At 44.7% G+C, this 122,522-nt stretch overlaps 2 protein-coding genes across 5 annotated transcripts in view; one reads left to right on the forward strand and one right to left on the reverse strand.

Annotated features, from left to right (window-relative positions):
* LOC147109357 (F-box only protein 34-like) overlaps positions 1-38,449 on the forward strand; it is a 64,823-nt gene extending 26,374 nt beyond the window's left edge. The window contains exons 2-5 of one of the 4 annotated variants that reach the window (XM_086003234.1): positions 16,796-16,974; positions 17,857-18,010; positions 21,308-21,399; positions 33,425-38,449. In XM_086003234.1, coding sequence (XP_085859360.1) covers positions 33,435-35,657 — 2,223 coding nt within the window. In that variant the 5' untranslated portion in view covers positions 16,796-16,974; positions 17,857-18,010; positions 21,308-21,399; positions 33,425-33,434 and the 3' untranslated portion in view covers positions 35,658-38,449. Of the gene's footprint in view, positions 1-12,456; positions 16,060-16,795; positions 16,975-17,856; positions 18,011-21,307; positions 21,400-33,424 lie in introns of those variants that run through there. The other 3 variants (XM_086003236.1, XM_086003233.1, XM_086003235.1) reach the window with 3 other exon arrangements.
* Positions 38,450-64,995: 26,546 nt separating this feature from the next.
* On the reverse strand, positions 64,996-121,012 carry atg14 (autophagy related 14). Its single transcript, XM_086003237.1, has 10 exons — positions 120,700-121,012; positions 96,385-96,447; positions 96,145-96,187; positions 90,216-90,297; positions 83,626-83,863; positions 82,397-82,626; positions 79,348-79,465; positions 76,872-76,962; positions 76,518-76,603; positions 64,996-67,227 (listed from the first exon to the last, which is right to left on the reverse strand). Exons 1-10 carry the CDS (start codon positions 120,897-120,899, stop codon positions 66,918-66,920), a joined length of 1,461 nt encoding a protein of 486 aa, XP_085859363.1. The 5' UTR covers positions 120,900-121,012; the 3' UTR covers positions 64,996-66,917.
* Between the last annotated feature and the right edge of the window lie 1,510 nt (positions 121,013-122,522).

Here is a 122,522-nt window from a genome sequence, read left to right on the forward strand (position 1 = left end):
GAGAGCCTCGGGGAAATCGCCGGGGGGGGGGGGGAGAGAGAGCCTCGGGAAATCGCGGGGGGGGGAGAGCCTCGGGAAATCGCCGGGGGGGGGGGGGGGGAGAGCCTCGGGAAATCGCCGGGGGGGGGGGGGGGGAGAGCCTCGGGAAATCGCCGGGGGGGGGGAGCCTCGGGAAATCGCCGGGGGGGGGGGAGCCTCGGGAAATCGCCGGGGGGGGGGGGAGAGCCTCGGGAAATCGCCGGGGGGGGGGGGGGGAGAGCCTCGGGAAATCGCCGGGGGGGGGGGGGAGAGCCTCGGGAAATCGCCGGGGGGGGGGGGGAGAGCCTCGGGAAATCGCCGGGGGGGGGGGGGAGAGCCTCGGGAAATCGCCGGGGGGGGGGGGGGGGAGAGCCTCGGGAAATCGCCGGGGTGGGGGGGGAGCCTCGGGAAATCGCCGGGGGGGGGGGAGCCTCGGGAAATCGCCGGGGGGGGGGGGGGGAGCCTCGGGAAATCGCCAGGGGGGGGGAGCCTCGGGAAATCGCCGGGGGGGGGGGGGGGGAGAGCCTCGGGAAATCGCCGGGGGGGGGGGGGGAGAGCCTCGGGAAATCGCGGGGGGGGGGGAGAGCCTCGGGAAATCGCGGGGGTGGGGGAGAGCCTCGGGAAATCGCGGTGGGGGGGAGCCTCGGGAAATCGCGGTGGGGGGGAGCCTCAGGAAATCGCCGGGGGGGGGGGGGGGGAGAGCCTCGGGAAATCGCGGGGGTGGGGGAGAGCCTCGGGAAATCGCAGGGGGCTCGCGCCGCCTGCACTGACAGCGCATGCGCCGCCCGCCCGCAGCGGCCGTCCATCAGCCGCGCGATACGCGGGGGACCTCAGCTCCGGTCTGTCCCGGCCCGGCCGCTATCGCAATGGCACCGGACCTCAGGCGCTAGGCAGGGGGAGGGGCCGGAGAGAGGGACAGAGGGGAGCGGGGGAGGGGAGGGGGAGAGGGGAGGGAGGGATAGGACAGGGAGAGGACATGACAGGGAGAGGGGGGACACACAGGGGCAGGGAGACCAAGCGCCCCAAAATTGCCCTCGCAACGCGGGGCTCCCCAGCTAGCCCTTCATATTGCCACCAAGCAGCAGCATGTTTCTAAAATTAAAACACCTTACTGTATGAGCATGTTGGCTGAACTCCCTTTATAGGTGAGCCTGCTTTTAGGAATTTAATGTTTTTTTAATGTAAAGCGACCAGAGACACACTTCATTAGTAAAGTGTGAATTAAGACATTGAATTGTGACTGACTTGTGTCGAAGATTGGGGGAGAATGCTGATTTTTTAGTGTTTTGGAGCTGATGTCTTTCAGCTATTGTGCCCTGCATGTCTTTCTGTGTGATGTACGTGGAGGGAGTGGGAAAGATTTTTGTCACATTTTTCTTGACTTGTGTAAAGGGTAGATATATTCAGTGCCATTCACAACTCCTCAGATAATGAAGCAGTCCATGCCCGCATACAACAAGACCTGGACGATGTTCAGGCTTGGGCTGATAAGTGGCAGGTAACGTTCGCACCACAGAAGTGCCAGGCAATGACTATTGCCAACAAGCGGGAGTCTAACCACCGCCCCATGACATTCAACGGCATTACCATCGCCGAATCCCCTACCATCAACATCCTGGGGGTCACCATTGACTAGAAACTTAACTAGACCAGCCACATAAATACTGTGGCAACAAGAGCAGGTCAGAGGCTAGGTAATCTGCGGCGAGTGTCTCACTTCCTGACTCCCCAAAGCCTTTCCACCATCTACAAGGTACAAGTAAGGAGTGTTGTAAAACAGTTGATTAAAGCTTTGTTTAATGCTTAGACCAAGTGCCTAGTAGTTTTCTTACGTCAGTTTAATCAACTGTTTTACAACATGGAGGTCTAGTTGTGTCCTTCACTAGTTCCTGTTAAGAATGTCCTGCGCAAGCTGGGCCCGTGCCCGAGTATTTATACTCTCCCTGGACAGCGCCACCCGCAGGCCGCTCAGTATTATTTCATAAGTCTTTCTTTCATGAATGACTGATTCATGTCAAGGAGTGTGATGATATACTCTCCACTTGCCTGGATGAGTGCAGCTGTAACAACACTCAAGAAGCTCGACACCATCCAGGACAAAGCAGCCCGCTTGATTGGCACCCTCTCCACCACCTTAAACATTTACTCCCTCCACCACCGGCGTACCGTGTCTGCAGTGTGTATCATCTACAAGATGCACTGCAGCAACTCGCCAAGGCTTCTTCGGCAACACCTCCCAAACCCGTGACCTCTACCACCTAGAAGGACAAGGGCAGCAGGCGCATGGGAACACCAATGAATGGTAAGACCCTAGGAAAGAGAGGATCAGAGGGACCTTGGTGTGCATGTACGTAGATCCCTGAAGGCAGTAGAACAGGTGGATAAGGTGGTTAAAAAGGCATATGGGATACTTGCCTTCATTAGCCGAGGCATAGAATATAAGAGCAGGGAGGTTATGATGGAGCTGTACAAAACGCTGGTTAGGCCACAGCTGGAATACTGTGTGCAGTTCTGGTCGCCACACTATAGGAAGGATGTGATTGCTTTGGAGAGGGTGCAGAGGAGATTCACCAGGATGTTACCTGGGCTGGAGCGCTTCAGCTATGAAGAGAGACCAGACAGGCTGGGGTTGTTTTCCTTGGAGCAGAGAAGGCTGAGGGGGGACCTGATTGAGGTGTACAAAATTATGAGGGGCATAGATAGGGTAGATAGAAAGGAACTTTTTCCCTTTGTAGAGGGGTCAATAACAAGGGGGCATAGATTCAAGGTAAGGGGCAGGAGGTTTAGAGGGGATTTGAGGAAGAACTTTTTCACCCAGAGGGTGGTTGGAATCTGGAACTCACTGCCTGAAAGGGTGGTAGGGGCAGGAACCCTCACAACATTCAAGAAGCATTTAGATGAGCACTTGAAATGCCATAGCATACAAGGCTACGGACCAAATGCTGGAAAATGGGATTAGATTAGACAGGGCTTGATGGCCGGCGCGGACGCGATGGGCCGAAGGGCCTCTTTCTGTGCTATATGACTCTATGACCACCACCTCCAAGATCCCCTCCAAGTCACACACCATCCTGACTTAAAAGTATATCGCCGATTCTTCATTGTCGCTGGGTCAAAATCCTGGAACTCCCTCCCTAACAGCACTGTGGGAGTACCTTCACCACATGGACTGCAGCGATTCAAGAAGGTGGCTCACCACCACCTTCTCAAGGGCAATTGGGGATGGGCAATAAGTGCTGGCCTTGCCAATGACGCCCACATCCCACAAACAAATAAAAAAAAATGTATCTATCTTTGAGGAGGAGGGGTTTCAAACCAATGCAACTGCATAGTGTTTTTGTGGGATTGTCCCAATTCACTCTTTGCACTAATATACCTGTTGGGGTGTTTCTCCTATAATTATTTTTATTCCTGAGACTTTATTTTCAAAATGCATAGTTGAAAGAGAATATCTACAAAGCTTTTAAATATTATTCTTGCTGATTGTCTCTGTTTTCTTTCCTCTTTGACTTCCTGCTGGGTACTGTTTGCCCTCTGGTACTTGGCCAAAGAGGCCATTATTCTATTTGTATGCTTTGACAACAACATCAACAACTTGTATTTATATAGCGCCTTCAACATAGTAAAACGTCCCAAGGCGCTTCACAGGAGTATTAAAAGACACAAAATTTGACACCGAGCCACATAAGGAGAAATTAGGGCAGGTGACCAAAAGCTTGGTCAAAGGGGTAGGTTTTAAGGAGTGTCTTAAAGGTGGAAAGAGAGGCAGAGGGGTTTAGGGAGTGAATTCCAGCACTTAGGGCCTAGACAACAGAAGGCACGGCCACTAATGGTTGAGCGATTATAATCAGGGATGCTCAAGAGGGCGGAATTTGAGGAGCGCAGATATTTCGAGGGGGGGGGGGGGGGGAAAGAGTGTGGGGCTGGAGGAAATTACAGAGCTATGGAGAGGTGAGGCCATGAGGGATTTGAAAACAAGGATGAGAATCATCAATGTCAATGGTTATGCTGATAAAGAATCCCCATTTTTTGTCTTTAAAAAAAACTACCACGTCAGCCCCTATACCTGCTGTATTTAGTGCATTGGCATCTAAGGTTTAGGAGCCTGTCAAATTCTTTAATACAACACCAAGTTATTTAGTATTTGCAGTCAAGTCCCTTAACTGGAGAACAAATCTGGGCTCAGTTTACAAAACTTGACAACATTTTCTTCTACAAATTACTCTTAACCGGTACAAATAGGCCTAGGTAGTAAAATACTGTGGCAACAAGAGCAGGTCAGAGGCTAGGTATTCTGCGGCAAGTGTTTCACCTCCTGACTCCCCAAAACCTTTCCACCATGGAAGGTGAGGCCATGGAAAGATTTGAAAACAAGGTTGCTTAACCGGGAGTCAATGTAGGTTAGCGAGCACCGGGGTTATGGGTGAACGCGACTTGGTGCGAGTTCGGATACGGGCAGCCGAGTTTTGGATGACCAAGTTTACATAGGGTAGAATGCGTGAGGCCAGCCAGGAGTGTGTTGGAATAGACAAGTCTAGAAGTAACAAAGGCATGGATGAGGGTTTCAGCAGCGGATGAGCTGAGGCAAGGGCGGAGATGGGGGATTTAACGAGGTGGAAATAGGCAGTCTTAGTTATGCTGCGGATATGTGGTTGGAAGCTCATTTCGGGGTCAAATATGACACCAAGGTTTGTTTCTTGTTTTTTTTAAATTTGTTTATGGGATGTGGGCGTTGCTGGCAAGGCCAGCATTTATTGCCCATCCCTAATTCCCCTTGAGAAGGTGGCGGTGAGCCGCCGCCTTGAACCGCTGCAGTCCGTGTGATGAAAGTACTCCCACAGTGCTGTTAGGTAGGGAGTTCCAGGATTTTGACCCAGTGACAATGAAGGATCGGCGATATACTTCTAAGTCAGGATGGTGTGTGACTTGGAGGTGGTGGTGTTCCCATGTGCCTGCTGCCCTTGTCCTTCTAGGTGGAAGAGGTCGCGGGTTTGGGCGGTGCTGCCGAAGAAGCCTTGGCGAGTTGCTGCAGTGCATCTTGTCGATGGTACACACTGCAGCCACGGTACGCTGGTGGTGGAGGGAGTGAATGTTTAAGGTGGTGGATGGGGTGCCAATCAAGCGGGCTGCTTTGTCCTGGATGGTGTTGAGCTTCTTGAGTGTTGTTGGAGCGGCACTGATCTAGGTAAATGGAGAGTATTCCTTACTTGTGCCTTGTAGATGGTGGAAATGCTTTGGGGAGTCAGGAGGTGAGACACTCGCCGCAGAATACCTAGCCTCTGACCTGCTCTTGTTGCCACAGTATTTATGTGGCTGGTCCAGTTCAGTTTCTGGTCAATGGTGACCCCCCAGGATGTTGGATGGTGGGGGATTCGGTGATGGTAATACCGTTGAATGTCAAAGGGCGGTGGTTAGACTCTTGCTTGTTGGAGATAGCCATTGCCTGGCACTTCTGTGGCGCGAATGTTACCTGCCACTTATCAGCCGAAACCTGAACGTTGTCCAGGTCTTGTTGCATGCTATCTAAGGAGTTGAGTGGCGCTGAACACTGCAGTCATCAGCGAACATCCCCATTTCTGACCTTATGTTGGAGGGAAGATTGTTGGGCCTAGGACACTGCCCTGAGGAACACCTGCAGCGATGTCCTGGGGCTATGATAGAAACATAGAAGATAGGAGCAGGAGTAGGCCATTCAGCCCTTCGAGCCTGCTCCGCCATTTAATGAGATCATGGCTGATCATCCAAATTCAGTACCCTGTCCCTGCTTTCTCTCCAAATCCCTTGATCCCTTTAGCCGTAAGAAATATATCTACAGGAAACTTTCGATTTACCGGCACCTAAATAACCGGAAATCTCGGTTAACCGGCAAAATTCAGGAGTAGCTTCAGGTAAGTTTTACTTCATATTCTACTTGCCTTCCTCGATCTGTTGCTGTGCAAGGGTGTGGCTGCAGCTGTTTCTAAGCTACAGAGACGCTTGGAACTTGTGGCCATTGTTCTGAACCTGTTGCTAAGCAACAGGGTTTGTTGCTTTATATGAAGCTCTGAGCTCTCCGTATCTTTTACTATAGCTTTCGGTTATCTGGAATTTTTGATGAACTGGCACCACATCGGTGCCGGATAAAAAAAAGTTTCCTGTAACTCCTTCTTGAATGTATTTAATGAATTGACCCCAACTGCCTTTTGTGGTAGAAAATTCCACAGGTTCACCACTCTGGGTGAAGAAATTCCTCCTCATCTCAGTCCTAAATGGCTTACCCCTTATCCTTAGACTGTGACCCCTGGTTCTGGGCTCCCCTGCCATTGGGAACATCCTTCTTGCATCTAGTCTGTCTAGTCCTGTTAGAATTTTCTAAGTTTCAATGAGATCCCCTCTCATTCTTCTAAACGTCATTCCTGCCATCCCAGGTATCAGTCTGGTGAATCTTCGCTGCACTCCCTCCATGGCAAGAACATCCTTCCTCAGATAAGGTGACCAAAACTGCACACAATACTCAGATGATTGACCTTCAACCACCACAACCATCTTCCTTTGTGCTAGGTATGACTCCAGCCAGTGCAGCGTTTTACACCCGATTCCCATTGACTTCAGTTTTACTAGGGCTCCTTGATGCCACACTCAGTCAAATGCTGCCTTGATATCAAGGGCAGTCACTCTCATCTCACCTCACCTCTGGAATTCAGCTCCTTTGTCCATGTTTGGACCAAGGCTGTAATGAGGTCGGGAGCCGAGTGGTCTTGGCGAAACCCAAACTGGTCATCAGTGAGCAGGTTATTGGTGGGTAAGTGCCGCTTGATAGCACTATCAATGACACCTTCCATCACTTTGCTGATGATTGAGAGTAGACTGATGGGGCGGTAATTGGCTGGGTTGGATTTGTCCTGCTTTTTGTGGACAGGACATACCTGGGAAGTTTTCCACATTGTCGGATAGATGCCAGTGTTGTAGCTGTACTGGAACAGCTTGGCTAGAGGCGCGGCTAGTTCTGGAGCACAAGTCTTCAGCATGACAGCCGGGATGTTGTCGGGGCCCATAGCCTTTGCTGTATCCAGTGCGCTCAGCCGTTTCTTGATATCACGTGGAGTGAATCGAATTGGCTGAAGACTGGCTTCTGTGATGGTGGGGACCTCGGGAGTAGGCTGATATGGATCATCCACTCTGCACTTCTGGCTGAAGATAGTTGCAAATGCATCAGCCTTGTCTTTTTCACTCACGTGTAGGGCTCCGCCATCATTGAGGATGGGGATATTCATGGGGCCTCCTCCTCCCATTACTTGTTTAATGGTCCACCACCATTCACGACTGGATGTGGCAGGACTGCAGAACTTTGATCTGATCTGTTGATTGTGGGATTGCTTAGCTCTGTCTATAGCATGCTGCTTCTGCTTTTTAGCATGCATGTAGTCCTGTGTTGCAGCTTCCCCAGGTTGGCACCTCATTTTTAGGTACGCCTGGTGCTGCTCCTGGCATGCTCTTTTACACTCCTTATTGAACCAGGGTTGGTCCCCTGGCTTGGTGATAATGGTAGAGTGAGGGATATGCCGGGCCATAAGGTTACAGATTGTGGTGGAATACAGTTTTGCTGCTGCTGATGGCCCACGGCGCCTCATGGATGCCCAGCTTTTTTGAGCTGCTAGATCTGTTCTGAATCTATTCCATTGAGCACGGTGTTAGTGCTACACAACACGATGGAGGGTGTCCTCAGTGTGAAGACGGGACTTTGTCTCCACAATGACTGTGCGGTGGCCACTGCTACCAATACTGTCATGGACAAATGCATCTGCGACAGGTAGATTGGTGAGGAAGAGGTCAAATAGTTTTTTTCCCTCGCCACCTGTCGCAGGCCCAGACTGGCCGTTATGTCCTTCAGGACTTGGCCAGCTCGGTCAGTAGTGGTGCTACCGAGCCACTCTGTGATGGACATTCTGTGCCCTTGCTAGTCTCGGTGCTTCTCCCAAGTGGTGTTCAACATGGATCAGTACTGATTCATCAGCTGAGGGAGGGCGGTAGGCGTTAATCAGCTTGACTTGAAGCCTTGAGATTTCATGGGGTCCGGAGTCAATGTTGAGGACACCCAGGGCCACTCCTTCCCGACTGTATACCGCTGTGCCACCACCCCTGGTGGGTCTGTCCTGCCGGTGAGACAGGACACACCCAGGGATGGTGATGGAGCAGTTTGGGACATTGGCTGAGAGGTATGATTCTGTGAGTATGACTGTCAGGCTGTTGCTTGACTAGTCTGTGGGACAGCTCTCCCAATTTTGGCACAATTCCCCAGATGTTGGTGAGGAGGACTTTGCAGGGTCGACTGGGCTGGGTGTGCCATTGCTGTGTCCATAGCCGGTGCCGAGGTCGATGGCAGGTGGTCCGTCCAGTTTTATTCTTATTACGTTTCGTAACGGTTAGTTACAACTGAGTGACTTGCTAGGCCATTTCGGAGGGCAGTTAAGAGTCAACCACATTGCAGTGGGTCTGGAGTCACATACAGGCCAGACCAGGTAAGGACGGCAGATTTCCTTCCCTAAAGGACATTAGTGAACCAGATGGGTTTTTACGACAATCCGATAGTTTCATGGTGGGATTTGAACTCGTGTCTCTGGATTAATAGCCGTTGCGAACAGTGTGGTTCAGCCTCAGGACAGATGTTAGCGAGAGGGATGGAGTCAATGGCTAGGGAACGGAGTTTGTGGCGGGACTGAAAACAATGGTTTTGGTCTTTTCAATATTTAATTGGAGAAAATTTCTGCTCATCAGAACCTGCTGTCGGACAAGCAGTCTGACAATTTAGAGACCGTGGAGGGGTCGAGAGAAGTGGTAGTGAGGTAGAGCTGGGTGTCGTCAGCGTACATGTGGGAACTGATGCTGTGTTTTCAGATGATGTCGTCAAGGGGCAACATGTAGATGAAATAGGAGGGGGGGGCCAAGGATAGATCCTTGGGGAACTCCAGAGGTAACGATGCGGGAGCGGGAGGAGAAGCCATTGCAGGTGATTCTCTGGCTACGATTAGATAGATAAGAATGGAACCAGGCGAGTGCAGTCCCACCCAGCTGGACGACGGTGGAGAGGCGTTGAAGGATGGAGTGGTCAACCGTGTCAAAGGCTGCAGGCAAGACGAGGAGGAATAGTTTGCCTTTGTCACAGTCACACAGGATGTCATTTGTGACTTTGATGAGAGACGTTTTGGTATGTGGCAAGGGCAGAAACCTGATTGGAGGGATTCAAACATGGAATTGCGGGAAAGATGGGCACGGATTTGGGAGGCGATAACATGTACAAGGACTTTGGAGAGGAAAGGGAAGTTGGAGACGGGGCAGTAGTTTGCAAGGACGGAGGGGTCAAGTGTTGTTTTGAGGAGAGGTGTGATGATGGCAGATTTGAGGGAGAGGGGGACAGTACCTGAGGAGAGAGAACCGTTAACAATGTCAGCTAACATGGGAGCCAGAAAAGGAAGTTGGGTGGTCAGCAGTTTGGTGGGAATAGGGTTGAGGTAGCAGGAAGTGGGTCTCATGGACAAGATGAGTGCGGAGAGGTTGTGAAGAGAGATCGGAGAGAAACGTGAGTTCGGGGCTTGGGCGGGTGGGGAACAGTCAGTAGCAGTCTGTTTGACCATGGCCATATCACAACAGAGCCTCATTGTGTCCTTAGCTGACATGCACTGGCGCACGCTTTCAGCAAGAAACGGGAACCTTACGTTGATGATTTCCCCCCCTCAACCCTTTGGTGCAGCCAGCAATGTTGAGGCCATTGGTAATGTCCCAGCTGCCACCCCAGCCGTGAACAGTTAACTCAACTCAAATTGAGCATCAAACCTGGAAAACTTCAGTTGTTTGGCTGGTTTGTGATCAAAAGCTATTCTGATCTGTTTGTAAGTGAGGCAAATGGGTTCAATTGCATAAAAGTGGAGTGTGCTTCTGAGTGTTAAAAAAACAAAAATGTACAAAGAGATTGGCATGTCGGGGGCGGGGTGGTGGGTGGGGGAGCGCTGTGAAAATAAAACCAACCAGGATCAGCTGATAAAGAAGAGCATATTCGTGCATAAAATCATTTTAGCAAGAGGGTATGGAGTAGAGGAATAAAATCAAATGGACTAGTCATAAATGGGAGAAACACTGAAGTAAAGGAAATAGACAAATAAAACATGAGAAAAGGATAGTGTTTAAAGAAACTGCATGTATTGCAATGCGCAGGCTGTGGGAAACAAACTGGGGCAATTATTTTACAGGAAGATCTAGACTTAATACCATTCACAGAAACCTGGCTGCAAACAAGAATGGGGGGAAAAACTATTGGGGATATAATATATTTAGGAGGGATATAAAAGATGAGAATAGTGAAGTGGCAATATTAGTAAAATAGCGAATACATGCTGTAGAGAGCGTTGATGTAGGCAAGAAATGGGCGCAGATAGTCAATATGGTTGGCGCTCAAAGGTAAGAAAGGGCTAGTTACATTAGTAGGGGTATATTACACACCTCCAGATTGTGGGAAAGAAATTAGAGAAAATTTGTGGTCAGATTAATGAGTAGGCATAACAATTGTGAGAGATTTTAATTACCCACTTATCGATTGGGACAGAAAGGGAGTAAATGGAGCGAAGGCACGGAATTCCTAATGTGTCGACAAGGGCGGAGGCGCTAAAACATCAGGTTGAGTAATGAAATAGATCAGGTAGATATGCTAAATGTGGGTGTGCAACGTGGGAGTAATGACCACAATATGAAATGGTTTAAGAGCCAATTTGAAAGGGGGGAAAAAATCAGTATAACAACTGGAACACCAGATTGGATTAGGGCAGATTTTAGAAAGGTGAGGAATGAGCTAGCAGAGGAGAAATTGGCACACAGGACTGTGGAGCAACATTGTTTTTTTTTTTAAAAACAGTGGTTGCCAAGGTACAGAATAATTATTTTGGACTAAAAATGAAGGAAACTACAGTAGCACAAACCCTGAGCATAAGTGCATAATGACAGCTTTACATTTTTTTCTTGACCAATGTAAAATTTTAAATTATCAACAATTTTAGAGGAGAGTGTCTCATTAATCGTGATTGATAATGTGGATAATAGTGTGATTAATCTATAAAGAAAATATATGGTCCGTACAACTGGCAATTGACTAAAGCATTTTTCAGTCAAATTTTCATTTGCATAATGTTCATAAGGTAATTTTGGATACGAATATATGAAAATCAGGGTCAGGAAAATACCAGCTGGCCCATCAAGCCTGTCCCACATTCACAATGCTTGGAGCGTTCTGACCAGCTACTACCTACCCTCCCGCAGCCATGTATTCTCCCGGGAGAGGCAAAAAAAGGGGGGGGGAACCCAAGGCCAGTAAGGGGAAAAGAATATCTGGAAATTTCCTCTCCCCTTTTTATATGATGCGATCTTTGCCCCGTCCAAGAACCGGTCCAGCTCCCTCTTGAAGGCAGGCATTGAATCAGCACGCACCGTATTAATTTGAATCTGTGACCCCCTTATCTGACCCATGCAATTTGATTTAAAGTAATTTTTCAGATCTACCTTCCTCATTCTGTTAACTATATTGTAAACTTCTACAAGATCATTTCTCAGACACTGCCATTCCAGCCAAGCAATAAAGCCTAGCTTCTCCAGTCTTTCCTCGCAACTCAGACCTTTGACACTGGGGATCAACTTTATGCCTCTTCTCTGCACTGCCTCCGCCCTTGTGTCTGGGTGACCAGAATTGGATGCAGTACTCTAGGTATGATCTGATTCATGATCTGTGTTGGCTTAGCTGATCGCAGCAGGGTTGCAATAGAGGTGTTACAGTTGGCCTCTGTATCCTTGGGCTAGGGAGGAGAAATTCAGCTGGGGGTTTTAGTCTTTGGTCACTTCTGTAATGGCCAATGCTGGAAAAGCATATGTTTTGAGTCCATTTGTGACTTTCCCTGCAATTCACACTTCATAACTTAAATCTGTTGAAACAAATGCGCCCTCATTTTTTTAAATTTGATATGTCTTGTTAAACACACATGTTGTAGACCTTAAAAACCCTTCTCAGGAGAAGTTTTTAGTGATAATTATCAATTTACATTTTCCAAGGCGTTGTTTGTGGATAGTGGGGCAATAGCCTGGGACTGAGCAGGAGGGGAAGTTACAGGTAGGATGGCGAACAAGCAGCAGGCAGGGCTGAAACCTGTTGAACGCCAGGCTTGGGGAATGGTAAACTGTAATGGTGGCTGATGGGGAGCTCAAGTGTCCTACTCTCTGTTTTCACAGTAGAAACCCTTCTCAGGAGAAGGTATGAGCCCATGGGATCCAGGGCAATTTGGCACATTGGACCCAAAATTGGCTTAGTGGCAGGAGGCAGAGGGTGATGGTCGAAGGTTGTTTTTGTGACTGGAAGCCTGTGTCCAGTGGTGTACCGCAGGGATCGGTGCTGGGTCCTTTGCTGTTTGTAGCGTACATTAATGATTTAGATATGAATGTAGGAGGTATGATCAGTAAGTTCGCAGATGACACGAAAATTGGTGGAGTGGTAAATAGCGAGGAGGGAAGCCTCAGGCTACAGGACGATATAGACGGGTTGGTCAGATGGGCCGAACAGTGGCAAATGGAATTTAACCCTGAAAAATGTGAGGTGATGCATTTTGGGAGGACTAACAAGGCAAGGGAATACACAATGAATGGTAGGACCCTAGGAAGGTCAGAGGATCAGAGGGACCTTGGTGTGCATGTAAATATCTACCTGTCCTGCTGCCTTCAGGGATCTAAGGTGGTTAAAAAGGCATATGGGATACTTGTCTTCATTAGCCGAGGCATAGAATATAAGAGCAGGGAGGTTATGATGGAGCTGTACAAAACGCTAGTTAGGCCATAGCTGGAATACTGTGTGCAGTTCTGGTCGCCATACTATAGGAAGGATGTGATTGCATTGGAGAGGGTGCAGAGGAGATTTACCAGGATGTTACCTGGGCTGGAGCACTTCAGCTATGAAGAAAGACTGGACAGGCTGGGGTTGTTTTCCTTAGAGCAGAGAAGGCTGAGGGGGGACCTGATTGAGGTGTACAAAATTATGAGGGGCATAGATAGGGTAGATAGGAACATTTCCCCTTAGTAGAGGGGTCAATAACCAGGGGGCATAGTTTCAAGGTAAGGGGCAGGAGGTCTAGAGGGGATTTGAGGAAAAACTTTTTTACCCAGAGGGTGGTTGGAATCTCGAACTCACTGCCTGAAAGGGTGGTAGAGGCAGGAACCCTCAACATTCAAGAAGCATTTAGATGAGCGCTTGAAATGCCATAACATACAAGGCTACGGACCAAGTGCTGGAAAATGGCATTAGAATAGACAGGGCTTGATGGCCGGCGCGAACACGATGGGCCGAAGGACCTCTTTTTGTGCTGTATAACTCTGACTAGTAGTTTCAGTATGCCTTGGATGAATAAAGACGGTTGAACCCAATTAAAATTGAAGAGGGCCTATGAGGGCTATCATAATAATGAGGACAAAACTGAAGGAGAATATGAGAAAATAAGAAGTTATGAGGAAATTTTAAAAAAAATGAAAAGCAACATTAAAGTTTTATACAAATATATCAGTAAAAGAGAACTGTTAATAGTGAAGTGAGACTCTGAAATGTCAGTTTGTGGATGATCAAAAAATGGAGGAGGCGTTTAATAAGTACTTTGCATCGGTCTTGACTAAAGAGAAAGATATTTGAAAGGTGAATCCTGAAGTGGTTGAGAGCTAGATGAGCAATATTATAATGGAAAAAAAGGAACATTTTAGCTGTTGGTTAAGTTAAAGGAAGATATCGAATCAGGGAATGATGGGATACATCATGAGGGAAGAAATTGCCATGGTATATTTCAGGGCTCTATTGATTGTGGATATATGCCGGAGGACTGGAGAGTGGCCAATGTAGTATCCATTTTTAAAAAGGGGAACAGAGCTAATCTGGGTAATTTCAGGCCAGTTATCTTAACATCTGTAGTAGGGACAATGTTAGTTAATTGAGGATGAAGTTACTATGCATCTAGATGAAGAAAAAATAGGATTAGCCAGCACAGATTTCCAAAGGGACGATCATGCTTGACAAACCTCATAGAATTCTTTGTGGTGGTAATAGACATGGTAGATGGGTGAAATGCAGTGGATGTACATGGGCTTTTGGCGTCAAATGTCCTATTTCCACGTTGTAACTTCTATATAATATGGGGTGTTTTGATTAAAATCTATTAGTTTATGTAGAGAGCGATTTCCGTGTTATAAATGGATTTTCAGGTAAGTTCCTTGACTAAATTGTTTTACAGAACTAAAGCAAGAAAAGCCAGTTTTAGTGTACAGTAGCTAGAGCTGAATTTAGCAATCGATTTCATCGTAGTTATCTGGAAACACAGAAATAAGTATGAATACAGGTTCTAGAATTTGAGCCTTGTTTAGAGAATTTTCAAAATTGTGGCCAGAGAGTTAGCATGCAAGTACAACAAGCAATTAGGAAGGCAAATGGCATGTTGGCCTTTATTGCAAGAGGGTTGGAATACAAGAGTAAGGAAGTCTTGCTACAATTGTACAGAGCTTTGGTGAGACCACACCTGGAGTACTGTGCACAGTTTTTTTTCTCCTTATCTGAGGAAAGATGTGCTTGCCTTAGAGGCGGTGTAACGAAGGTTCACTAGATTGATTCCTGGGATGAGAGGGCTGTCCTAATGAGAGATTGAGTAGATTGGGCCTATACTCTCTGGAGGTTAAAAGAATGAGAGGTGATCTCATTGAATCATAGTCTCCGGATAAGGGGTCGGCCATTTAAGACTCAGCTGAGGAGGAATTTCTTCACTGAGGGTTGTGAATCTTTGGAATTCTCCACCCCATAGGGCTGTGGATGCCGAGTCTGTGAGTATATTCAAGGCTGAGATAGATATATTTTTGGAATCGAGGGCAATAGGGATTGGGCAGGAAAGTGGAATTGAGGTCAAAGATCAGCCATGATCTTATTGAATGGCGGAGCAGGCTTGAGGGGCCGTATTGCCTACTCCTGCTCCTAATTCTTATGTTCTCTCTGAATTGCGAAGTGTGACATAAGTGGGCAGTCTTAAAATGGAGGTAGTACCCTTTATTTCCCCAGATGAGCAAATGTTGTTATGCTGAGCCATGCAGCCAGGAAGGTCCTCGGTTCAGTCTGTGCTCTATGCTGAGTTAGCTGCGCAAACTTTGGGATGGTGCTGTTGTTTGATCCTCAACATCTCTAGGCTAGAAATGAGAAAATTACTCCTCTTGAAAGCTCTCTCTCGTTGAAAGTGTACATGCATTAATTAATGTCTCATAAGGACAGAATTGAGCTCAGCTGTGATGCCATTCTTCCTCCCCACCTATGGTTAAATACCCTGCGGGCACTTGCTTTTCGATTTTCATAAATTAAAAATTGCTCCAATAGATGAGGTATCAGAGGGTTGCTGATGTGCATGGGATTGTACTGCATTATGAATTCTGCCTTTTGGAGAGGAGGGAGGTAAAAAGACCAGTAAACTAAATTAAATCAAAATTATACTTGTGCTAATTTTTTATTGGGACATACTCAAAGCAACTATGAACACTGTTACTACTTTTATATTCGTCTCACTCTTTCACAATATATATCATCAGCAGGAAATGTTTGCTGGTTCTCTATCTGCTTTAATAGTTCATAGTGCTTTGGTAAATTGGCTGGATGCGTAAGCAGTTAATGGTGCATTGCTATGAGAGCCGGCTGACCGAGCAGTTAATCTTTGTCTCCGGCTCAGGGTTACGCCTAAAACTAAGCCATTAGCCAACATTTTGCAGGTTTGGGCCTTCATTTATCAGTTTGCTGCTGCTGCTGAGAAATTCCAGGCCCAAGAAGGCTTGCCTATTTTTGTTGAGTTGTGGGTGGAGTAACAAGAATGTAATCAGCCTGCTGGGAGGCACTTTGTGTAGCACATTAAGTACTGACCAGCTGAGCCGTATATAGATGTGTAGTGCTCTATTGGATCATTTTAGGCATGCGCCTGTCGATCTTGCCCGAGTTTGTCTGAAGAGACTTTTTTAAGGTGAATTCATAAGGTGAGTTGCTCAGTAAGTATTTTGCATTGCTGTATACTGCACTACAGAAATGTGATTGTAGCTAGTTAATGGAAATCAGTCGATATGTATTTCTTGGATAGAGAGTTTGCACTTGTAGTTAAATCAAGACTAGATGTCTTGAATAATATGGTGTGACATTCCTTTGCTCTAGTTGTGAAATGCTGTCTTGTTCCTCCAGGTCTCCAGAGAGTGCAATGTAAACCAATCTGCTGGCAGCCTGTGCTTCAGTAATCAAACCCTTTTCACTGAGCTCATGCTTTGCACTGTTGCCATTGCTGCTTTCTTGTGCTGCATGTATATATTTATTTCATTAGCTAGGAGCAGTTGGTTGTGAGAAGGAGGTGGCGAATGCTGGTCTGTTCTTTGAAGATTAATTTTGAATTCTAGTTATTTTTAAACAATTGATACAGTACTATTTGGTATCCTGAGTAGTTGAATTTATATGTTGTAGCTGTGAACTAATTTCCAAATTGCACTTGTAACTTTCCATGGAACTGAAAATGTAGCATCTTGTTTCCTTCTAGTATAAATAAATTAATAGTGGTAATAAAACTTTCATTCATGTATTGGCAATCTTTATTACCTGTCTGTAGATTTTTATATATAGTCGATAGACAAAGGTGAGAGAGAACTGGCATTTGTGTGCAACAAAACTGAATTGGTTTTGGTATTTCTGTATGCATAATGTAACATTATTTCCTGCTTTCTTTTTCAGTTTATTTCTAAAGATGATGTGGTAAGACCTTGTCGTAAGAAGCCATGCCAGGTCTCAGGATGTAGGAAACAGTGAAGGAAGTGACGGCGTGCCTTACTTTGGAATTGCCTCTGGCGAGGATATTAGTAAATGCCAGATTATACAAGAGCAACAAAGTGTGTGTTTCATTAAGCCAAACAGTAAGTAACTACATTTTATGTTCACGTGACAACAACGTTGGAAAATAAAAAAGACTTGTATTTATATAGTGCCTTTCACGACCACCGGACGTCTCAAAGCGCTTTACAGCCAACTAAGTACTATTTGAAGTGTAGTCACTGTTGTAATGTGGGAAACGTGGCAGCCAATTTGCACACAGCAAGCTCCCACAAACAGCAATGTGATAATGACCAGATAATCTGTTTTTGTTATGTTGGTTGAGGGATAAATATTGGCCAGGACACCGGGGATAACTTCCGTGCTGTTCTTTGAAATACTGCCATGGGATCTTTTACGTCCACCTGAGAGAGCAGATGGGGCCTCGGTTTAATGTCTCATCTGAAAGACGGCACCTCCAACAGTGCAGCACTCCCTCAGCACTGCACTGAAGTGTCAGCCTAGCTTTATGTGCTCAAGTCCCTGAAGTGGGACTTGAACCCACAACCTTCTGACTCAGAGGCAAGTGTACTACCCACTGAGCCACAGCTGACACTGACACTGTGAAATATAACAACTGTGCATAAAAATCAACAGCAATTGTAAGAGGCTTTTATAAGTGTTGCACCAGGGTGTGACGTTAATGGATTCCCACATGTCCTGTGCATTTGTGATTAAGTGCTTACCTGATCTCCGTGCTCCTTTAAGGCGCTCCTTACAACCTACCTCTGACCAAGCCTCATGTGGCTCGGTGACAGATAACGCTGCTGTGAAGCACCTTGGGACATTTTACTACTTTAAAGGCGCTATATAAATACACGTTGTTGATCGGGTACTTTCCACTTTTCCTGTCCATTGTGCTTCTGTGTCCTTTGTCATGTGTCTCCTTTTTAAAATATCCTTTCTTCTACTCTTGTTCTTGTAAGTGTGCCAAGAAATGAAAGAAGAAATGACTATCTCGGCTTAGTCCAGCCCCACTTAAACATCACTGCTGCTAGCAAGTGAGCTAATACAGAGATGCGTTGGTCGTAATACTTTGGAGGGAAAGAGGGGGTTCCATACCAGAGCTGTGAAGGACAGGTGCTTAGAGATTACATTTTCCCCCCCCCAGTGAATATAATCTAAAATGTTCGAACACCCTGTCTGCCATTCTACAAGTGTAATTAGGTATTTTTGACAGCACAGTTTGAAAGCCATATATTCAGTTGATGCAGTAATCTGCAAGGTTTGCAGGATTTTCAAATTGTTTAAAACCTTCCTGGATAAATCATATACCTAATTTCATTGCTTTGTGGAATTTAAAATATCACAGTGATACTGACCTAATGAAAATGTAAATATTGAAGATTTGTTGGAAGGCTTTGGTTTATAATTCTGAGAGACAATCAACCTAGTTTCAACTTTTTTACAATTTAATGAAATATCAGCTCTGGAGAATATGAAATATTAACCGATCTGTTTAAAAGGAAAATTAATTAGTATAGCACCAATCCATTTGCTATCTGTAATCTCTCTTCTTTCCTTTCCCGTGCCCCAGTGTGTTACTGTACTTGTCATAAGTCTGGGCTCTCTGTTAGCCATACCGTAGTGCCGTACCAAGTCTTGCTGAAATGCCATTCTTGATTTCCTCAGCTTCTGCACCGTAGTGATGTTTATCCTGCGTGACTTCAACCTCCACCTAAATTCACCTTTCTCCATCCATGCACCACCCCCCCCCCCCCCCTTCACCTCTATCCACCTGTCCTCGTTCATAGAAACATAGAAGATAGGAGCAGGAGTAGGCCATTCGGCCCCTCGAGCCTGCTCTGCCATTTAATGAGATCATGGCTGATCATCCAAATTCAGTACCCTGTCCCTGCCTTCTCCCCATATCCCTTGATCCCCTTAGCCTTAAGAAATATATCTAACTCCTTCTTGAATATATTTAATAAGTTGGCCTCAACTGCCTTCTGTGGTAGAGAATTCCACAGGTTCACCACTCTCTGGGTGAAGAAATTCCTCCTCATCTCAGTCCTAAATGGCTTACCCCTTATCCTTAGACTGTGACCCCTGGTTCTGGACTCCCCCGCCATCGGGAACATCCTTCCTGCATCTAGTCTGTCTAGTCCTGTTAGAATTTTATAAGTTTCAATGAGATCCCCTCTCATTCTTCTAAACTCTAGTGATTATAAGCCCAATCGACCCACTCCTTCCTCATACATCATTCTTGCCATCCCAGGTATCGGTCTGGTGAATCTTCGCTGCACTCCCTCCATGGCAAGAACATCCTTCCTCAGATAAGGCGACCAAAACTGCACACAATACTCAAGGTGTGGTCTCACCAAGGCCCTGTACAACTGCAGCAAGACATCCTTGCTCCTGTACTCTAATCCTCTTGCTATGAAGGCCAACATACCATTTGCCGCCTTAACCGCCTGCTGCACCTGCATGCTTACCTTCAGCGACTGGTGCACAAGGACACCCAGGTCTCGTTGCACTTCCCCTTTTCCCAATCTATTGCCATTCAGATAATAATCTGTCTTCCTGTTTTTGCCACCAAAGTGGATAACCTCGCATTTATCCACATTGGGCAGATGCATGGCAGATGCAGTACAATCACCCAACCTGTCCAAATCATACTGGAGTTTTTCGGCATCCTCCTCACAGCACACATGCCCACCCAGCTTTGTGTTGTCTGCAAACTTGGAGATATTACATCTAGTTCCCTCGTCTAGATCATTAACATATATTGTGAATAGCTGAGGTCCTAGGACCGATCCCTGCGGTACCCCACTAGTCACTGCCTGCCACTCGGAAAAAGACCCGTTTATTCCAACTTTTTGCTTCCTGTCTGCCAACCAGTTCTCTATCCAAGTCAGTACCTTACCCCCAATCCCATGTGCTTTAACTTTGCACGCTAGTCTCTTATGCGGGACCTTATCGAAAGCCTTCTGAAAGTCCAAATACACCACATCCACTGGTTCTCCCTTATCTATTCTACCAATTACATCCTCAAAAAATTCCAGTAGATTAGTCAAGCATGATTTACCTTTTGTAAATCCATGTTGACTTTGTCCGATCCTGTCACTGTTTTCCAAGTGCTCTGCTATTACATCTTTTATAATGAACTCTAGCATTTTCCCCACGACCGATGTCAGGCTTATCGGTCTATAATTCCCCGTTTTCTCTCTACCACCTTTTTTAAATAGTGGGGTTACATTAGCTACCCTCCAATCCATGGGAACTATTCCAGAGTCTATCGAATTTTGGAAGATGACCAGCAATGCATCTACTATTTCTAGGGCCACTTCCTTAAGTACCCTAGGATGTAGATTATCAGGCCCTGGGGATTTATCGGCCTTCAATGCCGTCAATTTCCCTAACACCATTTCCCTACAAATACTGATTTCTTTCAGTTCCTCCCTCTCATTAGACCCTATGTTCCCCGACATCTCTGGGAGGTTATTTGTGTCCTCCTTTGTGAAGACAGAACCAAAGTATGTATTTAATTGGTCTGCCATTTCTTTGTTCTCCATTATAAATTCCCCTGATTCTGACTGCAAGGGACCTACGTTTGATTTTGTCAATTGTTTTCTCTTCACATAGAAGCTTTTACAGTCAGTTTTTATGTTCCCTGCAAGCTTACTCTCATATTCTATTTCCCCCCTCTTAATTAATCCCTTTGTCCTCCTTTGCTGAATCCTAAACTGCTCCCAATCCTCAGTTTTGATGCTTTTTCTGGCCAATTTATATGTCCTCTCCTTGGATCTTATGCTATTCCCTAATTTCCCTTGTTAGCCACGGTTGAGTCACCTTTTTTTGTTTTATTTTTTGTTTCAACCTCACCCTGCATACAAGCTGTTCTACCTCCCAATTCCTGTTTACTCTCCACCTTTCCTCCTGTAAAAAGATCTTGATGTTTTATTATGTGAAAGGTGTTATATAAATTTAAGTTTTATGATATCTGAACCACAATCTTCCAAAAATCTCTCTTTTTTTATAATTTTTTCTCTCCTCCATCTTTGTCCTTTTGAGTAACTACTGTTCCATACAAACAGACACCATAGATCACTTTCCATGATCTCTTACAAGGACATTAGAATTACTTTTGGGTGTGATGGGGGAAGGTTGAAAATATCAAATATTCTGCTGAACTTGATAAAAGTTGGGCTATAACTCCCAAAAATCATTAAATTGACACGATGTGTCCCTGGGGTCTGTTGGCATCTTTTTGACACTTTTCCTGTACAGAGTTTGTATATTATAATGAAAACTGGTATCGGTGCATCTTCTAACGACATAGTTTCCGCCCCCACCCCCCCAAATCCTTTGTCTACCAATTTTTTTTTTAAATGACAACTGTTATTTTGTTTAGTGACTTTCACCTCTCTTCACCAGGTAAACTCTTGTTCCCTTGTGCAAGTTGGTTTTGATACGTTTATGACTCCAAATGAGACATGAAGGTGTGATGTAAAAGACCATATTTTACGGTATGTAGCAGTAGCACCCTGCAAACTTGGTCCGTCTGTATTTGATCAGCCTGTTCCTGATTGTTTACAGTTCCGCCCAGTTTTGGTATCATCTGCAAGCTTGGAGAGTTTTGTTTCTGTTCCCACTCCATCATTTTCAGTACATTATAAACAGCAGCAGCTTCAGCACAGATTCCCAAGGCACCTCACGAGTTACATTGTTCCATGCCAGTCCAGCTCCTCGTACCTTTTGCTTCCTCTGCTTCAGATACACTCCACCATGCATTCTAACTTTGTGTACCAATCTCCTATGTAGCACTATATCAAAAGCTGCACTAAAATCTAAATAAACAACATCCAGAAAGTTCTTCCTGTCCACAAGGTATATCTCAAAGAACTCTGATGGACACTCTACTTCCTTAAGTATTCTACTGGATGCTGAGCTTATGCTTCCACCAATGGGTTCATCCTGCTCATCAGTTGCATTTGATTTTCTTAGGATCTTAGCAACTTGCCATTCTTTGGTCACTTGATATAACATCCTCTTTGAAATCCTTTAAGTGTTCCACTTTTTCACTGATTGCCTGTTTGCTATGAATATATTAAAGAAATCCTTTTATAATGGCCTGGATTTTGTGGTAAGAATGATGGTGAGGCTAACAGCACTCACTTATTATGGAGTAAATCGGACAGCAAATTCCGGCGTCCTCGTGCAGTTAAGCGTGGATTCAGGAAGTTACTGTCCGAGTTGTCCTGCTCCTCCACAAGCTTCGCTGCACCGGTACCCCACCGAGAGACTTGGCATTCAAACACATGAAGGGCGTGAAGTTGTGGTACTCCACTAGATACCCACTAAACACACCAGAAAAAATTAGGGCTTATCCATTCAAGTGTAAGTGAATTTTTATGGGTGTGGTAAGTCTTAATTATTGCCAAACAACCTCTCTGGCACTGAAAATGTACTTATACAAGAGTGGACTCTCATTCCTTCAGATTTAATGTTTGTTGGAGATTTTATAAAAATAAAAAGTAAAAGAATGTTTTTATTTTACTGTTTCTTTTATCTCTTTTTCTCTTGCTTTCTGTACATGATTTTACATTGAATTAAATATTCCAATTTACACTTCATTTTTAGACTGTACGTGCCTAAGTGAGGATTCTTCAAACTGATTGGTTGAGGAGACACGCTGTTGCTTCCCCCATTCACACAGGTCCCAGATCCTCTGTAGAGGGTGCTGTGCTATATCAGACTCCTGATGACCATAAATTGCCATGCAAAAGTCCACGAAATGTCTGTGGGCAGCTGTAAGCCTAATGAACAACGAGCGCCGTTCGTTCACCGCTGACCGTTATTGTTGTATCCGTGTGTTAATAGAGACACTGAAGGCAGGAGTTAGTTTCACAGGTGTTTACTGAACAAAGTCTGGCGGTGAACTAACTGATACAACACAATATACAGGCTTATATAGCCCGAGTGGCCATTACCGGCATTACAGTACACAGGGGGCTCTTAAAGGCACATACACTACAATTCCTCCCCTTTTAGCCAACCAGTACATCATATTTTAAGTAATCATTAATTACATGTTACAAGAACAATAATTACACATTGCTGCAGTTAATCAATTATAAGTCAGTCTCTCTGGAGGCTTCTTGACTCGGTCCGGATAACGCCTCGGTGGTGTAGTAGGTTCTTTTGGCAAGGCTAATTCGGCTTGAATGCCAGTGTCGGGTTCATCTGGTTCCAGTATCACCGGATCGGAGGTAGATACTATGGGTATCTCTACTTCATCATTAGGCGTATAGAGTTGTGGTGTAGGTTGTCCCTTTTCGGGTGACTCTATGATCTGGTCAGCATGGCGCCTTATTATGCTTTCTCCAATGTCCACGGTGTACATCAGCGGTCCTAGTTGTGTGCAAATAGTTCCAGGCTGCCATTTCACGGTACAGTAGTCCCGGGCCAAAACTTGTTGACCTATCTGGAAGGTTCTTGTTGGCCTTTCATTCATGCCTTGAAATTGCTGGTTCTCCACGTCCCTTCTGATGTTTGGCTTGATCAAATCCAGCCGGCATCTTAGGCTTCTATTAAAGAACATCATGGCGGGAGTTTGGTTTGTAACCATATGTGTTGCATTCCTGTATGCAAACAAGAAGTTATCCACCTTATGCTGAAGTTTTATGTCTTCATTACCCATGGCCTTTATGGCCTTCTTGAAGGTCTGGACAAACCTTTCAGCCAATCCATTGGTGGCGGGATGGTATGGAGCGGACGTGTAGTGCTTAACCCCATTGTTTTTTAAGAACTTCCTGAATTCTTCGGACACAAATTGCGGTCCATTATCAGAACAGATCTGTTCAGGCAGCCCATTCCTGGCGAATATGGTCCTTAATACTGTGATGGTTTTTTCCGTGGTGGTGGAGGACATCTTTATTACCTCCGGCCACTTGGAGTGTGCATCCACCGTGATTAAGAACATTGAGTCCATAAATGGACCAGCAAAGTCGATGTGTACCCTTTGCCATGAAGATGAGGGCCACTCCCATGGATGTAGAGGGGCTTGTGGTGGAGCGTTTTGGACCTTCTGGCATCCTAGGCAGCTCTTGGTCATTTCTTCGATGTCTCCATCGATACCTGGCCACCATACAAACGCCCTGGCTAGGTTCTTCATTTTCACTCCACCCAGATGCCCCTTGTGAAGCTCCTTTAGCACTTTATCCTGGAGTTTGGGTGGAATCACCACTCTGGATCCACACATCAAGGTTCCTCGGCACACTGACAGCTGTTCTCTTCTTTGCGAGAATGCTGACAACAGTGGTTCGCCATGTGCTGGCCATCCCTTCACTGTTAAATCGTAGACCGTGAGAGAGTCGGGTCATTTCTCGTTTCCCTTTCAATGGCAGAATTTGTTACTGGTAGACATTCCACTATGGTAGAGTGGAAAATCTCCACTGGGTCTACGGTAGGTGCTTCTTCTACCATTGGCAACGGTAGGCGTGATAAACCGTCAGCATTCCCATGCTGTTTTGATCCTTTGTATTCTATGTTATATTGGTGTGCCCCTAGAAAAAGGGACCACCTCTGTAGCCTTTGCGCTGTCATAATGGGAACACCCTTTTTAGGGTTGAATATGGAGATGAGGGGTTGATGATCAGTCAACAAGGTAAATTTTTGTCCGTGTAGGTAATGGTTGAATTTCTTCACTCCCCATACCAGGCTGAGTGCTTCCCTGTCGATTTGGGCATAGTTACGCTCAGCTGAGTTCAATGAGCGTGACGCAAAAGCTATCGGACGTTCCGAGCCATCAGGGAATTTATGCGATAATACTGCTCCTATGCCGTAAGGGGATGCATCGCATGCCAGTCTGATTGGCAGTGATGGGTTGTAATGAGCCAAAACTTCTTTGGACGTGATTAAGTCTTTGCATTTATGGAAGGCACGTTTACAGTCTTCGCTCCATTTCCAAATTACTCCTGTTTGTAGCAGTTCATTAAGAGGGTGCAGAAGAGTTGATAAGTTCGGTAGAAATTTATGATAGTAATTTATTAATCCCAGGAACGACCTTAATTGTGAAACATTTTCAGGTGCTGGGGCTTTTATGACCGCTTCAATTTTTTCAGGTGACTTATGCAACCCTTCCTTATTAATTATGTGGCCACAATATGATATTTGATTCTGGAAAAATTCGCACTTGGGGCGATTTGCTCATAGGCCCCGTTCTCTCAGCCCAGTGAGAACCTGCTCCAAATTGGCAAGGTGCTTGTTATCGTTTTCTCCTGTTACAAGGATGTCGTCTAGGTAGCATTGAGTTCCCGGAATCCCTTGGAGGACTTGCTCCATAGCTCTTTGTCAGATAGCTGGAGCGGATGCTACTCCGAAAACCAGTCGATTGTACTGGTACAGGCCTTTGTGTGTGTTTATCGTGAGATAATTTTTAGAGGCCTCTTCAACCTCCATCTGTCGATATGCCTGTGCCAAGTCAATTTTGGTGAAACGTTTCCCTCCGGATAGTGAGGCGAAAATATCTTCTATCCTCGGAAGAGGATACTGTATCGTGTGAAGGACTGGGTTTACAGTCACCTTGAAGTCTCCACAGATGTGAATTTTTCTCTGTTCTTCAGATTTATCATTATTCAACGTTTTCTTCATGACTGGGATGATGGGTGTTGCCCACTCGCTCCAATCTATTTTGGATAATACGCCTGCCTTTTCCAAATTCTCCAGCTCTGCCTCGACTGCTGGACGAATTGCGTATGGCACCGGTCTTGCCTTAAAAAACTTGGGAATTGCCGCATCTTCCACTTTTATTGAGGCGGTGATGCCTTTTAAGGTTCCTAGTTTCTCTTGAAACACTTCTTTGGCGTTGGCCAAGATGTCTTTTAATCGTTCAGGTATGACGTCATCATCGTTTTTTTCCTTACTGGTCACCGTCAGTGCCTGAATGGAGTGCCAGTCTAAATGTATTTTCCTGATCCACTCACGTCCCAACAGCGGTGGACCACCATCTTGTAGAACGTATAAATACAACTTTTGTATTTCCTTGCCGTTGTATACAACAGGCACCCTTATTTTTCCTTTGGGGTATACTTTCTGCCCCGTATATGTTTTCAAGATAATGGATGTGTCTTTTAAAGGTATATGCGGAAATAGCCGCTCGTAATCCCGTCGATTTATGACGGTCAGAGCTGATCCTATATCTAGCTCCATTTTAACTGGGGACCCTGCTATCGTGAGGGTAACCCAAATGGTCTGGTAATCTTCTTTGGCAATTACATTATGTAATTTGAGACAGCTTAGTCTCTTGTTTCCGGAGTCGCTATCGTTCTTCTGGTCTTCGGAGCTACTGTCGGTCATCATTTGTACCTTTCTGTACTTTATTGATTTTTTTTTTCTGTCCGTGGATTTTTTTTGTCCAGATCGGCATACCCGTGCAATGTGTCCAATCTTTCCGCATTGCCTGCATGCTTTGTCCTTGAATCAGCAGTCCCTCTGGTCATGGGTGGATCTGCCACAGCGATAACATCTCTCGAAACCCTGTGTCATTTCATGGGTGCCGAAGTCCTATGTCTTTTGCTGTATCTCTGCAGCTCCTCTTGCGGCTGCTTCGTATGATACAGCCATACTGAAAGCCTTGTCCAGTGTCAAATCTTTCTCAGAAAGCAGCCTTTTCTGTGTTCCTTCACTTAGGAGACCGCAGACGAATTTGTCTCGAAGAGAATCTGCCAGTCCTGCCCCGAATTGGCAGTGCTTTGATAGCTTTCTTAATTCGGTGAGGTAATCAGCGTTACTTTCATTCTTGTGCTGATTCCTCTTGAAGAATTTGAATCATTCTGCTATCAGCAGCGGTGTTGGGTTTAAGTGCTCCTGTAGGGTATCAACAATTTCCTTAAAATTCTTGTCCTTTGGTTTGGCTGGAGTGATTAAGTTTTGTAACAGCCCGTATGTCTTTGCGCTCATTAGATTTAGAAGTACTGACGCCTTTTTATCATTTTCTATCCCATTTGCTGTGCAATATACCTCCACTCTTTCCACATATGTGGTCCAATCCTCTATATAGTTATCAAAAGCATCAATATTGCCAGCCTTAGGCATCCTGGAAAAAAATGGCGTTTCCTGCCGCTGCTGCAGGTGGAGACTCGTTCCCGCTGGACTCTCTGGGACTTTTCCCCCCCTCTGCTAGGTCCGAACGCCGCCCTGCTTTGCAGCGCCGGCCGTCTCCCGAGTGCTCCCCCCCCCTCCGTCTGTTTCTGCTTGCCTCCGCCTTCGCTGCTTGGCCTCGCTGCAGAGCCAGCCAATGGAGCCCCAGCCCGCCGCCCAGGAAGGATTATTGCAGTACCTGCCACCAGCTCGGCTAGCTGGTGAAACCACAGTTTTTTTTTCTTGCTTTTCTTCGACTTTGGACGTCTGAGGAATCGAGGTGCTGCCGAATTGCAGGTAAGTCCGTTTCCAATTCGTCGCCACTGTTGTATCCGTGTGTTAATAGAGACACTGAAGGCAGGAGTTAGTTTCACAGATGTTTACTGAACAAAGTCTGGAGGTGAACTAACTGATACAACACAATATACAGGCTTATATAGCCCGAGTGGCCATTACCGGCATTACAGTACACAGGGGGCTCTTAAAGGCACATACACTACAGTTATGTTTTATATTCCTAGCAATCCTATTCCCATCTATTTTGGCTCTCCTGATCAGTTTCAGAACCTTAATTCTCATAATTCCAGTCTTCTGGTCTACCTTTGGTTTTATACTTGAAGAAAGCATTTTTTTGTCCTTGCTCCCTGCAGTACAGTACTTTTCACTCTTATCGGGTGCCCTTTTTCTCTACTGTACGTCTTCCCTGGTTATTACACAGTATTGAGTTTAATGTTACTGTCTGCTGTGCATTAACGAGTGTATTCTTGAAATTGTTCTTTTTTCCTCTAATTCCTCTTCGAAAATGCAGTTGACTCTTAACTGCCCTCTGAAATGGCCCGCAAGCCACTCCGTTGTAAAAAAAAAAAAACCGCTACGAGAAACAATAAGAATAAAACTGGACAGACCACCCGGCATCGACCTTGGCACCGGCTACAGACATGACAATGGCTCACACAGCCCAGTTGACCCTGCAAAGTCCTCCTCACCAACATCTGGGGACTTGTGCCAAAATTGGGAGAGCTGTCCCACAGACTAGTCAAACAACAGCCTGACACAGTCATACTCCTAGAATCATACCTTTCAGCCAATGTCCCAAACTCCTCCATCACCATCCCCGGACATGTCCTGTACCAACGACAGGACAGACCCACCAGAGGTGGCAGCAGTGGCATACAGTCGGGAAGGAGTGGCCCTGGGAGTCCTCAACATTGACTCCGGACCCCATGAAGTCTCATGGCATCAGGTCAAGCATGGGCAAGGAAACCTCCTGCTGATGAATCAGTACTGCTCCATGTTGAACACCACTTGGAAGAAGCACTGAGAGTAGCAAGGGCACAGAATGTACTCTGGGTGGGGGACTTCAATGTCCATCACCAAGAGTGGCTCGGTAACACCACTACTGACCGAGCTGGCCGAGTCCTGCTGGATGTAGCTGCCAGTCTGGGCCTGTGACAGGTGGTGAGAGAAACAACACGAGAGAAAAACCTACTTGACTTCTTCCTCACCAATATACCTGTTGCAGATGCATCTGTCCATGACCGCAGTGGTCACCGCAGTCATTGTGGAGATGAAGTCCCGTCTTCACACTGAGGACACTCTCCATCGTGTTGTGTGGCACTACCACTGTGCTAAATGGGATAGATTCAGAACAGATCTAGCAGCTCAAAACTGGGCATCCGCGAGGTGCTGTGGGCCAACTGCAGCAGAATTGTATTCCACCACAATCTGTAACCTTATGGCCCGGCATATCCCTCACTCTACCATTACCATCAAGCCAGGGGACCAACCCTGGTTCAATAAGGAGTGTAAAAGAGCATGCCAGGAGCAGCACCACGTGTACCTAAAAATGAGGTGCCAACCTGGGGAAGCTGCAACACAGGACTACATGCATGCTAAAAAGCGGAAGCAGCATGCTATAGACAGAGCTAAGTGATCCCACAATCAACGGATCAGATCAAAGCTCTGCAGTCCTACCACATCCAGTCGTGAATGGTGGTGGACCATTAAACAACTAATGAGAAGCGGAGGCTTCATGAATATCCCCATCCTCAATAATGGCGGAGCCCTACACGTGAGTGCAAAAGACAAGGCTGAAGCACTTGCAACCATCTTCAGCCAGAAGTGCCGAGTGGATGATCCATATCGGCCTACTCCCGCGGTCCCCACCATCACAGAAGTCAGTCTTCAGCCAATTCGATTCATTCCACGTGATAAGAAATGGCCGAGCACACTGGATACAGCAAAGGCTATGGGCCCCGACAACATCCCGGCTGTCGTGTTGAAGACTTGTGCTCCAGAACTAGCCACGCCTCTAGACAAGCTGTTCCAGTACAGCTACAACACTGGCATCTATCCGACAATGTGGAAAACTTCCCAGGTATGTCCTGTCCACAAAAAGCAGAACAAATCCAATCCGGCCAATTACCGCCCCGTCAGTCTGCTCTCAATCATCAGCAAAGTGAGAGAAGGTGTCATCGACAGTGCTATCAAGCAGCACTTACTCACCAATAACCTGCTCGCTGATGGCCCGTTTGGGTCCCGCCAGGACTACTCGGCTCATTACAGAGTTGGTCCAAACATGGATAAAAGAGCTGAATTCCAGAGGTGAGGTGAGAGTGACTGCCCTTGACATCAAGGCAGCATTCGACCGAATGTGGCATCAAAGAGCCCTAGTAAAACTGAAGCTAATGGGAATCGGGGGGAGGGATTTCTTCACTGGCTGGAGTCATACCTAGCACAAAGGAAGATGGTTGTGGTTGGAGGTCAATCATCACAGTCCCAGGACATCGCTGCAGGAGTTCCTCAGGGCAGTGTCCTTGGCCCAACCATCTTCAGTTGCTTCATCAATGACCTTCCCTCCATCATAAGGTCAGAAGTGGGGATGTTCGCTGATGACTGCACAGTGTTCAGTGCCATTCGCAACTCCTCAGATAATGAAGCAGTCCATGCCCACATGCAGCAAGACCTGGATGACATTCAGGCTTGGGCTGATAAGTGGCAGGTAACATTCGCGCCACACCAGTGCTAGGCAATGACTCTCCAACAAGTGAGCATCTAACCACTGCCCCTTGACATTCAGTGGCATCATCACCGAATCCCCCACCATTAACATCCTGGGGGGTCACTATTGACTAGATACTTAACTGGACCAGCCACATAAATACTGTGGCATCAAGAGCAGGTCAGAGGCTGGGTATTCTGCGGCGAGTGTCTCACCTCCTGACTCCCCAAAGCCTTTCCACCACCTACAAGACACAAGTCAGGAGCGTTGATGGAATACTCTCCACTTGCCTGGATGAGTGTAGCTCCAACAACACTCGAAGCTCGACACCATCCAAGACAAATCAGCCCGCTTGATTGGCATCCCATCCACCAGCTTAAACATTCACTCCCTCCACCTCCGTACTGTGGTTGCAGTGTGTACCATCTACAAGATGCACTGCAGCAACTCGCCAAGGCTTCTTCAACAGCAACTCCCAAACCCGCGACCTCTACCACTTAGAAGGACAAGGGCAGCAGGCGCATGGGAACACCACCACCTCCAAGTTCCCCACTATGTCACACACCATCCTTATTTGGAAGTATATCCCGGTTCCTTCATCGTCGCTGGGTCAAAATCCTGGAACTCCCTCCCTTTGAGCACTGTGGGAGTACCTTCACCACACGGACTGCAGCGGTTCAAGAAGGCGGCTCACCACCACCTTCTCGAGGGCAACTAGGGATGGGCAATAAATGCTGGCCTTGCCAGCGATGCCCACATCCCATGAATGAATTAAAAAAATTTAAAAAAATAATGGTCCGGTCTACTGCTCTCCGCTTGCTCGTCATTCCCTTACAAACTATTTTCTAATAACTGTGTGTTGTACTCCTCTTTGTCTAGATTCTAGACACTAAATTCCACCATATTCTGGTCACTATTTCCAAGGTGCGCTCTCACTGTAACCTGCTTCAGCATTACCTGGTTATTTCACACTGTTGAATTTAATGTCACTTCCTGCGTTGTAGGTTATTTAATCATTTGGGTCATGTTAACCATTCATTATCAGTCCAGAAACATGTTTTTCTCAATTTCTCCTATTATAATCCTAATTTATACCTGATAAATTGAAGTCTCTGAGAACTATTATATTTGACTTCCCCATATTTTAATAGTTTCAGGGCTAATGTTTTTTTCTTGATCTGGTGGCCTATATCATTCCAATCACTAGTTTAAATCCTCCTGGACTGCTCTAGCTACCCCCCTCCCCTCCCCCACACTCAGCAAAAAGTTTGGTACCCTCCTGTATGGCTTCCTTGTTCCCCAGAAATAGTCCCAAAGATCCAAGCAATCTGAAACCTCCTCCCTATACACCATCCTTTAAACAACACTTTCACATGCCTTAGCTATCTCTCTCTTTGATGCAGCAGATGGAACCAGAAGCAATCCTGAGATTACTGTTCTGGAGGTCTTGAACCTTAATCTATTCCAACTGTTGAAAATGGCCTTGTAATATCTCAAACCCGCCCTTTCCAGTGTGAACCCTATGGCTCTTGAACCTTACTCATCCGCTTTCGGTCCCATACCCCTGCACCCGGGAGGCAACATTCCATACGAGACTCCCAGCCACGACTACAGAAAACACCATCAATCTCCTAATTAGAGTGCCTTACAACAGCTATCTTCCTGTTCAGTCAACCCCCTCCTTCCTGCAGAAAGCCCTTTGCTCCATAGTGCCATGCATTGCTCTTGGCTGCCCTCTTAGTTGCCATCTTTGTCTGCTTTAATGGGTTTTTCAAGAACCATAGTTTGAGAAACTCTGTAATCTCTGCAATTTTAACTCCTGTCTCTTTTGTCCCCCCTGGGGGCAGTCAGCCATCTCCTCGTCTTGCTTCACTATCAAACTTTGACTCTCAATTTGTGTAGTAACCATTATTTGGAGTGTGTGTTTCAGGATAAACACTCTTGTCCTGTATGTAAACAATTGTTCCTTGAGCTTAGCAATGTTATGTTTGTGAGTCACAATTAACTGACATTTCATCCAAGTGCATTCCTTCTGCGTACCTTGTGGATTCAGGGCGGTTCATATTATACAATAGCAAAATACTGCGGATGCTGGAATCTGAAATACAAATAGCAAATGCTGGAAATACTCAGCAGGTCCGGCAGCATCTGTGGAGAGAGAAACAGAGTTAATGTTTCAGGTCTGTGACCTTTCGTCATATTATGCATGTTGCACACGTGGTGTCCATGTGACCCTGATATCTTCTTGTGCTGGTCCCATCTAAATGTGACAAAACTTCTCTTATCAGACAGGTCCAGACAGTGAGTCAGAGCTTCCTTTCAGCACCAAGCTTCCTTAAGAACCAAAGCACTCTTAATCTCTCAACTTCTAATTCTTTCTGCTGACTCTCTGGAGTGCTGTCTTTATATGCTTGTTGGAACTGTTCCCCTGCACCAGTCAACACAGTTGTGCAATCACCAATTCGCATCTCGCTGCTTGTGTTTGAACTAGCATCCAGCAACCACTTAGTTAGAGCTGTAGAAACAGCTAGAAAATGTAAAACTTAGGCAATAAATCATTAAGCAACATACTTACCTTAAACTTGCCACTGAAATCCCTTAAGAACCAAAACTCATCTGTTGAGTCTCCCGAGCTCACCATCCACCTACAAGGTGCCTTATGTCTGCTGAGAGCTGGTCCACCTGGTGATGAAGAGTGCTATTTTCAGTCTCTTTCCAGGATCATGGGTGGGGAGTTGAAACTAAGTGAGAGGAATGTTTAAGTGGGGGAGTCCACATTATAGGTATTGTGATATATTCCCCTGCTATTTGACCCGTTATCACGATAAAAGTGGCTGCCCTCTCCGGGTAGGGTGGTCTCCAGAGATAAGGGGAGATGTAGTGTGGCCACTGTTTACTCAACCAGATCTTATTGGGTTCAGTATGCTCTGAAGGGTTGAGGTGGGTCTGCTGCAGAAATGCCATGTCGGCTTTCTCCTTGAGGTAAAACAGGATTTTCTTTCTGACGACGCAAACTGTTGACATTTGAGAAATTAGTTTGATTTCAACTAATAAAGGGGTTGGCCTGCTATGTTATGTGCATCGGGGTGTAGTTATGCTCAGTGCTGTGGCTTGCCAAGGATGCTGTTCACTGATGAAGGTATGTAGAGGTTGTTTGTAGAGCTCCCAGGTATAGAAGCTTACAGCACAGTAGGAGGCTCCATGGGCTCTGGTCTCCCGAACTTTTACACAAATTAATATTGTGTCGTAAGCTGATATAATTGCTATGACACAAGACTAATTTAAATATTTTTTGGTTGGTACTGATATAGTATGTAAAATATTGCACAGTACCTCTTCCTTAGTGTTTCTATAAATAAAAATCAGGAAATTTTCAGCTGTACTGTGACCATTTCCCTCTTTATTTGCAGGTTGGCCACTATGCACCTTAAGCCATATCCAAAGCTTCAAAAGAAAGATGCATCTCTTGAATCAAGCCAAGAGGCACTTGGAGGGCTTTGCTCAAGCCAGCATGCGACTGTAAGAGTTGAAAGATGCCAATCCACCTGCAACAAACAGTCATGCTGTAAATCCATTACAGTTAGTACTGTGGCATCTCACATCAGCTTGTGGTGTCCAAGACCTTTTGGTTTCATTTCTCAAAATAAAATGTGCAATATGAGGAATCCAGCTGATAATGTTACCTTTAAGGGAAGAAAGAAACACATGTCTGAAAATATTTTGCCTCCTTCAATTCATCAGGAAGAAGGGGAGGCACCACTGGATATCTGGGCGGTCATAAAACCTGGTAACACAAAGGAGAAAATCGCCTTCTTTGCAGCACATCAGTGCAATAACAGGACGGGTTCCATGAAAATAAAAAGCAGCTGGGATACCGAGGTCACAACTGCTAAACGCAGAAGGAAATCTGTTGATCTAGAGAAAGTAAAAATTCAACCAATGAGAATAAAAGAAAGTGTGAAGGATGTTGACAGAAGGTGTTTACATGCTGACCCCCCAACAACCAGTAGCAGTGAGGAGAATTTTTCTGTAAATAGTGATAAACAAAATGGTGATGGACTGTGTCATAGTAGCTCCCTTTCTGTAGCAGAAATGGTGGCTCTTCTAGAACAAAGGGCAAATTCTCTACTCCCAGACTGTAGCAAAACGTTTACAAATGCCAATGCTAACCTGCCAGGTATTGCAAATTCAAAGGGAGGGTCCCCATCACCAGAAGCCATTTCTGCCACAGGACCCGAGCTTGGTTTAAGCCACAAAAAGTCCACTGAAAATAATAAACTACAGGGTGAATATGTTCGAGTTATAGAAGTTATAGCTAAGCTTGAATCTGAGTGCTTGAAAAATCAGCATGACAGAAATGGGGAGAGTTTGTCTAGGAATAATAGCTTTCGGAGAGGGGTGGGGAGGGTTTTGCTGACTCCGCACCAGTCAGAGCAAAGCACCAAGAGTACGGAGGTTGTTAGACCATCCACTGGGATAGCCAGAACAAGTGATAATATTGGGGAAAGCAAAGAACAATACAGCCACATAAGCACAAGCTGTCCTAAACCTTGCACTGAATCACAGGACGATGCTACACATGTTCCATCTCTAGCTATTAACATTTCAGGTGTTGTATTGGATCTCTGTAACAAAGAGACTTCATTAACCTGCAAAGAAGAAATCTCATTGCTAACCAGTACCGGAGAAGTTTTCAGCAATGATGTTGGGATGTCAGTGGAGTCCTGTAATACCCCATCCCTGTGTTGGGAAATGGACAATAAGTTTGTATCAAACTTTACTTTACCAGGGAATGGTATGGGTGAGTATGCAAATGATTTTATTGTCGATGAGGAGCTGGTATCTTGTGTGGTGGATGGGAATCTGGTTAGTAGGCTGAATGGAGCAACAGAATGTACATCAGTAACTAGATCTAATCAGGAAGAACCTTGTGAGGAACCACTTCCTGGAGAATTATTTTTCACACTTGAACAGTCCCATATGAAAAACTTGGATTCAAATGAAAATACTACTGAGGAAATCCAGGATGTTGCACAATGCAGGGATGACTTTCTGACAGCTGAAAGCAGAACATTTGACAGAAGTTGCTTAGAAGCATATCAGGGCAATTCTCTTCTATCATTTGGAACCACATGCCCTTCATTAACTGAGCCCTTTCCTCTAAGGCGGCAAGTATCTCATGAGTTCCTAGAAACACGCTTCAAAATCCAACAACTTCTTGAGCCTCGGCAGTACATGGCCTTTTTACCACACCACATCATGGTGAAGATTTTCATGTTTCTCCCTACCAAAACCCTGGCAGCTCTTAAATGCACATGCCATTATTTCAAGTTCATTATAGAAAACTATGACATTAGAGCAACAGATTCACGCTGGGTCTGTGACCCACGATACAAAGATGATCCATGCAAGCAGTGCAAAAAGCATTACTCAAAAGGGGATGTGTCACCATGTCGGTGGCACTCAAAACCATATTACAAGGTTTTACCCTATGGGCGCTCATACTGGATGTGTTGTTGGCAGACGGAAAAAGATTCACCAGGCTGTAAAATTGGGCTTCATGATAATAACTGGGTGCAGTCTTGTAATCACATCCAACAAATATATGAAAAAGTAAAGAAGAAGAATGGAGAAGGAATGTGACTTTTTAAAAAAAAGAATTCGTGGATTTGGCTTAGCCTGACTGGGGGTTTAAGAATATTCCTGTTGAACCGTCTGCTTCCTGTAGAAATTGGAATATTTTGTCAGTCCTGCACTGTTTACATTGTACAGTATGATCATATTGGCTCATATGAATCTGCATGTACAGAACTGCAGCAGCCATTAGCTGTGAGTGAAGTGCAGTATTTGCTCTATCATGTGTTTGATCAATGATAGTATTGTACTGTTAATGTAGCTGGCACAGCAACAAACCACTACAATGCAGCTATGTTAGTGTTGCAGTTAGTCTGTTTTAAATATTGGTCTTTCTTTTGAATAGTTTGTATATTCTACCTAAAATTACATTTAAGTGAAAATGCAAAATATTGGCGTGGGAATGAACTCAAAATACATGTTAACAAAATTGGCCACCTAAGACAGTTTTAGAATTACAATAGTCAAGTGTTGCTAGACGATGTTAGGGCAAGTACATGGAAAAAAAATACATTATTGGCATTGCAAAATTACAGGTTATGCAAAATGTGAAGCTGCTTGAAATTTTTCAGTAATATTGCTTGGATCTTCAGTTTTAATTTTCCGTTATCAGTGTACAGCAATGCTTGCTTTGGATTGATGAGTCGCACTGTTTTTTGGGAGCCTTTTTTCTGGTCTGAAAAAGAAATTAAGTGGAAGTGTATTTTCTTCGCTCTGCATTTTCATAAATCTCATTCAGGTAACCGATAGTTATAAAATGTAAGGGTGTTCACTAAGTGCATTCAACAAGTAGAGAAAGATATTTTGCACAGTGCAAAATACGATTTTTATTCCTACTTGGTATGTACATCTTTTGGTTTCTGAAAGCACTTCTGTACGTATTTTGCTGTTTAGTCAACAGATGAACACATCCCTTTACTCAGTTAAGGTCAAAAGCTTTGGTGCCGTAAGTGGAGAGTTATATAAACCCTTGTATAAAGCAGTCATTTTAGTAAGATGGATGTTTTAAAAGATTAACCAGTTTTGTGTTGAAATAAGATATAACTACTTTATATCAAAAATAAAATTCATTACATCATGGTAAACAGTGTTTTGATCCAACTGATCTAAATTTATCATTGAAATCTTGTTTGCCGATGAGAATGAGAAATAAAAATCTATTTTAAACAAAGCTCTCCACAAAAAAAAAGCCGTAACTCGCAAAATTGCGTCGTGGCATTCTAAAGTAGTGTGGAAAAAATATCAGGCCTCATCCCCAAAATATTAACAGGTCATGTTTAAATCCAAGCAACATTTTAAATTGCCATGGTTCAATATAACTACTTCAGCTACAACACTAGAGTAAGATTCCAACCCCCTGTGGTTTTATGTTTTGAGTTCCAGTCAAAAGCTTTATTGCAGCTTGACTTTAAAAAGATTCATTTTTAATTTTCCTCCTTCCTCTTCCCCCCATCTCAAAAAAATGAAAGTAGCAAAAAAAAACACCCTCTCCTCTCCTTGATGGCATGATCTGAATCAGGGGTGGACATTTTGTGTGTGTGTGTGTGTGTGTGTATTTTTTAAAAAAATCTGACTTCTGGGATTTCCCTTCAAAGGGAACAACTAACAAAATCCATCTCAATTCATGCTCCGGTACAAGTAGTTGTTTGTTTTCTCACGTCTGGGGATAAATAGTATTTTATTTTTAAGAATATTGTACTTTTCTCTTTAACTGCAATATTGAAAATGTCCAACATCATGAAACAGTTGGTGAACTTTGAGGCTAATACAGGAAATGCTGGAAACATTCAGCAGGTCAGGCAGAATCTGTGGAGAGAGGAAGGTAGGGTTCTGATGAAAGGTCATCGGCCTGAAAAATGAACCCTATATTCCTTTCTCTATGGATGCTGCCTGGCGTGCTGTGTATTTTCAGATTTCCAGCATCTGCAGTATTTTGCTTAAAGCGATGACGTGCCTAGTTACCCTGTAACAAAAATTATGCCTCCTTTTAAAAGTCACTGTCTATAACACTCCCAAGACTAGATTGTAAGAGTACTGTTGATATATTCATTTTGCTAAATAAATCTTTAAGACTGCCTTTGCAAGCTTGGGATACATGACTTGATTACATATTTATACATATGTTCCTGATTGTAGTCACAGCTAGGATTTTATTTTTGCATTGGTACTGTCCTGTAAACATTTGCATTACTTCGAATTTCATTAATTATAGTAAGGTATCCCATCAAATGCAATAAATCTGGCACAAGCATGTGTTTTTTTTAGTTTTTGATCACCAATGCACTTAACATTTTTCAGATGGTGCCTAAAAATGTTCACCTGTTGGCTACTGACTCCTTAATTCTGCATAACCTGTAACGCTGCATATGGCTTTGCTTCAGAATGTATTTTGCCCTTCACCAAATTTTTTTGCTGCTTGCTCCAAAACACTTTCACTTTTTGAGTGCTCGACGTTGCAAGCATCTCTATTTACATTTCAGCAGTTAGGATACACAATTGTATAGCTGCTGTTTCTGTGTGTCATGTACATTAACTTACAATTTTCTATAAGCTTAAAACAAATTGTAAAATGAATAAAATGGGACATTAATAAAAAAATATTACTGGTTGTAAATGTTTGGTACCTAATATAGAAATTCATTATATCCCCTTTTCTGGATTAAATCTTTTAAAGTAGCCTTTCTTTACAGTAAACGTTTATCAATATTATGTTGGAAGCTGTATCAGACTCCAAATATTCCATTTGTTAATAAAGCCAAATTTTGCGTTGATTACAACTTAATCAACTTTTCACCATAGAAGTGGCTTGATCTTGGTTTTTGGCTACAGTGTTTACAATTGCACCAGTACACAAGCCTCATTGTTCAGAACTTCGCTCTTGGGTCATAATTCTATGCCATCTGTTACATGTTTTATCATGATTCTATCTGTTGTGTGTGTATCTGTTACCAGTAGTTAGGTTATTTATACCTGTCCTACGCCTGCATTGTTGCCTTTTTGTTTTTTTAATGTGCAAATATTGAACTGTATATGATTTACTTAATAATTGAGTAACTCTCCTGTTGAATTGGTTAGACCACACCTGGAGTACTGTGTTCAGTTATGGGCACCACACCTTAACAAGAATATATTGGCCTTGGAGGGAGTGCAGTGTAGACTTACCGGAATGATACCTGGACTCCAAGGGTTGTTATGAGGAGAGATTGCACAAACACTCTGTTACAAAGAGATATTAATAAGTGAATGGGCGAAACTAGTAAGTGAATTTCAATATATGCAAGTGTGAGCACATCCACTTAGGTGATTTGATCGAAGTTTTCAGGATATTAACGGGAACTGATGGGGTAGATAGAAAGAAACTATTTCTGCTGGTTGGGGATTCTAGGACTAGGGGACATAGCCTAAAAGTTAGAACCAGGCCTTTCAGGAGTGAAGTTAGGAAACGCTTCTACGCGCCAAGGGTGGTAGAAGTTTGGAACTCTTTTCTGTAAATGAGTTGATGTTAGTCAATTAATTTTAAATCTGAGATTGATAGATTTTTGTTGAGGGATAGGTGGCAAAAGTGGGTATAAGGAGTTAGGTCACAGGCCAGCCATAATCTCATTGAATGGCAGAACAGGCTCGAGGGGCTAAATGGCCTACTCCTGTTCCTATAATTAGATCAGTGCAGGGAGAGGAGTGAATCACTGGAGGCCAGAAGGGGGGGGGGGGGGGAGAGAGGCAGGATTAGAGGCTAGGGGAGGTGTGAAGGGCACAGTAGAACATAGAGGCTAGAGAAGAGTTGCGGGGGGATGGGGGACTTTTATGCTGTTGGGAACATAGATGTTTTTAAACATTGATTGTAGTCCTTATATTCTCTCGAGCCAGGATAGTCCAAGGCATCAACAGGTTTTAAGGAGGACCAAGTGGAGTGGCAGACTTGGGTCCCTAGTGTCGCAGCTGAGGACTGCACTAGTTCCAAATAGGCTGAAGTGGGAAGGGGTTGTAAAAGGGAAAGAGGTGTGGCGGAGCCAAGGGGAGAGAAAAGAAAGGGGGGAAAGTGAAGAAAAGGGATGGCCTGGGTAAAAAGAGGATAGGGAGAGCAGCGGGGGAGATGGGGTGGGGTGATGAGAGGTTGGGACAGAAGGTGAGAACATTAACATGGCTTTGTTAAATGAAGCTCTTATAAAATTGATGCCTTATAAAGCTCTTTACCTGGTATTTGCTGTCAATATTCCAGAAAATGTAAACAGCTGTTTGGGGTGGAGGTTGAAGGAAACCTGTAAAGAAACAAAACTTTTAAACATAGATTTAAATTTGAATGTGAAAGCGCCTCCTTCCTGCTTACCACCTCTACCATCGTGGCTGATGGCTGACACATTGGAAGCTCAAACGTGAGCTGCTCTGCAATGACACCCAATGGGCAGAGACAGCAACTGTATGCAGATTCATAAACTGCATAAAACAAGAGCTAATGGGCCGGATTTTGCGATAGAACTAATGGTGAGGCTAACTGCGCTCATCACTATGTGAAAATTGGGCAGCAACTTCCCGCAACCTCATGCAGTTAAACACAGAAATCATGAAGTTGCTGTCAGAGATGCCCTGCTCCTCCAAAAGCTGCGCGATAACGATACCTCGCCGAGAGACTCAGTATTCAAATACGGCGTGAAGTTTCTGTACTTACCTGATGTATACCCACTAAATTCGTCAGAAAATGTTGGGGCTTGTCCATTCCAGTGTAAGTATCCTTTTAGATAAATCTTAATTACTGCCAAACACCACCTCTGGCACTGAAAATTTACTTTTACAAGTGTGGAGTCTCATTCCTTCAGATTTTAATTATTGTTGGAGTTTTAAAATATAATTAATTTCTTTTTAACTGTGTCTCTTATCTCTCTCCCTTAATCCAGTCTTTCTTTCCCTCTCTATTTCACTTTCTGTACCTGATTTGACATTGAATTCCATATTCTCCCTAATATTTCCAGGTTCAGATTCTGCACTGCTTATTAATGGTTCTTCAATCTGATTGGTTGAGATACACAGTTGCTTGTCCTGTTTACCCTAGGTCCCAAATGCTCTGTAGAGGGTGCTGCACCATTTGGATCTCTAATTTATAGTAAGTTCCAGTGCAAAACCGCAAAGAAAGTCTATGGGCAAATGCAAGTGTAACAAACTGTTGGCACTGTTCGTTTGCCACTGACTGCAAAATCCGGCCCATTGTGTTAGCAGTTGAGGACTTGATAGATAGGCGTTACTATGATTAGCTTACACATAACATTGGAAAAGCACCATCACTGTGACAACTACAGGTGTAACAGGTATTCTGTTCCAGTAAAATACATGAAAATTATTTAAAAATCTATTCATTATTACAATTGAATGGAACAGGTACATTTAAATTGTGCATTATGATTTAAGGCTGCTCTAAATTAAAATCTCGAGTTCTTCAAAAGAAGGGATATGGGGATAGGGCAGGAAAGTGGAGTTGCGGTAGAAGATCATCCATGATCTTATTGAATGGCGGAGCAGGCTCGAGGGGGAGTATGGTCTACTCCTGCTCCTATTTCTTAGTTCATATATATTGCATGTAATTTTAAAGGGCAAAAAAAGCCGTACGGGTCAGTTGATCTCGAGCTTTTCAATGCATTTTGAAGTGGAATCTTATGACCCAGCCACTGTTTTGAATATATATTAAACTGGAATGTTATATTTCAGGTGGATGTAAATGACCCCATGGCACTATTTGAAGAAGAGCAGGGGAGTTCTGGTGTGCTGGGCAACATTCATCCCTCAACCAACACCACCAAAACAGATTCATTGATCACTTATCCTGTTGCCGTTGGTGAGATCTTGCAGTGTGCAAACTGGCTGCTGCATTTGCATTGGTACCGACAGTGACTACACTTCAATAACTGACTGTGAAGCGCTTTGGGAGGTCCTGAGGATGTGAAAGGCTCTATTTTAATCTGACTGTTAAATATAAAGTTTTAGCCACTTGGCTTACTAGAGTATACTCCAGTTAAAGATGTGATCAGACACATTATTTTGATTACTAGCATTAGAACAGTTCCTTTTGAAGAACTGGGGATTTGAATTTAGCAGAGTCTTAAATCATAATGCACAACATTTAAACGTAGCGTAAAAATATCTTAAACCTTTGGTTCACTTGCAATAATGAATAGATTTTAAAATAATTTTCATGTATGTTACTAGAACAAATAAAAATAACTTGCATTTATATAGCATCTTTCCACAGTGTTTCACAGCCAATGAAGTACTAAGTGGAAACTTTGTTTTTTTGGCAGTACTTCATATAATTCGTATATAAATTAAGTATTCATTTACATGCCACTTTTTAATCTCCAGATCTGAACTTACCATTTTTTTTAAAAACTAGCAAAAAATAGCTAGCATTCTTCGTCATTTAGACATACCTCACACACCATAGGAACCGGCTGAATCCAGCTTTGGTTCTGGGGAATCACTTTTTTGTCCCGATGTCATGGGCACTGCCCCCCTCCATATGACATCCTGCTGGTGCCCTGTATAAAACCCCAGGGTATGTACAACACCTCAGCTATCCTCTACTTCCCCTACACCCCACACTTTTTAGAAGGTTCCACAAGCTTCCACTATTGCTTTTATTTGACTTCCAGAAATGGTTCCTGCAGTTTTCAGTGAGTTTTAGGAGAGATCGTTACAGGTTTTGGCCCTTTTAAATATTACTAAATGCAGTGTTAGACTTTTACATGTCTTGTCTGTTTCACTTCTAGTTGATTTCTGGTGTGCAAGCTTGGGGAGTGCTGACTCCTCCTTGCTAAAATTCTAGGACGTTAGGGTTCTATTTTTAAGGCAATTTTGCCAAATTAGTTGTTTCAGGTACAGAAAGCACTGTTTTCAAAGTCCTTGTTCGAGTTCTTTGTCCTCATGCCTTCAGCAAGGAATCTGAGATTCTTGGGTAATCCAGTAGAGTTTTATTGCGCTAGGTGATATCTCCAAAATATAGCTTCTCTCTCAGAAGAAAAGCGTCAAGGAGTGGGTGCTCCCCGCCCCACACGATAGAATTTGGTACCTTTGCTCTTGGCCCTAATCTCAGTGATCTATAGAATGTAGAGTTGGCTTTGACCAAGAACCAACAGTTTTGTGAAAAGACATGATATAATTAGACCAATGGATATCAGATGCACTCTTTCATCCCAGTTGTTGCTGTGCCTAAGATATTTAGGTAGTGTGAAAATTAGCACTACATGTTGTTCACACCTAGACCCATTAAGTAATGTATTCTCTGGTCACTGAAACAGAAGTTTCCTTACAGTCTGATCATCACTTTGCAGGGGGGTATAACCGGATTGTTTACCGCCCTCCCCAAGCCTCGTTTTGAGTTTCTCAGATAATCATTCCTCCTTTCCTCCCTCAGCCTCTGCACTGAGCAGTGACTCATTTGCAGTGATTTCAATCTCCATCTCAACTCTCCTTTCGCTCCTCTGATTTCACATCCCCCTATCTCCTACCAACCCCACTTCCTTCTGTGTCTGCTCCTGGAAAAAAACTTCCCCAAATTGCTTACAACTGCCTAGGCTTTTTGCCTTCCATTGGCAACAATAATTCTGCAGCTGTCGATATGCTCAACTGCTCCCTCACTTTCACCTTTGATACCCTTGTCCCCCAGTAAAACCTTTATCCTCTCCCATCGCAGCCATTTCCCACAGTATAGTTCCCATCTTTGCTCCCTCAACATCAAGGGGTGCAGACTGAAGTGCAGCTGGCACACAACTGGTTTAGCCATCCATCACCAGATCTGGCTGGACCACATCAAGCAATTGTAGGCCCTCACTGTCATCCACCAAAACCACCCATTACTCCAGAGATTATCCTAGAGAGCAAAAATAATCCCTAGCTTCTTTTCTCCACTATCGACCATCTCCTTAAACTCCACTCGGCAGTCCCCTCCACCCTGGCAGACTGGAAAACTGCTAATGTAACACCCTTATTTAAAAAGGGCAGTAGACAGAAGGCTGGAAACTATAGACCGGTTAGCCTAACATCTGTGGTAGGTAAAATTTTGGAGTCCATTATTAAGGAGACAGTAACAGGACATTTGGATAATCATAATTTAATAGGACAAAGTCAGCATGGTTTTATGAAGGGGAAGTCATGTTTGACAAATTTGCTGGAGTTCTTTGAGGAAGTAACATATAGGGTGGATAAAGGGGAACCAGTGGACGTAGTGTATTTAGACTTCCAAAAGGCATTTGACAAGGTGCCACACAAAAGATTATTGCTTAAGATAAAAAATCACGGGATTGGGGGTAATATTCTGGCATGGATAGAGGATTGGCTATCTAACAGAAGGCAGAGAGTTGGGATAAATGGTTCATTCTCAGACTGGCAATCAGTAAGTCGTGGTGTTCCGCAGGGGTCAGTGCTGGGTCCCCAACTCTTTACAATCTATATTAACGATTTGGAGGAGGGGACCGAGTGTAACATATCAAAGTTTGCAGATGATACTAAGATGGGAGGGAAAGTAGTGAGTGAGGAGGACATAAAAAACCTGCAAGGGGACATGGACAGGGATTTGGCAGATGGAATACAATACTGGAAAGTGTGAGGTTATGCATTTTGGCAGGAAAAATCGTAGAGCAAGTTATTATCTTAATGGCAAGAAACTGGAAAGTACTGAAGTACAAAGGGATCTGGGGGTCCTGGTGCACGAAACTCAAAAGGTTAGTATGCAGGTGCAGCAAGTGATTAAGAAGGCCAATGGAATGTTGGCTTTCATTGCTAGGGGGATAGAATATAAAAATAGGGAGGTATTGCTTCAGTTGTACAAGGTATTGGTGAGACCGCACCTGGAATACTGCATACAGTTTTGGTGTCCATACTTAAAAGACATACTTGCTCTCGAGTCAGTACAAAGGTTCACTCGGTTAATCCCGGGGATGAGCATATGAGGAGAGGTTGAGTAGATTGGGACTCTACTCATTGGAGTTCAGAAGAATGAGAGGCGATCTTATTGAAACATATAAGATTGTGAAGGGGTTGGATCGGGTGGATGCGGGGAAGATGTTCCCGATGATGGGTGAAACTAGAACTAGGGGGCATAGTCTTAGAATAAGGGGCTGCTCTTTCAAAACTGAGATGAGGAGGAACTACTTCACTCAGAGGGTGGTAGGTCCATGGAATATGCTGCCCCAAAAAGCCGTAGAAGCTACATCATTACATAAATTTAAAACAGAAATAGACAGTTTCCTAGAAGTAAAGGGAATTAAGGGTTACGGGGAGCGGGCAGGAATTTGGACATGAGTCTAGGTTCGGATCGGACATGGCCCTGTGGGTAGCGGAGTGGGCCCAGGGGCCATGTAGCCTGATCCTGCTCCTATTTCATGTGTCTAATTCTGTTAGATTCAGGAGATGGTTCTGTGATAGTAGATTGGCGGTTAGGATCAGATCAGCCATGATCTTATTGAATGGCAGAGCAGGCTCGAGGGGCCGATTGGCCTACTCCTGCTCCTATTTCTTATGTTCTCACCTCCAACAAATGCAAGGAGCTCGTGGGCAACTTTGTCACTAACATTGAGACCATCTGTTTGGCTACCTTTGCTTTCCACCCCCCCCCCCTTCCCATTGCAAACAAAGTCAAACCTCCCCCAGTCTCTCCCCACACCCTAGCCCGGACCCTGTGTTCTTCACTAGTTTTTCTTGTATCTTCTGTCATTTTGGCCATGAGACTCACCTTCTGCTCCCATGACCCTATTCCCACTAAATTTCTGACCAATTCAATTCAATTCAAATCGCTTTATTGGCATGACAAGGTACATCTTATGTTGCCAAAGCATCGAAAAACATTTATGGTTGAACACAAACGCAGATCTATCCATACAGTGTATAAACAGATATATCCCTGAGTGTATAAATATACATTCTATCTTTGCTTCCTGACCCCCACACTAGCTGACAACATAAATGGTTCCCTTACTGTCGCCCTCCCTTTAAAAACAGCTGTCGTAACCTCCTTCCTAATAAAAAAAATTCAACTCATCTGTCCTTGCAATGTACCACTCCATCTGCGGTCTGCACAGAGCGGGATTAAATGAAGTGGACATGAACAGAGTGTTTTATTTGGGAAGATGGGAAGTAGTTGCTATTTTTTGCCTACACTACTTGTAGTGTTTTGTGTTACAGGTAAATATATAATTTCAGTACCCTGAACTGAATCTAGATCAAGTAAGTAGTCAAGAAACTACACTGTAAACTAAGTTACCTAATTACAAATTTAATTAAATAAAACAAGGTCATATAGGGATGGCAGTGCAGGTGGTGTACCGCAACTGCATCATGTGGGAGTTTGTGGAGAGCGTTGTGATCCCGGACAACCACGTTTGCAGTAAGTGCCTGCATCTTGAGGAACTTCAGCTCAGTGTTTTTAGTTGGAGTCTGAGGTGCAGACATTACAGGCCTTCAGGGATGGGAAGAGTTACCTGGACACTTTGATCCAGGTGGCAGTCACACCCTTAGGTTAGGTAGTGGTACAGGTCTGGTTAGTGGTCAGGGACAGGAGGGTGTGACTGCAACTCAGGCAGGTAAAGGGACTCCAGGTGCAGTGCAGAAGGAGCCTTAGCCCTTGTCCAACAGGTATGAGCTTCTTGCTGCCTATGTGGATGAGCAAGCTGACCACAGCACCATGGTACAGGAGGCCATTCAAGTGGGGGGAGTGAAAGGGAATGTAGTTGTGGTAGGGAACAGTATAGTCGGGGATAGATACTGTTCTCTGCAGCCGTGACTGAGTGTTCCAAAGGTTGTGTTGCCTGCCCGGTGCCAGGGTTAAAGACATATCCTCGGAGCTGGAAGAGAACTTGGAGTGGGAGGGGGAGGATCCAGTTGTCGTGGTCCACGTAGGAACCAACGACATAGGTAGAACTGGGAATGAGGTTCTGCTGAGGGAGTTTGAGGAGCTAGGATCCAAATTAACAAGCAGAATCTCAGACAATACTCTCTGGATTGTTACCTGAGCCACGTGCAAATTGGCATAGGGACAAACAGATCAGCAATTTAAATGTGTGGTTCAAAGAGTGGTATGGGAGGAAGAGGTTTCAGTTCATGGGGCACTGGCACCAGTACTGGGGAAAGAGGGAGCTGTTCCATTGGTTCGGGCTGCACTTAAACCGGGCTGGGACCAGTGTCCTGGCGAACTGAAAAACTAGGACAGTAGACAGGGCTTTAAACTAATGAAGGGGCGGGGTGGGAGGATTCAGGTAAGAGTAAATTTAAAAGCAGCATGAGAAATGTCGAGGCTCCAGAGTAGAGTTTTGGGTAAAAATAAGCAGCGTGGGTCAGGAAGGGACAGAATAACAAAGGTAATAAGGCATCAGTGACTAAGGTGACATCAGGGAAAAAGAGAAATAAGTCAAAGCTAAAGCTATATCTGAATGCACAAAGTATTCACAACAAAATAGATGAATTAATAGCACAGATAGAAATTAACAGTTTTGATGTAATAGTCATAACGGAGACATGGTTGCAAAGTGGCTATGGTTGGGAACTAAATATTCCAGGATATATAACTTTTAGAAGGGTTAGGCAAAATGGAAAAGGAGGAGGGGTGGCCCTCATAATAAAGGATGGGATAAAGACAGGAGAGAGAAAGGATCTTAGCTCTGAAAATCAAGAAATTGAATCAGTTTGGGTGCAGCTAAGAAACAGCAAGGGGCAGAAAACATTGGTGGGAGTTGTTTATGGGCCCCCAAACAGTAGTTGTAATGTACGGCAGAGTATAAATCAGGAAATTAGAGGTGCGTGTAACAAGGGTAATAGAGTGATCATGGGGGACTTTAATCTACATATGGACTGGGCAAACCAAATTTGCAGTAATAGTGTGGAGGATACATTCATGGAATGTATGCAAGATAGTTTTCTAGATCAGTGTGTTGAGGAACCAACTAGGGGGGGAAACAGGCTATTTTAGATCTAGTATTGTGCAACGAGAAAGGGTTAATAACTTGTAGTAAAGGGGTCTTTAGAGAAGAGTGATCATAATATGATCGAATTTTATATTCAGTTTGAAAGTGATTTAGTTACATCCAAAACTAGGGTCTTAAAATCTAAACAAAGCAAACTACTTAGGTATGAGGGCCAAGTTGGCTACGATAGATTGGGAAACTACATTAAAAGGTATGATGGTAGAGAAGCAATGGCTAGCATTTAAAGAATTAATACATAATTTACAACAAATATACATTCTTTTAAGGCACAGGAAAAGTGGTCCAACCGTGGCTAACAGAAGTTAAAGTATTAGATCAAAGGAAGAGGCTTATAATGTTGTCAAAAATAGTAGGATTGGGAGGATTTTAGAATTCAGCAAAGGAGGACCAAGAAATTGATAAAGAAAGGGAAAATAGAATGAGAGTAAGCTAGCGAGAGACATAAAAACAGACTGCAAAGGTTTCTATAGGTATGTAAAAAGGAAAAGATTAGCGAAAGTAAATGTGGGTCCCTTACAGGCTGAGATAGGAGAATTATAATGGGGAATAAGGAAATGGCAGAGAAATTAAACAAATACTTTGTGTCTCTCTTCACGGAAGAAGACGCAAAAAACTTCCTGGAAATAGTGGAGAACCAAGGCTCTAACGAGAATGAGGAATAGAAAGAAATTAGTATTAGTAAATAAAGTACTGGAGCAATTAATGGGACTGAAAGCCAATATATCCCCTGGACCTGATGGCCTACTTTTGAAAGAGGTGGCTATAGAGATAGTGGATGCATTGGTTGTCATTTTCCAAAATTCCATAGATTCTGGATCAGTTCCTGCAGATTGGAAGGTAGCAAATGTAACCCCACTATTTAAGAGAGAGAGAAAACAGGGAACTACAGCCCAGTTATAGCCTGACATTGGAAGTAGGGAAAATGCTAGAATCTATTATTCAGGACGTGGTAACAGGGCACTTAGAAAATAATAATAGTATTGGGCAGAGTCAACACAGATTTATGAAAGGGAAATTGTGTTTGACAAATCTGTTGGGAGTTTTTTGAGGTTGTAACTAGCACAATAGATAAGGGGGAGCCAGTGGAAGTGATGTATTTGGATTTTCAGAAGGCAGTCGATAAGGTGCCACACAAGAGGTTATTAAACAAAATGAGGGCTCATGGGATTGGGGGTAATATACTAGCATAGATTGAGGGTTGGTTAATGGACAGAAAACAGAGAGTAGGAATAAACGGGTCATTTGCGGGTTGGCAGGCTAGAACTAGTGGGGTACCGCAAGGATCAGTGCTTGGGCCTCAGCTATTCACAATCTATATCAATGATTTGGATGAGGGGACCAAATGTAATATATCCAAATTTGCTGATGGTACAAAGCTGGGTGGGAATGTAAGTTGTGAGGAGGATGCAAGGAGGCTTCAAGGGGATATAGACAAGCTGAGTGAATGGGCAAGAACATGGCAAATGGAATATAATGTGGAGAAATGTGAAGTTATCCACTTTGGTAGGAAAAATAGAAAAGCAGAATATTTTTTAAATGGTGAGAGATTGGGAAATGTTGGTGTTCAGAGGGACCTGGGTGTCCTTGTACACAAATCGCTGAAAGTTAACATGCAGGTACAGCAAGCAATTAGGAAAGTAAATGGTATGTTGGCCTTTATTACAAGAGGATTTGAGTATAAGAGTAAAGATGTCTTACTGCAATTATATAGGGCCCTGGTGAGATCACACCTAGAGTATTGTGTATAGTTTTGATCTCCTTACCTAAGGAAGGATATACTTGCCATAGAGGGAGTGCAATGAAGGTTCACTGGACTGGTTCCTGGGATGGGGGAATTGTCCTATGAGGAGAGAGTAGACTAGGCCTATATTCTCTAGCATTTAGAAGAATGAGAGGTGATCTCATTGAAACATACAAAATTCTTACAGGGCTTGACAGGGTAGATGCGGGGAGGATGTTTCCCCTGGCTGGTGAGTCCAGAACCAGGGGTCACAGTCTCAGAATAATGGGTCGGCCATTTAGGACTGAGATGAGGAGAAATTTCTTCTCAGAGGGTGGTGAATCTTTGGAATTCTCTACCGCAGAGGGCTGTGGAGGCTCAGTCGTTGAGTATATTCAAGACAGGATCGATAGATTTTTAGATATTGAGGGAATCAAGGTATATGGGGATAGTGCAGGAAAGTGGAGATGAAGTAGATTAGCCATGATCTTAGTGAATGACGGAGCAGGCTTGAAGGGCCAAATGACCTACTTCTGCTCCTATTATTATGTTTTAATCTCCAACCTCCCATCTCCAAATCATTGAACATGTTGTCACCTCCCAACTCCATGTTTGAATCCCTCCAATTAGGTTTCAGCCCCTCCTGCACCACTGAAAGGACCGTAATCAAAGTCACAAGTTACATCCTGTGACTGTGGTGCATTTTCCCTCCTTGATCTTTCTGCAGCCTTTGACAGGGTTGACCTTAAATGCCTCTCTTCTGTTGTCCAGCTCTGTAGAATTGCCTTCTCTTGGTTCCACTCTTTCCTATCAAGTTATTGCCACTTCAAGGGTTTCTCTTCCCACCCTGCAACAGTATCTCCGCAGATCCCCAAAATCCGCTTTTGACCCCTTCCTCAGCTACATGCCACTCCTTGGCAACATTTAGACGTTGGGTCAGCTTCCACATGTATGCTGACAACATCCAGTTCAATGTCTCCACCAGCTCTTCATGCCTCCATTGTCTTGACTGCTTATCTGACATCCAATCGTGGATGAGTGCAATTTCCTCTAGTTAAATTGTCATGATTTTTATTTCTGAATGAAATGGAAGATGTTGGGCAACATGCAGCAGATTAAAGGTAGGCTTATGAAGTTCAGCAGCAATTGAGGGTGAGGTGCTGGGCTTTGGTAGTATTGGGGGATGATTCTGGGATTTGGTAGTACTGCACATGGGGAAACTGGGAGATGAAATGTGGGTTTAGTTCTCTGGATCATTCTGGCAACAATGGTGAGGCATGCAAGAGTCCAGAACCATTGGGGGCTTCCAGAGTCTGGCAGGGCCTCCCAGGGTACAAGAACATAAGAAATAAAAGCAGGAGTAGGCCATTCGGCCCTTCGAGTCTGCTCCGCCATTCAATACGATCATGGCTGATCTTCCATCTCTACTCCACCTTCCCGCACTATCCCATCCCTTGATACCCAAAAATCTATTGATCTCTGTCTTGAATATGCTCAACGACTGAGCATCTACAGCCCTCTGAGTAGAGAATTCCAAAGATTTACGACCCTTTTTGAGTGAAGAAATTTCTCATCTCAGTCATATAGTAGTACGGTGGACTGCGGCCTAGCATTGGAGAGTGTTGGTAGTACTGAGGACAGAGAGGATCTTTGGTTGTGTTAACACTGAGATGACTGTGGAAGGGATTCTGCAGTGTCCGTATTGGGGTGGTGAACTGGATCCCTGGTCTGGGATTGGACCTGAGGTCTGAGAGAATGAGCAGGCAATCTCCAGGTCTGATAAGAAGTTTACCCCATGCCCATTCCTAGCTACTAGGCAGTTCCAGTTTGTTAAAGGCTAATTCCTAGCTGTTGGGTGTTGCTGGTTTGTCAGACATGTTTGCAACTTGAAGCTAGTTTGTGCTATATGCATTTTAATACTGTGTTTTCCAGTTATTCTCATTAGTATTAAAATGCATGTAGCAGTAGGACTGGCCTAATAGGCTGGAATGTGCCAAGAGGTAACTGGGAATTGATCAACGTGGCCAAGAACATGCCAGGCAGGATTGGCAGGGCAGCAGCAGGGTACAGGACAATGGTAGGTGAGAACAAGCTTCTTTTAAAAAAAAAAAGTGGACCTCCCATAGGTTTTCTTATGCTGCACCAGGAGTGCAGATTATAGCCTTTGAGCCCCAGGCTACTGATAAGAGATTAGGCCTCGGGGCAAAATATAATAGATACATGTACAACAGGAGTTGGGAAATCTTTTGGGTAAGTGGAAATATTTTTTGCAAAATGTTTTTGCATTTTATAATTTGTATTGTTTACCTGTGTGTAGTAATGGGAAGGGGGGGGTGGTGGGGGGGAATGCTAGACATTTTGCAAAAAGTATTTTGAATGACTATGCTGTTGTATATCAATCAAGAAGGTGCGAGTAATTTCAATTAAGATGCGGAAAGTTTGAATATGAGCCATTCAACTAAGTGTGGCAGAAAATTCCCTAGGATTTTTGACTATGATTAAGTGTGACTGAAATTGTGGTTTGACTTGAAATGCAAACTAGCTGCACAACAACTTGCATTCATAGGACATTTTTCTACATTAAAAATGCTATAAGGTGTTTCAGAGAGGCAGGAGAAAATAAACCATTTTTGTAATAGCAAATCTGCTGTGGTGCTGTTCATGGTAAGTCAGTGGATGCAATGTTTTATAAGGACAGGAGTATTACAAAATTACAAGGTTTTACAGCACAGAAATGGGCCATTCGGCCCAACAGGTCCATGCTAGTGTTTATGCTCTACATGAGCCTCCTCCCACCCTATCATCATCATCCTTCTATCTCAAGAAGCTCGACACCAGCCAGGGTGATTGGCACCCCATCCACCACCTTAAACATTCACCCCCTCCACCACCGGCGTACCGTGGCTGCAGTGTGTACCGTCTACAAGATGTACTGCAATTCGCCAAGGCTTCTGCGGCAGCACCTCCCAAACCCGCGAACTCTACTGCCTAGAAGGACAAGGGCAGCCGGCGCATGCGAACACCACCACCTCCAAGTTCCCCTCCAAGTCACACACCATCCTGACTTAGAAGTATATCGCCGCTCCTTCATCATCACTGGCTCAAAATTCTGGAACTCCCTACCTAACAGCCCTGTGGGAGTAGCACCACCACAGAGACGGCAGCGGTTCAAGAAGGCGGCTCACCACCACCTTCTCAAGGGCAACTAGGGATGGGCAATAAATGCTGGCATTGCCAGCGACACCCTGATCCCATAAACGAAATTTTAAAAAAATGTGCTTATTGTATACAGCTATGTTATTTGCCTCAATTACTCCTTGTGGTAGTGAGTTCCACATTCTAACCACTCTGGGTAAAGAATTATCTCCTGAATTTCCGATTGGATTTATTAGTGATTGTTACTTATGGTCTAGTTCTGGTCTCTCCCACAAGTGGAAATATCTTCTCTACATCTACCCTATCAAATCCTTTCATAATCTTAAAGACCTCTATCAGGTCACCCCCGTCTCTTTTCTAGAGAAAAGAATCCCAGCCTGTTTCAATCTTTCCCAATAGGTATAACTTATCAGGTCTGGGATCATTCTAGTCATCTTTTTTGCACCTTCTCCAGCACCTCTAAATCCTTTTTCAGTATGGAGACCAGAACGGTTCACATTACTCCATGTGGTCTAACTAAGGTTCTATACAAGTTTCACATAACTTCTCTGCTTTTCAATTGTAGTACAGCACAGGAGGCTGCTATTCAGCCTATCAAGTCTGCGCTGGCTCTTTCACAGAGCAATCCATTAATTCCTACTCCCCTGTTCTTTCCCCATATCCCTGCAATTTTTTTCTCCTTTCAAGTATTTATCCAATTCCCTTTTGAAAGCTACTATTGAATCTGTATCCGCCACTCTATCAGGCAAATCTTAACCACTCGTGGCATTAAAAAAAAGTTTCTTCTCATGTCGCTGCTGGTTCTTTTGCCAATCGCCTAAAATCTGTGACCTCATTATTGACTCCTCAGCCATTGGAAACAGTTTCTCTTTATTTACTCTATCTAAACATAAGACATAGGAGCAGGAGTAGGTCATTTGGCTCTTCGAGCCTGCTCCGCCATTCAATAAGATCATGGCTGAATGATATGTTCATGATATTAAACACTTCTATCAAAACTCCTCTTAGCCTTCTCTGCTCCAAGGAGAACAACCCCAGTTTCTCCAGTCTATCCACATAAACTGTAATCCCTCACCCCTGGAACCATTCTAGTAAATCTCTTCTGTACACTCTCCAAAGCCTTCACATCCTTCCTAAAGTGTGGTGCCCAAAATTGGACACAATACTCCTGCTGGGACGGAACTAGTGTTTTATATAGGTTTAGCGTAACTTCCTGGCTATTATACTCTGCCTCTATTTATAAAACCCAGGATCCCACATGCTTTCTGAACTGCTTTGTTAACCTGTCCTGCCACCTTCAAAGATTTGTGCACATCTCTGTTCTTGCACCCCCTTTAAAATTGTACCATTTAGTGTGTATGGTCTCGCCTCATTCTTCCGACCAAAGTGTATCACCTCTCACTTATCCACGTTGAATTTCATCTGCCATGTGTCCGCCCATTCCACCAGCTTATGTCCTCTTGAAGTCTATTACTATCTGCCTCACTGTTTACTACACTTCTTCCAAGTTTTGCGTTATCTGCAAATTTTGAAATTGTGCCCTGGAAGCCCAATCGGTGGCTTAAAAACACTTTAGTGAGAAAAGGCCACATATGAATAGATAAACTGATTTATTTTACACTTAGCAAATCAATGTAAATTACCAGTTATAATCAAAATTCATTTCACTTAACTTCAGACTCCTCCACGTGAAAAGAAAAAAATAAACCATATCACACTATCCCATCTTAATGAGCTAATGTAACATTTTCCTGGTCAGCTTTCTAGTTCTGATTTACCCTGATCTTAGGAGTAATTTTTCCGTTTTTAGACCCAGGCTCCATTCCCAAAATTAATTGGACTTACTAACTTTACATGGCCTTTGGCTGCCTCTTCAAAAACTTACCCATTCAGGGATTCGCCCATATGCTTGTCTATTAAGCCAGCTGCTGCTTCCACCTTCCTCAAATGCAAGGCCCTAGAAACCATCTGAGATTCTCAAAATAAATAGGATCATCTTGACGTAATAACTGGATGAGTCAGTTGACTTTTAGTTGCTCAGTTCAAAGTGGCATGTGAACATCTACATTCCACAAACTGGCTAGTCTAGCTTTAATATAACTCTTCAATGTCTGGCTCATTAACAAATAACTCCTCTTGGTTGCATTAGCTGCACATGGCTGTAAACAAGATTTTGAACCCATATGAACCAACTGATTTAAAATACCACTGAAAATGTAACTCATTTCCAAATTCTTGTGTGAAGAAATGGTCCAAAAATCTCAAAACCTGACACCCCCACCTATTCTTGCTGCCATTTTAGACATCACTTACTGTTGAATATACTTAAAAAAGGAATTTGTAAAGAAACAAAAAGTTACTTTTATAGGACAAAATAATCAAAACTACAATCAAATTTCCCACAAAAGGTTCCTATCTCCAGTCAGAATGGTCAATTAGACTTCAGTCTTAAAGGGACACACACCTATACTTTAGCATGTTCTAATCTGCTCAGTATCCAATCGGTGCTTCAAATAGATTATTTTTGTAGTGATCACAAAATAACAAGGTTTCAGATAAAGACTGAGAATTACATAAATAAGACAAAGACCAAAGTAATAAGTTGGAAAAAAGCTGATTTTGAGCAAATAAGAATTGAACTAGGGAAAATAAACTCACAAACAAAGTGACAGAACAGCAGTGGGAAACATTTAAAATAGTGATCAAGAGTGTCCAGGAGAAATACATTCCACTAAAAAGCAAAAACAAACTAGCCAGTGGATGAATAAAGAAATACGGGCAAAATTGAAACTAAAGAAAAAGGCAAACACTAAGGGGGAAAAATTTGGTATCGCCCCGTTTGGGGTGCCATTATCGGCCGTGCGCAAAGTTTAGCGCCTGGCGCTAATTATCGCCTCTGACAGCAAACTTGGTTTTTATCACCCCTGGAGGTGATTGGAGCGCTAAATCAGGCGCTTCACACCTGTCTTAAGGCGCAAAGGCCAAGGAGCGAGGCGCTACCTCAGAGCGCTGGCGAAGCTCATGTGATGTCAGTCAGCCAGCAATGGAACACAAACACACTGGCTCCGGCCAGTTCTTAAAGGGGAGTTCTGATGAAAGGTCATCGACCTGAAACGTTACCTGTTTCTCTCTTCACAGATGCTGCTTGACCTGCTGAGGTTCTCCAGCATTTTCTGTTTTTATCTTAAAGTGGAGGGTTGATTTTGCTCTCCATCCACATCCTGCTCATTGCAGCCTTGAATCTCGGCCAGGAGAGAACTGTACATCAAATCTGCTGGAAAGAACGGAGAGACCCAGGGAAAGAGCTCAGAGTGCAGCCCCCACAGTCTCTTCTAAATCGAAACAAGGGCAAATCAAAATGAACCTGCAAAGTGCTGCTCAGTACGCAAAATTCCTTCACACAGTGTTGAATCTCTCTCTCTCTCTCAGAATGCATGGTGCAAAAATGTCACCAACAAAAAAAGGCAGGAAGTGGTCGCCTTTAAATAGCGCTCCCCCAGTCTCTTCCTGATTGCAAAACACTCCCCTCAACCTGTCGTTGCTAGCGGCAGGCGGTAAGGCAGGGGGCGCCACTCAATATCTGGTCCGGGGCGTTGCGCACTCGACTGACGTCACGATCTGCCGGCGCAGGAGATCGTGGCAGTAGTGTTTAGCGCCGTTGCAAAATGTCTAGTTAATTTCGTGAGTGGCGCAAACATCGCTGCGCCAGGGCGCAAGTTGCTTTGCGCCCCATTAGCGCCCTCTTAAGGCGCCAACAACTGAATTTTCCCCCCTAAGTATATAGAGAACAAAAGGGAATATGAAAAGGTTAGGAAATAAGTGGGGGGGAAAAATTAGGAAGGCAAAGAGAAACTACAAAATTAAATTATCAAGAAATATAAAAAGAAATGGTAGCCTACAGACACAAATAACAAAAGAAAAAAAGGATGGGAATAGTGCCACTAAGGGATACACATGATAAACTCACAGGTAATGACAGTGAAATGTCAGAAATATTAAATAATTCAGCACCCCTTCCCCTGGCACCTTCCCGTGCAAGCGCAGGAGATGTAACACCTGCCCTTATACCTCTCCACTTCCCACTGTCCAGGGCCCCAAACACCCCTTCCAGGTGAAACAGTGATTTACTTGTACTTCTTGCAATCTAGTATACTGTATTCGCTGCTCACGATGCGGTCTCCTCTACATTGGGGAGACCAAACGCAGATTGGGTGACCGCTTTGCAGAACACCTCCGTTCAGTCCGTAAGGGGGACCCCGAGCTTCCCGTCGCCTATCATTTTAATTCACCGCTCCATTCCCACTCGGACCTCACCGTCCTTGGCCTCTTGCATTGTTCCACGGAAAATCAATGTAAACTCGAAGAACAGCACCTCATCTTCCGATTAGGCACTTTACAGCCTTCCGGACTCAATATCGAGTTCAACAATTTCAGATCATAACCTCGGCCCCTATTACATTTTTACTTATATTTTTTATCCACACCTTTGTTTTGGTTTTTCCCCCCTCCCCCCCCGCACCACCACTTTCCTTTTTTTTCCTCTCTCCCACATGGCAGCTGTCTCCCATTCTGCCAGCGCATTTCACACCTAATCTAGAGCTGTCTTTTGTCTCCACTAGTCCCATCACCATCTCGTCTTGTTTTGAATACCTCTTAATGTCTCTTCTCTTTTGTTCTCTCCCAGCCCGGCCTCTTTATCTATTTCATTCCCTGTGCCTCTTTAGTCTTGATAAAAGGGTTTTGACCCGAAACGTCAACTCTAATTTCTCTGCACGGATGTTGCCTGGCCTGCTGAGTTTTTCCAGCATTTTCTGATATTAATAATTACTTTGCCTCTATTTACCAGGGAAACCAACATGATGGACACGACATTAGAAGAACAGACCAAAAAGGATAAAAAGACATTCAAGATAATTGATAAACTAATCAAGCTTAGAGGATAAAACCCCTGGTCTAGATGGATTGCATTCGTGCATATCAAGTTAGGGAAGAAATAGCAGAGGCACTGTTACATACATATAAAACATAATTAGAAAAGGGAATAGTGCTAGAGGACTGGCGGACAGCTTTTAATGTGATGCTTTTATTTAAAAAAGGAGGTTGAACAAGTCCTGGAAACTATAGACCAATTAGCTTAACGTCGGTGGTAGAAAAGATAATTTATTCTAAAAGGGAAGGTTCTGCTTGACCAACCTTATTGAATTCTGTGAAATAGGTACAGAAAGGGTAGATAAGGATAATACAGCAGATGTAATATATTTGGATTTCCAAAAAGCCTTCGATAAGGTACCGCATCGTAGTAAGGTCAGAACATGTGGAGTCAAATGGACAGCAAGTCTGCTACAAAACAGAAGAGAGAGAGTGGGGGTTAAAGGTAGTTACTCTGATTGGGTAATGGTGTTCCATAAGGATCGGTGCTGGGACCACGGTTGTTCACCATTTACATAAACTATTCAGACTTGGGAATCGGACGTACAATTTCAAAATTTGCAGATGACACCAAATTGGGGGCTGTAATTAATACAGAAGACTGCGACAAAATACAGGAAGACATTAATAAGCTTGCAGAATGGGCGTGTAATTGGCAAATGAACTTCAATATAGATAAGTGTAAGCTAGTACATTTTGGTAGGAAGAATAAGGAGGCCACATACTCTTTGGAAAGCAAGTGTCTAAATGAGGTAGAGGAACAGAGGGATCTTGGGGTACAGATACATAGATCACTAAAAGTAGCGACGCAGGTTAATAAGCCCATAAAAAAAATCAAACAAAGCACTGGGCTCCCCCAAAAAAGGGAGATGGATAAACCTGGCAATTACAAGCCAATCAGTTTAACACCAGTGGTGGAGAAGCTTTTAGAAACAATAATCCGGGGGGAAATTAACAGCCACTTGGACAAGCATGGACTAATAAAGGAGAGCCAGCCCGGATTTGTTAAGAGTAAATTGTGTTTGATGAGGTAACAGGATGTATGAGGGCAGTGCAGTTGATATTGTGTATGTGGACTTTCAAAAGGTATTTGATAAAGAACCACATATTAGGCTTGTTAGCAAAATTGAAGCCCATAGGATAAAAGGGGCAGCAGCAGCATGGATACAAAATTGGCAAAGGGAGAGAAAACAGAGAGTTGTGGTGAATGGCTGTTTTTTTGGACTAAAGATAGGTATACAGTGACATTTCCCAAGGTTCAGTACTAGGACCACTGCTGTTTCTGATATACATTAATGCATATAGTTCTATTACTTGCATTGTTTTCTTTACTGTTCTTGGACAGACTAATTCCACCGAGCTGAAGCAGAGGAAGGGAAAGTCACAATGTGAACCTGTGCCAAAATGGCTTCAACTTTGTAACTCTCGATCAGTATGAGCTTACTTAAGATGTAGAGGATAGTTCTTGTTTCAAAAATTAAAGTAATTAACTAACTTTTCATAACTTAACACAATGATTTGGCATTTTTTTAAAATTATAAATTCACTATCAATTTATTTTCATAATAACACATATTAAATTATAAATTATAGTAGGGTCTTTCCCTTAGCAGCCCATTACAACCGTCACTATTAGTGGAAACAAGAAAACCATGTTCAAATCACACTTGTCTTTAAGTCTGCATACATTGTGGGATGAAATCTGTAAAAATGAATTAAAATCACAAAGTAAAATGTTTTTTTAAAGTGCAAGATCAATTCTAAAAAGGCCGAATCTTGCTATTTTATTGCAAGTTTGATCGTTACTCGGCTGTTTTCTTTTACTGCTGACCACTCTTTGGATCTTTAGGTTGTGGATATTGACTCAGTAATCTGTGCCTGATTTGAACACTTACTAGTCATGCCAATCTGGGATATTATAGAATTTACAATCTTCCTAACAATTTTAATATAAAAACTTTAGAAGGTGAAATCAAGTTTTCATATCAACCAGGTTAACCAAAAATAAAATTCTGAATAAAAACAAATGTTGACTGTAGTGCTATTCAATGTCAACTGTGCCAAAAATCTAAAATACGTAGGAACAGAAGTAGGCTATTCAGCCCCTTATGACCTGCCATAGCTTAGAAACAACAAAGTTCATTTTAGTTTACACACTACTGACTTTATTATTTTAGATAGTTATGTGGTTATTTTACATTACATGTGATTTATACTGGGACTATTTGTAGGATTGTAAAGTGGAGTTAACTGGATATGAAATGATGCTCTATCAAAACTCTGAAGCTTTGATGTCTCCATGCCATCTGGTCACAAGGTAGTGAAGATAATTCTAACTACATGATTTGGGAGTTCTTAATGTTCATCAACCCCATTCTATTGCTTAAGTTTAACTAGCAAATGTTTAAAAGAAAAATATTTGTTACTCTATGGCCTTGATTTAATCAAAGTTAATTTACTCAACACGTCTCATTGCCTACTGCAGTCCAAATAAATTGACTCAGTAAAACAGACAGTGGTAAAATATAATGACTCATCAGAATAGGACTATTCTGTAAAATGTACTTCTGCATATAAATTCAGTTTTGAAGGAAAATTTCACATTGGGTTTGATTATTGAAAAAAGCAAAGTGCAGGTGTAGTACTTTTTATGCGAAGTACTATTCCTTCAACTGGAGGAGGGCTAATTTCAGTGAGTTGAAAAGGGATTTGACCCAGGTGAATTGGAATCAAAGATTGGTAGGTAAAACAGTAAATGAGCAATGGGAGGCCTTCAAAGAGGAGATAGTTCGGGTACAGGCTAGACACATTTCCACGAGGGGTAAAGAAAGGGTATCTAAAGCTAGAGCTATCTGGATAACTGAAGATATAGAGATTAAAATGAAATGGAAAAAGGATGCTTATGTCGGGTTCATAATTCAGTAGAGAACCACACTGAATACAAAAAGTATAAGGGAGAACTGAAAAAGGGATAGAGTATATGAGTATAGATTAGCAGGTAATATAAAAGGGAGACCAAAAGTAAAGATAAACATAAACAGTCAAAGGAAGGGTGGGATTAGGGACCACCAATGAGATCTTGTGTAGGCAGAGAGCATAGCTGAGTACTTTGCATCTGTCTTCACTAAAGAAGAGCATGCTGCCAATGTCACAGTAAAGGAGGTAGGACAGAAATTGGATAGGATAAAAATAGATAAAGAGGAGGTACTTAAAAGGTTGGCATTGATCAAAGTAGAAAAGTCACCCAGGCTGGATGGGATGCATCCTAGGTTGCTGAGGGAAATAGGGGTGGAAATTACAGAGACTCTGGCCACAATCTTTCAATCCTCCTTAGATATGGAAGTGGTGCCATAGGACTGGAGGACTGCAAATGTTACACCCCTGTTCAAAACAGGGGAGGAGATAAACCCAGCAATTACAGGCCAATCAACCTAACATCAGTGGTTGGGATACTTTGAGACATTAATCCGGGACAAAATTGGCACTTGGAAAAATATGGGTTAATAAATGAAAGCCAGCATGGATTTGTTAAAGGCCAATCGTGTTTGACTAATTTGATTGAGTTCTTTGAAGTAACGGAGAGGGTGGATTAGGGTAGTGAGGTTGATGTTGTATACAGTAAACTCTCGTTTAAACGGCACCTAATCAACCGGAATTCTTTAATAACCGGCAAAATAGATAGCCAGTAATTTTGCCGAATCCATCGATTTTTTGTTTTTCCGAGTCAGAGTTTCCCGCGGTGGCCATGTTAGTCACTAGTTTTTATTTTTTGTGTTAAAAATTGCCTACCTCTGTTATCCAGAATTTTTAATCAACCAGCACTATCCCGGTCCTGGATACGAAAGAGTTTACTGTATATGACTTTCAAAAGGTACTTGATAAGGTACCACATAATAGACTTTAGAAAAATTGAAGCCCATGGGATTAAAGGGGCAGTGGCTGCGTGGATACAAAATTGGCGAAGGGAAAAGAGGCAGAGCATTCACGAGGCTGAGAAGTTGGTGGATAGCACGTTTAGTGAGTTGGTCACACCGCAGGGAAGGGCTACACAGGAAGAAAGGAAAGGGGTGACCATCAGGCGGAGCAATAGAAGTAGGCAGGTAATGCAGAAAACCCCTGTGGCCATTCCCCTCTCAAACAGGTATACCATTTTGGATACTGTTGGGGGGGGATGACCCACCAGGGGTAGGCAGCAGCAGCCAGCTTCCTGGCACTGGGGGCGCTCCTGCTGCCCAGGAGGGGAGGGAAAAGAGTGGGAGAGCAATAGTGGTAGGGGATTCTATAGTAAGGGGAACGGATAGGCGTTTCTGTGGCCGTAGACGTGAATCCAGGATGGTTTGTTGCCTCCCTGGTGCCAGGGTCAAGGATGTCACTGAGCGGCTGCAGGGCATTCTGGAGGGGGAGGGTGAACAGCCGGAGGTCGTGGTCCACATTGGTACCAACGACATAGGTAAAAAGAGGGATGAGGTCCTGCAGCAAGAATTTAGGGAGCTAGGGGCAGGGTTAAGGAGCAGGACCTCAAAGGTTGTAATCTCTGGATTACTCCCGGTGCCACGTGCTAGTGAGTATAGGAATAGGAGGATAGAACAGATGAATGCGTGGCTGAAGGGATGGTGCAGGAGGGAGGGCTTTAGTTTCCTGGATCACTGGGACTGCTTCTGGGGCAGGTGGGACTTGTACAAGTCGGACGGTTTACACCTGAACCAGAGGGGAACCAATATCCTTGCGGGGAGGTTTGCTAGCACTGCTGGGGGGGGTTTAAACGAACTCGGCAGGGGGATGGGATACAGAGTGGAGCTATAGTAGGGGGTGAGGTACAGCCAAATACGGAGGAAAAAACAAGTCAGCAGGGAAGGCAGAGCAAAGATGTGAAGGCAAAAGGGAATATGGCAGGGCTGGAATGCATTTATTTTAATGCAAGGAGTCTTGCAAATAAGGTGGATGAACTGAAGTTGTTGATGAACACATGGGAGTACGATATTGTGGCTATCACGGAGACATGGTTGAGGGAGGGTCAGGACTGGCAGCTGAATATTCCGGGGTATAGAATCTTCAGGCGAGACAGAGGGGGGGGTAAAAGGGGAGGGGGTGTTGCAATATTAATTAAGGAGTCTATTACTGCTGTAAGGAGGGATGATATATTAGCGGGTTCCTCTAATGAGGCCATATGGGTAGAACTTAAAAACAAAAAGGGGGCAAGCACCTTGCTGGGAGTGTACTATAGGCCCCCAAACAGCCAGGGGGAGATAGAGGAACAGATATGCAGGCAAATCTCAGAGAAGTGCGAAAATAATAGGGTAATAATAGTGGGGGATTTCAACTTCCCCAATATAAATTGGGATAGTCAGAGTGTGAAAGGCTTGGAGGGTGAAAAATTCTTAAAGTGCATTCAGGAAAGCTTTTTGAGCCAACATGTAGAAGGTCCTACAAGAGAGGGAGCGGTGCTGGACCTAATTCTAGGGAATGGAGACGGGCAGGTGGTGGACGTGTCTGTAGGAGAGCATTTTGGCGATAGTGACCACAATTCGGTGAGATTTAAGGTGGTCATGGAAAAAGACAAAGACGGCCCGGAAATAAGGGTTCTAAATTGGGGGAAGGCAGATTTTAATAAGATAAGACAGGATCTGGCCAAAGTGGACTGGGAGCAGCTACTTATAGGAAAATCCACATCAAAACAGTGGGAGGCTTTCAGAAGGGAAATAGAGAGAGTACAACACCAACATGTTCCTGTAAGGGTCAAGGGTGGGACCAACAAGCAAAGGGAACCTTGGATGACAAAGGACATACAAAAATGCATTAGGAAAAAAAGGGGGGCTTTTGGCAGTTACAAAAGACAAAAGACGGTGGAAGCCCTAGAGGAGTATAAGAGGTGCAGGGGCATACTTAAAAAGGAAATTAGGAGGGCGAGGAGGGGCCATGAAATAACACTGGCGAGCAAGATAAAGGAAAATCCTAAGATGTTTTATAAGTATATTAAGGGCAAGAGGATAACCAGGGAAAGGGTAGGGCCCATTAGGGACCAAAGTGGCAAGCTGTGTGTAGAGCCAGAAGAAGTAGGTGGGGTTTTAAATGAATTTTTTGCCTCCGTGTTCACTGTGGAGAAAGATGATGTAGGCATAGAAATCGGGCAAGGGGACTGTGACATACTTGAACATATTAGCATCGAGAGGGAGGAGGTACTAGCGGTTTTAGCAGGCCAAAAAGTGGATAAATCCCCAGGCCCGGACGAGATGTATCCCAGGCTGTTGTGTGAGGCAAGGGAGGAGATTGCGGGGGCTCTGACACAAATTTTCAGAACCTCTCTGGCCACAGGGGATGTACCAGAGGACTGGAGAACAGCTAACGTAGTACCATTATTCAAGAAGGGTAGCAGGGATAAACCAGGGAATTACAGGCCAGTGAGCCTAACATCTGTGGTAGGGAAATTATTGGAAAAAATTCTGAGGGACAGAATTAGTCTCCACTTGGAGAGGCAAGGATTAATCGGGGATAGTCAGCATGGCTTTGTCAAGGGTAAATCATGTCTGACCAATCTGATTGAATTTTTCGAGGGGGTGACTAGCTGTGTAGATGAGGGAAATGCTGTGGATGTGGTTTACATGGACTTCAGTAAAGCTTTTGACAAAGTCCCGCATAGGAGACTGGTCAAGAAGGTAAGAGCCCATGGGATCCAGGGGGCCTTGGCGCGTTGGATCCTAAACTGGCTGAGTGGCAGGAGGCAGAGGGTGATGGTCGAAGGTTGCTTTTGTGACTGGAAGCCTGTGTCCAGTGGGGTACCTCAGGGATCGGTGCTGGGTCCCTTGCTGTTTGTGATCTACATTAACGATTTGGATGAGAATGTAAAGGGTATGATCAGTAAGTTCGCGGATGACACGAAAATTGGTGGGGTGGTAAATTGCGAGGAGGAAAGTCTCAGGCTACAGGACGATATTAACGGGTTGGTCAGATGGGCGGAAAAGTGGCAAATGGAATTTAACCCGGAAAAATGCGAGGTGATGCATTTTGGACGGTCAAATAAGGCAAGGGAATACACAATGGGTGGTAGGGCCCTAGGAAGTACAGAGGGTCAGAGGGACCTTGGTGTACATGTACATAGATCCCTGAAGGCAGCGGAGCAGGTAGATAAGGTGGTTAAAAAGGCATATGGGATACTTGCCTTCATTAGCAGAGGCATAGAATATAAGAGTAGGGAGGTTATGATGGAGCTGTACAAAACGCTGGTGAGGCCACAGCTGGAGTACTGTGTGCAGTTCTGGTCGCCTCACTATAGGAAGGATGTGATTGCTCTGGAGAGGGTGCAGAGAAGATTCACCAGGATGTTACCTGGGATGGAGCGCCTTAGCTATGAAGAGAGACTCTACAGGCTGGGGTTGTTTTCCTTGGAGCAAAGGAGGCTGAGGGGGGACCTGATTGAGGTGTACAAAATGATGAGGGGCATAGATAGGGTAGATAAAGAGGAACTTTTCCCCTTAGTAGGGGGGTCAATAACAAGGGGGCACAGATTCAGGGTAAGGGGCAGGAGATTTAGGGGGGATTTGAGGAGGAACTTTTTCACCCAGAGGGTGGTTGGAAGCTGGAACTCACTGCCTGAAAGGGTGGTAGAGGCAGGAACCCTCACAACATTCAAGAAGCATTTGGATGAGCACTTGAAATGCCATTGCATACAAGGCTATGGACCAAATGCTGGAAAATGGGATTAGACTGGACAGGGATGGATGGGCGGCGCAGACACGATGGGCCGAAGGGCCTCTTTCTGTGCTGTAAAACTCTATGACTCTATGACTCTAATAGTGGTGAACGGTTATTTTTCAGACTGGAGAGAAGGGTGTAGTGGTGTCCACCAGGGGTCGGTATTGGGACCACTGCTCTTTTTGATATAGATTAATGACCTGGACTTGAGTACAGGGCACAATTTCGAAATTTGCAGATGACCTGAAACTCAGAAATGTAGTAAACAATGAGGAGCATAGTAACAAACTTCAGGAAGATATACAGAAGTGAAATGGGCAGACACATGGCAGATGAAGTTTAACGCAGATAAGTGTGAAGTGATTCATTTTGGTAGGAAGAATGAGGAGAGGCAATACAAACAAAATGGTACAATTTTAAAGGGGGTGCAGGAAGAGAGAGACCTGGGGGTGTACCTACACAAGTTTTTGAAGTTGGCAGGACAAGTTAAGAAGGCATACGGGATCCTTGGCTTTATAAATCGAGGCATAGAGTACAAAAGCAAGGTAGTTATGCTAAACCTTTATAAAACACTGACTAGGCCCAAACTGGAGTATTGTGGCCAATTCTGGGCACCACACTTTAGGAATGATGGCAAGGTCTTAGAGAGTGTGTAGAGATTTACTAGAATGGTACCAGGGATGAAAGACTTCAGTTACGTGGAGAGACTGGAGAAACTGGGGTTGTTCCGCTTAGAGCAGAGAAGGTTAAGGGGAGATTTGATAGGTGGTCAAAATCTTGAAGGTTTTCATGGAGTAAATAAGGAGAAACTGTTTCCAGTGGCAGAAGGTTCAGTAACCAGAGGGGACAGATTTAAGGTCATTGGCAAAAGAACCAGAGGGGACATGAGGGAAAAGTTTTTACGCTGTGAGCGGTTATGATCTGGAATGCACTGCCTGAAAGGGTGGTGGAAGCAAATTCAATAATAACTTCAAAAGGGAATTGGATAAATACTTAAAGTAAAAATTTGCAGGGCTATGGAGAAAGAGCAGGGGTGTGGGACTAATTGGATAGCTCTTTCAAAGAGCCAGCACAGGCACAATGGTCCAAATGGCCACCTTCTATGCTGTGTGATTCTATGATTCCTTTTATACAAGAAGATAATAGCCGTAGCACTTATTTCATCATAGTTTTATTTATAAAAAAGGTAAATTTTATCACTGACCTGAAGCTTCAGATAGGACCCTGCACTTGGCTGTTGTGATGGCATTTACAGGGACCACTCCAGGGTAGCGTAACTGCAAACTGGGGGTCAAGTACCAATGAAAACAGCCCAAGCGGTAATCTGGACCCATCCAATTTTAGGAAACCACATTCCAAATTCTATAACTTGAACTCTTTCAACAGTGCCATTTCAAGATGTAAAGAATACTCTCTATAACTAACTTTCACCAGTGCAGTCTATTGGAGAGGGAGGTCTGACTTAAGGGTCACAATGTCAGTCATAAAATTGATCTTTTTAAACAAAACTTGCAGAGACCATTATTTTTCTATAAAAATGAGTAACACTTTGAACAAAAAGTGCTCCTGACACTTTCTTTCCTCTTTAACGATGCACATCTCACTTTCAAATCACACCCTAATTTGCTCAGCAGAAAAGAGTTTCATTATACTAAAACAGAAATTGACCAGTTGCAGCTTTCAGTAGTTTTATGCTTCTGATCCATATAAACACAATTGTCTAGTTTTATTGGTGTGTTTTATAGGCACTACTCAAGTGTTGTTCTCACGTGCTTTTCTTTTTATTGGAAGTTTATGTTCCAGTGCAGCAGGTAATCAGCGGTGTCCATAGTACTGCTTCCACCATGATGTAACAGAAGCTGCTGCAGAAGAGATCATACCACCCGTGCTGTTGCTATTGCTGATTGGCTGAGATGCTTGCATGGCTTGGCTTTGTAATACTTCCACTGGCTGAGAGGGGATGTCATAAAATTTAGGGCTGGGTACAGTCTCCCAATCTGTTCCCAAATCAGTCTCTTCATCAGTTATATATTCATCACCACTCTCGTCTGTCTGAGCAGCAATATTTGGGTCCACCAACTCCATTGAATCTTCAAGATCAGCACTGATTTCGAAAGGCCCAGATCTAAATTCAAAATCATTACAGTTTATATACATGTAATAATGGGACATGTAAAGATTCCTTTAAAACTACACTGCCTTGGGTAAATTTAATTATGATTTCTACTTGCCAATGGATGAAAATGACATTTTGAAATATTGAAGATCTGTTCACGGCTAAAATACATTGGCAAGTAGAAGTTATAATATAGCTTCTCGTGTATTATTTATCCAATCTGTGACAAAGAAAAAAAGTTTTAACATGTATAAAATTTGAAATGATGCTGAATGTGAAATTTACATTTTTTCCCTCATTCTGGCAGGAGGATAACATTTCAAAGTGGTAATATAATCAAACAGGCGTAACCAAAGCGCGCACAAAATCTTGAGGTACCAGTATTCAGAAACCGTATGTAAACAGCAGAAGATACTGTTCAAATGGGGTATTCAAACCCTACTGGACTTGAGAATGGTTAGTGGAAGAGTGGATATGATACCATATTGCTGAAGCACATGCCCGAAATGATGGCAAAATGGAAAATATTCGAAGAGAATGATACTCGTGTGGTACAATAAACTTTAAAGTTGTTGCAGATCAAGGCCGCTGACTAATGTGAAGTAGAAATTCATAGAATTCACCATACAGTGGAAAAAAGTTGTTCTTTCAATTTTCTCTTATTTCTCTTCTCCTCCAAAGGCACTGACTCAGGTTGGATAGCAATCAGTCGTGGGAATCCAAGGTAAATTTTCTACTATTCACTGCACCAAGTGGATGACATTATATAAACATTATTAGAACTTTGTCACTGGAACAAAGTTATAATAATGTTTATATAATGTCATCCAATTCTCAAAGTTGTTGCCCCTCGCTGTCTACCAAAGGCTAGAGGCTCCTCTTATCGCTCCCTGCCTACAGTTGCAGAACAAAATAGACAGGTAAAACAGAATAAATTAAAAGAAAGGAAAGGCAAAGAGCAGGAAAAAGTAAAACAGGAAACAAACAGAACTAAGAGCAAAGAAAGAAGAAGCTGACTGGCTTCCACAAAACATGATTTGATTTTTCCCCCCACTGCTTGGCTGTGATGTCCCTCATGGGAAAACTGTCCACCAAAACACATTGTATGCTTACACATGAAGGTGACTTGAGTGAAGTACTGAAGGGCTGCTGCCACCTGTGGAATGGTCAGTGTTTTCATGAGAAGGTGGGAATGCTCAGATTCCATTTCAAAATTACAATATAATTGCCCAATGATCTAATGCCAGAACCATATTTGTTCATCTTCTCTGAATCTATTCCACAGTTTATTTTATTTATTTTTTTTAATCGGTGAGGCAAATTGAATAAATTACATTCTTCCATTCACAATGACTCCTGTCTTAAGAGTGGCAGAATACTTCCTTAGAATTATATTCCATAAATTTACTTATAAGTCACAAACATTCTACTAGCCTTTGCAACTACTGTCACGTGACTGCATAGCCAAATATCAGACGCAACCAGGTCAGAACTAAATAGACAGGTAAATTGGATGACATCAGATTTTCTATTTTTAATCAATCTGCGTTGTGTACATTTCTCAATATTAAATATCATTGTTTTGCCCTGTTAAGTTGCTGTAGTTCACATTAGCATTTTCGCCTGAGTCAGAAGGTTGTGGGTTTAACCCCTCCTCTAGATCTTGAGCAAGTAATCTAAGCTGCCAACAAAATATTAAAAATCTCCACAATAGCTTCATCCTCCAAAATTAGACCCCTCCTTCATCCGAGTGGTCCTACACTCTATTATTTTACTTTACACATGCTCATAACAGCCATTACTATTTCCTTCTATATTATTTGCTAGTCTTTTTTCATATTCTCTTTTAAACCTTCTAATCTCCTTTTCACCTTCCCACTACAGTTCTTAAATTCCTCTTTTTTTTAAATAGTTAACTTTAATTTTATCCTGCTACCCTTTTGTGTTTTAGTTTTAATCTCTCTATTTATCCATGGAAGTCTATTCTTTGATGTACCCCACCTTTTGTCTTATCTTATTACAATATATTTTGTACTCTATCCAGCTCGTATTTGATTTCCCACTGCTGATCCATAAAACTGTCTTCTGCCAAAGGCCTTAAGGTCCCTCTGCAAGACCTCAAATGTACTTCTATCTAAGTCATTGGTTCCAACATGGACCACAACTTGTTCACTCTCCCTTTCCAGAAGTTTTTCTACCTATTCTGTGATGACCTTCATACTGGCACCAGGGAGGCAACATACTATTTTGGATTCCGTCACAAGTGCAGTAAAGGTTGTCTGTTCCCCTGACTATAGATTCTCCCCACTACTATTTTTGTAGCCGACCTGCCTCTTAACTCCCAGGTAGATCCTTACTTCATGGTGCCCACAATACTGCTGAGTCACTATCCACCTCGTACTTGTCCAATACAATCTAACTACTGGACAGTTCCAGCAACTTGACTCCCTGCACCTCTGAATCCTGTCTCTAGCTGCTGCACCTAAGGATAGTCATCCACTACTCTCTGCATTACCCTGAAATGTCTAGCATTGCCTCTTGGATGGCAACATTCTGAAGAACACAATCCAGAAACCCCTCATCCTCTCTGATGCTTTGAGGTGTGACTGCTCCAAATATTTCATTTTCTAACAGTGTGAATGTGCTGCTACTGAATACACAGAAAAGCCCAGATATTATACTCCAAGCACATGTTGAAGTTTCCCTGCAGTGCTATCCTACTGTTTAAAAATGTAGACAGCATTAGCCTGAACTTCCATTAGCACCAAGCTCTTGTAAGAATTAAACTTTGCTTACTCACTTCACACAGGTATTAATTATAGGTGAAAAAACTCTCTGTACAATTGCAACCCAAGGCTGACCTCCCACTGAAGTTAAACTCCACATTCTTGCACCCCAATGGCCTCTTCACAGAGATAAGACATGGAAAAGACTTCCTGGTAGGATAGCAGGTGAAAACCTAATTTAAGAAATTGTTCAGCGAACGAGGCCCGACCAGAGCGGACCTGCGAGCGAGCAGCTGAGGAGTTTCAAAAACCGGCGGCAGTTGGGGAGCAGCGGCTGATTCAGCGAACGAGACATACCAATTCAACAGCAGGGGAGAGAGGTAAAAAGTAATCAAAGTGTGACGTCACCAGGAAGCAGGTTATTGATTGGTTGGTGATTATTTCTCTCTTTTTTTTAAACTTTAACTCTGGTTTATAGTTTCTAAGGTCTCTCCAGTGTAGCAGGGACTGTTGGTAAACCAGTTAACTGTAGTGTAATTAGTGGGATTGATTGATTTAATTTAAATTCAATTAATTAAAGGGTAAGTCATGGCAGGACAGCCGGGCCCCGTGATCTGCTCCTCCTGCGATATGTGGGAACTCAGGGACACTTCCTGTGTCCCTGACAACTACATGTGCAGGAAGTGCATCCAGCTGCAGCTACTGACAGACCGCATTGCGGGGCTGGAGCTGCGATTGGATACATACTGGAGCGTTCACGATGCTCAGGACATCGTGAATAGCACATTTACGGAGTTGGACACACCGCAGGTAGAGGTTGGACAGGAAGAAAGGGAACGGGTGACCAACAGAGTACTAGGCGCAGGCAGGTAGTGCAGGGGTCCCCTGTGGCCATCCCCCTCTCCAACAGATACACCACTTTGAGTACTGTTGGGGGGGATGGCTTATCAGAGGAAGGCAGCAGCAGCCAACTTCCTGGCACCAGGGGTGGTTCTGCTGCACAGAATGGGAGGAAAAAGAGGGGTAGAGCTATAGTAATAGGGGATTCAATTGTAAGGGGAATAGATAGGCGTTTCTGCGGCCGCAAACGAGACTCCAGGATGGTGTGTTGCCTCCCTGGTGCAAGGGTCAAGGATGTCTCCGAGCAGCTGCAGAACATCTTGGAAGGGGAGGGTGAACAGCCAGTTGTCGTGGTGCATATAGGCACCAACGATATAGGTAAAAAGCGGGATGAGGTCCTAAAAGCGGAATATAGGGAGTTAGGAGGTAAATTAAAACACAGGGCCTCAAAGGTAGTAATCTCAGGATTGCTACCAGTGCCACGTGCTAGTCAGAGTAGAAATAGAAGGATACTTCAGATGAATACGTGGCTAGAGGAATGGTGCCAGGGGGAGGGATTCAAGTTCCTGGGACATTGGAACCGGTGCTGGGGGAGGTGGGACCAGTTCAAACCGGACAGTTTGCACCTGGGCAGGGCCAGAACCGATGTCCTAGGGGGAGTGTTTAAACTAAAATGGCAGGGGGTTGGGAACCTGAGCAGGGAGACAGAGGAAAGGGATACAAGGATAAAAGCAAAAGATAGGAAGGAGAAAAACAAAAGTGGCAGTCAGAGAAATCAACGGTTTAAATCAAACATGGCCACAGTAAATAATCATTCTAATAGGTCTAAGAGCGTTAAAAAAACAAGCCTGAAGGCTTTGTGTCTTAATGCGAGGAGCATTTGTAATAAGGTGGATGAATTGGCTGCGCAAATAGAGGTAAACAAATACGATTTGGTTGGGATTACGGAAACGTGGCTCAAGGAAGGCCAGGACTGGGAACTCAACATCCAGGGGTATTCGATATTCAGGAAAGATAGGCAAAAAGGGAGGTGGGGTAGCATTACTGGTTAAAGAAGGGATTAACACAATTGTAATGAAGGATATTAGCTCTGATGAGGTGGAATCTGTATGGGTAGAATTGAGAAATACTAAGGGGAAAAAAACGTTAGTGGGAGTGGTTTACAGACCTCCAAACAGTAAGTTGGGGATGGCATTGAAAGGGAAATTAAAGAAGCGTGCAATAAGGGCACAGCAGTCATCATGGGTGACTTTAATCTACATATAGATTGGGCTAACCAAATTAGTAACAATACTGTGGAGGAGGAATTCCAGGAGTGTTTACGGGATAGTTTCCTGGACCAATATGTCGAGGAACCAACCAGAGATCAGGCCATCTTAGACTGGGTATTATGTAACGAGAAAGGATTAATTAGCAATCTTGTACGAGGCCCCTTGGGTCGGAGCGATCATAATATGATCGAATTCTTCATTAAGATGGAGAATGAAGTAGTTGACTCGGAGACTAGGGTCCTCAATTTAAATAAAGGAAACTACGATGGTCTGAGGAGCGAGTTGGGTAGGATTGATTGGGGAATGGCACTCAAAGGGTTGACGGTGGATAGGCAATGGCAAACATTCAAAGACCGAATGGATGAACTACAGAATTTGTTCATCCCAGTTTGGCATAAAAATAAAACAAAAAAGGTGACCCAACCGTGGCTAACAAGGGAAATTAGGGATAGCATAAAGTCCAAGGAGAGGGCATATAAACTGGCCAGAAAAAGCAATAATCCTGAGGATTGGGAGCAGTTTAGGATTCAACAAAGGGATTAATTAAGAAAGGGAAAATAGAATGAGAGTAAACTTGCAGGGAACATAAAAACTGACTGTAAAAGCTTTTATAGATATGTGAAGAGAAAAAGATTGGTGAAGTCAAGCGTAGGTCCCTTGCAGTCAGAATCGGGGGAATTTATAATGGGGAACAAAGAAATGGCAGACCAACTAAATACATATTTTGGTTCTGTCTTCACAAAGGAGGACACAAATAACCTCCCAGAGATGCCGGGGAACATAGGGTCTGATGAAAGGGTGGAACTGAAAGAAATCAGTATTTGTAGGGAAATGGTGTTAGGAAAATTGATGGGACTGAAGGCCGATAAATCCCCAGGGCCTGATAATCTACATCCCAGGGTACTTAAGGAAGTGGCTCTAGAAATAGTAGATGCATTGCTGGTCATCTTCCAGAATTCGATAGACTCTGGAACGGTACCCATGGATTGGCGGGTAGCTAATGTTACCCCACTATTCAAAAAAGGTGGTAGAGAAAAGGCGGGGAATTATAGACCGGTAAGCTTGACATCGGTAGTGGGGAAAACGCTAGAGTCCATTATAAAAGATGTAATAGCAGAGCACTTGGAAAGCAGTGACAGGATCGGACAAAGTCAACATGGATTTACAAAAGGTAAATCATGCTTGACTAATCCACTGGAATATTTTGAGGATGTAACTGGTAAAATAGATAAGGGAGAACCAGTGGATGTGGTGTATTTGGACTTTCAGAAGGCTTTCGATAAGGTCCCGCATAAGAGATTAGCGTGCAAAATTAAGGCACATGGGATTGGGGGCAAGGTATTGACTTGGATAGAGAACTGATTGGCGGACAGAAAGCAAAGAGTTGGAATAAACGGGTCGTTTTCCGAGTGGCAGGCAGTGACTATTGGGGTACCGCAAGGATCGGTCCTAGGACCCCAGCTGTTCACAATATATATTAATGATCTGGACGAGGGAATTGGATGTAATATCTCCAAATTTGCAGACGACACAAAGCTGGGTGGGAGGGTATGCTGTGAGGAGGATGTCGTGAAACTCCAGTACGATTTGGACAGGTTGGGTGATTGGGCAGAAACATGGCAAATGCACTATAATGTGGATAAATGTGAGGTTATCCACTTTGGTGGCAAAATCAGGAAGGCAGATTATTATTTGAATGGCAATAGATTGGGAGAAGGGGAAGTGCAAATAGACCTGGGTGTTCTTGTGCACCAGTTGCTGAAGGTAAGCATGCAGGTGCAGCAGGCGGTTAAGAAGGCAAATGGTATGTTGGCCTTCGTAGCAAGAGGATTCGAGTACAGGAACAAGGATGTCTTGCTACAGTTGTACAGGGCCTTGGTGAGACCGCACCTTGAGTATTGTGTGCAGTTTTGGTCGCCTTACCTGAGGAAGGACGTTCTTGCCATGGAAGGAGTGCAGCGAAGATTCACCAGGCTGATACCTGGGATGGCAGGAATGACGTATGAGGAGAGATTGTGTCGATTGGGCTTATACTCACTGGAGTTTAGAAGATTGAGAGGGGATCTCATCGAAACCTATAAAATTCTGTCAGGCCTGGACAGACTAGATGCAGGAAGGATGTTTCTGATGGCCGGGGAGTCCAGAACCTGGGGTCATAGTCTAAGGATAAGGGGTAAGCCATTTAGGACTGAAATGAGGAGGAATTTCTTCACCCAGAGAGTGGTGAACCTGTGGAATTCTCTGCCACAGAGGGCGGTGGAGGCCAGTTCATTAAGTATATTCAAGAAAGAGTTGGATATATTTCTTAAGGCTAAAGGGATCAAGGGATATGGGGAGAAGGCAGGGACAGGGTACTGAATTTGGATGATCAGCCATGATCTCATTGAATGGCGGAGCAGGCTCGAAGGGCCTACTCCTGCTCCTATCTTCTATGTTTCTATGTAGGAATCTGCGATGGGGAGACTGTTTTGTCTCTCGGGATGGATGAGCCAAGATCAGCCAGATCTCCATGTACATTGATCCTGTGATTTCCAGTAACTTTCAGGCATTATATGCTTTTCTCACACCACTGGCTTGGAATTGCTGCTTTCATTGCCACTAATGCATGTTAATTGCAGAGTCCAACATTTTTCCCACTCTAGGTCAAGCTTCTCAGGGGGTCATACAGGTAGACTATCCTTTATCCGAACTTCCAAAAACCGAAAGTTTTTTCGTTCAGCCTAAGTCGTGCGCACGACATGACCCGAGTGGCGCAAAACATGACAGGAATGGTCCTCCGGGGCCCAGAACAAGAATTCCTGCAGATTGTCGACACGCCGGCCTTCGCTCTCGATGTTAAGTGTGACTGAGGGAGCTCTGCCTTTCCCTGTGAGCAGGGCAGAGGGTCACAGAGTTCCCTCCTGGGTAGGAGATTGCAGGCCGAGCCGGGCAGTGTGAAGGAGGTACCGGGAGAGAGAACCCAACAATACAGCGGCCCGTCCGATAGCTGCGGCGGTCCGTCCGATATGCTGCCATTCTATCCAAACTTCCAGATAAACCAGCGCTAATGTTGTCAGATACGAAGGTTTTCATCTCCGTATCTGACAACAATCACTGTTGCTCAGCAACAGCTTGTAAACACTCGGCCCGTGGCTTGGGAGCGTCTCTGAAGCTGTTGCTAAGCTACAGAGACGCTTTCCAGAGCCTGCCGTATCTGACAACAAACACTGTTGCTCAGCAACAGCTTGTAAACACTCGGCCCAGTAGCTTGGAAGTGTCTCTGAAGCTGTTGCTAAGCTACAGAGACGCTTTCCAGAGCCTGCCTGTGAAAAGAATGCTAGGAGTTTCCCAGTCTGAAATAATACCTTCTGAAATCCGAAAATTTCCGAAAACCGAAACACAGCTGGTCCCAAGGTTTTCGGATAAAGGATAGTCAACCTGTACTTCTAATTTTTTAATTAAAAAAACCTGGAATGTGTGGTGTATGTGCCTTTAAGAGCAATTATGGTGTATGTGCCTTTAAGAGCCCCAGGTGTGCGTAATGCCGGTAATTGCCACTTGGGCTATATAAGCCTGTGTATTGTGTATATCCTTTAGAAACCCCCCCCCCCACAGACTTGCTTAGTAAATACCTATGAACCAACTCCTGTCTTCAGTGTCTTTATCTACACACGGACACTACAGAATGACATTCAGTATTTTCAAATCTTGTATCACCGTTATTCATAGCAAGTTGAAAGTCAATTCTGCCATAGCTTAGCTACTTGTCTTTTCAAGTACTCTTGAATGCCTACCATCTGGTTATTGGGGCTTTGTGCTGGGAGAGTTGGGTACTCCCTTGTAGGAAATAGCAGCTTATTGTTTCAGACCTTGTTACTACTAGATCAGAAAATCATAGCCTGCAGGACTATTAAATAGCCATCGGAATTATGCAAGCTAAGCCTGTCCAGGTTTTCACAAGATCAACCAGATCAAAATGACAAAACATGTAGTTTGCAGATCAGCTCACTGAAATCGGACTCCATCACTGACACATAACCTGCACAACATTTTTGTTTACATGACCTACAAAGTATGAGAATGGAATGCCAATTCATCATGGGACTTGACTGTAACATCCTGATGCAGTTGGTGATGGCTGTTTTTTAACCCTGATTCAAACTCAGGATCAGAGTGATGTAACATGTACACTAACACAAGCTTACACCCCACTTTTCCTATTGCTGCTATCCACTATTATAAAGCAGATATGCTTCAATGAGTCTTTTAGGAACGTTTTCTCCCCTGCCAAAGCATGTTGATTCACCTTTGCTCTTTACATAGAAAGCATTTAATGTTATTAATTAGCACTTATATTTTTGAAAAGGAATATATGTAAAACTTTAGAAGCAAATTCATCAGAATTAAAAACTTTGTAACTTCAGGTAAACTGCTCCTCAAAGACTTACTGTTTGTTCCCAAACCTATTAAAGATCCAACTTACCTGCCGAGGTTTTTATTTTCAGAACTGACCAAGTGCATAATATTCCGGAGTGTGTGCAAGGGATGCAACAGTTCTGGGTTAACATGCTGTGTGATAAGAAAATGTTACAAAAGATTAACAATATTAAAAATTAAGTTAGTGTGAACTAAGAATTATCTGTAGACTTTGTTACTATATATATTTGTACAAACATGAAGTTTAAAAAAAAATAACTACCTTATTGTTACATTTCTTTCAGCTTTTAGTAACTCAAACTGCGCGGAAATACTTAAGAGCCGTAAAATAATTCTCAGTGTAAAGCCAGTCAGGCATTTTTTTAAAACTGCAAATTAAAATTCAGTCTATTTGTGGTACCTGGGAAAAGCAGAGATGTAGGATGTTTGTGTTTAGCTTATTCACTGCTCGAATGAACTTCTTTCTGCTCATATTCTCTTCACAAAACTCACTGCAGAAGACAAATCATCTTAGTAATGCAAAACTTCATATTCCATATTTTGTGAAGCAATGATAAAGTAGAAATGATTTTGGTTTTAATAAGTGCTCAAAGTAGGAAAATTAGTCCAAAACATGAGAAACGTGGTCATGCATATGTTTTGGAACAAAATGTATTGGCACAATTGCATTTAAAGGTTTGGAGACTTTTAAGATGAACACTAAAAATGGAACAAATTACCTTAATCTTAGCACCATTATTTAACTTCAGCAATTACAAATTGTAAGTCATCAACCAGGGACTGCCTTTTTGCAGTTAGATTAATTAGATCCTATGTGCTTAAGGAGGCAGACACTGGAGTTGGGAAAAAATTGGGAAGAACCATTACAAGCTGTTTAGATTTTTTTCTCCTTATAGGTGCATGGGTGGATGATTTCTCGAGATACTGACTTTTAAAAGAAGCCAATTACGAAGTGTTGCAACTTTTAGTGTATTCACGCTATCCCTGCACATCTTGTAAACTGGGATTTGGTCTAGGTCCAACCACCTGTAAATTTTGCTTCCATTCAGACAGGTGTCAGTCACAAGCTCTGCAGTGCAGAAGTGAAAAACTATTGTTTTGGAGCTCAGTATATAGAAGTCAGATTGCCATGAAGTAATTCTTATGCTAGTGCACCTTCTGGTAGACAGAACGAGTACAAGTCAATCCAGAGACGTACATTTACTTCAGGTGACTTGACTACTAATCTTTAAGTGAAACTAAATTAATCTAAAGGAATCTATCTGAATGTTCCACTACCAAAATAACATGTCAGTATTTACACAAGTTGAGACTGACAGAAGCTGCTCCCTACACATTCATCATTAAAAGCAATCCAGAGAATAATGAGATGTAACTTAATGAATCTGGATAACATTTTCCAACTTGTATTAATGGCGACTTAGTTGTGACTGTTTCCATAAGATCCATCTTGAACAGTTGGTCAGAGACTGATGAGAAAGTCAGTTAAGATTATACAGTCAGAACATAAGAGCCTTAACGGCACAGAAGGAGGCCATTCGGCCCATCGAGTCCATGCCAGAATTATTATTGTGGCAACATCTCATGATCTAGCAGATTATTTCCTCGTATATCAATTGTAAGAATGAGCTGATAGGATGTTAGTCAGTCTACTGAAAATCAAACCAACTAAATTGCAATACATCAGTCTTCACAGATACAAAAATGTTGTTTGACATTCTTAGTATCAGGTGAGAGAAATCAACTTCATACAACTTAAAAAAGTTTTAAGAGGTAAAATCTTTAGAAAATCTTGGTTTTAAAACTAATCTGCCAAAATGCAATTTTTCTTTTCCGCATCCTCTTATTTATTTTTCATCTTTACTTCTTTTCTTATCCCCCTTTTCGTTTATTAATTTTCCATCATCCTCTTTAGAGCTTCCCAACCCCACATACTATTCTCTGCACTAGATGGCAAACAGAAAACCTGCTCATAGGCCTGTGCTACTCTTGGACAGGTCAAAATTTGAATTACATTCCAGAGGGTTCAATGAGTAAGGGCACCACATAATGTGGAACTGAACTATACACACCAGAAGGTCCTAGGTTTGATTCCCAGTAAATGCTGAGTCAACCACTGCATGCTCGGGTAGTAGGGGGTTGATAGGTTTGGGAGCAAAGAGTCATCTCAATATCCTCAGGCTGGAAAAGGGAAAAATCAGCTGGGGCACAAGCTTCCATTGCAATCCAGTATCCTGTCTGTATGTGAGTATCAGGTGACAACAGGAGTGAGTTGGTAGTAATGCTCCCCACAGTCAGATAGCCTAGTGGTGCTCACTGTCCAAACTCTCATATCAAGAATGATCATTTCAGTAATGTCGTGGAGGGTGCCACTGCTTGTGGAACCACACCCCAACCATAAGTGATCTGCTACAGGACAGGAAGGGTAAGGGGGAAGAAAATATTGAAGAGTTCCATTTCTGGTACATTTGCAATAGAAGCTGGTGCTCCAGCTGATTTTTCCCTTTTCCAGCCTGGCGAAACTGAGGTGTCTTTTTGCTCCCAAACCTATCAACCCCCTACTATCCTAGCACGTTTACCATAATCCATGGCCAATCCCAGAAAGTCATTATAACAGGAAAGGCTGAATCTCTCTCAGAATGCCTTTTCTTTCTTCCCTTGGCAAAGGAAGTTTCTTTAGGTATTTCTTCCTATTCACCCTCCCACATATATTCATTCTTGATTTTGAAAGTCAAAGCTAAGGCATTTCTAGTAGCCCAATTGCCATTGGATTAGTCTTAAAATAGTACAAAAAGAGCTTCTTCGTCCAGTGGAGAGTTCAATATGCATGCTTCTGAAGGTTTACCATAGTTATTATTTGACTTTAGGATACTTGCCTGTTGCAAAGTCTTTTGGGAAGATTTACATCAAGAATGTGAGAAAGTATATTTGCCAGCTGTGTGGCATAGCACAGTGCCGCACTGATGGTATATGCAGGGTTACTTTGCTCCATATCTGTGTATGAACAATACAAGGCAGGATATAGACTGAAAAAGGTCTACAAACATGCATTCAATAATACCACACAAACACTTTTGAAAACAACTTGCATTTATATAATGCCTTTCACGTATTAAACGTCCCAAGATGCTTCAACAGGAGCTTTATCAAACAAAACTTGACACTGAGCCATATAAGGAGATATTAAGACAGATGACCAAAAGCTTGGTCAAAGAGTATAGTCCAACAGTTTTATTTGAAATCACAAGCTTTTGGAGCGCTGCTCCTTCGTCAGGTGAAGTGGAGAGATGCATAAAGACACAGCTTATATAGTCAGAGAATAATGCCAGATGATTACAGGTAATCTTTCTAACTGCCATTTATCACACCTCGGCAGAGAGATAATCACAGCGATCAAAGGTGTGAATGGTGTCCAAACAGGTCAGTCAGGAAAACATTACATCAAAGAACAATGAGGTGGGGTCACAAGGGGTCAAATGTTGCAGATGCTGGGGTCTGTATGAAAAACAAAAAAGACAAAAAAACATTTTTTTTGCTGGAAATCACAGCAGGTCCGGCCGCATCTGTGTAAAGAGAACAAGCCAACGACGACTTGAGTCCGGGTGACCCTACGTCAGGTGGGGTTATATGTAGCGTGACATGAACCCAAGATCCCGGTTGAGGCCGTCCTCATGAGTGCGGAACTTGGCTATCAGTTTCTGCTCTACGATTTTGCGTTGTCGTGTGTCTCGAAGGCCGCCTTGGAGAATGCTTACCCGAAGATCGGAGGCTGAATGTCCTTGACTGCTGAAGTGTCATCACCATCATCACAAGTGAGGACACCACCCACCAGGTACATACTCATGTGACTCGGCCAACGTTGTCTACCTCATACGTTGCAGGAAAGGATGCCCCGGAGCATGGTACATCAGCGAGACCATGCAGACACTGCGACAACAGATGAACGGACACCGCGCAACAATCACCAGGCAGGAGTGTTCCCTCCCAGTCGGGGAACACTTCAGCAGTCAAGGACATTCAGCCTCCGATCTTCGGGTAAGCATTCTCCAAGGCGGCCTTCGAGACACACGACGCAAAATCATAGAGCAGAAACTGATAGCCAAGTTCCACACTCATGAGGACGGCCTCAACCGGGATCTTGGGTTCATGTCACGCTACATGTAACCCCACCTGACGTAGGATCACCCAGACTCGAGTCGTCGTTGGCTTGTTCTCTCTACACAGATGCGGCGGGACCTGCTGTGATTTCCAGCAAAAAAAATGTTTTTTTGTCTGTTTTTTGTTTTTCCATACAGACCCCAGCATCTGCAACATTTGACCCCTTGTGACCCCACCTCATTGTTCTTTGTAGTGTTTTCCTGACTGACCTGTTTGGACACCATTCACACCTTTAGTTGCAGTGATTATCTCTCTGCCGAGGTGTGATAAATGGCAGTTAGAAAGATTACCTGTAATCATCTGGCATTATTCTCTGACTATATAAGCTGTGTCTTTATGCATCTCTCCACTTCACCTGACGAAGGAGCAGCGCTCCAAAAGCTTGTGATTTCAACTGAAACTGTTGGACTATAACCTGGTGTTGTGTGACTTCTTACATTTGTCCACCCCAGTCCAACACCGGCATCTCCACACCTTGGTCAAAGAGGTAGGTTTTAAGGAGTGTCTTAAAAGAGGAAAGAGATGTAGTGAGGCGGAGAGGTTTAGGGAGGAAATTCCAGAGCTTAGGGTCGAGGCAGCTGAAGGCACGGCTGCCAATGGTGGAGCGATTAAAATTGGGGATGTGCAAGAGGCCATAATTGGAGGAGCACAGAGATCTCAGAGGGTTGTAGGGCTGGACGAGGTTACAGAGATAGGGAGGTAACCCATGGATGCACGTGTTAACTCTTGCATACTCTCTACAGATCCTATGTTGTCTAGATAAAAATGAAGTAAAACCAGCAATACAACAGTTGCTTCCAAAGCTGTGAAGTAGTAATCATTTTTGTTCTAGAATGTTGTGTTCAAAATTAAAGTTATCAAGGCTTGTTCCAAAGATTTTGAGAATCACTGCTATAATAGCTATCCATATCTATCTTTTACAGCTTGGGACAATCCTAAAACTTGATTTATAGTGCAAGTTTGTAGCCAGGACAATAGTCAACTTTGAACTCGGGTGCACAAGGGTGTAGATTTCTTTCTTTATGTAACTGAGGCAGGTGAGTGACACAGATTTACACATGTACCTTTATTCCCTCAGTGAGCAACATCGTGGGGCATCCACTAGTACTATAAGCATATGCAGAGTACACATACATAACTGAACTAGAAATAAGCAAACTCAGTCAGACATACAGACAATTTCCCAGCTGGACGCCATCAAATGTTGATTCATTTTGAGGGGGTTGGAAGAAGGAATTTTCTGATGAAAAAGGGCAATAGAAAGCTTTTAAACTTTTTGCAGCCTGTGTCAGCCATTCCTAGGCGAAGGATAACACTGGTTAGGTGGAGGTTGCAGTCTATCAAAACAATGTGCCTTAGAAGAGCTGCACTAATGCTCTAATGTGATATTTCAATTTTACACACTAGCCATGCCAATGGCCTCCGAGTGAGACTGACTGTCTAAGTCTTGTCCTTATGCCCAATTAGTTTAAACTGGCCAAATGCACTTCTTTAATGGCCCTTACAGAAAGAGAATGACAGACTATTATTGAATCAGTCTGGGCTGGATGCTACACATACACATCCTTTTGAATGCATCTTTATCTGAATTTCTACTGCTTTACATTGAACCTATGGAATCAACACAACGATTTATGACCCTGAAGTTTACTGAGACGGTGAAAATGTTACTGACTTACAGAAGTTACTAACAAACTGGCAAATAGCTATTTTGAGTAGAATACTGTATACAGCATTAAATATACGAGGCACACTTAAAAACCTCACCTGGCCCTTGTGCGGTTTTCTTCTCTTCCACCCAGTTATAATAAGCTGAATAATCCCCATTGCTGGGCAGGTATATCCAGCGGCCCACAATCCCTATGTTGGTTTCTCCATTGTTGTCGTCACAGATCCATCTTCCAGAGAGATAAGTAGTTCTCCTTGCCTCTGCCAGCTCACTTACTGTACTGGAGGTCATGCCACTGTCAGATTCAAATGTTGTATCTGCTGGATCCCTAGCAGTACCAACAAAAAAAATTAAGTATAATGAAATTACACATTTTATAGTGAATGGAATTCTTTACAATCCCTATTACTTTATACGGATTACTGTTCTGTATCATAAAAGGTGAAGTTTAAAGCCAAAAATCATACTTAAACAGGGTATATATATATATGCAGATAAAAGAGAAAAAGATCTGTGACAACAGAGAGTAAGAATCCAGCATTTGTACTAATAATTGATATCACTTTTAGTCAATCTATTTGGTTGCTAGAGATCCCTTTCAATTGCAATGAAACTGTCTTTTAAATCAAATATTGAATTATCACTACTAATGAACTAGCTTTAACAAACCTATTTCCAAAAATTCATAAACAGTGTTTAACCAATCCAACATTTGCAGTATAATTGGCCCTAGTGAGTTATCAATCCTAGCTATGCAGTCTCATGAGGAGAAAAGAATGGGGGCCTGGTACTTCTTCACATGTAGGGATAAAAATTAGTGGCATAGTTATCCAAAATCAGATTCATACACATCCTAGTGACCAATTGGAGAATGCCAATTAACAAAGTATGGGGGAAACAGTTCACCTGACCGCTACTGATGTGTGGCATCAAAACAAAAGGGAAAGAAAAATGCTTTCTTTTTCCACTCTGTTCAGAAACTGCCATAATTTAGACCTGCAGCACTTACCATTTAAGAGTCTTTCATGGTTACAAGAGAGTCCTATATCCTCCTTTAGGATGCAAAATAGCCTCTGCCCATTCTTACAAGTCATTCAAATAATTTTATATCTACCTCTTTAAAGCTGAAAGTTGCTGCTGCAGCGTTCTTTTACCAAATACTTCAAAATACTATAAATTTATTCCATCTGTGATTAAACTGTAGGAAGCAATATATTAACTATCAGAAAGCATATATATTTTGAAAGTTGCAAAGGGTGTTCAGTAGGTACTCTTAAGAGTAAAGAAAACTGAAAGTATATCCAATTTTTATTTTAATCCTTCCTACCTCATTCCTATTTTCACCTCTTGTAGAGGGAAAATCACACGTGTTAGTTCCAGGATATGTGTCCAACGGTTGCGGGCTAGGTGCTCCTGTCGACTCCAAAACTCAATATTTCTCTTCTCGACCAAATCACCAAGTTTACGGATGTGTCTCTGAATCTTGTCCTTTTTTTCTTGATGCCGTTGGGCCCGACGTTGCAACTTTTGGTTGTCTTCCTGATTTTTAAATACCAATTCAGTATCTGAATTTAGCAACAAAGTTAAAAGTTAGTAGTGTTACTTTCTTCCTCCTCTTCCATGTTCCCTAAACTTTCATGAAATAAAAAGTATACTCTTAAATATTTCCTTCTTCTCCATGTTCCACACCCACTGCCTGACCTTGGACAATGTTGTTCTAAACCAGGAGGTGTGCAAAAGCAACCCAGGTCACTTTCCTTCCAATTTTACCTCCCTCTCCACCGGGATATGTTTGACCTTTGCTTGGAACTCCTCTATGACAGTTGCTTTTAAGCTTGGCAAAGAACAATGAAACCTCTGTTAATGTGTGCACAGCAAAAACATGTATGAATTTTTTGGGGAACTTTTTCAGAACTTAAAGGGTACATTCCACAGAGCTGCTCCATTATACTATGTGTAATAAAGGGAGACATCTACTGTCATTCAGTCTCCTTGTTGCTGTTTTGCATTTTAAAGCTGTTGTTAGAGGCAGCCTGGCAGCAAGCACTTTGTTTACAATGTTTCCTTGTGTACCAACAATGAACCAATGATATCCAGCTATAATACACAATTCCTATTCATGATATCACAGGAGAAACTCCACACAAAATGTCTGCTTCCTAGCTGACTTTAGCCACCAGAGAAATCTGACAGCAAGTGTGTAAATAGCTTCCTTTAGAATTGTGGGATGATTACGTGGAATGTACTTTCCCTTTCAGTACAACACAACAGCCATTATAAAGTTAGAATTTTGACATTTGAAAATTATCAAGTGAATTATTTAATCTGAACCAGATAAAATGATTACACTGCTGAAGGGTTAAAAAATTAGGGAACATTTTTTTTAAAGATTAGAAAATTCAAAACAGTATCGCAAAAAATGTAAAACACTAAGATTATGCTACTATGGAAGGCTATTTAATCAAATAATATTCAAGTTCAAGGGACAGCTTGGTAGGTTTTTAGAGAAAGGAGATGTCAAAAGTAGTCAGGTAAAATGGCCTTTTCCTGTTCCTTAGATATCTTATGGTCGTATTTTGTTTTAAAGCTTCCTCTTTGCTTTTGTTAGCATGCTGAGATCATCTGTTCTTTATTATACGGGTACACTATCCCTTATCCGAAAGCCTTGGGACCAGCTGAGTTTCGGTTTTCGGAATTTTTCGGATTTCAGAAGGTATTATTATAAGACTGGGAAATTTGTATTTAATATAAATTGTAAAAGTTCAGGCTACCTCTTGTGACTGTTCCGTGTCTCATTCCCCTTCCTGCTTCTCTGGAAAGCCGGATATCGGCTGACTCCTACTAAGCTGGCCCGCAAATCAGGTTGGGGGTCGGGTTGGGGGGGGGAAGAAAAGAATATCAGACGGTTCGGGGTCGGTGGGGGGGGGGGGGTGTCGGGAGAAAAGAATATCGGACGGGCCGCTGTATTGTTGGGTTCACTCTCCCGGTACCTCCTCCACACTGCCCGGCTCGGCCTGCAATCTCCTACCCAGGAGGGAACTCTGTGACCCTCTGCCCTGCTCAGCGTAAGTCGTGCGCCACTCTGGTCATGTCGTGCGCACAACTTACGCTGAACAAAAAAACTTTCAGTTTTCAGAGGTTTTCGGAAGTTCGGATAAAGGATAGTCTACCTGTATTAACATTTTTGTGTATAGCACAGACTTCTTTGAGTCCTCCCAGCTCCATTTCCATGACAGATGCCACTGTTCACCACAGAAACCTTTCTCTACCTCTCACAATGCTATGAACCCTGAATCAACTTCCCACCATGGCCACACTGTAGCACCCCTTCTTCCCTACCACTTCCTTATAGATCCTGGACTTAAGACATAAAATTCAGTACCTAAACGGAAACATAGCGCGGAGATTTCAAAGATAGGTATGGAACAGTACTACCTACCACGGAGCCCAAGCAAGGAGGACTCAATCAGAGGTAAATAAAATTACTGTAATAGGTACAATGGTGGCAGAAAAGCATAACAGATAATGTGATGGAAAAAGGCAGGATAAGAAATTTAACTGGGCTACTAATCTAGAGGTTATTATAATCTTGCGGGCTCCGCGCGTACCAGCAGCTAAGTGTCCTTTGCTGCTTGGTGCGCTCGGCTCGTTAAGGAAAAAGCATTTCACTGACTGGATTTCACTTGTTGTATTTGGTTATGTGACAAATAAAAATTGAAAAAAAAATTAGTTTATTGCGAGTTGTTAAATTGAATTCAATAAATCTGGTCATTTGTAACTAGCACAGGAAAAATAAACAAAGCTTTTAGATGGTTGTAAAAACCCAGAGTTCACTAACACCCTTTAGAGATGGGAGCCAACCTCATTTCTTTTCTTTTAATTAATTCACGGGATGTGGGTGTCGTTGGCAAGACCAGCATTTATTGCTCATCCCTAGTTGCGCTTGAGAAGGTGGTGGTGAGCCTCCTCTTGAACCGCAGCAGTCTGTGTGGTGAAAGTACTCCCACAGTGCTGTCAGGTAGGAAGTTCCAGGATTTTGACCCAGTGACGATGAAGAAATGGCGATATATTTCCAAGTCAGGATGGTGTGTGACTTGGAGAGGAATTGGAGGTGGCAGTGTTCCCATGCATCTGCTGCCCTTGTTCTTCTAGGTGGCAGAGGTCACGGGTTTGGGAGGTGCTGTTGAAGTAGCCTTGTCAAGTTGCTGCAGTGCATTTTATAGATGGTACACACTGCAGTCACGGTACACCAGTGGTGGAGGAAGTGAATGTTTAAGGTGGTGGATGGGGTGCCGATCAAGCAGGTTGCTTTGTCCTGGATAGTGTCGAGCTTCTTAAGTGTTGTTGGAGCTGAACTAATCCAGGAAAGTGGAGAATATTCCATCACACTCCTTACTTGTATCTTTTAGGTGGTGGAAAGGCTTTGGGGAATCGTGGTGAGTCACTCGCCACAGAATACCCAGCCTCTGAACTGCTCTTGTTGCCACAGTATTTGAGGCTGGTCCAGTTAAGTTTCTGGTCAATGGTGATCCCCAAGATGTTGATGGTGGGGGATTCAACGATGGTAATGCCACTGAATGTCAAGAGGAGGTGGTTAGACTCTCTCTTGTTGGAGATGGTCATTGCCTGGCACTTAAGTGGCAATTAACATTCAGGCCATACATCAGCCTAAGCCTGGATGTTGTCCAGGTCTTGCTGCATGTGGGCATGGACTGCTTCATTATTTGAGGAATTGCGAATGGAACTGAACACTGCAATCATCAGCGAAAATCCCCATTCCTGACCTTACGATGGAGGGAAGGCCATTGATGAAGATGGTTGGGCCCAGGACACTGTCCTGAGGAACTCCAGCAGCGATGTCCTGTGGCTGAGATGATTGGCCTCCAACAACCACAACTATTTTCCTTTGTGCTAGGTATGACGCCAGTCCCACATTATGTGGCTGGTTCTTAGTGCCCTCATAGCAACTAGGGATGGTCAATAAATACTGCCTTGCCTTGTTGCCCAATAACAGATGTTTTAAAAAAATGTGTGCAAACACTTCTTTGATGAAGTACAGGAAACTTTCGTTTAAACGGAGCTTAAATCTCCGGAATGCTCTATCCACCGGCAAAATTCAGGAGTCGGTTCAGATAACTTTTTTTACTTTTCGTTGCTTTTTTTCTCCATTCCTGGCTCTGCAAGCGTCTAGCTGAAGCTGTTGCTTAGCTACAGAGACGCTTGCAAGCTGCGCCGACTGTTTTGAAGCTGTTGCTAAGCAACAGGGTTTGTTGCTAGATACGGAGCTCAGAAGCTCCGTCTGAGCTCCGTATGTTTTAACATTAGCGCTGGTTTCTCCGGCAGTGTTGATCGACCGGCACCAGCTCGGCCCAGTCAGTGCCGGATACCAGAAAGTTTCCTGTAACAGAGAGGGCTGATGAGTGTAATGCAGTTGATGTTGTGTATATAGACTTTCAAGCAGCATTTGATAAAGTAACACAAAGTAGGCTTGTTAGCAAAATTAAAGCCCATGATTAAAGGGACAGTAGCAGCATGGATACAAAATTGGCTAAGGGACAGAATGCCGAGAGTACTGGCGAATGGTTGTTTTTCAAGACTGGAGGGAAGTATACAGTGGTGTTCCCCAGGGGTCAGTATTTGGACCACTGCTCTTTTTGATATATATCAATGACCTGGAGTTGGGTATACAGGACATAATTTCAAAGCTTGCAGATGATACAAAACTCTGAAATGTAGTAAACAAAAAGGCGGATAGTAACAGACTTCAGGCGGACATAGACAGACTGGTGAAATGGGCAGACACATGACAGATGAAATTTAATGCAGAGGAGTGTGAAGTGATATATTTTGGTTGATAGAATGAGGAGAGGCAATATGAACTACATGGTACAATTAGGAACAGAGAGACCTGGGGGTGTATCTACACAAATCTTTGAAGATGGCAGAACAAGTTGAGAAGGCTGTTAAAAAAACATATGCGATCCTTGGCTTTATTAATAGAGGAATAGAGTACAAAAGCAAGGAAGTTATGCTAAACCTTTATAAAACACTGGTTAGGCCTCAGCTGGAGTATTATGTTCAATTCTGGGCACCACACTTTAGGAAGGATGTCAAGGCCTTGGAGAGGGTGCAGAAGAGATTTATTGGAATTATACCAAGGATGAGGGACTTCAGTTATGTGGAGAGGCTGGGTTGTTCTCCTTACAGCGGAGAAGGTTAAGAGGAGATTTGATAGAGGTGTTAAGGGAAACCAGAGGGCACAGATTTAAGGTGATTGGAAAAAGAACCAGAGGTGACATGAGGAAACTTTTTTTATTTTTTTTATTTACACACAGTGGAATGCACTGCCTGAAAGGGTGGTGGAAGCAGATTCAATAGTAACATTCAAAAGAGAATTGGATAAATACTTGGAGAAAAAAATTACAGGGCTATGTGGGAGGAGCAGGGGAGGGGGATTAATTGAATAGTTCTACCAAAGAGCCAGCACAGGCAGGATGGGCTAAATGGCCACCTTCTGTGCTGTATCATTTTATGACTCTACAGAAGACTTTTAAATATATTATATACTAGCGAATCTCCCATGGTGTTGCAGGATACTTGTTTATTTCATGTAACATACAATATCTTATCAGGGCCAATGATTTTCTGAATATTGTGGGAACACGATAATTTAAACTGTGAACTAACTAAAACAACCACCTGAAAGCTGGCAACAGCATTCAAAAAATTCCTGATGCCCAAAATGGGCAGAGACAATAGAGGAAATGTGAAAGAAAGAAGGAAGTAGGAGAGGGGAACAGGTGGCAGTATGGGTTCAGGAACAGTCGGGAAGAAGGGAGTATAGTGTCCTTTATTACTGTATTTCCCAACTCTACGTGCACATACAATTGGCAAGTTCAGCAAACAAAAAATAGAACAGCTTCAGGTCACGAACTGGACCATAACCCAGGAAACCAGCAGGATAGGATGATTAGCAGGCCAATTTTCAAGATTCTAATTGCTGGACTAATTAATTTATCTAATTAATTTATTTATCTAAATGTGGCAATTCATGAGGCTGTTTTCCATTTAGTAAATAACTCTTAAATTTAGTTCAAATTATTTCATGTGTGGTTATTAAAGAGATAACTATCAGATTTATTAAGAAAAAATATTTATGCAACAAAAAGTTGACAAGCAGAAATTGTTGAGAATTCCATTGACCCTCCCAATGACATCAGTTTTATTACTTGAGGATGACTGCATCGGGGCTGGATCTTGTACAAAGCATGAATCAGTAAGTAAATAATGTACCCACGATTTCTCAGAGGCAAAATACTGTAAGTAAGTGAACATAAAAAAACCCAATAGGAGTAAGAAACGTACATAGTAATTAAATGGTATGAACATTAATGCAAGGAATGGACTAATGTCATTACTGGAATTTAGTGCTATTTACATTACAATAGGAACAGCCCTTTTCACTTTGTGATTATAGCATGAAAAACGTTAATTAATTATTTTGGGTTGAGATAGCACATTGGGAGTAATGCACTGCACTGCCGAAAGACAGGATGTAAATTTCCGTCCACAATTTCACATCCTGGGTTTTCCAACCACAGCCATGCTAAACACCTGGTCACAATTTAGTATGAGGAGGTACTGAGTGGCAGCAGGGAGGGTAAATTAGAGGGCATGTTACCCTGACTGCTCTCATGCACCCTCAAGTGACTGATTATAGATGTCACTGACAGAGGTCTATGAGCAGGTGTGGAGGCACTGTTTCAGTCAGAAAAGTGCATGGCAAGGCAGAAAATAGAAAAAAGATCAATGCTAGATTCTAATCAATATATCAATAAAATATTAATTTATTTACCACAATTATCTTCATTAAATTCTTTTTTAGAAATTTTTTTAAATTTCACTAAGCTTTTGTACCTTTTTGGACTTCCTCATTTCCACAACAAATTGCATCCTTCAGCTGTTCAATCCTTATTTGGCAAGACATAATCTTCCATTTCTGAAAATAAAAATGGAATGTTATTTTGAAGATTAAAATGCAATATAGAAATGGGTCTATTCAAAGAACACTCTAAACCAGAGATTATTTTCACATTTCATATAGGATTAAAAGCTGATAAAGTATGCACTGCTCGTTTAAATACAGCCTTTACGATGGTGAATTATATCTTTTATAAAAAAATATTAGCAGGTCTCCTGTGCTGCTGCTCATGGTAGGCCAAAAGACAGGCTGTTTTATAAAGGAGAGATGCATTATACAATGAAACACAGAATTTATTATTCCGCTGTTAAAGTACAGTTGTGTTTAATTTGATCTGTCCCTTTCAAGTCCACAAGGTTTAACTGCTGTACTTTCCGGAAATCAATTGGTCACATCAGTTGAAACTCTGGCTGGCTTTCTTTTTTGTTTCAAAAGTGAAGTCAATTAGAATGTATTTTCTGTTGTTGAGAAAGTTACTCTGTACATTAGAAATGACTGCATTTCATTCCTTCTTTAAAAAAAAAGGGTAACACGGAAATTTGCATGTGTGACATCTAAAAGAGTGAAGTATGCATCTCAAAATTGTTATATATTAGCAAATATTTCATCATAATCATAATCAACTTTGTCATTGTTAGTGCACAAGTGCAGTACAACGAAATGTAGGCTTGCGGCTCCCGAGAGTGTACATTTAGATTAAGACATTTAAACATTCAACATACATTTGGCTTGTAATACATTAACATAAACATAACCATAATAAAGTGCATTGGCAGATGTGCAGGCTTTAGAGTTTATTTGTGGAGTTCAGTAGGATGACAGCCCTGGGAAAGAAGCTGTTCCTAAATCTGGTCGTACGGGTGCGAATGCATCTGTAGCGTCTCCCAGATGGCAGGAGGGCGAACAGACTGTGGCTGGGGTGGGTAGGGTCTTTGATGATGGTCCGTGACCTCCGTAAACAGCGTTTCTGGTATATGTGCTCTATGGTCGGTAGCTGGGTGCCGGTAATGAGTTGGGCAGTTTTGACTACCCGCTGCAGGGCTTTCCGGTCATAGTAGCTACAGCTGCCGTACCATACTGTGATACAGTTAGTCAGGATGCTCTCTATTGTGCAGCGGTAAAAGTTAGAGAGGATCAGGGGTGACAGGTTACATCCCTTCAGCCTCCTTAGGAAATATAGGCGCTGCTGGGCCTTCTTCACCAGAGAGGAGGTATTGAGGGACCAGGAGAGGTCTTCCGTGATGTGGACTCCAAGGAACTTAAAGCTGTCCACCCTTTCCACCACAGCCCCACTGATGTGTGGATGGGGGTGTGACTTCCGCCTTTAGACTTCCTGAAGTCCACAATGATTTCTTTGGTTTTCTTGATGTTAAGGGCCAGGTTGTTATCGGCGCACCACTTCACGAGATGCTGGACCTCCTCCCTGTAGGCTGACTCATCGTTGTTGGTGATCTGGCCTACTACCGTGGTATCATCCGCAAACTTGATGATGGTGTTGGAACCATGAACAGCCACACAATCGTGGGAGTAGAGGAGGGGGCTCAGCACACATCCTTGTGGGGCCCCCGTGTTCAGGGTCAGGTGGGGGGGGGGGGGGGGGTAGGTGTGGTTACCTAATTTGACAGACTGGGGTCTGTTTGTTAGGAAGTCCAGGGTCCAGTTGCAGAGGGAAGTGTTCAGGCCCAAGAGTGTGGAGTTTGGTGGCCAGCTTGTTGGGGACGATAGTGTTGACTGCTGAGCTGTAGTCTATGAACAGCATTCTGATGTAGGTCTCTTTACCATCTAAGTGATTCAGTGCAGGGCAGTTGTGATTGCATCCTCCGTTGATCTGTTTGCACGATAGGCAAACTGGTGTTGGTCAAGAGAGGCGGGAACACTGGCTTTGATGTGAGCCAGGACCAGTCTCTCGAAACACTTCATTATGATGGGCGAGTGCGACAGGTCGATAGTCGTTCAGGCACGTCACAGCCGTTTGTTTTGGCACAGGAATAATGGTAGCGGTCTTGAAGCATGTAGGGACTACTGCCTGGGCCAATGACAGATTGAAGATGGCGGTGAAGACATCAGCCAGCTGATCAGCACATTCCTTGAGTACCCGTCCAGGGATGCTATCCGGTCCAGCAGCCTTTCGTGTGTTCACTCCACGTAGAACACCCCTTACGTCGGAGGTCGACAGAGTGAGCACCTGGTCTTCCGGGGGTGGCAAGGCTTTGGTAGCCGGCTCCCTGTTGTCCCTGTCGAAGCGAGCGTAGAAGTTGTTAAGCTCCTCCGGAAGGTGGTGCTACTCATGTAAAGTCAGATGGTGTACTGTTTACAAGGGCAGGCAGGTGTGTTCCTTTAAGACTGATGTAATTGGAAGAGTCAGTGGAAATATGCAACAACTTTTGGTGGTGAATGCTGTGAAGATACTGAAATTTGCAGGACAACTTTTTGTTGCATAAATGTTTTTTCTTAATAAACTCAATGTTTATTAACAAAAATTAGACTTAAGAGGCTGCAGTTATTCCAGGTCATTGACTGGTAACATTAACCCCACTTTCCTCCCCCCACAGATGCTATCTGACTTGCATTTTCTGCTTTTATTTTAGCTTCAGTATTGTGTGTCCTGGGAGAGGTTCCTTTTATACTGCTTTTGAAATGTAACAAAAAACTTAAGTTGTGCTTGCTAGAAGTATCATTTTTATAATATTACTAGCGGTGAGTCAGAGGATGCAATGTTTTACAAGTATAGAAAAATGTAGGTGTGTCCCCCTTTAAGATAAATGGCGCAAGTGCTCTATTTACTTGAAATAAATGGTGGATTCACTTGGAATTCAAGTTGGGGGTGATGCGATTTCAAAGTACGGAGAGAATGATTCAAGAATCTGGGAGCAGGCTTGAATGTGGCGGTTCAGAAAGATGTTGGCTTGTGGAAGTTCATGGGATGTGAAAGCCATGAAAGTGGTTGTGCAGTGGGAAGAGGACTGCAAGGGTGTGGCATGATTGCAGAGAGATCTTGGGGTGCAGGAGGATTAAAAACGTTTTAGGTTCTTAAACTTAGGGATGGGGGGTGGGAGCCCATCATCACCGTCTCAGGACATCGCTGCTGTAGCGTCATCTGCACATCCATTGTCAGCTACTTCATCAATGGCCTTCCCTCTATCATAAGGTCAGGAGTGGAGTTGTTCAGTGATGATTCTACACTGTTCAGTTGCATTCTTATCTTCTCTACTAATCATCTTCTTCTTAGGCAGTCCCTCGGAACCGAGGATGACTTGCTTCCACATTAAAAATGAGTTCTCAGGTGACTGATGAGTCCAATGCAGGACCTACAGTCTCTGTCACAGGTGGGGCAGACGGCGGTTGAAGGGGCAGGTGGGTGGGGTGCTTGGGTTGACGTGTGCTCCTTGCGCTGTTTGCACTTGGCTTCCACTTGCTCCCGGCGAAGAGACTTGAGGTGTTTGGCGCCTTACCGGATGCTTCTCCTCCACTTTGTGCGGACTTGGGCCAGGGATTCCCAGGTGTCGGTGGGGCTGTTGCACTTTTTCAAGGAGACTTTGAGGGTGTCCTTGAAGCGTTTCCTCTGCCCACCTGGGGCTCTCTTGCCATGCCGGAGCTCCGAGTAGAGTGCTTGTTTTGGGAGTCTCGTATCGGGCACGTGGACAATGTGACCTGTCCATCGGAGCTGATCGAGTGTGGTCAAAGCTTCGATGCTGGGGATGTTGGCCCGAGCAAGAACACTGACGTTGGTGCGCCTATCCTGCCAATGGGTTTGCAGGATCTTGCGGAGGCAGCGTTGGTGGTACCTCTCCAGTGCTTTGAGGTGCCTGCTGTACATGGTCCATGTCTCTGAGGCATACAGCAGGGCGGGTATCACTGCTGCTCTGTAGACCATGAGCTTAGTGCCAGGTTTGAGGTCCTGGTCTTAAAACACTCTTCCTCAGGCGACCGAAGGCTGCACTGGCACACTGAAGGCGGTGTTGGACTTAGTCATCGACGTCTGCCCTTGTTGACAGTAGGCTCCCGAGGTATGGAAAGTGGTCCACGTTGTCCAAGGGCTTGTCGTGGATTTTGATAATCGGGGGGCAGTACTGTGTGGTGGGGGCAGGTTGGTAGAGGACATTTGTCTAACAGATGTTTAGTGTAAGGCCCATGCTCTTGTACGCTTCAGTGAAGGTGTTGACGATGGTTTGGAGTTCGACCTCCGAGTGAGCGCAGACGCAAGCGTCATCTGCATATTATAATGACAGAGGATGGGACGACCTTGGATCTGGACTGGAGGCGATGGAGGTTGAACAGTTTCCCGTTTGTTCTGTAAATTAGCTCCACTCCAGTGGGGAGCTAACTGAGGGCAAGATGGAGCATTGCAGCTAGGAAGATCAAGAAGAGCGTTGGTGCGATGACACAGTCTTGCTTGACCCCGGTTTATACGTGAATTGGGTCTGTGGTGGAACCGTTGGTCAGGCTCACGGCTTGCATGTCGTCGTGAAGCAGGCGGAGGATAGTGACAAACTTTTGAGGGCAACCGAATTTGAGGAGGACATTCCATAATCCCTCACGGTTGACAGTGTCAAAGGCCTTTGTGAGATCCAAGGCCATATACAGCGGTTGGTGCTGTTCCCTGCATTTCTCTTCTAATTGACGTGCGGTGAAGATCATGTCCATTGTGCCCCTTAGTGGGCGGAATCCGCATTGCGACTCTGGGAGGAGCTCTTCGGCCACCTGGTTCGGGACCTGGAATGTCAGGACCCTCATGGACAACCCCAACAGTGACAGACCGGAACGCCGTACTGCTACCGTTGCCCGGGAGCTCAGATGCTTCGACATTGACATCGCCGCCCTAAGTGAGACCCGGCGGGCAGGGGAAGGCCAGCTCAAGGAGCAAGGCGGTGGTTACACTTTCTTCTGGAAAGGTAAACCTGAAGAAGAATGCCGCCTCCATGGGGTAGGCTTCGCCATAAAAAATGAACTGCTTGGGCGTCTCAGAGACTCCCCTAGCGGTATAAACGAGCGCCTCATGACTCTTCGACTCACCATAGCCTGGAACCAGTGCGCTACGGTCATCAGTGCATACACCCCAGCACTGGAAGCCACAGATGAGACCAAAGAGGAATTCTACTCCAGCCTCGAACAATCCCTGTCCCGAGTCCCAACGGGCGACAAGCTAATCCTCCTTGGCGACTTCAATGCTAGAATTGGAAAGGACACAGACCTCTGAGGAGGTGTGATCGGCAGAGAGGGGGTAGGGAAAGCCAACTCCAGCGGTACCCTCCTCCTGTCGAAATGCTTAGAACATGGCCTCATCATAACCAACACCTTGTTCCGTCAGAGAGACAAGTACAAGGCTTCATGGCAGCACCCTCGTTCCAAGCACTGGCATCTGCTGGACTACGTCATCGTCCGAGCGAGGAACCGCAAGGACGTCCGCATCACCCGCGCCATGACAGGAGCTGATGACTGCTGGACAGACCACTGCCTAATCCGCTCTCTACTAATGAAGTAGCCCACACCAGCCTACAGCAGGACATTGACAACATCCAGCGGTAGGCTGACACATGGTCAGTAACATTCCCACCATGTCAATGCCAGGCAATGTCCATCTCCAACAAAAAGGGACCCAACCACTTCCAGTGATCTTCAACAGCACCAACTTCAACACATCCCCCAACTAAACAGCCTTGGAAGGGGTGGGGGGGGTGGGGCACCATTGAAAATTTAAGTTAATATAGCATGACTAAAATAAGAAAAATATCAAATTTAATATCCAAATTCTTTTGATTAGACAGGTGGAACTGAACTTTCATGCAGCAACATGAATAAAACCACACATCAAGCTACACAGCTATTAAGCAGTAAATATCAGAATGTATCGTATAATAAACTCACCAATTGATCAGTTTTCCACTTCCCTTCAATAGCTTTTATAACTCTGCAAAATAAAATGAACAAAATTGAAAGCCAGGCTAATCATACACAATTACACAAACAGCGTAAATGCAATGCCAAATGTATTTCATTTGCTGTTGAAGATATTGAACTAAATGTCAATAGTAAAATTTCAGCCACACATTGAAGCAAAATAAAATGCAGATGAACAGTAATGGAACTGAAAACATCAATTCTTACTGTTGCTGATACTTTTCCTTCTCATTCCTCAAGTGTTCTAACCGTTCCATCTTGTCAGCATACCTGTGAGAAATTATAAACCTTAGACAGCTTATAAATGCACAATTAGATTATAGATTAAATATACACAGAGTTCAAAATGTTTGCTTTTAAAGAAGACAAACTGCAGATGTTACAGAGTTGTATAGCAAATCAGTAATGTAAACTGCCCTGTAATGTGACAGTTTTCCGCAGTAAATTTCTTAGATAGTCATTCAAACTTTGTGTATTTACTTTTAAAAATATAGTTTCAGTTAATTTAACAATAAAGTCTAAAAAGTTTTTAAACCAAGGTAGCCTAAACAAATTTCTTATCATACTTGTACTATATTCTGTAAAGCACAGATCTGCAAATATCCAATATCCTGTCACTGAGTAGATTTGCTTATACCCTCTGGAGTTTTGAAGAATGAGAGAAGATCTCATTGAAACATCTATGATTCTGAGGGGGATTGCAGGATAGATGCTGAGAGGTTGTTTCCACTGGCTGGAGAGTCTAGAACTAGGGGTCGCATTGTTAGGATAAGGGTTCAGCCTTTTAAGACTGAGATGAGGAGGAATTTATTCACTTAGAGGGTTGTGATTTTTTGGAATTCTCTGCCCCAAAGGGCAGCGGATGCTGAGTCATTGAGTATATTCAAGTCTGAGATAGATTGATTTTTGGACTCTAGGGGAATTGAGGGATATGGGGATCGGGCAGGAAAGTAGAGTTGAGGTCGAAGGTCAGCCATGATCTTATTGAATGGCGGAGCAGGCTCGAGGGGCCGTATGGCCTACTCCTGCGCCTAATTTTTATGTTATGTTCTTATTTTACAAATATGCTTTGTAATCTTGCACATTCTGTATGTACTATTGCATGCAAAAGCTTTTACTACATTTTGAAGTTATACTTATAACCTTTGCCTAAATGTAATGAAAATAAATTCTAAATATGAATTATTGTTAATTATGCCACTTATGAATTGTAGGCAAAGAATCATGGCCCAGAAATTCGGGTCGGGGGCTTCCCGCGGGTGCAAGCCCCCGATCTGCACTTACCTTGTGGGCCCCCGTGGAATTCCGATCCGGAGCCTGGTCCAGCTGCCGGCGTGCAGTGCTTGTGTATCCCGGGGCGCAGTTAGTTCGACGCGTCCCCTGGGATCACATGGGCCATGGGGAGCAGGGAATGCTCCATTCATAAGATTGACAGGAAGAGCTGTCAAGACTTATAAATACTACGGCCCCAAAACAGCACTAAATCTTCAAATAAATTTTTTTAAAACATCACATTTTTTAAATAAACTATAAATTACATGAAATAACTATTTTAAACAATAATTTAAATTTTTGAAATTTTTTTTTTAATTTTCTAACGGGGCTAAAAATAAACTTAGCTTGCTTTAAACTATTTAAAAATAATAAATCTGTGGAAAAAATGTTTTAATTTTAATTAATTCACCACTTAAAAAAGCAGGCCTTACGCCTGCTTTTTACATGTCTAACTTCTGGAGACTGACCTTCCCGGGAAAACCTGCAAAAAAAAACGAAGTTCGATGCGCACGCGCAGCCTCTCCTGCGCACGTGTTCGACCTCTGAACCCCTTCGTTCAGGGGATCGGAAGTGCCGGTTTCCCGCGCATGCGCAGTGCATGCAGGAAACCGGCACTTCCATTGGGCCTACGGGTGAGTACCCCATGCGTACTCACCCGTGGAGACCCGAATTTCTGGGCCCATATATTTCACAACAAATACCACAGTATTTATTGCAAACTCCAACTCCTCTGCACATTTAACCATGCTAAACAAGTCATCTTGGCTGTACATTTCAGCCTCCTATGAAAGTCAGGGCACCACATTAGAGAGAGATTTGCATTAAACACGTGACTTAATGTTTAAATTTCAGGGTCAGCTGCATTGCATACATTGCACTCAATTGTTGCTCGAGTCAGAATTATATTGAAAGATAGGTATAGAGATATTTCAAGGCGTGTGGAGGTATGTCAAACCTGAGTTACCCAGATAAACTCAAAGAGCTGGGTCTGTATACATAAGAAAAGCGTTTAATCAGGGGTGATTTGACCAAGGTTTATAACAACAACAACTTCTATTTATACAGCATCTTTAACGTACTAAAACGTCCCAACACATGAGCATTATCAAACAAAATTTGACACCGAGCCACATAGAGATATTAGGGTAGATGACCAAAACCTTTGTCAAAGAGTTAGCTTTTAAGGAGCATCGTAAAGGAGGAAAGCGAGGTAGAGGCGGAAAAGTTTATCCTCGCCGGGGGGAGTGTGGTTTGCTCGTGCTGTTGGGGAGGGTTTAAACTCATTTGGCAGGGTGATGGGCACCAGGATATAGCATTAGAAAGGTGCACAAAGGACTGGGGCAGATAGCACTAGAGTAAGAAATAGTACGGTATTAGATGGGGTCAGACTCAGAGAATAAAAGACAGTCTAAGATAGGTTTACAGTGCATGTGTGTAAACACACGAAGCGTGGTAAATAAGGTTGGTAAGCTGCAAGTGCTACTAGCCACATGGGAATATGATGCTGTGGCGATAATGGAGACCTGACTCAAAAAAGGGCAGGATTGGGTACTAAATATTCCTGAATATATGGTGTTCAGGAAAGATAGAGGTGGGGTGGCAGTACTGATTAAGGAGAAGATTACAGTGCTGGAGAGAGACGATGTCCTGAAAGAGTCAAGGACAGAATCTATTTGGTTAGAGTTAAGAAACAATAGAGGTGCCATTGCACTACTAGGTGTATTCTATAAGCCACCAACTAGTGGGAAAGATAGAGGAGCAAATTTGCAGGGAAATTACAGCGAGGTGCAAGAACTATAGAGTAGTGATAATGGGGTACTTCAACTATCCTAATATAGACTGGGATAGTAATAGTGTAAAGGGCAGAGAGGGGGAAGAATTTCTGAAGTGTGTTCAGGAGAACTTTCTTGATCAGTACGTTTCTAGCCCAATGGGGAAGGAGGTATTGCTAGATCTGGTTCTGGGGAATGAGGTGGTTCAAGTGGAGCAATTGTCAGTAGCGGAACATTTAGGGAATAGTGATCACAGTATCATAAGATTTAGATTAGCTATGGAAAAGGACAGGGAGCAATCGAGAGTAAAAATACTTAATTGGAGGAAAGCTAATTTCAGTGGGTTGAGAATGGATCTGGCCCGGGTAAATTGGAATCAAAGATTGGCAGGCAAAACTATAATCAAACAATGGGCTGCCTTTAAAGGGGAGATCAAGGTACATTCCCACGAGGGGGAAAGGTAGGGCAACCAAAGCCAGAGCTCCCTGGATGACGAAAGAGATAGAGAGTAAGATAAAGCAGAAAAAGGGGGTATATGAAAGATGTCAGGTTGAGAATAGAAGTAAGAACCAGACTGACTATAGAAAGTTCAGAAGGGAAGTGAAAAAGTAAAGAGGGGCAAAGAGAGAGTATGAGAATAGACCGGCAGCGAACATAAAAGGGAATCCAAAAGTCTTCTACAGGCATATAAATAATAAACGGGCAGTAAGAGGAGGGGTGGGGCTGATTAGGGACCAAAAAGGAGACCTACACATGGAGACGTCAGTCTTTACCAAGGAAAAGATGCTGCTAAAGTCATAGTGAAAGAGGAGGTAGTTGAGATGCTGGATGGGATAAAAATTGATAAAGAGGAGGTACTAGAAAGGCTAGCTGCACTTAAAGTAGGTAAGTCACCAGGACCGGATGGGATGCATCCTAGGATGCTGAGGGAGGTAAGGGTGGAAACTGCGGAGGTACTGGCCGCAATCTTCCAATCCTCCTTGACGATTGCCTGATGACCGGAGAATTGTAAATGTTACACGATTGTTCAAAAGAGGATAAGAACATAAGAAATAGGAGCAGGAGTAGGCCATTCGGCCCTTCGAGCCTGCTCCGCCATTCAATGAGATCATGGCTGATCTTCTGCCTCAATTCCATTCACCGGCCTTATCGCCATATCCCTTGATGCACTTACTAGTCAGAAATCTATCGACTTCTGTTTTGAATATACCCAATGACTGAGCCTCCACAGCCCTCTGGGGCAGAGAATTCCAAAGATTCACCACCCGGTGTGTGAAGAGATTTCTTCTCATCTCAGTCCTGAATGGCCTACCCTTTATCCTGAGGCTGTGGCCCCTGCTTCTAGACTCGCCAGCCAAGGAAAGCATCCACCCTATCAAGCCCTATAATAATTGTGTGTGCTTCAATGAGATCCCCTCTCATTCTTCTGAATTCAAGAGAATACATGCCTGGTTTACTCAATCTCTTCTCATACGACAGTCCCGCCATCCCAGGAATCAATCTCGTGAACCTTCGTTACACTCCCTCTATGGCAAGTATATCCTTCCTTAGTTAAGGAGACCAAAATTGTACACAGTACTCCAGGTGTGGTCTCACCAAGGCCCTATATAATTGGAGTAGACTTCTTGTGGTAAACCACTGTTATACCTGTCTGTATGTGTATGTGTATTCCACTAGGTACAGGTCTGGACATGCCTCGGCTGACTCCTCCCACTATTCCAGGTATAAGTGACTACCTCCCAGTCCCTTAGTATTCTGGATAGGTCGACCACTCGAGACAAGACCTTCATTCTTTAGTTAATAAAAGCCTGGTTGTTACTCGCTCAACCTCAGTCTTTTGAGTAATTGATGGCGCATCAATTTTATTAACTAAATTTTTTATAATGGAGAAGATCCTCACACCAGCATGCCTGGACCTGGACAGTCGGGAAGCGGACGCTTCCACCAAGTTTGCTCACTGGCTCACGTGCTTAGAGACATTCCTGACTGCCTCCACTGCGGTCGTAACGGATGCGGACAAACTGTCTGTCCTGATCTCCAAGGTGAACCACCGAGTGTACTCAGTCATCCGGGACGCGACCTCGTACACAGCCGCCCTCCAGCTCCTCAAGACCCAGTACACGCACCCTGTGAACGAAGTATACGCCAGGCACCTTCTGGGGAGTCGCAAGCAACAACCTGGGGAATCGACTGAGGAATACCTCCAAGCACTGTCCGTGCTTGGCCGGGCCTGTGGGTATAAGGCGGTGACGCCCGCTAAGTACACGGAGGAACTGATCCGGGATGCCTTCGTAGCAGGCCACAGGTCCAACTACACCCGACAGCGACTGCTGGAGCAGAGTGACCTCACCCTCGACAAAGCCTCCGAAATCGCACTAACGCTGGACGCAGCCTACCTGGGCATGGAAGCCTACTCCTCTGCACCGTGGACGCTGCGGGGAACGACAACCTGGGACACGGTAGGACAGCCCCATAGCACCGTGCCACCCCAGCCACAGCCCAACAACGGCCCAACTACCGCAGCAGTGTCCCAAAGCCAGACAGCAGTATCCCAAGGCCAGAAATGCTACTTCTGTGGCCAGGCCAAACACCCCAGAGCGCGCTGCCCGGCGAAGAATGCGACCTGCTCAGGCTGCGGGAAAAAGGGACACTACACCAGCTTCTGCAAGGCCAAAGCCACCCCGAACGCCAGCAGCGCCGCGTGTGGGCCGTGCGAGCTGCCATCTTGGGCCCCCAACAGCGCCGCGTGTGGGCCGTGCGGGCCGCCATCTTGGGCCTCCCCAGCCATGTGCGAACCACCGCAGCAGCAGCCATCTTGGACAACTCCAGCCACATGGGAATCATGGACGCCGCTATCTTGGACACCAGCCGGGACGCAGCAGACCACCAACCACCCCCCCCATCTGATGCCCGCAGCGACACACCGACCCCTACGCTGGCCTCTGTTACGCTGGACCAAACGAGACCGCACCAACTAGCTCGGTCCAAAATGGACGTTAAGGTAAATGGCCATGCAATAAACTGCCTTTTTGACTCCGGGAGCACAGAGAGCTTCATCCACCCCGACACGGTGCGGCGTTGCTCTCTCCCAGTCCTGCCTGCGCACCAGCGGATTTCTATGGCCTCCGAGTCCCAGTCAGCGGACAGTGGCGGCTACTGCGTGGTGACACTAGTAGTAGACGGGACTGTGTTCAATAATTTTAAACTCCTGGTCCTGCCCGACCTCTGCGCTGCCGTCCTACTGGGGTTGGATTTCCAGTGCCACCTCAAAAGCGTTACGCTGGCGTACGGTGGCCCCCTCCCCCCACACTCAGTCTGCAGCCAGCAGCCTCCAAATTGCCCGCCGCGCACCAGATGCAACCCCCCCCCCACTGTTTGCTAACCTCACCCCCGACTGTAAGCCCATCGCCACAAAGAGCAGGCGATACAGTGCCGAGGACAGGGTTTTCATCAAAACCGAAGTGGAGCGGCTCCTGAAGGAGGGGATTATTGAGGGCAGCTCCAGCCCCTGGCGAGCCCAGGTTGTGGTCGTTAAGACCGGCGAGAAACAACGCCTGGTCATCGACTACAGCCAAACAATAAACCGCTACACCCTGCTGGACGCCTACCCACTCCCCCGTATAGCTGACATGGTAAACCAGATCGCGCAGTACCACGTCTTTTCGACCATTGACCTGAAATCAGCGTACCACCAGCTCCCCATCCGCCCTGAAGACCGCCAGTATACTGCTTTTGAGGCAAACGGCCGCCTCTATCACTTCCTTAGGGTTCCCTTCGGCGTTACCAACGGGGTCTCCGTCTTCCAAAGGGAGATGGACCGGATGGTCGATCAAAACGCGCTGCAGGCCACTTTCCCTTACCTAGACAATGTGGCCATCTGCGGCCATGACTTGCAGGACCATGACGCAAACCTCGAGAAATTCCTCCGCACCGCCCAACTCCTGAACCTGACATATAACAAGGAGAAGTGCATATTCCGCACAGACCGCCTCGCCATCCTTGGCTGTGTTGTGGAACACGGGGTCATCGGTCCCGACCCGGACCGGATGCGTCCCCTTATGGAACTCCCACTGCCCCACAGCTCTGAAGAGGTGCCTAGGGTTTTTTTCCTACTACGCTCAGTGGGTCCCCTACTATGCAGACAAAGCCCGTCCGCTGATCAAAACCACCTCTTTTCCCCTGATGGCAGAGGCCCGCTTGGCCTTCCACCGTATCAAGGAGGACATTGCCAAAGCCACCATGCACGCAGTGGACGAATCCATCCCCTTCCAGGTGGAAAGCGATGCGTCCGACTTCGCTCTGGCCGCCACCCTTAATCAGGCGGGGAGACCTGTGGCATTCTTCTCACGAACCCTCCAGGGCCCGGAGACCAGACACTCCGCGGTCGAGAAGGAGGCCCAGGCTATTGTGGAGGCTGTGTGTCATTGGAGGCACTACCTGGCCGGAAAACGATTGAACCAGCGTTCAGTTGCTTTTATGTTCAACAACAAGCAGAGGGGCAAAATCAAAAATGACAAGATCTTGAGGTGGAGAATCGAACTTTCCACCTACAATTACGAGATCTTGTACCGGCCTGGGAAGCTCAATGAACCCCCAGATGCCCTATCGCGTGGCACCTGCGCCAGCGCGCAGATTGATAGGCTGAGGGCCCTCCACAATGACCTCTGCCACCCGGGGGTCACCAGGTTCTTCCACTTCATCAAGGCCCGCAACCTGCCTTACTCCATCGAGGAGGTCAGGACCATGACCAAGAACTGCCAAGTCTGCGCTGAGTGCAAACCGCACTTTTATAGACCAGACAGAGCCCACCTGATAAAAGCCACTCGCCCTTTCGAACGCCTGAGCGTCGATTTTAAAGGGCCTCTCCCCTCCTCCGACCGCAATGTGTACTTCCTCAACATCATTGACGAGTACTCCCGTTTCCCGTTCGCTATCCCCTGCCCGGACATGACCAGTGCCACGGTCATTAAATCTCTGAACAGCCTCTTCACCCTGTTCGGTTTCCCCAGCTATATCCACAGCGACCGGGGCTCATCGTTTATGAGCGACGAACTCCGCCAGTACCTGCTCGCTAGGGGTATAGCCACAAGCAGGACCACCAGTTACAACCCCCGGGGGAACGGACAGGTGGAAAGAGAGAATGCAACAGTTTGGAAGGCCGCCCTACTAGCCTTAAAGTCTAGGGGCCTTCCGACCTCCCGCTGGCAGGAGGTGCTCCCCGATGCGCTCCACTCGATTCGGTCACTGCTCTGCACTGCCACCAATGCCACCCCTCACGAGAAAATGTTTGTCTTCCCAAGGAAGTCCACATCGGGGACATCGTTACCGCCATGGCTGACGTCCCCAGGGCCGGTACTACTGAGAAGACACGTGAGGGCCAATAAAACGGACCCCCTGGTCGAGAGGGTCGACCTCCTCCACGCCAACCCCCAGTACGCTTACATTGCGTACCCGGACGAGCGGGAGGACACAGTCTCCATACGAGACCTCGCACCCTCGGGGACCGCTGTAACCCACTACGACACAGTCTCCATACGAGACCTCGCACCCTCGGGGACCGCTGTAACCCACTACCACCACCCCCGCCCACGACCCGATATCCAACCCCAGCAGCCGGCTCGCCTTGGACCGTCACCCACGAGGACTACACTCCAGGGCCCCAGCCTACACGGGACGCGACGCCAGAAGCTCCACCACCCCTGCCGTCGCCATGTCGATCACAGCAGCAGACAAGACCTCCGGAGAGACTCCAATACACGAACTTTTAAATACACTTCACCCCGCCGGACTCATTTTTAAACAAGGGGTGAATGTGGTAAACCACTGTTATACCTGTCTGTATGTGTATGTGTATTCCACTAGGTACAGGTCTGGACATGCCTCGGCTGACTCCTCCCACTATTCCAGGTATACGTGACTACCTCCCAGTCCCTTAGTATTCTGGACGGGTCGACCACTCGAGACAAGACCTTCATTCTTTAGTTAATAAAAGCCTGGTTGTTACTCGCTTAACCTCAGTCTTTTGAGTAATTGATGGCGCATCACTTCTTTACTCCTGTACTCTCATATCCTCTTGTAATGAAGGCCAGCATACCATTTGCCTTCCTAATTTGCACCTGCACATTCACTTTCAGTGACACATGTGCAAGGACACCCAGGTCCCTTTGAGCATCTGCATTCCCCAATCTTTCACCATTTAGGAAATACTCTGCCTTTCTGTTTTTTCTACCAAAGTGGATAGCTTCACATTTATCCACATTATAATCCATCTGCCATGTTGTCGCTCACTCCCTGAGCCTGTCGAGATCCCCTTGAAGCCACTTCACATCCTCTTCACAACTGACACTGCCACCTAGCTTTGTGTCATTTGCAAATTTGAAAATGTTACATTTAGTCCCCTCACCAAAATCATTGATATAGATTGTGAATAGCTGGGGCCCAAGCACCGATCCTTGCGGTACCCCACTATTCACAGCCTGCCATCCTGAAAAAGACCCGGTTATCCCTACTCTTTGTTTTCTGTCTGTCAACCAATTCTCAATCCATGCTAGTATATTACCCCCAATTCCATGTGCCCTAATTTTGTTCACCAACCTCTTGTGTGGGACCTTATCGGAGGCCTTCTGAAAATCCAAATACGCCACATCTACCGGTTCCCCTTTGTCTACTCCACTAGTTACATCCTCAAAGTACTCCAATAGGTTTGTCAAACAGGACTTCCCTTTCATAAATCCATGTTGACTCTGCCCAATCTTACTATTAGTTTCTAAGTGCCCAGTTATTGCATCCTTTATAATAGATTCCAGCATTTTCCCAACTACTGATGTGAGGCTAACAGGTCTGTAGTTCCCCGTTTTCTCTCTCCCTCCTTTCTTAAATAGCGGGGTTACATTTGCTATCCTCCAATCTGCAGGAACCGTTCCAGAATCTATAGAATTTTGGAAGATGACAACCAATGCGTCCCCTATCCCAATGGCCACCTCTTTCAAAACCCTAGTCATAGAGTTATACAGCACAGAAAAGAGGCCCTTCGGCCCATCGTATCCACGCTGGCCATCAAGCCCTATCTAGTCTAATCCCATTTTCCAGCACTTGGTCCGTAGCCTTGTATGCTATGGCATTTCAAGTGCTCATCTAAATGCTTCTTGAATGTTGAGGGTTTCTGCCTCTATCACCCTTTCAGGCAGTGAGTTCCAGATTCCAACCACCCTCTGGGTGAAAAAGTTTTCCTCAAATCCCCTCTAAACCTCCTACCCCTTACCTTGAAACTATGCCCCCTGGTTATTGACCCCTCTACTAAAGGGGAAAAGTTCCTTTCTATCTACCCTATCTATGCCCCTCATAATTTTGTACACCTCAATCAGGTCCCCCCTCAGCCTTCTCTGCTCTAAGAAAAACAACCCCAGCCTGTCCAGTCTCTCTTCATAGCTGAAGTGCTCCAGCCCAGGTAACATCCTGATGAATCTCCTCTGCACCCTCTCCAATGCAATCACATCCTTCCTATAGCGTGGCGACCAGAACTGCACACAGTATTCCAGCTGTGGCCTAACTAGCGTTTTGTACAACTCCATCATAACCTCCCTGCTTTTATATTCTATGCCTCGGCTAATGAAGGCAAGTATCCCATATGCCTTTTTAACCACCTTATCTACCTGTCCTGCTGCCTTCAGGGATCTATGTGCATGCACACCAAGGTCCCTCTGTCCTATCTAAGGTCCTACCATTCACTGTGTATTCCCTTGCCTTGTTAGTCCTCCCAAAATGCATCACCTCACACTTTTCAGGGTTAAATTCCATTTGCCACTGTTCGGCCCATCTGACCAACCCGTCTATATCGTCCTGTAGCCTGAGGCTTCCCTCCTCGCTATTTACCACTCCACCAATTTTCGTGTCATCTGCGAACTTACTGATCATACCTCCTACATTCATATCTAAATCATTAATGTACACTACAAACAGCAAAGGACCCAGCACCGATCCCAGCAGTACATCACTGGACACAGGCTTCCAGTCACAAAAACAACCTTCGACCATCACCCTCTGCCTCCTGCCACCAAGTCAATTTTGGGTCCAATGTGCCAAACTGCCCTGGATCCCATGGGCTCTTACCTTCTTGACCAGTCTCCCATGCGGGACTTTTGTCAAAAGCCTTACTGAAGTCCATGTAGACATCAACTGCACTACCCTCATCCACGCACCTAGTCACCCCCTCGAAAAATTCAATCAAATTGGTTAGACATTATCTCCCCCTGACAAAGCTATGCTGACTATCCTTGATTAATCCTTGCCTCTCCAAGTGGAGACTAATTCTGTCCCTCAGAATTTTTTCCAATAATTTCCCTACCACTGATGTTAGGCTCACTGGCCTGTAATTCCCTGGTTTATCCCTACTACCCTTCTTGAATAATGGTACTACGTTAGCTGTCCTCCAGTCCTCTGGCACCTCCCCTGTGGCCAGAGAGGATCTGAACATTTCTGTCATAGCCCCTGCAATCTCCTTCCTTGCCTCACACAGCAGCCTGGGATACATCTCGTCTGAGCCTGGGGATTTATCCACTTTTAAGCCTGCTAAAACCGCTAGTACCTCCTCCCTCTCGATACTAATTTGTTCAAGAATATCACAATCCCCCTGCCTGATTGCTATGCCTACATCATCCTTCTCCATAGTGAACACAGATGCAAAATATTCATTTAAAACCTCACCCACATCTTCCGGCTCTACACACAGATTGCCACTTTGGCCCCTAATGGGCCCTACTCTTTCCCTGGTTATCCTCTTGCCCTTAATCTATATATATAAAGCGGCTCTTCTGTCTGTCCCGATGTCTGTCTGTCTGTCCGCCTGGTCTCGATACGTTTGGAAGTTACAGAGCGTACCGACGCGCGCGTCGCCTCAAAAGAAAGCTTGCGATTCCGGACCGGTCATCGGCGTATTTACGTTTCGGCCGGACAAAAATCCCGCCCGCGGTATCCCAAAAACGTTCAGCGTTCCGCTCATTAGCATCTCATTAGCGACCGTGTGACGTCGAGGTCTTCCGACAGTTGAGTGTCGAGTGACTCGACGATTGACCAATCCTACGCTTCAGTGACCTGACCGGTCAACCAATCGGTGCGTGTGTGGGCGGGCCTTATCCTTCTGAACCGAGGTGAGTGGCCGCCATCTTGATTTTCCACGATTTTTTCCCCCACACTTTTTGTGTGTTAGGGAACTAAGGTAAGTATTTCAATTATGTGTTAGGCAATTAATTAACAATTTATTTGAGTTTTATATTGTGTTTAGCAACCCCCCCCCCCCCTCCTCCTCACCCTCGCGCAGGGGGGACTCGGGGCCTGAAGCTGAAAAAATTTCTCTCTCTCTCTCTCTCTCTCTCTTTCTTCCCTCTCTCTCTCTCCTTCTCCTCTTCCCTCTCTCTCCTTCTCCTCTTCCCTCTCTCCTCTTCCCTCTCTCTCCCCTTCTCCTCTTCCCTCTCTGTCTCTCTCTACTTCCCCCTCTCAGGTGTCGCGGACGGAGCGCGGGCGCGCCGCCCGAAGTTTCCCGCTCGCTAACGGCCTTGCCGGCTCCTGCGGGCCGCTCGCACATGCGCCGCCCGCACTCACCGCGCATGCGCCGCCCACACTCACCGCGCATGCGCTGCCCGCCCGCCCGCAGCGGCCGTCCATCAGCCGCGCGATACGCGGGGGACCTCAGCAACGGCACCGGACCTCAGGCGCTAGGCAGGGGGAGGGGCCGGAGAGAGGGACAGAGGGGAGTGGGGGAGGAGGGGAGTAGGGGAGTGGGGGAGGGGAGGGGAGGAGAGGGGAAGGGAGGGAAGGGAGGGATAGGACAGGGAGAGGACATGACAGGGAGAGGGGGGACACACAGGGGCAGGGAGACCAAACGCCCCAAAATTGCCCTCGCAACGCGGGGCTCCCCAGCTAGTATTATATAATGCGGGGGAGTGTGAGGGAGAGGGGGGAGGGAGTTCTCTTCCCCCCCCAGTCGCTCTCCTTCCCCCCCAGTGTCGCTCTCCCTCCCCCCCAGTCGCTCTCTCTCTCTTCCCCCCCACTCGCTCTCTCTCTTCCCCCCCACTCGCTCTCTCTCTTCCCCCCCACTCGCTCTCTCTCTTCCCCCCCACTCGCTCTCTCTCTTCCCCCCCACTCGCTCTCTCTCTTCCCCCCCACTCGCTCTCTCTCTTCCCCCCCACTCGCTCTCTCTCTTCCCCCCCACTCGCTCTCTCTCTTCCCCCCCACTCGCTCTCTCTCTTCCCCCCCACTCGCTCTCTCTCTTCCCCCCCACTCGCTCTCTCTCTTCCCCCCCACTCGCTCTCTCTCTTCCCCCCCACTCGCTCTCTCTCTTCCCCCCCACTCGCTCTCTCTCTTCCCCCCCACTCGCTCTCTCTTCCCCCCCCACTCGCTCTCTCTTCCCCCCCCACTCGCTCTCTCTCTTCCCCCCCACTCGCTCTCTCTCTTCCCCCCCCACTCGCTCTCTCTTCCCCCCCACTCGCTCTCTCTCTTCCCCCCCACTCGCTCTCTCTCTTCCCCCCCACTCGCTCTCTCTCTTCCCCCCCACTCGCTCTCTCTCTTCCCCCCCACTCGCTCTCTCTCTTCCCCCCCACTCGCTCTCTCTCTTCCCCCCCACTCGCTCTCTCTCTTCCCCCCCACTCGCTCTCTCTCTTCCCCCCCACTCGCTCTCTCTCTTCCCCCCCACTCGCTCTCTCTTCCCCCCCACTCGCTCTCTCTCTTCCCCCCCACTCGCTCTCTCTCTTCCCCCCCACTCGCTCTCTCTTCCCCCCCACTCGCTCTCTCTCTTCCCCCCCACTCGCTCTCTCTCTTCCCCCCCACTCGCTCTCTCTCTTCCCCCCCACTCGCTCTCTCTCTTCACCCCCACTCGCTCTCTCTCTTCACCCCCACTCGCTCTCTCTCTTCCCCCCCACTCGCTCTCTCTCTTCCCCCCCACTCGCTCTCTCTCTTCCCCCCCACTCGCTCTCTCTCTTCCCCCCCACTCGCTCTCTCTCTTCCCCCCCACTCGCTCTCTCTCTTCCCCCCCACTCGCTCTCTCTCTTCCCCCCCACTCGCTCTCTCTTCCCCCCCACTCGCTCTCTCTTCCCCCCCACTCGCTCTCTCTTCCCCCCCACTCGCTCTCTCTTCCCCCCCACTCGCTCTCTCTTCCCCCCCACTCGCTCTCTCTTCCCCCCCACTCGCTCTCTCTTCCCCCCCACTCGCTCTCTCTTCCCCCCCACTCGCTCTCTCTCTTCCCCCCCACTCGCTCTCTCTCTTCCCCCCCGTCGCGCTCTCTCTCTTCCCCCCCGTCGCGCTCTCTCTTTCCCCCCCGCCCAGTCGCTCTCTCTCTCTCTGCCGCCCCCCCACCCCCCCAGTCGCTCTCTCTCTCTCTTCCGCCCCCCCAGTCGCTCTCTCTCTCTCTTCCGCCCCCCCACCCGCTCTCTCTCTCTCTTCCGCCCCCCCACCCCCCCCAGTCGCTCTCTCTCTCTCTTCCAACAACATGCCCTCGAAAAAGCCTCGGCACCGCCAGGCACCCCCAGCTAGTATACTTATAAAACACCTTGGGATTTTCCTTTATTTTGCCCGCCAGTGTTTTTTCATGCCCCCTCTTCACTCTCCTAATTTCTTTTTTAAGTACCCCCCTGCACTTTGTATACTCCTCTAGGGCTTCCACTGTTTTTAGTCCTTTGTATCTGCCAAAAGCCTCCCTTTTTTCCTAATCCATTCTTGTATATCCCTTGACATCCAGGGTTCCCTGGGCTTGTTGGTCCCACCCTTGACCTTTACGGGAACATGTTGGCGTTGTACTCTCTCTATTTCCTTTCTGAAAGACTCCCACTGCTCTGATGTGGATTTTCCTACAAGTAGCTGATCCCAGTCCACTTTGGCCAGATCCTGCCTTATCATATTAAAATCGGCCTTCCCCCAATTTAGAACCTTTATTTCCGGTCCATCTTTGTCCTTTTCCATGACTACCTTAAATTTCACCAAATTATGGTCACTGTCACCAAAATGCTCTCCTACTGACACTTCCACCACTTGCCCGGCTACATTCCCTAGAATTAGGTCCAGTACCGCCCCCTCTCTTGTAGGACTTTCCACATGCTGGCTCAAAAAGCTCTCCTGGATGCACTTTAAGAATTCCGCACCCTCCAAGCCTTTCACACGCTGACTATCCCAGTTAATATTGGGGAAGTTGAAATCCCCTGCTATTATTACCTTATTATTTCTGCACTTCTGAGATTTGCCTACATATCTGTTCCTTTATCTCCCCGACTGTTTGGGGGCCTATAGTACACTCCCAGCAAAGTGCTTGCCCCCTTTTTGTTTTTAAGTTCTACCCATATGGCCTCATTAGAGGAACCTGCTAAGATATCATCCCTCCTTACAGCAGTAATTGACTCCTTAATTAATATTGCGACACCCCCTCCTCTTTTACACCCCCCTCTGTCTCGCCTGAAGATTCTATACACCGGAATATTGAGCTGCCAGTCCTGCCCCTCCCTCAACCATGTCTCTGTGATAGCAACAATATCATACTCCCATGTGTTCATCAACACCTTCAATTCATCTGCCTTACTCGCAAGACTCCTTGCATTAAAATAAATGCCATCCAGCCTTGCCATATTCCCTTATGCAGTTACATATTTGGTCTGCCTTCCAGGCTAACTTGTTTTTTCCTGTATATTTGGCTGTGCATCACCCCCTACTATAGCTCCACTCTGTAGCCCACCCCACTGCCAAGTTAGTTAAAACCCCCCCCTACCCCTCCAACAGCACTAGCAAACCTCCCCGCAAGGATGTTGGTCCCGTTCCAATTCAGGTGCAACCCGTCTGACTTGTACAGGTCGCACCTTCCCCAGAAGCAGACCCAGTGATCCAGGAAACTAAAGCCCTCCCTCCTGCACCAACTCTTTAGCCACGCATTCATCTGCTCTATCCTCCTATTCCTATACTCACTAGCATGTGGCACCGGGAGTAATCCAGAGATTACAACCTTTGAGGTCCTGCTTTTTAATTTGCTGCCTAGCTCCCTAAATTCATGTTGCAGGACCTCATCCCCCTTTCTACCCATGTCGTTGGTACCAATGTGAACCACGACCTGACTGTTCGCTCTCCCCCTTCAGAATGCCCTGCAGCCGTTCAGTGACATCCTTGACCCTGGCAACAGGGAGGCAACATACCATCCTGGAGTCACGTCTGCGGCCACAGAAACGTCCATCTGTTCCCCTTACGATAGAATCCCCTATCTGTTGTTCTCCCACTCTTTTCCTCCCCTCCTGTGCAGCTGAGCCACTCGTAGTGCCACGGACTAGGCTCTTGCTGCTGAGAAACCATCTCCCCCAGTGTCCAAACGGAAAATCTGTTGGAGGGGGAGCTGGACCCAGGGGACTCCTGCACTACATTCCTAGTTCTTTTACTCTGTCTGGCGGTCACCCATTCCCTGTCTGCCTGTGCACTCTTTATCTGCGGTGTGACCACCTCGTTAAACGTGCTATCCACAAAGATCTCAGCTTCGCGGATGCTCCAGTGACTCCAGCCGCAGCTCCAGCTCCGAAACGCGGATTTCGAGTAGCTGCAGCTGGAGACAGTTCCTGCACATGTGATCGCCCTGGACACCTAAAGTGTCCCTGACTTCTCACATAGCACAGGAGGAGCACTCCACGCAGCCAAGCTGCCCTGCCATGTTCTACCCTTAATTTACTCCCTTTACTTCCTTTAAATTAAAGAATATTAAATACACCAGGGACCTTACTTCCCTTTAAACACTACTTACTCTAAACTAGTTACTTTACTTTAACTTCAACGACGGGACTGTAGAAATACGAGGGCAGTGGACCTGAAAGGAGTCGGCAGCACCGGAGCAGGCAGAGGATAATTCAGAGCAGCTGAAGGCAGTTAATTAGGGAAACTAGGCCTATAAAAACAGGCTTCGCAGTGCGATCTGCACCGTGCTAGTTGGGTGAGTGAGGAAGTTAGATGGGTGAGGAGTGGAAGGAGGAGCTCCCTTGCTTCGCCTTTGCTTTCCCTAACTTTCACTCTGTAGGATTTAGTTCTCACTTTACACCCAGGAAAGAGTCCAGTATGATTTGGACAGGTTGCGTGATTGGGCAGATGCATGGCAGATGCAGTATAATGTGGATAAATGCGAGGTTATCCACTTTGGTGGCAAAAACAGGAAGGCAGATTATTATCTGAACGGCAATAGATTGGGAGATGGGGAAGTGCATCGAGACCTGGGTGTCCTTGTGCACCAGTCGCTGAAGTTAGGCATGCAGGTGCAGCAGGCGGTTAAGAAGGCAAATGGTATGTTGGCATTTGCAGCGAGAGGGTTCGAGTACAGGAACAAGGATGTCTTGCTGCAGTTGTACAGGGCCTTGGTGAGACCACACCTTGAGTATTGTGGGCAGTTTTGGTTGCCTTATCTGAGGATGTTCTTGCCATGGAGGGAGTGCAGCGAAGATTCACCAGACTGATACCTGGGATGGCAGGAATGACATATGAGGAGAGATTGGGTCGATTGGGCTTATACTCGCTGGAGTTTAGAAGAATCAGAGGGGATCTCATTGAAACTTATAAAGTTCTAACAGGACTAAACAGACCAGATGCAGGAAGGATGATCCCGATGGCAGGGGAGTCCAGAACCAGGGGTCACAGTCTAAAGATAAGGGGTAATCCATTTAGGACTGAGATGAGGAGGAATTTCTTCACCCAGAGAGTGATGAACCTATGGAATTCTCTACCACAGAAGGCAGTAGAGGCCAATTCATTAAATATATTCAAGAAGGAGTTAGATATATTTCTTAAGGCTAAAGGGATCAAGGGATATGGGGAGAAAGCAGGGACAGGGTACCGAGTTTGGATGATCAGCCATGATCTCATTAAATGGCGGAGCAGGCTCGAGGGGCCGAATGGCCTACTCCTGCTCCTATCTTCTATGTTTCTATACTCACCAGGTCCTACTTACCAATCAGCTCCTTCCCTGGTTGTGAAGTCACTTTGCAGTTGTTGTTGTTTGACTGCTCCTGCTCTCTGACTCTTTCCTGGGTGTAAAGTGAGAACCAAATCCTACAGAGTGAAAATTAGGGAAAGCAAAGGCGAAGCAAGGGAGCTCCTCCTTCCACTCCTCACCCATCTAACTTCCTCACTCACCCAACTCTCAGCACTCTGTGCAGATCGCACTGCGAAGCCTGTTTTTATAGGCCTAGTTTCCCTCATTAACTGCCTTCAGCTGCTCTGAATTATCCTCTGCCTGCTCCGGTGCTGCCGACTCCTTTCAAGTCCGCTGTCCTCGGCCTCCCGCGCTCTTTATCCTCTGCCTTCTCCGGGGCTGCCTCCAGTTCGCAAGCGTCCCTGGGATCACGTGGGTCAGGCGAACCAATCAAAGAAGGGAATCCCCCCTTCGTACTTTTGACAGTTCTCTACGCACAGAACTGTCAAAGGTATGAATGGGGATCACATTTAAAAACACACTAAATGATTTTTTAAAAATTAATTACATAATTAAAATTAATAAAAATTCCATTTACTTTTTAAATTTATCAATTTTTTGAAAAAAAATTAAATGTTTTTACAGGGCTAAAAAGAAACTTACCTTTTTGAAGAGTATTTTTAATTTATAAATGATTATCAAATTTAATTTTTCTATTTTTCACCACTCTTAAGCTGGTAAAACCAGGCCTTACGCCTGCTTTTACCAGGCGTAAAAATTCGATGGCCTTTCAGGGGGCGGAAGTTGTGCAAAAAGCGCAACTCTCCACCCAGAGGCACTTTTCCCGGGCAGGCGGATGCGCTTCGCATGCCTGAAACCGGCACTTGCGAAGCTCCTACGGGTGTGTACACATCTCGTACGCACCCATGGGGGTCGGAAAATCCGGCCCATAAATGGCTTGGACTTGAGTGTACAGGGCACAATTTCAAAATTTGTAGATAACACAAATCTTGGAAGTATAGTGAACAGTGAGGAGGATAGTGATAGATTTCAAGAGGACACGGACAGGCTGGTGAAATGGGCGGACACGTGGCAGATAAAAGTTACCGCAGAATAGTGCCAAGTGATACATTTTGGTAGGTAGCGTGAGGAGAGGCAGTAACTAAAGGGTACAATTCTAAAGTGGGTGCAGGAACAGAGAGACCTAGGAGTATATGTACACAAATTATTGAAAATGGCAGGGAAGGTTGAGAAAGCGGTTAAAAAAGCATACGGGATCCTGGGCATCATCAATAGAGGCATAGAGTACAAAAGCAAGGAAGATATGAAGAACCTTTATAAAACACTGGTTCAGCCTCAACTGGAGTATTGTGTCCAATTCCTGAAACTATACTCCCAGTACTAGATTCCCCCACAAGGGGAATCATCCTCTCAGCATCTACCCTGTCAAGCCCCCTCAGAATCTTATATGTTTCAGTAAGATCGCCTCTCATTCTTCTAAACTCCATGAATATAGGCCCAACCTGCTCAACCTTTCCATCTCCGGAGTCAACCTCGTGAACCTTCGCTGAACAGCCTCCAATGCAAGTATATCCCTCCTTAAATAAGGTGCCCAAAACTGTATGCAGTACTCCAGGTGTGGTCTCACCAACACCCTGCCCTGTACAGGTGTAGCAAGACTTCCCTACTTTTATACTCCATCCCCCTAGCAATAAAGGCCAACATTCCATTTGCCTTCCTAATTATTTGCTGTACCTGCGTGCTAACCTCTTGTGTTTCATGTACGAGGACACCTCGATCCCTCTGTACCACAGCATTCTGTAGTCTCTCTCCATTTAAATCATATTTTGCTTTTCTGTTCTTCCAACCAAAGTGGATAACCTCACATTTTCCCACATTATACGCCATCTGCCAAATTTTTGCCCACTCACAACCTATCTGTATCCCTTTGCAGAGTTTGTGTCCTCCTCACAACTTGGCTTTCCCATCTATCTTTGCATTGTCAATTTGGCTACAGTAAACTCGGTCCCTTCATCCAAGTCATTAATATAGATTGTAAATAGTTGAGGCCCCAGCACTGATCCCTGTGGCACCCCACTAGTTACAGTTTGCCAACCTGAAAATGACCCATTTATCCAGACTCTGTTTTCTGTAAGTTAGCCAATCCTCTATCCATGCTAATATATTATTTTGTACTCAATACCTCTATTTATGAAGCCCAAGAACCCATATGCTTTGCAAACTATTCTCTCAATATGTCCTGCCACCTTCAAAGATCTATGCACATGAACCCCCCAGGTCCCTCTGTCCCTGCACACTCTTTAGAACTGTGACATTAAGTCTATATTGCCTCTCCCTATCCCTTCTGCCAAAATGCATCACCTCACACTTCTCTTTATTAAATTCCATCTGCCACTTGTCTGCCCATTCTGCTAGCCTATCTATGTCCTGTTGCAGTTGATTGGTATCCTCCTTACTGTTTGTCACACCTCCAAGTTAGGTATCATTGCCAAATTTTGAAATTTTACTCTGTATTCCAATATCCAAGTCATTTATATATATCAAAAAAAGCAGTGGCCCTAGCACTGACCCTTGGGGAACACCACTGTCTACCATCCTCCAGTCTGAAAAACAACCATTTGCCACGACTCACTGTTTTCTGTCCTTAAGCCAATTTCTTATCCAAGCTGACCCTCCTATTCCATGAGCCTCAATTTTGTTAAACAGCCTTTTATGTGGTACTTTGTCAAACGCTTTCTTAAAATCCACATAGACAACATCCACTGCATTCCCCTCATCAACCTGCTCTATTACTTCATCAAAACATTCAATTAGTCACACACAATCTGCCTTTTACAAATCCGTGCTGGGTCTCCTTAATTAACTTAAACCTCTCCAAGTGTCTGTTAATTTTTTCCCTGATTATTGTTTCTAAAATCTTACCTACCACTGATGTTAAACTGACCGGCCTGTAGTTACTAGGATTGTCCTTACACCCTTTCTTGAACAAGGGTGTCACATTTGCCACTTTCCAATCCTCTGGCACCTCCCCCATATCTAGGGAAGATTGGAAGATTATGGCAAGCCTTTCCGCTATCTCCACCCCCACTTCCCTTGGCAACCTAGGATGCAAGCCATCGGGACCAGGCGACTTATCCACTCTAAGCATACCCAGCCTTTCGAGTACATCTTGTCTATCAATTTTCACCCCACCATTACCTCTACCATCTCCGCTTCTACCGATATTTTGTCAGCATCCTCTTCCTCAGTAAACACCGATACAAAGTACTCATTAAGTATTCTAGCCTTGCCCTGCGCCTCTAAGCATATATCACCTTCTTTGTCCATAATAGGCCCCACCCTGCCTCTTATTACCTGCTTACTACTTACATGCCGGTAGAAGATTTTTGGGTTCCCTTTTATGTTAACTGCCATTCTATTCTCATATTCCCTCTTTGCCAGTGTTATTTTCCTTTTCACTTTCCCTCTCAACTTATTGTATTTGGCCTGGTTCTCACTTGAAGAAGTCACCTGACATGCATCATACACCCTCTTTTTTTGTTTCATCATATTCTCTATCACCCTCGTCATCCAAGGAGCACTGGCTTTGGTTCCCCTACCTTTCCCTCTTGTTGGAATGTACCTAGTCTGTACCTGAAACATCTCTTCCTTAAAGATCACCCATTGTTCCGTTACAGTTTTTCCTGTCAGTCTTTGGTTCCATTTAACCTGGCTAGATCCCTTCTCATCCCATTGAAGTTAGCCCTCTTCCAATTTAGTTCTGCTTTAGATTGTTGCTTGCTCTTCTCCATTACTAATCTAAACCTTATAGAAAAACATAGAAACTAGGAGCAGGAGTAGGCCATTCGGCCCTTCGAGCCTGCTCCGCCATTCAACGAGATCATGGCTGATCATCCAAACCCTAGCACCCGGTCCCTACACCGACAGCCATCCCACCCAAGCCCTATCCCCGTAACCCCACGTATTTAATCCCCCCCTAACACTAAGGGCCAATTTTTTTATCATGGCCAATCAACCTAACCCGCACATCTTTGGACTGTGGGAGGAAACCGGAGCACCCGGAGGAAACCCACGCAAACACGGGGAGAATGTGCAAACTCCACACAGACAGTCACCCGAGGCCGGATTTGAACCCGGGTCCCTGGCGCTGTGAGGCAACAGTGCTAACCACTATGCCACGATGATCACTCTTACCCAAGTGTTCTCCCACAAGCACTTGGTCCACTTGGCCCACCTCATTTCCCAGCACCAGATCCAGCAATGCCTCCTCCCTAGTTGGGCCAAGAACATACTGGTCAAGGAAGTTCTCCTGAACACATTTCAGAAATTCCTCCCCCTCCTTTCCCTTTACCCTAGCATTATCCCAATCGATATTTGGGTAATTAAAGTCCCCCAATATCATCACTCTATAGCTCTTGCATATCTCTGATTTCCCTGCAGATTTGCTCCTCTATATCTCTCACTATTTGGAGGCCTATAGAATACCCCAATAGTGTGATCATACCCTTTTGCTTCTTAACTCTAACCAAATGGATTCTGTCCTTGTACCCTCAAGGACATCCTCCGTTTACAACACTTCAGTGTCTTCCCTAATCAGTACTGCCACCCCACCTCCCTTTTTTCCTTCCCTATCTTTTCTGAACACCTTGTATCCGTGAATATTAAGCTCCCAGTCCTTACCATTTTTAAGCCACATTTCCATTATTGCCACTATACATCATATTCCCACGTGGCTAATTGCGCTTGTAGTTCACCAACTTTATTCACCACACTTTGTGCGTTTACATACATGCATTCTAAACCTGTCTTTGTATTTCTCGTAGTCCTTCTTAGTCTGCTCCTATCTAATATGGTACTACTTCCTTCTCTAGTACTATCCAACACGCTCCCTCCTTTATGCACCTTATTCCTCTTTTCTATATGCTGGTGCCAAACCCCCTGCCAATTTAGTTTAAACCCCCCCACCCCCGGCCAAACACACTAGTGAACCTCCCCACGAGGACATTGATCCCAGTCCTGTTGAGGTGCATCCCGTTCCTTTTGAATAGGTGCCTCCTGCCCCAGAGCTGGTCCCAATGGCCCAAGAATCTGAATCCCTCCCTCCTGCACTATGCCTCAAGCCACACATTGATCCTCCCTATCTTCCTATTTCCACTCTCACTGGCGCGTGGCACTGGGAGTAATCCAGAGAATACTACCTTTGAGTTCCTACTTTTTAACTTCCTCCCTAGCTCCAGAAAGTCTGACTGTAGGACCTCTATACCTGCCCTCTCTATGTTGTTGGTACCGACGTATACCACAATGTTTGGCTCACTTCCTTCCCCCTGCAGAATATTTTGCACCCTCTCCATGATGTCCTTTACCCTGGCACCAGGGAGGCAACACACCATGTGGGACTCATTGGTTTAATGTCTTATCTGAAAGATGGCACCACCAACAGTGCTGCACTCCTTCAGTATCATACTGAACTGTCAACATAAATAATGTGCTCAAGTCTTTGGAGTGGGACTTCAACTCACTACATTCTGACGGAGAGGTGAGAGTCCTACCACTGAATCAACGGTGACACCATTTGCCTACATAACAATGACTATCTTTCAAATTATGTTATGTGCTGCGGGACATTTCAGAGAGGCATGATAAAATGCTAAATGCAAGTCTTTCTTGTACTGTAAATCAAAATATTTACCCTAAACATTACTTGAAGCATATAATCCTTTGTGAATCCTGTAGCAACCAAGCATAATCACTTTGTACAAAAAAAATTATAAAGGGTCTAATCAAATTATGAAACCCAAATTATAATCTGCCATATGCTTTTAACAAGATAGATGGGAATGATTACGAAGATATAATCTCAAACGGGTTAACATATTCAGTGAAACGCTCTATCAAAACAGAGGAGGGTGGTGTGGTCAAATATTGATCCAGCATTCCCTTTTGGGTACTAACTGACCCTCTATGCATTTCCAACAGTTTCTATTTGTATGTTTCAGTGTCCAATAATTTTGCTTTTCATGATCTGAGGGATTTTATAGCTGGTATATAAATCAGAAGAATCAAAACCATAAAATGAGTTCTATATATTCACAATATGCTCTACAGTTCATCGGTTTTATTTTATTTCTCGTTGAGTCTTTTCCTCCTCCACAAGAGTCAACAATGGACACAGTTGATGCCTAATTATGTCCACACCAGAGAAGTGCTTCAAGAAACTAGGCTATTGACGGAATTGGGGGGAAAGGTGGAGAAAGAGGGTTTTCATGGCCCCCATTTTCCCCACAATTGCTGCCCGACAGAGATAAGGGGCCAATATTTATTCTGTTATAAATATTTGTGCAATACATATTCGGTCTTTTTTTCCCCGCTGGGAAACCTGACCGTGACTTCGCGCTGCCTTAGCCAGCGCCTCTCGGACTCTTGTCCAAACTTTGCACGGAACTTGCGTGTGGCCTGTAACCGGTGGGCCGCCTGCTTTTCTTGTCGGCACAGTTAAGGTTATCGTTTTTATTGCTGGGGTAAAAAAAAACACACACACAATACCTCTCGCAGTTTCTGCTGTCGAAGTAAACGAAATCTCCGGCCAGGATACATTTAGCGCAGGTGAGACGCCTTCTGGCGGTGTTGCAGAGCGGGCAGCGCTCCACCGCCACGTACAAACCCTCAGCATCGTCCACCGAGTCGAGCAGCGGCGGCTGGTCGCGTGTATGTCCGGCTGCCCCCCTGTCCGCGGGAGACGCCATACTGCGACCGCGCGGCCCCGTCAGGTGGTTTTGTTTTACTCGGCTGCATTGTGGGTACGGGGAGTTGGTGTGACGTGACGGTCCCCAAGAGACCGTCCACCAATTACCACCGGCCCACAAAAGCGAACAAAGTGTTTGGGAATAACAGAAAATGCCGGAAACACTCCGCAGGTCAGGCCGCATGCGCGGGGAGAGAAACGTGGGAGGTGGGCCAGAACATATTTCTCCCCCACCCACCCTTAACATGTATAATACCTAAGTTACTTTGTCCACAGTGCTAAGGGCTGTTGTAGAAAAAGCCATAGTCCATGTCCTCAAACATGGGTAATTTTTTCTGTTCCACGATAGTAACAGCCTTAGTGTCAAATGAGTAATCACACGTAGTTTTTGAAATGTAAAATTTACTAGTTTTGAAGAGTACAGAGACCAGGTACAAAACAAAATTAGGAGGTTAAAAGTGGAACCTGAAATAAAAACCAAAATGCTGGAATTACACAACAGGTAGATTGGCATCTGAAAAGATTATTTATGGGGAGGAGTACACCCACCTTAAATGATTGAAATACATACCTACACTTTAAAAAATAAAAACTCCAAACATAAAGACTTGCATTTATATAGCACCTTTCACGGCCACCGGACATCCCAAAGTGCTTGACAACCAATTAAGTACTTTACAACAGTGACTACACTTCAAAATGTAGAAAATGCGACGGCCTATTTGCACTCAGCAAGCTCCCACAAACAGCAATGTGATAATGACCAGATAATCTATTTTAGTGATGTTGATTGAGGGACAAATACTGGCAGGACACTAGGGATAACACCCCTGCTCTTCTTCGCAATAATGCCATGGGATCTTTTACATTCACCTGCGAGAGTAGACGGGGCCTCGGTTTAACATTTCATCCGAAAGATGGCACCTCCCAGCAGTGCAGCACTGCCTCAGTACTGGGAGCGTCAGCCTAGGTTTTTGTGCTCCAGTCTCGAGTGGGACTTGAACCCACAACCTGACTCAGAGGCACAAACATGCAAATGACTGGAAGCTAGGTCACTTACCAATCATAAGCATTACTCGTAACATATTCTTGATGTTGATGGCTTGGATATTGTTCACTTTTGTCTAAACATTTGGGTCCAGATGATAAAATAAGAGCATATTTTAACATATATTAAAAGGTACGGTTTCTCCTGTCTAGAACACGATGGGATTCACATCAAATCCCATATATAATTTAATTTAAAATATATACATGACCTGCTAGAGACAATCTACACCAACACTATTTATATCCTTAATTGAATAAACAGTCCATTGATCATTTCATACAACAACAGAAAACATTTATTTCCTCAATACAAAAGCGAAATACCGCGGATGCTCAAAATTTGAAATATAAACAGAAAATGCTGGAAATACTCAGGTCAGGCAGCATCTGTGGAGAAACGTTAACGTTTCAGGTCGATGATCTTTCGTTAGAAGTTTATTTATTTGCCAGTTTTCTCCCATTTGCTCTTGAAGGCATTCACTCCTTGCCAGGCACTCTCTCCTACCTTAAAGTGGCCATTATTCAGGCATGTGCCTTGCCGGCAAATGTCAACAGGTTACTCCACTGGTGGTAG

The sequence above is a fragment of the Somniosus microcephalus genome, chromosome 12 (genome assembly GCF_052327205.1).
Source record: "Somniosus microcephalus isolate GS21.2 chromosome 12, FLI_Smic_1.0, whole genome shotgun sequence".
In the NCBI taxonomy this organism is placed as follows: domain Eukaryota; kingdom Metazoa; phylum Chordata; class Chondrichthyes; order Squaliformes; family Somniosidae; genus Somniosus; species Somniosus microcephalus.

What these genes read in the sequence shown, in the direction of transcription:
- atg14 (XM_086003237.1), bottom strand. Translation starts at nt 120,899, where the DNA reads ATGGCGTCTCCCGCGGACAGGGGGGCAGCCGGACATACACGCGACCAG. An exon ending in GAGGTGAAAATAGGAATGAG is followed by an intron (nt 82,627 to 83,625) that starts GTAGGAAGGATT and finishes TGGTACTGCTAG; the next exon opens with GGATCCAGCAGATACAACAT. An exon ending in GAAAATAAAAACCTCGGCAG is followed by an intron (nt 67,228 to 76,517) that starts GTAAGTTGGATC and finishes TTTTGAATTTAG; the next exon opens with ATCTGGGCCTTTCGAAATCA.